The sequence below is a fragment of the Lutra lutra genome, chromosome 1 (assembly GCF_902655055.1).
Source record: "Lutra lutra chromosome 1, mLutLut1.2, whole genome shotgun sequence".
NCBI lineage: Eukaryota > Metazoa > Chordata > Mammalia > Carnivora > Mustelidae > Lutra > Lutra lutra.
Window position 1 is genome coordinate 220429502 of NC_062278.1, and position 114930 is coordinate 220544431.

At 57.0% G+C, this 114930-nt stretch overlaps 9 protein-coding genes and 1 pseudogene across 30 annotated transcripts; 4 read left to right on the top strand and 6 right to left on the bottom strand.

Annotated features, from left to right (window-relative positions):
- Nucleotides 1-1639: 1639 nt before the first annotated feature.
- On the bottom strand, nt 1640-22221 carry FSD1 (fibronectin type III and SPRY domain containing 1). 2 transcript variants are annotated; one of them, XR_007123244.1, is made up of 14 exons: nt 21884-22221; nt 20781-20876; nt 20418-20549; nt 19517-19618; nt 18360-18382; nt 18043-18164; nt 17545-17754; nt 14360-14458; nt 13391-13550; nt 12986-13065; nt 11755-12006; nt 11573-11661; nt 11292-11466; nt 1640-1650 (listed from the first exon to the last, which is right to left on the bottom strand). XR_007123244.1 is itself a non-coding variant. In XM_047705848.1 (13 exons), the coding sequence occupies exons 1-13, from the start codon at nt 21896-21898 to the stop codon at nt 11356-11358; spliced, it is 1491 nt and encodes a 496-aa protein (XP_047561804.1). In that variant the 5' UTR covers nt 21899-22221; the 3' UTR covers nt 11145-11355. The 2 variants fall into 2 exon arrangements, 1 of the variants encoding a protein (XP_047561804.1); XM_047705848.1 differs by lacking the exon at nt 1640-1650 and having other exon boundaries at nt 11145-11466.
- On the top strand, nt 3344-11094 carry STAP2 (signal transducing adaptor family member 2). 2 transcript variants are annotated; one of them, XM_047705849.1, is made up of 13 exons: nt 3347-3701; nt 5873-5944; nt 6094-6216; nt 6844-6900; nt 7335-7435; nt 7596-7730; nt 8741-8810; nt 8902-9004; nt 9139-9213; nt 10040-10195; nt 10283-10372; nt 10462-10536; nt 10806-10991. In XM_047705849.1, the coding sequence occupies exons 1-13, from the start codon at nt 3600-3602 to the stop codon at nt 10874-10876; spliced, it is 1230 nt and encodes a 409-aa protein (XP_047561805.1). In that variant the 5' UTR covers nt 3347-3599; the 3' UTR covers nt 10877-10991. The 2 variants fall into 2 exon arrangements, with proteins under 2 accessions (XP_047561806.1, XP_047561805.1); XM_047705850.1 differs by lacking the exon at nt 9139-9213 and having other exon boundaries at nt 3344-3701; nt 10806-11094.
- Nucleotides 22222-23573: 1352 nt separating the features above from the next.
- TMIGD2 (transmembrane and immunoglobulin domain containing 2) lies at nt 23574-29202 on the top strand. Of its 5 annotated transcripts, none has more exons than XM_047705853.1 (6): nt 23574-23675; nt 25174-25524; nt 27725-27932; nt 28289-28321; nt 28400-28501; nt 28896-29201. In XM_047705853.1, the coding sequence occupies exons 1-6, from the start codon at nt 23579-23581 to the stop codon at nt 29089-29091; spliced, it is 987 nt and encodes a 328-aa protein (XP_047561809.1). In that variant the 5' UTR covers nt 23574-23578; the 3' UTR covers nt 29092-29201. The 5 variants fall into 5 exon arrangements, with proteins under 5 accessions (XP_047561809.1, XP_047561820.1, XP_047561807.1 ...); XM_047705864.1 differs by having other exon boundaries at nt 28753-28944; XM_047705851.1 differs by lacking the exon at nt 27725-27932 and having other exon boundaries at nt 28753-29202.
- A 741-nt stretch (nt 29203-29943) lies between these two features.
- SHD (Src homology 2 domain containing transforming protein D) lies at nt 29944-36109 on the bottom strand. Of its 2 annotated transcripts, none has more exons than XM_047717373.1 (6): nt 35680-36109; nt 34080-34185; nt 33812-34000; nt 32728-32851; nt 31414-31533; nt 29944-30330 (listed from the first exon to the last, which is right to left on the bottom strand). In XM_047717373.1, the coding sequence occupies exons 1-6, from the start codon at nt 35947-35949 to the stop codon at nt 30144-30146; spliced, it is 996 nt and encodes a 331-aa protein (XP_047573329.1). In that variant the 5' UTR covers nt 35950-36109; the 3' UTR covers nt 29944-30143. The 2 variants fall into 2 exon arrangements, with proteins under 2 accessions (XP_047573329.1, XP_047573320.1); XM_047717364.1 differs by having other exon boundaries at nt 35653-36109.
- A 6186-nt stretch (nt 36110-42295) lies between these two features.
- Nucleotides 42296-55246, bottom strand: YJU2 (YJU2 splicing factor homolog). 2 transcript variants are annotated; one of them, XM_047706024.1, is made up of 8 exons: nt 55112-55246; nt 53398-53498; nt 52085-52229; nt 49584-49718; nt 47319-47500; nt 46575-46698; nt 43874-44021; nt 42296-43695 (listed from the first exon to the last, which is right to left on the bottom strand). In XM_047706024.1, the coding sequence occupies exons 1-8, from the start codon at nt 55133-55135 to the stop codon at nt 43583-43585; spliced, it is 972 nt and encodes a 323-aa protein (XP_047561980.1). In that variant the 5' UTR covers nt 55136-55246; the 3' UTR covers nt 42296-43582. The 2 variants fall into 2 exon arrangements, with proteins under 2 accessions (XP_047561980.1, XP_047561977.1); XM_047706021.1 differs by lacking the exon at nt 55112-55246 and adding an exon at nt 53722-54745.
- Nucleotides 55247-56970: 1724 nt separating this feature from the next.
- EBI3 (Epstein-Barr virus induced 3) lies at nt 56971-64508 on the bottom strand. 2 transcript variants are annotated; one of them, XM_047706033.1, is made up of 5 exons: nt 63901-64508; nt 63130-63250; nt 61911-62086; nt 60279-60436; nt 56971-57479 (listed from the first exon to the last, which is right to left on the bottom strand). In XM_047706033.1, exons 1-5 carry the CDS (start codon nt 63965-63967, stop codon nt 57327-57329), a joined length of 675 nt encoding a protein of 224 aa, XP_047561989.1. In that variant the 5' UTR covers nt 63968-64508; the 3' UTR covers nt 56971-57326. The 2 variants fall into 2 exon arrangements, with proteins under 2 accessions (XP_047561989.1, XP_047561985.1); XM_047706029.1 differs by having other exon boundaries at nt 63130-63253; nt 63901-64507.
- Nucleotides 64509-65083: 575 nt separating this feature from the next.
- ANKRD24 (ankyrin repeat domain 24) lies at nt 65084-88844 on the bottom strand. Of its 5 annotated transcripts, none has more exons than XM_047705905.1 (21): nt 88334-88844; nt 86195-86266; nt 79087-79217; nt 78919-79007; nt 77967-78031; nt 77410-77467; nt 75961-76031; nt 75663-75769; nt 75296-75483; nt 74790-74818; nt 74081-74161; nt 73842-73949; nt 73118-73162; nt 72927-73025; nt 71862-71934; nt 71505-71623; nt 69776-71326; nt 67645-67812; nt 65842-65967; nt 65630-65695; nt 65084-65440 (listed from the first exon to the last, which is right to left on the bottom strand). In XM_047705905.1, the coding sequence occupies exons 2-21, from the start codon at nt 86228-86230 to the stop codon at nt 65363-65365; spliced, it is 3288 nt and encodes a 1095-aa protein (XP_047561861.1). In that variant the 5' UTR covers nt 86231-86266; nt 88334-88844; the 3' UTR covers nt 65084-65362. The 5 variants fall into 5 exon arrangements, with proteins under 5 accessions (XP_047561861.1, XP_047561842.1, XP_047561852.1 ...); XM_047705886.1 differs by lacking the exons at nt 86195-86266; nt 88334-88844 and adding exons at nt 79322-79408; nt 80215-80412; XM_047705896.1 differs by lacking the exons at nt 86195-86266; nt 88334-88844 and adding an exon at nt 80215-80412.
- A 128-nt stretch (nt 88845-88972) lies between these two features.
- Nucleotides 88973-98237, top strand: SIRT6 (sirtuin 6). Of its 7 annotated transcripts, none has more exons than XM_047705957.1 (8): nt 89042-89194; nt 91395-91522; nt 93106-93288; nt 94805-94864; nt 96308-96403; nt 96481-96561; nt 97106-97229; nt 97324-98237. In XM_047705957.1, exons 1-8 carry the CDS (start codon nt 89129-89131, stop codon nt 97663-97665), a joined length of 1080 nt encoding a protein of 359 aa, XP_047561913.1. In that variant the 5' UTR covers nt 89042-89128; the 3' UTR covers nt 97666-98237. The 7 variants fall into 7 exon arrangements, with proteins under 7 accessions (XP_047561969.1, XP_047561913.1, XP_047561962.1 ...); XM_047706006.1 differs by having other exon boundaries at nt 97146-97229; nt 97324-97515; XM_047705996.1 differs by lacking the exon at nt 89042-89194 and adding an exon at nt 89310-89499.
- A 690-nt stretch (nt 98238-98927) lies between these two features.
- Nucleotides 98928-108424, bottom strand: CREB3L3 (cAMP responsive element binding protein 3 like 3). 3 transcript variants are annotated; one of them, XM_047705937.1, is made up of 10 exons: nt 108272-108424; nt 107631-107759; nt 106903-107200; nt 105904-106019; nt 104468-104605; nt 103582-103688; nt 101429-101497; nt 100186-100270; nt 99924-100020; nt 98928-99716 (listed from the first exon to the last, which is right to left on the bottom strand). In XM_047705937.1, exons 1-10 carry the CDS (start codon nt 108296-108298, stop codon nt 99340-99342), a joined length of 1443 nt encoding a protein of 480 aa, XP_047561893.1. In that variant the 5' UTR covers nt 108299-108424; the 3' UTR covers nt 98928-99339. The 3 variants fall into 3 exon arrangements, with proteins under 3 accessions (XP_047561893.1, XP_047561900.1, XP_047561884.1); XM_047705944.1 differs by having other exon boundaries at nt 99924-99976; nt 106903-107203; XM_047705928.1 differs by having other exon boundaries at nt 106903-107203.
- Nucleotides 108425-113862: 5438 nt separating this feature from the next.
- On the top strand, nt 113863-114043 carry LOC125089539 (uncharacterized; annotated as a pseudogene).
- Nucleotides 114044-114930: the final 887 nt, after the last annotated feature.

Here is a 114930-nt window from a genome sequence, read left to right on the forward strand (position 1 = left end):
TTTTTGCCACGTGTGTAAAGTCCAGGCAGCCCTCTAACGATGAAGGAAATTGAATTTACATCTGCCTTGGGCTCAGGTCATGATCCCAGAGTCCTGGGATAGAGCCCTGAGTTGGGCTCCATGTTTAGTGGGAAGTCTGCTTCTCCCTCTCCCTCTGCCCCTCCCCACCCCTTGAGCTTTCTCTCTCTCTCTCTCTCTGTCTGTCTCAAAAAAATAAAATCTCTTAAAAATTTATATCAAGGGGCGCCTGGGTGGCTTAGTGGGTTAAGGCCTCTGCCTTCGGCTCAGGTCATGGTCTCAGGGTCCTGGGATCAGGCCCCGCATCCATCAGGCTCTCTGCTCAGCAGGGAGCCTGCTTTCCCCTCTCTCTCTGCCTGCCTCTCTGCCTACTTGTGATCTCTGTCTGTCAAATAAATAAATAAAATAAAATAAATTTATATCAGGAGGGGCGCCTGGGTGACTTAGTCGTTAATCACCTGCCTTTGGCTCAGATCATGATCCCACAGTCCTGGGATCAAGCCCCTTGTCAGGCTCCCTGCTCGGTGGGAAGCCTGCTTCTCCCTTTCCCACTCCCCCTGCTTGTGATCCCACTCTCGCTGTGTCTCTCTGTCAAATAAATAACTAAAATCTTAATTAAAAAAAAAAAAGAATCAATGTTATCCACCACATTTAACAGGCTGTGGTAGGTAGAGTAATGGTTCCCTAAAGATGTTCACATCCTAATCCCCAGGACCTGTGAATATGTTAGATCACATGGCAAAGGGGATTTAAGGTCCAGATAGAATTTAAGTTGCTGATCAACTGACTTTGAAGAAATTATCCTGGATTATCTGGGTGAACCCAAAGTCATCACAGGGTTTCCTGAAAGCAGAAGAGAGAAGTGACAATGGAAGAAACTGAGAGTGATACAATGTAAGGATTGTACCTGCATTGCTGGATTTGTAGATGGAGAAAGGGGACCATGAACCAAGGAATGCAAGAAGCTTCTAGAAGCTGGAAGGGAAATGGGTTCATCTTCCGAGCCTCCGGAAAGGAATGCAGCCCTGCCAACACCTTGATTTCAGCTTTCTGAGATCCATGTAGGACTTGTACAGAGCTGGTGGATAACACATATGTGTCGTTTTAAGCCTCTACATTTACAATAATCTGTCAAAGCAGTCACAGAAAACCAACACACAAACTAAGGAAGAAAGGTTGGAAGAGCATTTCAACTGATGCAGGAAGAACACTTGACAAAATTCAACACCCATGCATGATACAGACTAGCCTAGGAACTCACCCATGCATGACACAAACTCAGCTAGGAGCAGACAGAAACCACCTCTGCGTGCTGCAGAATGTCCGCAGATCTTCAGTTAACATTTTACTTGATGGTGAAAGTTTACACGTTTTCCCCATAACAGAAGGAACAGGGCACCCATATCCAACACAGTCCTGGAAATTCTAGCCAGTGCAATAAGACAAGAAAAGGAAATGAAAGGCATACATATCGAAAAGGAAAAAATACAACTAGCCCCATTTGCAGATGACGTGATGGTCTTCACAGAAAATGCCAAGAAGCATACAGGACCACCTCAGGCGAATGTGTTTCACTTTATTGCACTTCACTGATGATTGGATTTTTTAATAAATTAAAGGTTTGCAGCAACCCTGTGTCAAGCAGCACCATTTTCCCGACATCATTAGCTCACTTCGTGTCTGTGTCACATTTTGGTAATTCTCATCATATTCTAATCTTTTCCATCATTATTATGTACTTATGGTAGCTTATGGGAAGGGGGCAAAATAGTAACAGTACCAGGAGTTTGGGAAGAGTTGATTCACAGAAGACATTGAGAGAGAGACAAACCTAGAAATAGTCTTGACCACAGAGAACACACTGAGGGTTACCAGAGGGGAGGGGAGAAGTAGGTGATAGGGATTAAGGAAGGCACTTGGGATGAGCACTGAGTGGTGTATGGTATTGTTGAATCATTATATTGTACACCTGAAACTAATATAATGTGCATATTAACTAGCTGAAATTTAAATAAAAATTTAAAGATTATTTTTCAGTACAACCTACTTCCCTAAGGTGGGGCTCAAACTCATGACCCTAAGATCAAGAATCACATCTTCTACTGACTGAGCCAGCCAGGTGCCCCTTAAATAAAACTTTTTAAAAAGAGTCACCTAAAAGGGGCACCTGGGTGGCTCAGTGGGTTAAAGCCGCTGCCTTCGGCTCAGGTCATGATCCCGGGGTCCTGGGATCCAGTCCCGAATCTGGGCTCCCTGCTCAGCGGGGAGCCTGCTTCTCCCTCTGCCTCTCCCCCCTGCTCATGCCTGCTCACTCACTCTCAATCTCAAATAAATAAATAAAATTAAAAAAAAATAAAAATCTATACCTAAAAAAAAAAAAAAATCAGTGCACATCTGTCTACTAGCCGGGAAATCTGGAATGAAAGATATGATGCCAGGGCATCTGGGTGGCTCGGCTGGTTAAATGTTTGCCTTCAGCTCAGGTCATGATTCCCGGGGTCCTGGGATCAAGCCCCATGTTGGGCTCTCTGCTCCTTGGGGAGCCTGCGGATTCTCCATCTTCCTCTGCCTGTCACTGTGTTTGTGCTCTCTCGCTCTCTCTTTCTTCTTCTCTCTGTCAAATAAATAAATACAATCCTATTTTTTTAAAAATACAATGCCATTTATAACTGCTCAAAAAAATGCTTAGATATAAGTCTAACAAAACACACACAGGTTTTGTATGAGAAAACTATACCTTGCTGATGAACAAATTCAAAGATTTAAATAAGTGAAGAGACAGACCATGTCCATGGATAAGACTCAACACAACAGGGATGGATCAGTAGAGCTCGTGACTCTTGATCTCCCGAGTTGTAAATTCCAGCCCCACCTTGGGTGTAGAGATTCCTTAAAAAAAAAAAAAAAAGACTCAACACAGTAAAGATGTCGGGTCTTCCCCAGTCGATATACAGGTGTAATTCCTATCAAAATCCCAGCAAGATTTATTTTAAAGATCTTATTTATTTATCTCACAGACAGAGATTACAAGTAGGCAGAGAGGCAGGCATAGAGAGAGGGAAGCAGCCTCCGTGGGGCTTGATCCTAGGACCCTGAGATCATGACCTGAACCCAAGGCATAGGCTTAACCCACTGAGCCACCCAGGCGCCCCTAACTCAGCGAGATTTTTTGGTAGGTTTAGGCAAGTTTGGGCTAAAGGGGCATTCAGACCTTCATGCTCTGTCCTGCTGTGCTCTCTCTGGTGACACAGCGCTTGCCACTCTGACACATTGCTCCTCCCTTTCTCACACCCAGACCTTTGCTTAGGCAGGTCCCTCCTCCCGGTGGAACCCTCTGTCCAGTCTCTGCCCTGAACTGAAAGCCTCCCAGTGGCTCCCTACTCCGTAACTCCTGCAGACCTCCCAGACCTGCTGGGGAGACCAGAGAGGCTGGGATTTCCCTGGGACAAGCCTGGCCCAGCACCCACCCAGAGCTGGCAGGGGAGGGAGCTGGGGAGCTGACAGAAGAGGAAATTCCCCGGGAACCTGTTTCTCTGCTTTCTGGCCCAGCTGGGGCACCCACTGGAGGGAGAGGCCAGGCCATGGCCTCAGCCCTAAGCCGACCCCGGGTTCCCAAACACAAGGGTGCTCTACCCTCACACTACTATGAGAGCTTTCTGGAGAAGAAGGGACCCCACGACCAGGTAAGGTGGGGCAGGGAGCTGGCACAGCTGGGCTCCTGGGTGGCCTAGAACTCTGCATCTGGCCAAGGGGGACGGGTCGGACTGAATGGAGCAGGGTGTGTGCTGGGGGCTGTCCATCATCAAGCTTCTTTCTCTCTCTCTCTGTGCCTCTCCCTGCCTGTCTCCATGGGTCTCCCTCCCGGTCTCTCTGACTCTTTGGATACAGGAAGGATCAGGGACTTCCACCAGGAAATGGGAAGGCTTCGGACTCCCATGCCCCACCCCTAGTCCCTAAGAAACCATGAACCTCAGCTGCAGGGGTGAAGGCCAGGACAGGTGGCATGTGGGGACAATGCAAGCTGTGGGGGCCACATCTGGCAGGACCAGATACTCCTTCCCCGAAGCCCCAGCCCCCCTCCCCACTGCTCACACTCATCTCCTGCTACAACCCCAAATACCCACCTGCTGCTTTCCCTGCCCACCCCCAGAGCCACCGTCATTGCAGTTCCCTCTTCCCTTCCTTGTGCCTCCAAGTGCCCACATCCTCCCCAGCCTAGACAGCATCGAGACCCCAGGGGCTAAGAAAGACTTGGCCCCAGAGTGCAAGAACGAGCTTCACATCCCTGCTGTAAGCCTCCCTGACTCCCAGGCCTTGGACAAGTGACTCTCTGTCTCTGTGCCTCATTTTTCTCTAGTACAAAATGGGTACGCTAGGACTAGGGCCCTAGTCAAGGTTACAGGAGAGGGGTAGCCCTCAGTGGCCTGCGGATTTGACTCCACCATCGCTGGTGCTTTACTGGCATTCATGCACCAAATTCTCACAACAACCCTCGAGGTGGGTACATCTCTATGGCCATTTTATAGGTGGGGAAACTGAGGCACGGAGCGGTTAAATACCGTGTGGTCCCCGAGGAAGCAGGTCTGACCATGCTGAGTTTAATCACTTATTGCTCTGTTCCCAGTGCCTGGCACACAGTAGGTCCTCGGTAAATGTTAAATGTATGTCTACACGGACAGATGGGTGGGTGGGTGGATATGCGGATGAATAGATGGATGGACAGATGGATAGGGAGGCAGACGGTTGCTGTGACAGGTGGGTTGATGAATGGATGCTAGCCGTCAATATGAGAACTATCCTCGCTATCATTATGGACTAACTAGAGTACCTTCTCCTCCAGGAAGTCTTCCCAAATTCCTACTTGGAGGGCCTTTCTCGTCTTCTGTGACCTCAAGGCTCAGGGTCTGTCCCTCCTAGGGTACTAATTTCTCTTCCCTAGAGGATTTTGGTGTCTATGTTTTCTTTTTTCCTTTTCAGTTCTTATTTATTTATTTGAGAGAGGGCATGAGGGGAGGGAGAGCAGAGGCAGAGGGAGAGACAGAATCCTCAAGCAGACTCCCTGCTAAGAGCAGAGCCCTCTGCAGGGTCCCATGTCAGGACCCCGAGATCAAGACCCGAGCCAAAACCAAGAGTCAGGCGCTTCACCGACTGAGCCACCCAGGCACCCCGCATCTTAGTATCTATGCTTTCTGTATTCTTCCAGAAGATAATCTATTTTGAAACAGGAGCCATGTCTCATTTATTATTTTGCCTGCAACACAACAACAAAATTGGGTGCGGAGTAGGTGTTCGGGGAATATTTCCTGGGAAAAAAACCTAGAAGCTTACAGTCCTGGCTGTGTCAGCCCCTTAGACCTCCTGAGAGTTGGGACATTTATAAATCAGAATCCTGGGGAGACATCCTGAATCTACAGTCCTTCTAGAGTCCAGAACCGTGTGAAATCAGGAGACTGCAGTAAATATCTATGGGCTGGACACGGAGAAGGGGGATGTATGTAGGTGCGGATGAGTAAACAGATGGATGGCGGATGGTTAGTTCAGTTCTCTCCTAGAGCTCCTACCTCTGTACACTGGGAGACTGCTCTGGATCTCCCATCCCATCCAAGTTCTCTTCAACCCTTTCTCAAAGAATAATGGGTCCCCAGAAGCTGGGCTGTGGATGGGGAGGGCCTCCCAGAGAAAGCAACATTTGTTCAAAGACCCAAAGCAGGCAATGAAGGAAACTTTGTGAAGATCTCAGGAAAGAGTATCCAGGCAGCAAGAACAGCCAGTGCAAAGGTCCTGAGACAGGAGTGGGTGTCCTGGAGGCAGCCAGAATTTGCCTTCTCATCTGCTCTCTACCTTTGGTCCCCAGGATTACAAGAAGTTCTGGGCAGGCCTCCAGGGTTGCACTCTCTATTTCTATAACAGCAATCGGGACTCCCAGGTAAGGATGGGCAGGAGGGCTTGAGAGCTGATCTCCCAGCCCCAAGCTTGACCTCAAGGACCAAGCCGAGAGCCGGGCTGGTGTGGCCAAGCCAGAGGGCCTGGCAAGCCACAAGCCTGGTGCTCAGACTCCTGCTTCTGGATCCCCAGCACGTGGAGAAGTTAGTCCTAGGAGCATTTGTGAAGCTCACGGATGAGGCGCCCTGGGAAAGCTCCGGAGACCCTGGCATCTATTTTGGCCTCTTCCTCCAGAACCAAGAGATCAAGTTCAAGGTAGGCCCAACCTTCCCCGCCACACTCACCATTCACACCCACTAGGATGGATTCACACGGGGTCTACCACTGGGATGGTGACCCTGGGCGACTCACTTTGCTTTTCTACACTTTGGTTTCTACAACTGCAAAAAGGGATAATACAGGTAAAGTAGTCTGAACAGGATGGGAGCTACGCGGAGGGTCGCTGCCTGCCTGAAATGTTTCAGCCAACATTACTGAGCACCTACTATGTGCCAGACACCCTCCCGGTACCTGCCTTCAGCTCAGGTCATGATCCTTGGGTCCTGGGATCAGCCCTGGATTGGGCTCCCTGCTGGGGGCGGGGAGCCTGCTACTCGCTCTCCCTCTGCCCCTTCTGCTCATGCTCTCTCCCTCCCTCTCTCTCTCTCAAAATAAAATAAATAAAATCTTTTTTAAAAGTCGATGTAGAAAAAACAAATAAATAAATGCTGATTCAGGGACATTAGGGGACAGCATCCCACATTACTAAGGACTTCGGTTCAGACATCCTAAATTTACCTGTCCTTCCTCATTTAACCCTGAAAACAGCTACCATTCCTCATTCGCATTCCACGGGTGAGTGGGCCGAGGCTCACCGACACGGCCTCCTGTTTCCCTCCCCAGGTTGAGAGCCTGGAGTCTCGGGAGATGTGGAAAGGCTTCATCCTGACGGTGGTCGAGGTGAGAGCAGTCGCCTGCCCAGAGCCCTCTGTGCTCTTTCCACCTTGCATCCCCCCCAACCAGCCCCTCCCACACGGTGTCCCGTGGGCCAGGCGGAGGCCACAGACATCAAACATGCGAACGTCGCCTGGAGTTTTTGTCAACATTCCTGATTCCTCTTTTGGTCACTGGTGCCCCGCGTGGCCCCTGCAGGCGCCGGGCTCGATACCCGGCCTTCGTTCTAGCATCTGCGCTGTCCTCCCCATCAGTGAAGTGTCTTCACGTCCCCTGCAAGGCCTCTTGGCCCCTGCCCTGGGGGGCTGCGGAGCCCCCAGACCCGGGTTCCCATCCGGGCTCGGCCCGCACCCCGGCCTCAGGGAGCCCATCGGTGACACGGGCACAGGCCGCTAGAGCCCTGACAGCAGGGCGTCTTCGGGCGCCCCATCGACCCTCAGCTGCGTGTCCCGTCCAACCTGACCCTACTGCCCGGACACCTGCACATGATGGCCGAGGCCCTGGCCAAAGAGGAGGCGCGCCGCGCGCTCGAGCTGCCCTCGTGAGTGGCCCGCGGGGCCGAGGGGCCCCGGGACGGCGGCGGACGGAAGCGCGGGGCGGGAGCGTTGGGGAGGATAGCCCGGTGGGCAGGGACGCCTCGGGGTCCGGGGGCGGGGCCGGGGGCGGGGCCTGCCCTGAGCGAGGGACGCGGCCCGCCCCAGCTGCTTCCTGAAGGTGAGCCGGCTGGACGCGCAGCTGCTCCTGGAGCGCTATCCCGACTGCGGAAACCTGCTGCTGCGACCCAGCGGGGACGGCGGGGACGACGTGTCGGTCACCACGCTCCAGACGTTCAACGGGTGCGCCTGCGCGGCGTCGGGCCGGGAGGAGGGGCGAGCGTGGGGGCGGAGTCAGAGCTGGGACGCGGGGAGGAGGAAGGCCCTGGGGGCGGGGCCAGAGCTCCCGGAGCGCGGGGTCTTGAGGCCCGCGGGGCTCTGGGATGCGGGAGGGAGTCCGAGCCTGGGGGCGGGGCTAGAGACCAAACAGGGCGGTGGATCCCCCTTGCAGAAGGAGCTAGATCCTGGAGCGGGGACGGACTCCAGGCGAGGTCAGCCCTTTGCATTAAGATCGGCTGGGTCTAGGGACGCCTGGGTGGCTCAGTTGGTTAAGCAGCTGCCTTCGGCTCAGGTCATGATCCCAGGGTCCTGGGATCGAGTCCCACATCGGGCTCCTTGCTCATCAGGGAGCCTGCTTCTCCCTCTGCCTCTGCCTGCCATTCTGTCTGCCTGTGCTTGCTCTCTCTCTCCCTCCCTCTCTCTCTCTCTGACAAATAAATAAAAAAAGAAAAAAAAAAAAAAAGATCGGCTGGGTCTAGGCCTCTGGAGCGGGGAAGAAATCAAATCCAGGGGTGCTAACCTGCCCCTTGGGCGGGGTCAGGACCTGTGGGTGGAGTCACGCCCCGGCCCTCCCCCGCGGTGGTTGACTCAGGCTTCGGAGGTGAAGACACTCTGGGGGCGGTTCGGAGCCTGACAGTAAAGCTTCCTTTGGGATAGTCCGGTGAGGGGTCGGGTGGTTTGAAGGTGGAGTCAGCACCCTGGGGGCGGGGCCAGCAGGGAGGCGGAGCCTCCGGGGGTGGAGCCTTCAGGACTAGGTCCTCCCTGGGGGCAGTGCCAGGACCTGTGGCTTGGTCTTCCGGGAGGCTGCAGTCCGTTGAGGGTCTGGTTCTCCGCAGAGACACACGCCAGGACGGGGCGTGGTCAGCGTGCCGGGGAGCTGGAAAAGTTTAGGCCCCCCGTGGGGGCGGACCCAGGACAAGGGCGGGGTCCTCCCTGGTCGGAGCCCGTCCACCCACTCACCACTGCCTGTGCAGGACGTCGGTGGTCCGGCACTACAAGGTGAAGCGTGAGGGCCCCAAGTATGTGATCGACGTGGAGGAGCCGGTGAGCGTCGGGCCGGGCTCCGGCGATGAGCAGTGATGGGCTGTGCGCCCCTTCCACAACAGCCTTGACTGAGACCCCTATCCGCCTCCAGTTCTCCTGTGCCTCACTCGACTCAGTGGTCAACTATTTCATGTCACACACCAATAACGAGCTGGTGCCCTTCCTGCTGGACGAAGACTACGAGAAGGTTCTAGGTAAGTGCGGCCTCAGGGAACTCCGGGGGGGGGGCTGTGTGCCAGTACGTGCTTCTCCAGCCCCTTCCCCCGCAGGCCACCCCGGGGTCAATGCCCAGCCGCCACACCTCCTCTAGGACCGCTCTCTGTTCTAGGCCACGTGGAGGCGGATAAAGAGAATGGCGAGAGTGTATGGGTGGCAAGCTCGACCCCCGCGGCCCCCAGCCCAGGTGATGCCCCGCCCTGCGGCCGCTGCTGTGCCAGCCTGGGGAGAGACCTGGGACCCTCATGGCACCGCCTGTGTCCAATCTTGTACCCAGAGTTGCAAGGACCCAGAAATTACCCAGACCCTGCCCTCCGGGTTGTGGAGCTGGACAGCTCCCAGCCCCGTGAGGTAGAACCTGGGGCTGGAGGCAGCAGCACCTAGACTTGGGGAGAGAAAGGGGGCAGTGTAGGGGGAAGGCCTCCTGTAGGAGGGTGTGTTTGCTTAAGGTCTCAAAGGATTTCAGTAGCTAGAGATGGGCTTCACCGGGAGCAAGAAACTACCCAGAGACAGCATCCGGATTGGCTGTTGGGGTGGGAGGTGGTCCGGTTTATGGAACAGGAAGAAGAGGCTGGAAAGGTCTGTGGGGTGAACAGTCTGGTTCTCCTGGGGCTGGGCAGATGCGTGGAGGGGGGAACCCTTGTGCACGCACCTAAGCCACAACCACGCGTGTACACACAAATGCTCACTCGTGGGCGCAAATTCAGACATTTCTAGGTACGTGGGTGTGTACACTGGTATAGACGAGCTGGGGGCACACACTTCAGTATCCACGCAGTGCCATGCACGTACAGATGTTTAGGTGCGGTGTGCGAACCCTTTACATATAGTCAACTATGCGGATTCACTCAGTGTACATGTTTCTACGATGAGGGACGGACACTCACACACACAGGGTCACATGCTTGAATCCCTGCATGTATACATACGTCCACATTCGGGCGCACACAGACACACGCCAAGGTGTCCCTGCACCACGTGGACCCAGATGGGGAACTGCCGTTTCCCACCAGGGCCCACACTGGCCTTGGGTGGCCCCAAGAAGCTGCCTCCCCTGCCCATCACGCCTGTGGCAAGCCAGGACAGGTCACCCCCACTCCTGAACCAGGACGAGAACTATGTGATTCCCATCGGAGACAACCCAGCTGCCAACTACATGAATGGGGATGGTAGGTGGGGAAGGTGAGGAGGGGAGATGGGGACAGGGGGAAGGGGCTAAAAGCCGGAGGTGACACACCACACCTTTGTCCACGCAGTGCCTCCCCCCAGTCGGTTGGTCCCGAAGCCCAGGAGGTTGGCGAAGGTTCAGGCCAAGCCTCTAAAGCCACCTGTTGCCCCCAAGCCAGGTAGGGGGTTCCTGCCTCCCCCGGGGCCTTCCCTCACCCAGCCGAGAGCCAGCCCTGGCCTTCATCTGTCCATCTGCCTTCTCCTCCAGAGCCCAAAGTCCTCAACAGCAGCCTGGCCAAGAAGCTAGCGGTGGGCTCACTGCAGACTCTCTTCCCCACAACAGGTGAGGCCTGTGGGGGTCTGCACTCCCCGGTGGGCGGCCGGCGCAGCCACATGGGACCCCCGCTCCAAAGTGCCCCATGCTTGGTCTGATGCCGGGCAGTCTTGAAACTCCTCGGGGCTTTTGGGTAGATTTTCACTTTTCACAGGGCCCCGCAGATTCTGCAGGGAGTCATGGGTGGATGTGGGGTGGGGGGACGGCATGGACGAGGGAAAACACCCCCCCCCATGCCCGGTGCACCTGAGGCCTCCGTCACCTCCCACCCTCCCCAGCCCCAAAGCTGGCAGATTTGACAGCAGAGCTGGAAGAGAAACTGCAGAGGAGACGAGCGCTGGAGCACTGAGGCGTAGGCATGGGGATCCATGAGCCGCTCTTCGGCTGCGGAAGTCAGCCAGGCCACCCGCCCCCGCCAGAATAAAAGCTCAAGTGATCCCCTGGGGGCTGATGTGTCTGGCCTGGCTTGGGGGCGGTGGGCAGTGAGGGTCAGATGCCCGCCCTCAGCAGGCCCCACTTACTCGGCCAAACCTGCCACCTGACCCTACAGGAAAGACCCATTTCATAGCCAGGAAAGCTGAGGTCCAGAGAAGTCGGGGGCACGCTCAGTGCCAGCCAGCCCCAAAGAACCATCGGCACGGCCTGGCCAGTGATTGACTTTTATTAGGAGGTGAGGTAGGGGCGAGGGCCCGCCCTGGTGTCCCCTCCCCCCATCAGGAGTTAAGGCTCCAAGCAGCAGGTGAGACGAGGGTGGCAGCTGCAACAAGGCCTGGGCGGCTGGGCAGGGGGTTCCCCAAACTCAGCCGGGCTGGGCGGGCGCTCCCGGGCCTAGGTGAGGCTGGTGTTGGAGCTGCTGGTGGCACTGCCCCGCTTCTGCAAGCAGCGCACAGAGCTGGGAACCTGTAGGCCTGTGGTCACCTGGAAGCTGCCGCACCACACCTGGGGACCAGGGACCGGGGACCGGTGAGCCGCAGGGGCAGGCTCAGGCACCGCAGAGCCGGCCCCGGCCCCACCCCTGCCCGCCCAGCCGCTGAACCATTCTCACTGTGAAAGCCGGCAGCAGGGGCTGCGTGAACTTGGCCTTGAAGGTGTGCAGCAGCTGTTTGGTTCGGGCGTTGTAGAAGGACAGAAGGCCTGGGGTGGAGGGAGAGCGACGGGGTTGGGGTGGGGGCGCAGGGAGAGGGGCTCACGGCCAAGGGCGGGCAGGGAGAGGGGGCTCGGGGTCACCTTGGTGGAAGTCGCAGTGCACACCCAGGCAGTCGGGCACGGGGGGCTCCAGCACCTTGGCCTTGTTGGCGTGCTTGGCGGTGAAGCTGACCTGCAGCCAGTTGTTGACGTGGAGGCACCAGGACGCGGCCGTCTTGCCCAGCTGCTCGAAGCGGCCCAGGCTGCGGTACGCCACCCCCACGCCGAACGCCTTGCTGTCCGGCTCATAGCGCACCTCCCAGTAATGCTCCCCGCCGTCGATCAGCGTGTCCCCTGGGGCGGGGGGCGGAGGACAGCGGGGGCTGGTGGAGTCGTGTGCCAGAGGCCCTTCCACAAAGGGGTGGTCACCCAGGTACTCCCCAGGCCCCAGCGCTTCCCTCCAGATACTCCTCAGTTCCCGGCTATTCCTCCTGGGGAGTCCCCAGGCTACAGCCACTCCCTCTAGACACTCAGAGAGCCCAGATACTCTCCAAGCCTCAACTAATCCTTTCAGATTCTCTGCAGACCCAAGCTACCCCTTCCAGATGCTTCCAGAAACTTCCTCCAGTTCCTCCCCATGTTCAGCTACTCCTCAGTCCTCAGTCCTTCCAGCGACTAGATGATTCCCAGACCCTTGCTCCCGGCCGACTCCCCAGTACTCCCACAGGCCTCGCATCCTCCCGGAGTGCGATGCTCCCTAGCACTCTGGGACGCTTTCCTAATGCTTTCCAGATTCTGCCCAGGCCCCCAGCTCCTGTCCATCTCCCAGCTCAGCTCCTCCACAGATGCGGGGCTCGTCCCCATGTACGTTTCTTCCCTGGGCCTGCTCCTTCCCGACCTCAGCTATTCTCCCAACCACAACTAGGCGAGGCTCTCCCCTCTGAAGTCTCAGTCACCCTGCACACCGCCCCCCTCTGCCCCTTCCCCTGCTTCTTCCTCTAACCCCACCTCTAGCCAAGAATGGCAACCATTCCTTCCAGCTACTTTGCAAATCTCAGGCACTCCACAAACCCCAGGACCCGCGCCCCCTGCACCCCGGGCTGATCTCCAGGCCAGAGCCTACATAAGCTCTGCTCCCCACCCCCGGAAAGCCCACACCCCCCAACCCCACACTCCTCCAGCACCACAAGCAACACATTATTGGAACCATTCCCAGAAAGCTTTGGGGGTGGCTACCTCAGTTTTCCCACCCAAAGGAGTTCTCTCCCACCACCCACCATCAGGGTCCTGCCCAGAGTGTCCCATCTGTCCTCCTGTCTCCGCCCCTCCTTACCCAGCACCGTGTAGGACTCAGCAGTGAAGCGGTCCCGACCCCCACGACCCGAAGGCATCCTCTTGGGGGATGGCACACCTCTGTGAGGGGCAGGGAGGGGGAGGCTCAGTTCGGGCCTCACTGCTCCCAAGGAGGGTTTCCCTGGCCCGCCCAGCCACCATGGTCTTCTCAGTCCTCCACAGGGTTTGGTTCTTTCACACTGGGTCCTGCATATCGTGCCCTTCCCCGTGTGGAAAACCTTTCAGGTGGCAAAACCCAATTAAAAGCCTCTTCTCCCTTCATTTACTCTTGGGGCTCTGTGTCCCTCCTTCCACCCCAGCCTCGACCATGCTGGACCTTGGGTGTCCATGTCCAGCTCGCTGTCCTCCAGCAGACAGTCAGGGAGAGCAGGAGGGGGCAGGCTACCTGGCTGGGGAGTTGACGGGAGATGCCGTCCGCCCCTTTCCATCTTTCTCGCGAGCCTTGATGTCCTGGACCTTCCCGCCCATGGCGTCCCACTCCACAGAGAGGTCCTCCACTCGCAGGTTCTGGTGAGATGTGGACGCATCCAGGCGGAACATGAACGCTGGGGCCGGGCAGACGCGGGAGTCACAGAGATGGGGAAACCCGGAGAGACACAGAGAGAGACAGAGAGACAGACAGTGACCAAGACAGACCGTGACAGGGACAGAGAACAGAAAAAGACAACGGCGACAGAGAAAAAGACAGAGAGAGGGTGACGGACGGACTCAGGGGCAGACAGACACAGACAGGACAGGCAGCAAGACACCAAGACAGATGGGGAAGCGCAGAAGGGGCAGAGAGTGCAGCCAGGGGAGGGAAGGCTGGGAGCATGTTGCCTAAAGGTTCCTTAGGTCTGAAGGTATCTCCAAAGGGCTTGTGCTCTTTGCTTCTCTTGGGGATTGATCGCAGGAGAAGGGGCCGGGTCATACATAAGACAGTAGTTTAGGTACACTGCAGAAGGACTGCCTATGAGGGCACGCAAAGGTGTTGCTTCAGGAAAGTAAGATCGGGCTTCGCGACGGATATCCCACCCCCTTCTCTAAGAGCCCTTATCTTTTTTTCTTTTCTTTTCTTTTCTTTTTTTTTAAAGAAGAGAGAATGAGTGTGTGTGTTGAGGTGTGTGAGAGAGAGGGAAAGAGTATCAAAACCATACAGGCACCATGGGATCAACTGCAAAAGCAAAAAACAATAGCAGGCACATAGTAGACACTTGAGCTGAGGAATCTACTGTGGATACGTGCTGAGCTTCCTGGCAGCCAGAGCAAAAAGGGCCACAGAACCCTGATTAGAAGATTATCACTATACACCAGAACCTGGGGCCCTGGTGTGAGGGGCTATGGAGTCACAGACAAGGTGGGGAGGGGCAGTCACCTGGTGTCTCCAGGGTCACCGGCTCAGAGAACTCGCCTGCCACGGCCTTATTACAGGCCTTCACACGAAAATTCATGTATTTCATGTCAAACTTGAGACCTAAGACAAAGAGAGAGATCACAACGTTGTGTGTGCTTTGAGCAACTGGTTATAGGTCCCTGCATCCCCCAGTAATCCCACCACTCCTCAATCTAAGGACCACGTTGCAAAGGACATTTTATCCCTGAAAACCCCCCCTTGCCCTCATTCACCTGCAGGGCTATGTATGACTTGGCTTCGCCTCCAACCCAGACTGGTCAATCAGAATGCTTTAGGAAGCAGTAATAGCAATTGGTTCAGGAATAGCACATGACCCAAACTGGCCAATAAGAATCTTCCCTGGGGCGTTGGTCTGGTATTCTAGGGAGCAGAGTCACTGTCTTGTCCGGGGTGGCTGGAGGATACTCCTCTTGGGAAAATTTCTCAGTGCATTTGCAGGCCCCTTCAGAATGCAGTCCCCAGATCCAACAAAGTGCAGGGAACAACGGTGAGCGAGTCATTTGCTGGAACCCCTGGATCTAGCCATGCCGGGTTAAAAATTTCCCCTACTTCTAGGATATGTCCCACACTCCCATCCGTCCTTTTTGTATTCGTTTCTTCCAGTCTTAAAAAATAAAAAGCAACTACCTAGTTGTCTTTAGTTATGTTTCCCCTCAAACTTTCCCCTCAAACTTTCGAGAGCTCTCTTCATCCCTACCCCCTCTCTGCTGCCTCGCTCCCTCTCCCTCCTCTGGCTTGGTCAGTCCCCACCTTGTAGGATCTCCTGGCTGACCATTCCTTCCCTCCTGGAACATTCTCTTTCCTTGGCAGCCAAGGCACTGTGTGTCCTGGCTAGCCCCTCCATTTGTTCTCCCTAGGTCTCCTCTGTAGGCTCCTCCCTCCTTGACTCCCTTAAATGTCGGGGTGACTCAGTCTGGGGTCCTTACTCATCTCACTCTGCTCCCTGACCCCTCCTTGCCCTTCAGATACCATCCATCCACCACAACACCCACAGCCCAACCTGTAGCCCAAACCACATGTCCAGTTGCCTCCTGAGAGTTCCCCATGGGATGCCCACTCTCTGATCATCCCAAACAGCACTCAGCCACCCCCGCTATAAAACCTCCCATAGCTCCCCTTGCCCTCCAGGTAAAGACCCCGTTCCTCCTCTCCTTCTCTAGTTAAGTGGCAAACTTAACTAGTTCCAGACACAAAGTCTCAGTGCTCTGGCTTCTGAGTCCTCGATCTGATTGTCCTTCTGCTTGGAAGGCCATTCTCCAGCCACTCCTTCTCTTTCCAGCTGCAGGCTGGCTGCCACCTCCTCCAGGCACCCAGGACTATCTCCCCCTTCTTGGATTCCCTTCTCCGAGAGTTCAGCATTTGGCTCAGCAACACTGTCTACTGCCCACCCCCACCCCCCCCGAGCAAAGATTACTGACCAGAAGGCTCGGTTTTAGAAACCTGGAACCCATCTGACTCTGGTTGGTCTGGGCTCACAGCGGGCCTTGGTCTCCTATCTTGCAAACCAACCATCATATTCCCCATCCTAAGTAGGACTCACATGAGGATGGGATGAGCACAGGCATGTAAGTTACAAACACTAAACCAAAACCCTCCCAACTGTCCAAGTGATCAAGATGGCAGCTGGGGTTCATATAACCTCGCGGGTTAGTTAACTAGGTGAGTGTCTTCGTCTGTACCCTCAGGACCACACACTTTTTGATGAATTCAGCTTCCCGCCCTGCAGAATTCACTCGCTAGGAATTTTGTAGGCGGCAAGAGGGTATGGGGAGGGGGGCGATGCATCAGGAAGCCTGTGATACAGCAGCCCTCTGCCTCGATCGTGGTGGCAGTTATGGGAATTTGCACATGGGAGAAAACCACACAGGGGAGAGATTACACATGCACGCACGGATGACAGCGACTGTATCGCCAGGGAAATGTGGATCGACACCGCGGAACGTGCTCGTGTGGGTTCCTTGGTTTTGACATTGAACTATGGTTACATGAGCCGCTATTAGGGGTGAAAACCAGGTTCTCCACACACTATTCAGCCTGAAAAAGTAAGGAAATCCTGATCTGCCCTACAACACAGATGACCCCTGGGCCCACCGCTCTCAGTGAAATAAGCCAGACATGAAAGAACAAATCCTGTTGGATTCTGCTCACATTAGGTACTAAAAGTAGTAAAAATCATGGGGACAGGAAGTAGATGGTGGGAGCCAGGGGCTGGAGAGTCAATGTTCCATGGGGACAGAATTTCAGTTTTGCAAGATGGAAACTGATGAAAACAGTATGATGGCTTTACAACGTCATGCATGTACTTACTACTACCGAATTGGACACTTAACAACGGTTAAGATGTAAATTTTACATTATATGTATTTTGCCATAATAAAAAAAATATATATATATCGGAAAAAAGTGGCGTATGTTTATTTTTATTCCGTCGCAAAGGACAGCCCCTCTTGCTGGCTGGTAGCTTTTCTTTCTTGCAATTAGCATGCTCATTATTAACCATGTATGCTAATTACAGATAAAGAACGGGCTGATTACAGCCCGAGAGCTATGGTGATAGTTATCTTGTCAGTAAGGCGCACCCCCGCCGCTGAGGATTTCCCTTGGCTCAGGACGGCTTCTGAAACTCATTAGAGGTCCCTGATTTTACCTTCTTCAGACCCTCCCCTCCAGCCTGGGGGATTCCCCCACGTGTTCTGCTCTCTAGCACCTGCCAAGGAAATCCCCAACACTGGGAGGATGCCAGCCCCAGGAGAGGAGGGATTTTTGTCCGCTTCGCTTCCTAACGCAAGGGCAGCACCTGGTACACCACTGGCACTCAGTTCGCGGAAATGAACGAATGCTGGGTCATAGCTGGGGAGGGAGGAGCTTGGAGAATGTCTTCTCCCTCTGGGCCTCAGTTCCCTCGTCTGTGAAATGCCGATGAGAAGCATGTCCATTACACGTGGGTAAAACCTTTGACAAGCCCTCCGCGAACAGTGCGGGGCGAGCATCAATATCGGTTTCATTATAATTTTCATTGTAATTACAACAGATCAGCCCATCCAGGTCCCACTGAAAGCGGAAAGGGGATCCTGGAATTCCTGAGCCACTCGGGGATGGGGGGGGGGTATGCGGGGGTGTCAGCCGCAGCCCGGAGCTGCCCTTACCGGTCAGGGTGTACTCCGTCTGCCGGATGCCCTCGATGACCATCCAGGGCTGCTCCTCCTTGAGGCGGGGCGGGCCCTCGAAGTTGGTCCGCCGGTATTCCAGCACGTAGTGGTCAATCTTGCTGTCCTCGTCCGGCATGCGCCACACCAAGGTCACGCAGTTGTCTGCCACCAGGGACTCGGCCAGGTCAATCACAGGGGCGCTGGGCACTGTTCAGGACAGAGGGAAGGCAGGGTGGTGGAGGGGCGGGAGAGGCTGTCGGTCAGGGTAGGGGGTGTGGCCTTCATGGGACTCTACCCCCTAGTGGGTGGGGCTTTTCAGGGCTTGTCCACTGGGGGCGGGCTTCCTCGTGGCTCCACCCACAGGGGGGCAGGGGATCCTCAGGGCTCCACCCCCAGGGCCAGTGCCTCCGAGGTTCCAATCCCAGGTTTTTCCCGCCTTTCTCAGTGTACCACCATTGCCCCGAAATCCAGGCCCCGACAAAGTTCCCTTCTCACCAGGTAGGAATTTGAGTGCCTGTAGCATCCTCCGCTCCTGCGCGAAGTCCACCATGAGGTGACTCATGTTGTCGCTGACCTTGGCCTTCAATGACAGCCGGAAGGCAGGGGCCATTGTCACACTGCAGGGAAGAAGGTGGAGGCAGCCTGCTGGCAGGCATCTCAAGGGGGTCCAGGCCCGGTTCTCGGAAGTGTGTGGGAGACCCACTCCCCTTGTTCTGGTCCAGTGCTCTGGGCCCAGAGACCCTCACCTGGGCGCCCCCACCTTCACACCAGGGGCGGGGCACTGGGGTGGGAACAAGATCCCAGCATCTTACCCATCTTTGATTTGCTTGGCAGCCTAGAAAAAGCGACAGAATAAAATTCAAAGAGTTTTCTTGAGCGAATCAGGAAGCTGCTACACAGACAGGAAGATGGAGGCCCAAAGTGGCAGCCACTGGCCAAAGTCCCCTATCACGGGGGTAGAAACGCTTGGCCATGGCCCAAAGGGACGGGGGCAAAGACAGGCTCCTACCCCCACCCACCCCTCCCCAGTGCCTGGTGCCCATTTTATCCTGCTGGCCAACTTGGCAAATCACAACACAGGATGCCCAGTGAAATCTTCCTTTCAGATAAACAAAATGATTTTTTAGTGTAAATATGTCCCATTCATGTGCTAACACTGCATGGGACATATTATACTAAAAACTATTCATTGTTAGGGGGCGCCTGGGTGGCTCAGTTGGTGGATCTTCCAAATCTTGGTTTCCGCTCAGGTCATGATCTCAGGGTTGTGTCCAGCCCCATGTTGGGCCCCACACTCAGTGTGGAGTCTACTGGTCCCTCTCCCCCTCCGGACCTCCCCCTGCCCTCTCTCCCTCTTAAAATAAACAAACAAACAAACAAATAAATAAAATCTTTTTAAAAATTTGCTAAATTTGAATTTCAGATGCACAACAAACTTTTTAGTATCAATATGTTCCACGCAACATCTGGAAATACTTACACTCAATGTTTGCATGGGATCTGCTTACACTAAACGAATTATTCCTCATTAAATCTAGATTTCAGATCAACCACAAATCATCTTTTATTTTATTTTTTTTTTAAGATTTTATTTATTTATTTGACAGAGAGAGATCACAAGTAGGCAGAGAGGCAGGCAGAGAGAGAGAGAGGAGGAAGCAGGCTCCCTGCAGAGCAGAGAGCCCGATGCGGGGCTCGATCCCAGGACCCTGGGATCATGACCTGAGCCGAAGGCAGAGGCTTTAACCCACTGAGCCACCCAGGTGCCCCCAACCACAAATCATCTTTTGGCATAAGGATGCCCCATGGTCTCCTTGGGACATACTTACACTAAATGTTGTAGGGGTCATACTTACACTAAAAAAAAAAAAAAAAAAATCACTTGGGGTTGATCTGAAATGAAAAAATGTAACCAGGTGTCCTGTATTTTAGGGCACATCCCTACCAGTCTGGCTCCTGAGGGGCCCACCTGAGGGAAGTCGTTGCTGTCCGTGGCCTGCAGGGTCTGGTTGGCTGTCTCCAGAAGCTCCTCTGAGCTCTCCAGGGCCCGAGTGCAGGCGGCCAGCTGGTTCTGGGAGTGGCATGTCACGGATGGAAGAGACACCTCACTGCATGGCATCAAACCCTTTGGGGCTTCCCACTGCCTTTGGGATTCAGAGACCCTTGCCTTTCTCCAACTCCGGGTGGGGGAGGGAGGGGGGAGGGAAATGGGGCGTCCCTCCTGGTAGCAGTCCAGAATCACCTGGGGATCCCTTTCTTTAACTGGGAATCCCTCTTTTTAAAACTCACATGTCCGGGCCACACCTGAGCCCTGGGGCCCCCAATTCTCCTGGGATTGAGGATCTGATGTTAGGAAGTTGTCCAGGACGGTCTGAGGCAGCCCCAGTGCCTGGGTTTAGAGTCCAAGACCCCCTAGGAGCTGCGGGGTTGTGGGGGGGCAGCATTTAGCAAGAGGGGATGTTGCCAGATCTGGGGGACCCATGGGAGGGGCTGAGAAATTGGAGGTGCTGGGTGAGGACTGGAGAGAGGGAGCAGCCAGACATGGGGGTGGGGCTCTGGTGACAGAGAAGGGGGGCAGGAGGTGGGAGGAACAGAGATCAAGGAGAGCAGATGGGGGCGGGGACTGATGGGTCAAGGCCAGGGAGGGGGCTGAGAAGAGACCAAGAAAAGGAGAAAGTGAGGCCAATACCCCTGGGGTGTCTAGTTCTGGACACCGGAGACCCTTGGGGGTCTCTCCAAGACGCGGGGGCGGGAGGACGAACAGGTTTGGTGGCAGACACGGAAGCCATATGGGCTCTGCTGAGTCTGAGGGGTGCCGTAGGGAATCGGGTCTGGGTGGGGTCTGGGGGGCCCCTCCCTCCCCCACACACCTGCAGTTCATAGGTGCGGCTGGCGCGGTCCTGCTTTATCTTCATGAGCATGCCCTCCTTCAGCTCCTCCAGGAGGGAAAAGAGGGACTGGAACTCGGCCTCCAGGTCCTCCTGCACCTTGGTGGAGTTTGCCTTGGAGAGATGTTGCGGGGTCAGCCCGCCCAGAGGTGGCCAAAGCCCATGCTCAGATGGGGAAACTGAGGTCTGGACACCAAAGCCGGGCCATGTGTCGGATGGGCAACAGCAGGAACAGGCTAACTCCTCTGGCTGCTCCTCCCGCCCCCCTACCCCCGTCCCTTCCACCCACCTGGCCAAGAGGTCCCCACTTCCTTCCATCCCTCCCCCAACAGGTGTCAGCCTCACCTCCACGTTCAGCAGCATCTGCTTAAGGGAGTAGATGAAGCTCTGAATCTCTTCATTCTTCACAGCCAGGGTAGTAATGATCTTCCGCAGGGCCTCCTGCCGCCACGGGAAGCACGCATACAGGCAAGGCTGGTAAGCCCCCCTGGGCCAGGCCAGGCTCCCCCACCAGGGGCTCCCCAGCCTGCTTTCCTGGGATCCAGGAGATGCGGGAGCCACTGTGCCGGTGAGCTCAGGCACCCTCCACGAGGCAGGCCCTGGGCAAAGCTCTGGCCGCGTGTTCCCTCCCCTAGCAGATGGGCACTGCAAGCAAGCCCGTTTTTACAGCGCAGGAAACTGAGGCTCCAAAGGAGGCTCTGGGGAAGGGGCAGACTCTGGCCCTGAGCCAGGTCCGCCTCCGCACAAAGCCTTCAACCTCGTACCTATCCGAGGGCGGGGCATGGGGTGAGGGGCTCCGTGGGGAAAGAAAACCCCAGAGCAAAATCATGCCTGTAGAAAATGGGCTAACCTGGGGAAGGCGATACCTGGGGAATGGGGATTAGCAAGAAGAAAAGAGGAACCTGGAGAACAGGGTGCCTGAGAGCCCAGGTAACCGGGCAGGGGGAGAACGAGGTCTGGGTGAGGGGACGCCTGGAGAGAAGGAAGCCGCGTGGGAGGATCCTGCTGGGGCCTGGAGCCCTGACCCAGGCCTCGGAGGGATCGCATTCCTGGGGGTGCAGGGTCGGTGGGACCACCAGTGCTGAGCTAGAGGGGTGTCCACCCGGGAGGGGCGGGGCAGAGCCCGGACACCTGGTCCGCAGTCCGGATGGAAGGCGTGGGGGATGGGTCAAGGCTGGGGCCCGGATTCTGGGCGCCGGTGCCGGGCATGGAAGGGATCCCGTCTGGTTCCCGGCCAAGATGAGGAGAGGTCGGGGTGACGGCTGGGGGGGAGCTGCGTCCCGAATTAGGGGGCTAGATCCGGGCGGGGTTGGGGCGGGGGTGGGGCCTCCGCCGCAAAGCAGCTGCGGGGGCTGGGGGGGGCGCTGCGGCATCACCTGGTCCCCTCCCCCTTATCCACCCCCACCGGGGGCCCCGCCCCGCCCCACCCCACCCCGCCCCGGTCCTACCCTCTGGTCCTCCATGGCTTCAGCCCAGGTCGTCCCCGGCCCGGCCCGCGGGCCCCTCTCGCTCTTCTAGTCCTCAAGCTGCCTTTGCCGCGACCACGAGCCAATGGCCCGCCGAGCCCTGCCCGCCGCCGCCGCCGCCGCCGCCGCGCCCCCCGTCAGCGCTCCATCACTGGCCGCAGTGCGCACGCGCGACCCCCGCGGCAGGCTGGGAAACGTAGTCCGGCGCTGGGGTCCCTGAGAGCCGGGACCCCCAGAGCCTGGGGCCTGCCAGGAGGCTTTGGTAGTGATGACTGAGCTGCGGAGAGCCGGGAGCTGGGAAGCAGGTTGCCTGCGTTCGACCGCCGGCCCTGCTGTGTGACCTCAAGCCCATCCCCAGTCCTCCTGATGCCCAAGCCTACCCACTCTTGCACCCGTGTCATTTTGTGCCAGCTCCTCTAACCGGAATTCCATACACCCTCCCTACCGCCTCACCCACCCGACCCCCGCCAGGAGATCTGGCCCCTAACCGCTCACACTCCTTGCATTCTCTCCTAGCATTTACATTTTGCTGGAGCAGATGTTCAGCCTCCAATGACTTCTTTCTCTCCCCAAGGCACAACTGAACTCCTGTACATCCCACAAAGCCCCAGGCTCTCATATCTCCTCCAGAAGTTTCTCTGTCTGACCGGAAACCACAGGTCTCTGAATGTCTGTGTCTGGCTTGGTCTACCCTGTCAGCCTGGGGCCAGATCTATCCAGGATCTCCAGCATTGTCTCTCTGCAAAAGGTGGGGGAAGGATGGAGTTTGAGAGGAAAGTCAGCCAGAGGGAGGAGGTGGCCTGGGCAGGGGAGGCTGGGAAGCTGTGTGTGTCTGCTGGGGCTGTGTGGGCAGAGTGTCACGGCAGGCAGAGGTCATCCTGTGGTTGATAGGAACAACACTGTCCCAGAGCACATGGGCCCTCTTCTTTTTGGGTGAGAAAAGAGGTCATCACGTGATTGCGGTGACACACTGAGGCCTGAAGTCACCTCCTCCCAGCCACTGGGTGACTGATGCAGGGTTGGAGGAAATTCCAGGGCCTATGAACCCCCTCAACTGGACCCCCAAACTTCTCTGCAGTCTGTGGGGACAGGGGAAGCCCCCATACCTGTTGTGGGACCTGAAGCCATCAGTGCAAATCTACTCTGAACCTTAAAGGAGGTTGCTTTGGGGGCCAAATACCGGAAGCCAGGATTCTGATCTTCAGTCCAAGCTCAGGCCTCCTCTCCCAGCCCCCCGTCCCCGCACCTGCATTCCCTAAACTCCCAATGTGCATCCCATCCCCAGCTCAGGTGTGTTTATTTTTTATTTTTATTTTTTAAAAGATTTTATTTATTGGGGCGCCTGGGTGGCTCAGCAGGTCAGGTGGGATCATGACCTGAGGGGAAGGCAGCCGCTTGACTGACTGAGCCACCCAGGGGCCCTCAGGTGTGTTTGAATAGCATCTCCCGGAAAGATTTGCTCTCACTGGAATGCATTATCCCATTTACGTACACATACTGCCTTTCAGATTAAAAAAAAGCAAAAATGAAAAATCTTTTGGGAAACCCAGGCACCTGAGGAGAGGAAGTGGGGCTCTAAGCAGGTTTAGTTACTAGACCTCTGGCCTGGGTGTCACATCTGCATCTGTGACGGGGGTGGAGCTTGTGGCAGGAAGTCTGTCACTTAGGGTTGGGGAGATGGGGTGGGGGTGGGACGCTAGCAGGAGAGGGGTGTCTGGTGGGCCAGGAATGGAGTCCCTGGGCACAGCGCTTGTCCTCCTGGTGCAGTTCTGGGGTGAGTACTTGCCACCCCCCGCCGTCCTCCCTCCTGTTGCCCATCATCTCAGCAGCCTGCCCCCTGGTTCTGAGCCCCTCGAAACGAAACCCTGTGCTTTGCTAAACAGGGACTGCTTCTCTGTGATACTCAGAAGCTTGCGAGGGCTGAAGGTTGTAGCAGGATACTCGGAGTGGGTCCGTAGAGTAGAACTCACACCAGCACCTACACACCAGGCTTGCGTGAGTTGGTGCCGCTGGCGTCTTTCTTCTCCCTCCACGGCATTCCCTTTCTCACCCTTGTGCGGCCTGCTCGCTTTTCTTTCTTGCTTGCTTGCTTCCTTCCTTCCTTCCTTTTTTTTTTTTTAAATATTTAATTTATTTATTTATTTGACAGAGAGCAAGAGCGGAGTGGCAGGCAGAGGGAGAGGGAGAAGCAGGCTTCCTGCTGAGCAGGGAGCCCGATGCGAGGCTCGATCCCAGGACCTTAGGATCATGGCCTGAGCTGAAGGCAGAGGTTTAAGTGACTGAGCCACCCAGGCGCCCTCTCTTCCTTCCTTCTCTCTTTCTCTCTCTGTCTCTGTCTCTCTCTTTCCTTTTTTTCTTCTGACACACCAAGTTCGATCCCACCTCTGGGTCCTCGCACCTGCTGTTCCCTCGGCCTGGATCTCACCTCTCCAGCGTCAGGAGCGATCACATCTCAGATGCCAGCATCTTGAGCCAAACGCACCCCTTCTGGGGGCTCGGACAGACACCTCAGACATCTCGGGGGGCCCGGGACAAACTTTTCTTCTACTCCAGCCCTGGTCTTCTGTCAGGGTCCTCCATATTGGCCCAAAGCCACCGCCATTCACATGGTCCCTGAGGCTGAAACCTTGGGAATCTGCTACTGTCCCTCTTTCCCTCTTGCAATCCATTCGCTGCGGATTGCTTTTTTCCAGGGTTCAGTCTGTGCCTATGCTCCTGGCCCTCATCCCCCAGCCACCCTGACCCCCACCCACACCCCACAGTCTGTTCTTACCATAGCAGTCAGGGTGATCTTTTTAAAACTTAAATCGGGGGCCGGCTGGCTGGCTCAGTTGGTTGAGTGTCCGACTCCTGATCTCAGCTCTGGTCATGATCTCAGGGTCATGGGATCCTGACATGGGGATTTGAGCTCAGTGTGTGTGTGTGCGGGCGTGTCTGCTCGAAATTCCCTCTCTCCCTGCCCTTCCCCCTGCTTGCATGCTCTCTCTCTCAAATAAATAAAACATCGGGCTCCCTGCTCAGCGGGGAGTCTGCTTCTCCCTCTGCCTCTACTGCTCCCTCTGCTTGTGTTCTTTCACGCTCTCTGTCAAATAAATAGACAAAATCTTTAAAAAGAGAAGAAGAAGAAGAAGGAAAGGACTTTGAGGCTCAGATCATGTAGCGTCAGCCCTGTGGGCTGGGCTCAGGAGGGGAGTGAGTCACACACACACACACACACACACACACACACACACAGGACAGCCTTACTCTCTTGTATCCCCTCATCCTGCAAGGAGCCACAGGCCTGAGAGTGCAGCAGGAGCCCAAGTGGCTGCGGGCGACTTCGGGCAGCCGGGTGACCTTGGCCTGCCAAGTGATACAGTCCCAAGTCTGGGAGCGGCTCCGTGTTGAGTGGACCAAGGACGGCGTGTCCCTGTGTGAGCCGCACATCACCAACGGCAGCCTCAGCCTGGAGGCCTGTGGGCCTCGGGGACAACTTTCCTGGAAGCCACCTGGCAATCTCACCCTGCAGCTGGACCACGTGAGCCTCAACGACAGTGGGGACTATGTGTGTTCGGTCACCGAGGAGATTCCTAACCTGAACATGAAGCAGGGCAATGGCACGCAGCTCCTGGTGGTGAAAGGTATGGGGGCCCATGGAAGGAAGAAGGGATCTTAAGGCTCTAGAATCTCAAAGTCCTGGGAACATAAACTCTAAATTCTTCCAACAGGATTCTTAGAAACAGAGATCCTGCAAAGTCAAGAACATCCAGTTCTAGACTCGCAGAACCAAAGACATGCTGAAACTTATAATTCGAGACCAGGACTCAGCAAACATTCTGGAAAGGGCCACAGAGTACATACTTCCTGCTCTGTGTTCTATGTTTGACTCCACTCTGCCGTTACAGTGTGAAAGCCGCCCTAGACCTGACGGGCGCGAATGGGTGGGGCTAGGTTCCAATAATACTTTATTTAAAAAAAAAACAATCAGTGGGCCTCATTGGGTCCACAGGCTGTAGTTTGCTGAGCCTTCTTCCCGAATTCCCCTTGCACCACCACCTTGCTCAAGAAACAATATTTCCTGCCTCCCACATCCCTTTCCCCCAGCCAAGCCCACACCCATTATCCTGTCTTTTAGCCACATAGACGTATTTCGCTGGCTTTGTTCTTTCTCTTTGCTGTAGACGCACCGCTGTCGGTCCTCCAATCCAATTTCCCGTGATGGGCATTTGCACAGCTCCCAGTTGTTGGCAATCACGAATAAGGGCGCTGTGAGCAGTTTTCAGCTGGTCGTTGGCTAGCCTATGTACACATTTCTGTTGTGCCTCAGACTATTCAAGAATCTCGAACCATAAGACAGATTCATGCAGATTTTGAATCCTAGCGGTGTAAAATTCTAGGCTCTTAAAACTACAGCATTCTTTTTTTTTTTTAAGACTTTATTTATTTATTTGTCAGAGAGAGAAAGGGAGAGAGAGCGAGCACAGGCAGACAGAATGACAAGCAGAGGCAGAGGGAGAAGCAGGCTCCCTGATGAGCAAGGAGCCCGATGCGGGACTTGATCCCAGGACGCTGGGATCATGACCTGAGCCGAAAGCAGCTGCTTAACCAACTGAGCCACCCAGGCGTCCCTAAACTACAGCATTCTTAATGGGGAATCTTGCTCTTCAGGAAGCAAGAATTGGTTCTTGGGGAGCAATGAAAATTTTGCTTTTTTCTGTATAAAGTATGGATGTATGGACAGTACAAAAAGAGAGTCACACTATGTCTGTGGTACTAAAATGTCACGGGGAAACAAAGTACGATTTTAAAAGTCTCTTTGGGGGAGGTGGTAATGAAAAAAAGGTTGAGAAACACTGACGTAAAGGAATAGAAGATTCTAGAGTCTTAGAATTGCAGAATCTTGAATATTTTCAGTAGGCTTTTAGAATGTTTCAGTTTCAGAGTGCGTAAGGACAGATAGTTCTGAGGTTCCTCAACACATGAGACAGGACAGAGTGCCTCCCCAGTTTCTGGCCCAAAGAGGTGACCATTGCTCTCTGGTTGGCAGTACCCTCCCACCGCCTGCCTCTAGGGTGGTGCGCCATGGCCGTCTTGCCTGCCCCCACCTTCCAGTAATGAGAGGAGCAGTTAGCAGTTAGCAGAATCTGGTAGTGGAGGCACCAGGCTGTGCATTGTGGACATCTGCAGGGGTGTGGGCAGGCGCGTGTCCAGCTCCACGCAGCTGGCTCCCCCCCAACAGCTGCTTGGTAGCCCCCAGGGACCAATGCCAACTTTATTTTCTTTTTAAGATTTTATTTATTTATTCATGAGAGACAGAGAGAGAGGCAGAAGCAGAGCGAGAAGCAGGCTCCCTGCCCAACGCAGGGGCTCGATCCCAGGAGCCCAGGATCACAATCTGAGCTGAAGGCAGATGCTTAACCCACAGACTGAGCCACCCAGGCGCCCCCCCCCCCCCCCACAACACCAACTTTAAAACATTCAAGATGAAGAGGTCGGGGCACTGGGCCTCATCTTAGTCACACCAGGAACCTTTGGCTGGAGTTTTTGTCAACTACACAGACCTGGAAACATGTCCCCCATGTCCTCACACAGCTGTTCACTTGCTGTGTGACCTTGGGCAAGTAACTTGGCCCCTCTGTGCCTGTTTCCTTAGCTATGAGTTAGGTGGATTTGAAGTAATTGTATTGAAAGCGTTTATTATGGGGTCTGGAACATGATAAGTCCTCAGTAAACCTAAGTGACTATGTCTGTTATCCTGGTTATTCAGCAAGACTCAAAAGTTCAGGACTGTATAAGCTTTTTCCTTCTATCTTTTCTTTTCCTTTCTTTTTCCTAAAGCAGAAAAGGAAAGGGGAGCTGAGGTGAGCAACACCTCTGTTCAAAGCAGGACGGTGTTGCTGCCTGGGTGCGGGACCCCAGTGACTCAGGCTGAGACTCGGTTTCCTTGTACGAAAAATGGGCTTGACAGCAGAGCTGAGCTAAAACAAAACAACAACAACAACAAAAACCCGGGAGCCCTAAAGATGGTGGATCCCGTGACCAGTATCGGGTATCTCCCGGTGGGAAGGATGGGGCTCCTGATGTCAGTGATGGGGCTTATGGGGACGACAGGGCTTGTGATGGGAATGGTGGAAGCTCTTAAGGGAGTGATGGGGCTCGTGGCAAGGATGGTGGAGCTCAGGATGAAAAACATCCGCTCGGCGATTGTTTCACAAGGACCAAGCAAGGCAGAAATGGGCCGCCTCGCTCATAGAAGAGGAAACAGGTCCAGAGGGACACCTGCTCAGACTCAGGCAACATGGCAGGGGCAGAATCCTGACGTCCTTGTGGGGTGGGGGGCCCCGACCCTGAAGGATGGAGATTGGACTCGAAGGTGCCCCCGAGACACAGGTTTCTTCCCTGCAGATGGCGGGTCCCCGAACCAGACCACCGACGCAGGTGAGCCCCAGCCCCGCCTCCCGCCCCGCCGCCCGCGCCCCGCCCCCAGTCAGACCGTCCCGAACTCCCCCTCCCCAGGACTCCCGGTGGCGCCGCTGGTGGCAGGGGGCGTGGCCGTGGCCGCCTTCGCGCTGAGCGCCTGGGTGTGGGGCCGCTGTCGCAGCCGGCGCGGGGACTCAGGTGAGCGCTCCGGGGTCTGGGCGGGCGGCAGACGCGTTCCGGCGCCGCCCTGCCCCCGCATGGCGGAGGCGGGAACTGCAGGGGCTTGACCGGGAGGGAGGGCGGGTGGGGCTGCGCGGGGCGGGCGAGAGGAGGGGAATAAATGGAGAAACGCTCCTGTTTGGCAGAAGCAGAGGTAGGCTGGGGAAAGCCAGGCTGTCTCATGGGATTTTCGCCTCAGCGTGTGTCCTCCCTCCCTCCCACCCTTGCAGCGCATCCTCTCTACGGGAACGTCCTCTACCAGCCCCGGGGGGCCCCAAAGAAAACTAAGGCGTGGCGTGCGGAGGGGAAGGAGCTGGACATCCCCAGGGAGGACCAGAAGAGTCAGAGCTTCTATTCGATCTCTTTCCCCCAGCCTCCTAGCCCCCAGCAGCGCCTGGCCCAGAAGACTTGCCCCAGCCCCAGGTCGAATCACCCTATATCTACTGCCCGCGTCTCCCCTGACCCACACCCCTCGGGGCAGCAGAGGCCAGGAGGGCTCCTTGAAGTGGGAAGACGACTCGAAACCCCAGAAAAGACCCCCTCCCACCAACGGCCATGTGAAAATGTGACTGATTTCCCAAAGAGTCAGGGAGTCCAACAGCCCAGCCCAAGACCCCGTCCTCATTACTGTAACGCTGGCCTCCTCCCTCACCCCCAAAGCGATCGATAAAGGCTTATAAAGGAAAGCCAGATTTTGTGATGTTGGGGGTGTTAAAGATGTCTGAGGGGTCGTCTGGGGCTTCCTGAGACCCAGGATGGCTGTGGGGGGGGGGTCCACTGTGGCGAGGGGGCTCTGTGATGACTGGCCAGCTCCCCCCTCTTATCCTTGGAGTGTCATGTCCAATTAGCAGAGAAGCGATGTCCCCAACTTCCACACAGCGCCTTGAGCTGGAAGCACCCCCCACCCCCTGGTCAGTGTGGAGATGAAGGGTGACGGGAGACATCGGGGCTCCCTGGAATTTATCACACACCCCGCCCCCAGTCTCCTGCCCGACTGTCACCTTGATGTGACACCAGCTGGGATCAGCTCCCCTCCCCCACTTCTGCTGTTTCCATGGGGACAGATGTCCTTTCCGCAGCAGCATCAGGCCTCGGCTGTCTGCCTGGGTGTGAGGGAGGGGCCGGGTGGGGGCAGGGCTGGCCTGAGAGCCTCCCGCCTCGGTTTCTCCATCTTTGTATCTGTCTGTATCAGCTGTCCGGGTTTTCCTCTGACCTCATACGCTCTCTCCCTGCCTACCCCGGGCTCTATTACTTGTGATCCCCCACCCCAGCCCCCATGAGTAATTCAGGCTTCACTCCCAAGTCATCTCCCAAGTGGAGCTGGGGATGACCTTCCCTTCTAAGGGTCTAAGGGTCACTCACCCTCTCCTCTCCCTGGGGCTGGGATCCCCGCCTCCCAGAAAGGACACTTGAAACACACAATAACTTATTTATTTTCCAGGCCAGAGAAGTGCTTGGCGACACAATTCTGGACCTTAGCACCTAAGACAGGAGGGCCAAGAAGGCAGCACTGAGGAAGACCCAGGGCCTGGAGGGATGGCGAGTCTCTGGAAAACCTCTAGTGCTCGCAGCCAGTGATTCTGGGCCCGCCGGGTGCGGGCAGGGGCTGAAGGTGCTGGGGTCAGGGGTTCTGTGTGACCACTGGGTACAGCAGGGCAAGGTGCTCGGCACCCTGCACAGGCAGCGGCCGGGAGCTGTAATGCAGGACCAGCTCTGGCACACTGGCGAAGGGGCCGCTGTGCTGACCCAGCACGAACTGGTTCTCTCGGGTCCGCGCGAACTTCAGGTGCAGGAAGCTCTGGCTGCTCCTGGGGGACAGGCGTCACAGAGCGCCTTGATCACGCCCAACCTGCTCATGCTCTCCGACCCTAGAGACCCACCACCCCTTGTGATCCCCAGAAGCTGGCAGCTGGCATTCCCAAATATTTCTGCTCAATGGCCACCTGGGGGCCAAGCTCTGGGCTTGTTCCCCATTGGCAGGGATGCCTTGCCTGCCTATGTGCTCTAAAGTCCACTGGAGGTCCTACCTGGTGGCGGCTCCTCCCCTGAGGTCAGGCTACACTTTCCCCCCAAACCTTCTGAGCCCTTGCGCTACCCTTCCTGGGCTTCCCACGAGTTAACCCCCAGTCCGGAGCCCCTTTCCTTTCTTGCATCTCTGATGAGTGGAATGACTTTGAACCTGGGAATGATCTTATCATGACTAAAATGAATGAAACACATCCTGTTGCTGGGGCACTAGTCTCAGTTCCGTGTGCCTGTGCACACGTGAGTGTGTGTTTCATTTCCTAGTGGTAGTATTACCATGAAGCAGGCGCTATTTATATCTTCATTTCGTAGATGAGAAAAGCAAGGCCCAGAAAGGCTGAGTCATTTAGCTAAGGCAACACAGCTGTAAAGTGGCAGAGGCAGGATTTAAAGCGATTCTCCAAGCCCTTTTCAATCTTGCCCTTTCAGGAATCTCACACTCAGATGCCTAGTCGAGTTCTGGGGCTTTTTATAATCACACACACTTGGAATCTTAGGCAGAGAAGCTTGTAGAATCAGGGTCTCAAAGTCAAATGCCTGCAGGGCCACTAGGAGATTCTGGCCCCGAGAGACACAGTGGGTATGCTTCAACTTTTGGGCTGGTGGAGTTTAAAGGAAATATCTAGTTTCCCACCTCACTCACATCCTAGATCTACTGGATGGCTTGCACTCCACCTTCTTGCATACCCCCAGTGACAGGGTGCTCACTCTCAGGTGGAAACAGGCTTGTGGCCTCCCTAGAAGCCCTGCCCACTGGCTGCTGGCGCCACCCTCTGCTCCCACCAAAAAACCGGAAAGCCAAAGCCGGAAAGCCAGAGGCAGGGAGTCCTGTGAGCCTTGGTCCCTTCAGGGGGCTGGGGGCTCACCTGAGGGACAGGGAGCAGTCTTGGGGACTGGTCTCGCTGAGCCGCACGAGGTAGCTGCCTGCCTTGCAGAGAGACAGGAGGTTCTCAGCGTCTGCCCGGCTCAGTGGGCCGTGAAACCACCTAGGGGGCGGGGGCAGATGTCTTATAAAGGGCGATCCCCCTGCAAACACACCCCTGGGGGCTGGTGCAGGCACAGCCCTTTCCAGGACTTGTGAGCTCCAGGCAAACGAGTGAGAACAATTCCCCTGGGCTTCTCGAGCAGAGCCTGGTTTTCAGGTGGACTCGGTTTTCCCTGCTGGGCAGCTGAGCCCGGGTCCACATGGAGCTGCTCCCTCTGGTTCAAAAGATCCACCTGACCTGGATCTTTACAGCCTCCCTGGGCTGGGTCCCCAGAGTCCTGTTTCCCCTTCCTTAGTCCTTCAAGTTGAACCACTTGCTGCATCTGGCCTTCTGGAGATTTCCCGCACCCCGTATCCCCACCCACCTGCCCACCTGTACCATCGTTCACTTAATATTGAACTGAATGTGCTCAGAGAGAGGTTAGCGGTTGTAGCAAGGGCTCAAGACAGAGGAGCGTCACACAGACTTCGTGGGTTTTGTATTGAAAGAAAATGGAACAGCGAAGAAACGCCTCCCCCTGTACCTCCGTGTTCATCAGTCAGTTCTGTCTGGCCCACCTAAGGGGTTTTGGGAATAACTGTGACGAACACGCCGTGGCATCTTTGGAACTGGAGGGCTTTAAAGGAAATGCCTAGTTCCCCACCTCACTGGGCTGGGCTCAGCGGGCTTTTGGGGAGCTCCCGGAGGAGCTGCTGGGCTGGAGAGACACGGAGAAGGCCCAGCCCCTCCCAGCTAGTGCACTGCACTCCAGCCCAAAGTTGGGACCCCCCAAAACCCTGCTCCTCTTAGTTCCATCCCAAGATCTCCTGAGGGTGAGGGTGATTTCCGTCTCTTTACCCTCAGGCTCAGGAGCTCTGTTTGAGCTGCGTATCATCTTGGGGGTTTGAGCCCTAAGTTCAGAGAGGTTAAGGGACTTGCCCAAAGCTACCCAGCCAAGAGATGCAGAGCAGAGATCTGAACCCAGACTCCGATGCCAGAGGAATGAGATGCCACGTGATTCTGCTTTGCACCTAAGCTAAATGTCTGACGCACGGCAGGCTCCGGCACCCAGTGAGGGTTACTCGAAGACAGGGATGAGGGCAATGAATGAGTCGTACTTCCCCCGGCCCCCCAGTCCGAGGACTGGAGTCTGCAGCTGGTATGGGATGGGGAGGGATTCAACCCGGCTCCTCCAACGTCAGCTTCCCCACTCACGGCTGTTTCTCCAGGGGTAGGGCCGGGTCCACGCGCTCTGCGGGCTGGGGGCTCCTGGATGGGGGTCTCCGGAGGTCTTTGGCTGAACCTGCGGTCCTTTCCCACTCGGGACTGTCAAACTGCACTGGAGGGTTAGAGAGGAAAGGGTTAAGTCCAACCAACCTGGGAGGGGCGGGACCGGGGTAAGCCAATGCACTCTCAGCGGGAGGGCGGTGCCAACTTGGGCAACCTATCAGAATCCAAGGTAGGAGGAGCTGGGTTTAAGGACTGGGCAGGATTGGTCCAGGAGCAGCCAATCAGCCTTCAGAAGAAAGGGGTGTGGTCACTTCTAAGCGTGGTGGCTGGCGAGGGCGGGGCAGACCCACGAGGTACAAACCCTCGGAGGGGGCGAGGGATGCGTTAGGGTTGGTCATTCTGCAGATTCTGCACATTCTGGCCAAGTCCTAGAGCTAGACAGCCCTCACCCAAGGTAGGCCAGGTAGGGTGAGGCACTGAGCCCCAGTCTCCCTCCCAGTTATACCTGGGTTCGCACAAGTTATTTCATTTCTTAAAGCTGACCATATTGTTACCCTTTGACAAAAGAGGAAACCGAGGCCACAGACTTGTCCCGTGCTTCCCCAACTCGGGACTTGACCCCAAGCCCGCCTAGTGATAGTTACTAAGAAATGCTACCCTGTACCCGCAGCGCCCGTGGGAACACTTGCTGGCACCCAGCATGTTCTGTAGCTGCTACGGCGATCCCCATTTGATTGCGGGGGGGACCGATACTGAAAGATAAAGCACTTTGCCCAAGCAAGTGACACAAATCCAGGCCTCCCCTGACCCCAAAGCCTATCCCTGCACTACAATGAGCCCCACGGGTGCTTTGAAGGAGTTTATGTTCTCGAGGAAGGTACAAGTTCTCCTAGGAAGAGGGCTGTGCCATTATCAGCCATTCACACTTTAAGTGGGAATGAATAAACTGCCCCGGTGGCAGGTGATTGGGGGTCTATTTTGTAAGTTGACTCAGAGGATAGACCAGAGCAGGAAATGGACGTGGATATTCGGGGGCTGGGGAGGGTCAAGGCCTGGGTTGGAGGGGCACCTGCAAACGCCTTGGAGATGTGATCTTTCTTCCACTCCCAGGGCTGGTCATACTCATCCGCTGGCCGCTCGTCTTCCTGAGGCAGCCGGCTCTGGCGAGGTTTACTTCCAGAAAGGGCTCCATCTCCTGGCTCTTGGTCTTGCTCCTCATAGGGAGTGTCGTACAGCTGCACCCCCTTGCACGGTAGTTCTGGGGGAGCCGAGAACACTGGTCAGCTCCCACACCCACCGGGGACCCCCTCCCCCTCTCCCAAGCTGCGCTCACTCACCGCTCACGGCCCGCTGGGCGTCATAGGGCTCCATGTAGCCATCCTCTGAAGGTGGTGGGGGAGGCTGGGCATCAAAGGGGTCTGAGTACTCCATGTTGAGCTCCAGCTGGAGAGAGAAGTAGAGAAGTAAGGGAGTGAGTGGCAAGGGCTACAGGGGGACCGAGCCCAACCCTAGACACCCCCTCTGGGGTGATGGTGCACCTCTGGTTGGCTGACTCTTCCCCTCCACGAAGCTCATTGTCTCTGGGGTAGGGAGTCCTCTGTCCCACACACCAGGTTTGCATTCAGATGCCAGCTTCCCATTTCTCCTCCTGCCACACAGCCCCAACTCCCTCCTTCAGCAGTAATTTTAATGTCAGGACACCTGGGTGACTCTGTTGGTTAGGCGTCTGCCTTTGGCTCAGGTCATGATCCTGGGATCCTGGATCCTGGGTCCTGGGATCGTTCCCTGCTCGATGGGGACTCCCTGCTCAGTGGGGCCACTTCTCCCTCTCCGTCTCTCCCCCGCATCCCACTTGTGCATGTGTGCTCTATCTCCAATAAAATAAATAGAATCTTTTAAAAAATAATAATTTTAATGTCTATCAGCTGCGAGCCATGTTCTAAATACTTCACATGTGTTTCCTTGTAATCCCAACATCCAGAAGTACATTAGCCCCATTTTACAGATCAGGAAACCAAGCCACAGAGAGGGTAAGTGACTTGCCAAGGGTCACACAGCTGGTAAATAAGAGGCAGGGTTTCATCCCAGGTGGTCTGCTTCCCGGAGTCCCTGCCTCCTCCTTCCTTCCTCTGGGCTCTTTTTTTTTTTTTTAAGATTTTATTTATTATTTATTTGACAGACAGAGATCACAAGTAGGCAGAGAAGCAGGCAGAGAGAGAGGAAGGGAAGCAGGCTCTCTGCTCAGCAGATCTGATCTCTGATGTGGGGCTCGATCCGAGGACCCTGGGATCATGACCTGAGTTGAAGGCAGAGGCTTTAACCCACTGAGCCACCCAGGCACCCCTTCCTCTGGGCTCTTAATCATTGCCTGACACAGCCTTGTGTGACCTTCTTCAAATCATCTGTCTGTCTCCACCCAGAGGATTTGGGATCGACTCCCTGATTCTCTAGGAAAAATACTGGAAAAGCATGGGCACTGGAGGCAGATCTGGGTCAAGTTCTAAGGAACTAGGGCCATTGACCTTGGGCCACTTGCTTCTCTTCAGTGAGCCTTGGTTTCCCCTTCTGTGAAATGGGAGTAGTAACAGAGGAGGGGCACAGTGCTGGGGGTTCCAGGGCTCACCAGGGCTGGACTCACTCAGATCTATTTGGGGAAGCTGAGGGAAGGGGACTAGGGAGTGGGGAGCAGGGAGCAGGAGGACAGGGGGACAAAGCATGGCCAGAGAGATAGTAGGACAACCAGTGCTGACCCCTGGAAAGGGACAAAAATCAGATTCCGCTAAGGAGGTGGGGGATTGGGGAGCCCCGGCCTGCCCCATAAAACAAGGTCCCCCAAATCCAGGAAACCCAGCCTGGCCTTCCCCACCCAGTCTCCTGGGGCCACCCAGCATCTGGGACTTAGCCACGCACCTCTTCCCCAGGGCTGCCCAGCAAGACCTTGGCTCTGGCCATGTCGGCGGCCTCCACCTTGATGAGCCGGTGCTTGGGAGAGTCGTACTTGGCGTCTCCGAGGCCCTTGGAGTCCCCGGGGCCGGCGGGGTCGGGCTCCAGGCGGCTGTCTGAGTCCTCATAGGGGTCCTCGAAGTCCAGATTCTTCTGCTCGCGGTAGGCCCTCAGGATGTCGCTCTCCGTGTAGTCCGGGGCTGGCGGCTGCGGAGGGGGCCTCCGACCACCGAAGCCCAGGTAGTCCCGCAGCCACCTGGCCATCTGTGCGTGTGTCGCGCCAGACCTGACCACTGTCAGAGGGGGACCCACATGCCCCCTTCCCTCACCCCTTTCTCCGCAGAGTCCCCAGGGAGAAGGGGGGGCCAGGAGGAGGGGGAGGAGGAGGCGTGGGAGGAGGAAGGGAGGGGGAGGAAAAAGATCAGGTGTGTCCCTTGGCTGGGCTCAGAAGGCGGTGAAAAGAGAATAGAAGGAGAAGGGGGGGGCGGGTTAAGAAGAGGAAGAAGGAGAGCAAAAGTCCACCTTAGCCCGGCTCCGCAAGGACGGCGGGGGAAGGGGGCGCCCCGCAGGGCCCTGAGCGCCGAGCGCGGGGTGGTCGGGCCAGGGCGAGGGGCATCCGCGGAAGCGCGCGGAGTTTCCGCGGGAAGCGCGGTCCCCGTGCGCGGCTCAGCCGCCCGCCGCCTCCGGGAAGCTCCGGGATTCCCTTCTGCGGCGGGGAGTCGGGGAAAGCGCCGCCGGCGGGCGCCCCCAGCCCGGCTCAGCACGGACGCCTGGGTCCTCAGCGCCGCGGGCGGTCTCCCCCAGGGCGCGGGCGCCGCGCGCAAAGTTGGGCCTCGGGGACGGTGACCTCCGCGCCGCGCATCCTTTGTTGCGCTCCTCTCCGCTCCGGGGGGAGCCCGGGTCCCGCAGCCCCCGGCCCGGCCGCCTCGATCCGGCCCCAGCCACCGGCACAAAGGGAAATAAAACCTCCTCCAATCCCCCTTCACGCTTTCGGAGAGACTTTCCCCGCCGCGGCCGGGAGGTGGGACTTTGGGGAGGGAGCGCGCAGGCGGCCGCCCCAGCCCCTACCGGCCCCCGGCCGCGTCCCGGGCAGCGACATCAAGGCTTCCCCGCCTCCCCCTCCGCGGCTTCCCCCGCCCCCACCGCTCCCCCTGCGCCCCCCTCGGAGGTGACTGAGACCTTCAGCTGTTCTGGGAAGGGAGGGGAGCCTCTGCCCGCCGAGGGAAGGGGGTGCGGGGCGGGAGTCGCGGGGCCGAGGCCTCGGCAGCTGGACACTGACCCGGAGGACCGCGGCTGGCAGGAGCGAGCGAGGAGAGCGGGAGGTGGGAACCGACAGGGCTGACCTTGCTCAGGGGAGTGAGAGGTGCAGAGGCGGGGAGCCTCGGGGAGCAGCGGGGAGAGGGAGGCGAGGTGGAAATTGGCCGGGAAATGGGGGTCTGGATGTGACCGCAAGAGCGGGTAAAACTGACCAGCAGAGGGGGTGAGAGCGACCACTGTTGAGGGTTGAAATTGAACCAGTATCGGCGGCGCAACTGACCTGCGGATTGTTCCAGAGGTCACTGGCTAAGATTGATCTTGACGGAGCTGAAGGAAGCAGGGGCGAGTGGAAGGGAGAGGGTTCTGGCGTCCCCTCCCCAAGAGGACTCTTCTCTGCAAACCGCCCCCAACCCCGGGGACTGATTGCAGCATGGGGGAGGGGGGCTGGGGCAGCTGGCCTTGGGAAGGGAGATGGTATCTGTGCCTGGCGCAGGTCCTCAGCATCTGTCCCTTTGTGGCTTCTGGGGGTGGAGGCAGGGAGGGGGACAGAAGAAATGAGAGGGGTCTCGCCTGGCCTGGCTGCCTGTTAGCAGCTGCAGCTGTCTGGGGGGCGAGGACAGTAAGAGATCTGGGATAAGGGAAGCAAAGGGGTGTGCTGGCCAATTCCAGAGCAAACACGGGTTTTCTTTCATTCTAAGGGGGCTTGCTCAGCTCCCCCTAATACTGAAGTAAGAGGGGGTGATCGGGGGGCGCCTGGGTGGCTCAGTGGGTTAAGCCGCTGCCTTCAGCTCAGGTCATGATCCCAGGTCCTGGGTTCGAGCCCCGCATCCGGCTTTCTGCTCAGCAGGGAGCCTGCTTCCTCCTCTCTCTCTGTCTGCCTCTCTGCCTACTTGTGGTTTCTCTCTGTCAAATGAATAAATAAAATCTTTAAAAAAAAAAAAAAAAGAGGGGGTGATCGGGAAGAACGGGACTGCAGATTCCCTTCTCCCAGTGCTCTGTCCCACCACCTCAGCCCCCAAGGTGGGCTGGTGCCTGAGGCTTGGAAGGGAGGGAAGCCAGAACAGAAGTCAGAGCTGACACTGTTGGGAAAAGATCCCTGGGGAGGAACAGTGAGTCGGGGCCATGTCTATGCTGTCTGTGTCTGGCTTTCCTGGTTTCTAGCAGGGGTTCTAACGGGAAATCCCCAGAGAGCTGAAGGAAGGATCGGCAGAAGGGAGTTACTTTTTCCCATGGGGAAACTGAGGCACCGAGGGGGGAGGACCTGCTCAGAGCTCCCCCACAGCTCAGGTCTGCCTGCACTGTGCGGCCCGGCGGTGGGGGGGTTGCTGGCTGGGGTGGCTCTTAAGACCCTCTAGAGTGTCTTTGTGGGATCAGCATTTCTCCACCTCTGCCCCACAGTCAGCCCTGCTTTCCAGGCGACAACGCTGAGGTCCAGAGCTGAGCAGGCAAAGTCCCTCATGGCAGCAGGGGCTTCCATATGTCCCCTTCCCGGCTTTGGCTGTGTCGCCCACATGAACCTGTTGAACTCAATCCCCCTCCTGCAGCCCCTCCACCCGCACCCCCCCCCAACCCAGCCCTCTTCGATCAGCGACAAGACAGTGTCCCTGGGGACTGCCGGGGAGCACGGCGGGTAATTGTCCTGTTTTCTGTCAGCCGCAGGGATGAGCTGTTGACAGATCTCATCAAATCTGAGCCCTCTCCCTGTCGGATAAATAGGAGACGTCTGAGGTATAAATATTTGAAAGGGGCCTTCTAATTACAGCGTGTGTCAGGAATAGCAATTAGAGGCCCCTGAGGCAGAATCAAACGGCGTTTGACTTTCCTGGCATTTGACTTTCCTGAGCTTTTGAGCTCACTGCTCCTGGGGTGCCCCCCCTCTGCCGCAAAGGGGTTCCCGGAGGAGCAGCGAGGATGAGGAGGGGCTGGGGGCCTGGTGACCTTCAAGAGCCACGGGAAAGCCTGGGTTTCAGCATGTTGATGGGCAGCGGAGGGGGGCCCTGCATGGACAAAGGCGAGCAGGTGGGGTGGTCTAGGGGTCCTGGGCCGAGGCTTTCTCCCTCCCCATGCCCTCCATCCCGGGGTCTGAGAGGCCTTGTATCAGGGGCATCTCCTGGGTGCGGCCTTTTCTGGAATCCCAGCCCCCTGACCTTGGGTGGTGACGCAGCTCTCTGAGCTGGGAGGATAGCTAACCTCTGCTGAGTGCTTTTGGACACTGTTTGGAGCACCTTTTTTTTTTTTTTTTTAAATGCAATTCACATGCTCTACAATTTACGCGCTTAAAGTGTGCATTTCAGGTTGAGAATGTTCAAAAGATCATACAATCATCACCACTCATTTCAGAACATTCTCCTCACCCCAACGAGAAACCCCATCCCTATGGGGGGGGGTTCCATTCTCTCCATTCTCCATTCTCCCCCCACTTTTCCCGCCCCTGACACCTCTAGTCCACTTTCTGTCCCTCTGGACAGGCCTGTCCTGGACCTCTCATGTAAGTGGAATCCCACACTATGTGGTTTTTTGTGGCTGGTTCATGAGAGGACTCACCGTTTCCAAGGTTCATCCTTGTGTGTGTCAGAGAGCTTCATTCCTTTTATGGCCCAATAATATCCTATGACGTGGCACACAGTAGGTGCTCAATATATGCTTTGGGTGGGTGGGGCCTTGAGAAGGAGCCAGTTGGGATCCCTGGGTGGGGGCTGTGCCTGCCTTCTCTGTCCCCTCACTCTTGTCTCATGGAGCAGTCAGTCTGGAGCGGGGATGGGAGTCAAGACACCAGGATAAGATGGGGCAGCTCACAGTGGGGCCTAAATACTCCTAATCTGATGGAGGAGACGTAGCCCTGCCCTAGGAGCTCCTACTCTGATAGAAGAGACAATCTCTGCCCTAAGAAGTTCCTAGACACAGCCTTGCCTTTTAAAACCCACAGTCTGATGGGAGAGGCATGGTCTTGACTTCGGAAGCCTCAGTCTGTTGGAGGAGACAGGTGCATGCCTTAATAGGCTCCCAGTCTGATAGGGGAGGCATGATTCTACCCTCTGAGGCATTCAGTCTGATGGAGAAGGCATGGCTCTGATTTCAGGGGTTTCCTGTCTCTTGCGAGATACAGCCCTGCTTTTAGGGGCCCCTAGTCTAATGGAGGAGACAAGAGGCTATCCTTAGGAGTCTCAGTTGGGTAGGGCAGGCATGGTCACGCCTTCAAAGACACCTAGTCTGGTGGAGGAGACGTAGCTCTGTCGTCATGAGCGCCCAGTCTGAAGGGAGAGGCCCAGCCCCTGGAGGCTCTATCTGCAGGAGTTGCAGGAGAGTGTGGTCATTAAAGGTGTAGCCTCGGAGCCTTGCGGTGGCAAGCCCAGGTCCCGTCCCCTGCTCACTCTGAGTCCCTGGCCCAGGAGCTTCCCGCCTCTGTAAAACCAGGCAATAACAGGGCATGTGTCTGAGGAGGAGGCGGTTTTGGTGCAGAGGGAGCTTGGGGCAGAACCTGGCACGCAGCTGAGCTTGGGAAATGGGGCGGCGGCCCCTGTGTCTTTGTGCAGCCCAGGCTCAGGCCGAGTGCACTCTAGCAGGGCAGCCCACCCCCACAAGTCCCGGTGCTGCGCAGCGGCCCCAGGGGGCACTGATGGAGGCGGCCCTGGATGAGGCTGACTGCTCCCCGGGATGAAGGACATGGAGTGCGGTGCGGGGAAAGGGGGCTGTCAGCAGCTATGGGGGAAAGGCAGGCTCTGGAGAGTGGGAGGGGGTGCAGGGGGCTGAGGGGAGAGCAGGTGAGTAAAGGCCCTGAGGCCCTGGCCCTGGAGGGTCTACACACACACACACACACACACACACACGACCCTGATGTGTCGCTAACCCTCTGCTTGCTCACTTACCCCAGGAACCCCCACCGGGAACTGGGGGCCAAGGGCAGAAGGGTTCCCAGTTCATAGGGTGGGAGAAGGAAGCATAAAAGCCTGCTGGGAGATAAGATGAAGACGGGTCCAGTGAGTTCCACTTAGCTCCCACTGAGTGCCCGGATGGCGTCAGATGCTGGGGTCACACTCGTCTACACAGCTACCCTCGTAAAGCTCACAGTTGATGGGGGGCAAGGGGGGGGTGTGGTCTGGGAAGTAGACCCTCCACTGGCATCCAATGACCCTCACCTCCCAGTGGCCAGAGCCACATGTGATCCCCTCTCCTTGAATGTGGCCAGAACTGTGGCTTGCTTCCAACCAGGGGGACATGGCAAAGGTGAGGGGATGCCACTTCCCACAGACTCTTGTGCTGGCTTTATGGAGTCCAGCCATCGGGGGGCTGTGTAGACAAGCAGCTGAGGGCAGCCTTTGCCTCAGAGCCCGTGAGGAATGGCCAACAGCCACGCGAGCGAGCGTGGGAGCAGATCCAGCCTGGGACGGGCCTTCAGATGAGACCACAGCCCTGCCCCAGGTGAGGGCAAGAACCCAGCAGATCCGCCCCCAGGCTCCTGTGTTTGCCACTGCGCCCTTCTCAGGGATCTCCTTATACAGTGGTAGCTGATGGGGGGCAGCACGGGGGACAAGACCCACCCCGTGATGGTGCCAACCCTCAACCCTGCTGTTTTCATCCAGAACCATCACTGCCTCCAGTGTAATTTCACCTCTCTTCAGGGCTTACTGTTGTTTAGATACGTTCACTATCTATCCCCCATTTTCCAAACATAACGTCACCATTAGGAGGGGGGACTGTTGTTATTTTCTTTGGGGCATTATCGTCATAGGTTTTCCTTCAGCGTTGTAGCCCCAGTCCCTAAAACACATCTGTGCACAAAGTAGGTGCTCAAAAAAATTAATGAAATAAAAAATAAAAATGTGTAATAAATAATAAATAAGTCTAGATTATATAGTTATATTAATATTAAATTACATTATAAATTTCACAATGTATATTAAATTATATACACATTTTAATATGTACTTTATAGATAAATGATATATGTACATATATTTATTTGTTTTTTGAGCGGGGAACTTGCTGTGGCAAACTCAGAGGAGGGCGTCTGCCCGAGCTCAGCAGGGGTCCAGCGAGGGGCAAGGACTTCTCCCACGTTAGCTGTTATTGCTAAGGGGATCCCGTGAACCGCATCCTGCAGCTGGCACCCGTTCTCAAGTGACCCCAGGCAGCAGAGCCGCGGGCATGGGGTGAGCCTGGAAATCGGGGTGAGGGCGGTGTCAGCACCTTCCCCTGGAGGCTGTGGGGAGCAGAGCAGGAAGAGCAGAGCTGGGTGACCCAGACGGGGGCTGGCAACCCTTCTCTATCCGGGACCTGACGGTAAACCTGACCTGTTGGCTCTGCCGCCATGGAGCAAAGCAGCCATACCTCATATGCACACAAATAGGCATGCTGCTGTGCCAATAAAACTTTATTCACAAAAATAGGACATGGGCCAGCTTTGGCCCACCAATCATAGTTTGCTGATCCAGGTTTCAGAACAGGATCCACAATCTTCAGCAAAGAACAGGGACAGCTGGCACGCACACACGGCCACAGGGAGGTTGGCTTCAAGGCACGGGAGCTCAGGAAATGGGCTGCGGGGATGCATCAGAGTGAGCGGGGCCCCACGCCTCCTCATCTCTCCCACAAGTGCTTCCTGGGTTGGATGCTCTCCCACAGTCGCTGGTCTGAACAGACCCATCCCAGGCACCTCGCGCGACGATGCTGACTTTGACTCTGGGGAAAGCGGGCTGGGCAGGCTGCGAAGTGCCCACAGCTGGCTCTCTGGCACAGGGCACTGATCTGTGTGTGGACTCCCACGGTGTAAATACTCCCACCACGGCCAAGGTGACCACAGAGAAGATGCTGCTGGGGGCCGAACTGGGGGGAGGGATGCACCGACCAGCAAGCCCAAGCTGGGGCCACCATCTGCATTCCAGAACTTGGACCCCCCCGGGGTCCTGTTTTCAGGGTGAGGTGGGGACCCGGGGCCTCCCAACCATACCCGCCCAGAAGTCATTGCAGGAATGCGGATCCCCAAAGTGGGGGCTTCTCGGCTCCCACACTCTGCCAGTGAGAAGCACAAAGTCGCATTCCCAGATGCCAAACAAATGTGAGTATGCGAGAGGCCGGCGACGCTGGGGGTGGGGGGGCGGGAGAGCAGAGCTGGGGTCAGGAGCTGAAGGGAGTCTGGCAGGAGCACAGGACCTCCAACCAGAACGCTCTGGAGTGAGTGAGAACTATTCCAGAGCCGGAGTTGGGCAACCTTGAAACAACGCAAGCTCCGGAATCGATTTCCCGTCACGTGACCAGCAGCTGGACCGGCGATCTAGTGCTACATAACAAATCCCCCCCAGACGTCCACTAATCAACAGACCTTTACCGTCTCTCAGCTTCCGAGAGCCAAGAGGCCGGATTAGCCACGTTGTGAGGACCAGAGAGGCCTGCCGGGAGCTCTCCCAGGGATGCCACGGCCCCAAACGGAGGGCCAGGAGGGCGGCAGTGTCAGCTGGGGTCCCCAAGGTCCCTGAGGTCCCCGAGGGCCGGCAGGTGGGGGGAGAGAACAGAAACCGAGTCCCTTGGTCGAAGCCCTTGCTGGCCCTGCCTGCCACAGAAGACCTCTGGGTTCGTCCAGTCACGCATGGCTCTGGCTGGTGCTCTGGACGCTGGACCTTGACCTGGGGAAGGGCCTGGGCTCTCAGTTGCTGCCGCTGCTGTCCTCGCTGTCCGAGTAGGCCCCCAGCTGGCTCAGGGAGGAGGTGCCCGGCAACTGGGGTGCACGGTCAGCTGCTTTGCTGCTCCGCACGGGCTCTGGGGGAGAGAGGAGAGCTGGCGCACCTGGCCTCAACCCCGCGACCCCCACCCACCACTCAGATGGTCCCGCCCACCCCCCAAACCCCAGAGGAGGGCCTGCTATCACCTGGTGGCCCCCTGAGGCACTGCGCTCCAGTCACAGGAGGGGGTGGGGGGTTGGGGGGTGCGCACCTACCCTGCGAGGTGGGCGAAGCCAGGCCCTGCCGGGTGCTGCAACCCAGGTCTGTTTTCTTCACCACGACTAGGCCCGATAGCTGGGGCCTGCTGTCAAGGGTGCCGACACTCCGTTCCCAGCTTTCCGCCTTCCTCTTGGCTTTTGGGGCCTGGGGGTGAGGGGGGGCATGAGTGGGTGAACCGGCCCAATCCCACCTTCTCCGGCCTCCCCACACTTACACTTCCTGAATCACACCACGCCTTCTTCCCTCGGGGTCTTTATCCACGCCATTCCCTCCACCTGCAATGCCCCCCTTCCTCTAAGGCATCTGGTGAACTCCCACTCATCCTTCAATACCCCATCTAGGCATCAGCTCCTCTGAGAAACCTTTCTTTACAGTTTAAGATCATGTGATCGAGCGAGTGCTGCATGTCCACGCCCTCAGTGGCCTCCACTGCCTCGGGGACGTAACCCCCTCACCCACGCTGGGGGTTCCTGTCGTGTTCACGACTGGGTCCACGGTGCCACAGACAACTCTTGGCACGAAGGTGCTCTACCAATGTGTTTGATGGAGTGAGGGAAAATGGAGGCTCCCACTCTGGGGACTAGCGAGGGGAAGGTAGAGAGGGGCTCAGGCCCATCTCCATCCAGCTCTTCAACTGTATGGGCAGGGACCCCTTTCATCTGTTTTATGTTGAAACAGAGGAACCGGAATCCAGGGACCTCAGGAGGTCCTGTCTGAGCTGGGAGCTGGAGCTGCCGGGGGCACGAGGGACGGGGCGCTGCCTTCCGGGGGCCACCATCCGAGGGAGGAGGGAGGACGGACCAGCGAACAGATCGACAGGACGTCTGTCCTGACAGGTGGTGTGACACGAAGAAAGACTTCAGTGTGGCGTGACAGCTGAGGGAACAGCGGCCGGTCAATAGGGCGGTCGGGCCAGGTCTCCTCAGAGAGGGGCTGTGCACCGCCATCAGAATGAGGAGTTAACGAGCAGAGACGTGAGGGACCGCGCTCTGAGCGGTGGAGCGTGAGGCCAAGGCCTGGAGCGGGGGCACCAGAGGGCTGGTTCAGCTGAAGCAGGGAGCGCAGGAGGGGGACCCTGCAGGCGCATGGCCGCATGTGGCCACCTGTGCACCGGCCGGGGCCCCTCGAGCGAGCGCGGACAGGGACAGATGTGGTCCAGTGGGTTACAGAGAGAGATCAGCCATTCCAGCTGCCGCTTTCTGAACTGACCCATGTGGCCCCCACGGTGGGCCAGCACTAGCCCTCGTGAGCCTCCTCCCCAAGCCTGCGTCCGCCCATGACACGCACTGCCACTAAGCAAAACCGTGGACACGGAAGCCACGGCGCGGAAGGGGAGAGACGTCATGGCAAGGCTTTGGGAGGTCTCAATGGAACTGTGTGGTGCAAACAAAACAAGAAGCGTGTCCTCAAACTAGGTGCAAGGAAGACGCCTGGAACAGATGCGTGGGGGGGGGGGAAGCAAAGGAACCCAGACTGCTCTCACGGTGGCTCCGATCTCCTCTTCCGCGTGAAAGAAGAAAAGAGGAAATTTTAGACAATTCTGGGGGCTGTTTATTTAAGAAAGACAGTGTGAGACCTGTCAGCAGGGGACAGCACCTCAAGGAAAATGTCCTGGTTATGTCTGAGAGTAAGGGAGGGGCATGCACGACCCCCAGGGCCATTTTCTCCCAGGACAGCCACGGAGCCTCTTTGGGAACATGGCTGCGCCCCTCCCCCCCAAAGACTACATTTCCCATCCCCCTTTGCAGCACGATGTGCTCAGGTGGCTGGGCTCTGACCAATGGCATGCGTGCCACTGCCAATGGGTTGTGTGGGATGGGAGCCCTGACCATCCTCCTCCCTGACTGGGCCCTTGCCCCTGGCTAGGATGTGAGGGTGAAGCAGTGAGGGCAGCCCCCCGGCAGCCACCCCCAGGCCACTAGAACCGAGAGCAGGACGCTGCCTGGGCCCGATGCCGTTCTGAGAGGCTGAGCACAACTTTTCAGCAGACAAGTCACCTCCATGCAGTTGGAACAGCGTGAGTGGGTCCCACCCAGCGGCTGAACCTGCGTCTGGCTGGCAGGGACCACGAACACGTGAGAGTGAAAATAAAACATGTCTGGGGTGACCGCTACTTGTCATTTCTCGCTTTAGTGTCCCATCTTCAATTAACATGCCAGCGTGGCCTTGACCGCCCTGGATGAGACGCTGTGCTGAAAAGTGCTAGCAGTCCCCCTGCCAGATGCTCCTCCCCGCTCCCTGCTGCCAGCCCAGGGCCAGCGAGAAGTCCCCAGGCCCCCTGCAACTCACTAGTCCCGCTGCTCTAGTACCTGGCGGGTACCCCTCCCAGCCCCACCCTGGCCAGAAGCCGTGACCCCAGAGCTGGGACCCATGCTCCCGGAGAGAGCAGACAGACAAGCTGCAAAGAGCCCGGGTCCCTGAGTGCTGGGAGCAGTGCGGCCTGCAAGTCCTGGCGGTCACCCCAGGGCTGTTATGGGGACTGAGAAACACACATCCATGCTCCTAAGTCTCCAAGTCTGGGGGTCTGCCCGTCTCAGTGGCTGAGCAGGGGCTGGCCCACTGCAGGCTCTGGAGACAAGGCTTTCCTGGCTCGCAGCCGGGCCTGATGACTCACAGTCGGTCTCTGGCCGTTGGTGCCGGGCCCAGCTCCCCCTCTCTGCTACCCCCAAAGCCCTCGGGGGGTGCAGGCACACTCACCTCCTCCAGGATGGCGGTGGGCCTGGGCCGGAGGGCCAGCCGCGGTGGGGCAGGAGCCACCGCCTCCTCCTCCGAGTCAGAGTCCTCCAGCAGCCGGCGTCTGCGCGCCTCCTCCACCAAGGCCCTGTGGATCGCCACCCCCAACAGGAGTGAGCGTGGCAGCGAGGGGCCCCCAGACTCCCCACAATCCTCTCTGGCCACCCAGGGCGGTGTGGTTAAGTGCGGGCCCCGGCCCGCCTCGGCCGGAACCCCAGCTGGGAGCTCCCCACACGACAGTCTCCTTGACTGACGCTGCGACCAGGACCACCCAGCGCCTGGCACTCCGAAGGTGCTCCACGAGGACTCCGCTCTCCCTGTGCGCCATTTGCCGCCCACCCGCCCTGGGAACGCAGAAGCCAAACCGGGGCCCGTTCAGATTCTGGAAGAGGGAGGCGGCGATGAGACGGAGACTGGGAAGCAGAGGGAAGGTTCCAGGGCAGTCAGGGCCGTGCGGAAAGTGTGGACACAGCAGGCCTGGGCCTGAGTGACCCCACCCTGCTGAGTCATCAAACCTGGGGGGTGATGCTGGTGACCCCAACACAGACCCCACGGGAGAGAAGGTGAGATGTGGGGGGAGCACGGGAAAGTCTCCTGCAGAAGGGCCCCCTGAGGGAGCCACGTAAGACCCGGAAGGGCGCCGCAGGCAGAGGCCTGAGCAAAGGCTGTGAGCGCCCGGGATGCCGCCCGCCCGCCAGGCGCACTCACGCCGTCTCGCGCTCGTCCTCCTCCTGCTCCTGCTTCTGCCGCTCGTCCTCTGACAGCCGGTGCTGCCGCAGCATGGCCTCGAAGTCCACGTGGGCCTGCCGCTGGTTCAGGTCCTTGAGCTCCTGCAGGTTCTCCAGAACCTCCATCTCCAGCTTTGAGTCCTTGGTCCGGTTCTCCAGCACCTGGTGGGCAGGACCCAGGCTCAGTGAACGGCTACTGGGGCTGCGGGAGGCGGGGGGGCGGGGGAGGCGGCACCTGCCAGGGGAGGAGCCCCCACGCCCACCCGCACCCACGGCGCCTGCGTGGGGGCCTCCTGCCCTGTCCCCCCGCTGCACCCATTCCCCAGCTCAGAGCAGAAAGGCGTGGGGACGGGGGCTGGTCTGCTGAGGCTGCACCGCCGGGTGTCCAGCCCAGCCACGACATGACACAAAAGTAAAAACTAAGAGGAGGGGCCTGGCTGGCTGTTACGGGGACGTGTGACTCGATCTCCGGGCCAGGAGTTCGAACCCCACGCTGGGTGCGCAGCTTACTTAAAAATAACAGTAATGAAGATTAAAAAACGCGTCTGAGCAATCACGACGTGCTGGGCCCCAGGCTGACACGTGGCCGAGAGTGAGCTACTTCACCCCTGCGACAACACCAGCCCAGGTCTCTGAGGCATGGGTGGGAAGCTGGCACCCGCCTCTTCAGGGCTCCTGGGACTGCGGCCAGAGGGAAGTGGCAGTCCCGGGGGTTTGAATATGTGTCCCCCAATTCTCTTGGTATTTCTCCCCTGAAAAAGCGGAGCCTCATTCCCCTTCCCATGAGTGCGGGCTGGACTCCGGGCCCCGCTCCAAGCGAGTGGGGTGTGATGGGACAACAGCGTGTCCCTCCCAGCTCCTCTGGATCGCTGGCTCTGGGGAAGCTGGTGCTGCGTCGTGTGGGGGTGCAGACCCCTCTGTGGCAAGGACGTGGCCAGCTGAGCCTTCAGGAGATGCGGCCTCTGGAGAGACCCTGGGCCCGAACCACCCAGCTCAGTTCCTGGGCCTCCTGAGCCCCAGAAACTGGAGCAACAGAAATGTCTGTAAAGCTGCAGTTTTGGGGTAACTCGGGCCATAAGCCCCCGTGGTCATGTGGGTGGACCAGGATGGACATGACCGTGCAGGCTGCTGCGGGACACAGTCCCCTCAGCAGAGCCTGCTTCCCTCCCTGCCACTCTGCTCACTGCGGAGAACCCACGTCAGGTCCGATGCGCGGCTCAGAGAACAGCCAGGAGCGGCATGGGGGCCCGGGGATGGGTGGCTTTGCAGGGGTGGGGGAGGCCGGAAGGAACACAGACGTCATTCCATTTCCGAGAAAGATGACCAAACTGGCCAGCGGAAGAGGACGGTTTGTTTGAAGAAGGCCGGCCAGAGTTTCATCACACAGGGATTCCTGCGTACGTGCTGGGCCCCGTCCCAAGAGTCTCCCGTGTACAAACTCACTTAAGCCCCACACGACCTCTGAGGCCGGTCATCAAAGCCATTTGATATACCAGGATTCTGAAGCCCAGAGAGGCCAAGTGCCTTGCCCAAGGTCACACAGCCAGGAAACATTCAAGAGAACGTTTCCTTCCACGCTTGTAGTCTTCACAGCCACCGGTCATGGGTGTCCTCTGTGCAAACTGGCGGGAGCCGGCCGCAGGAAGCACCTCGCCTTCTCAAGTCCGACTTCCTGCCCCTCGGATTCGTTCTCCCCGGCTGCATGACAGTTTGTCTCCAGCTCCACAGCTTAAAACCCAGGGATCTCGCTGTCCCCTGGCCAGTGTAGGTTCCGGGCTCAGTGCAGCGTGGCTGGGTTCTCCATCAAGGCTTCCGGAAGCGAAATCAGGGGCTGGGGTCTTGCCCGAGGCCTGGCCTGGCTCAGACTGCTGGCAGAGTCTTCTTCCCTCTGGCTGTGGGACTGAGGTCCCCGTGTTCTTGCTGGCTATTGACAGGGGGCCACATGGGCCCCCACTCTAGGCCGGCTCCTTCACACCGCTAACGCCCTCTAGACCCAGACGAAGGGCTCAGGTGAGAGGTCCGGCCCGCTGGACAGCCTCCCTCTCCTGAGGTCGACTGTGGCCCAAGGTAACCACCTGATCACAGGTGTGAGATTCCTGCACATGCACTCTGGGGGCTGCACGGGGGTGTGGCCAGGGGGTGGGCTCCTGGGACCATTTTGGGGCTCTGCCGACCACACCTGGCCACCCCATCGCCCTGCCCGGGGGAGGCAGGAGGCGGTGCCAGCAGCAGGCACCGGCCTCACCTTCATGGGGTTGTTGAGCTCCTCGTCCTCCCGCTCCTTCTGTACCCTCTTCTCCTCCTCCTCCAGGAGCTTCTCCGCCTGGAAGTTCCGTGTGGCTCCGTGCTCCATGGTGTAGTCGGTGTTCTCGGGGTCCGTCTGCAAGAGAGGACAGGCAGACATCAGTCCTATGGCCCTGGGCACAGGAGCTTCTGCTGGCCGGCAGCCGGCCGCCTGGGCACCTCCTCTCCGTGCCTCACTCCTGCTCGTCCCCTTCCGGATCTTTTTTTAAATTTGAAGATTTATTTACTTTAGAGAGAAAATAAGAGCGAGCATGAGCCACAGGGCCGAGGAGGACGGAGAGAGCATCTCAAGCAGACTCCCCTCCCCGCCCCCGAGGGCCGAGCCCAAGATGGAGCCTGACCCGGCGCTTGACCTCATGACGCTGAGATCAAGACCTGAACTGAAACCAAGAGTTGGGACACTCAAACACTGCGCAACGTCCCCCAGCTGCCCCGCTTGTCTTGTCTCAATGCCTGGGTTGGACACTACTTTCTAGTGCCCCTGTCCTCTTTCCTAAAAACTTCAGACCCCTCTGCACCTGCCCGCTGCCTCCCTCCGACCTCTGCCCGACCGTGAATGCGAGTCTCCAGGCCTTTGCACGTGCCCCGTCTTCCTGTCTGCTGTGTGTGCGCACACGTGTTCACGGTTTCCCGTACTCATAAATCACATATCAGTACGTAGAGCGGGCTCCTACGCGCGTCTGGAATGCAGAGCGGAAACACAAGCTGGCATCCCAGACGAGACCCTGGAGCGCAGAGTCGGCATCAGGGGGAACACGGAAAACCCACACGGTGTGTGGCTCGTGGCTAACGGTGACGTTCAGGGTCGGTTTCTCGCTGCGACAGAGACAGAGGCACTGTGGGTGCGGAGTATGTGGACAGGAGGGGAAGCGGGCGAGGGTCAGGTGGGACCCTCGGTGCCAGCCCCGCCGCCTCACCGTGGGTGGGCAAGTAACCCCGATACGGAAAGTGTCACTAGAAGAGAAAGTGCGAGGACGATGGGGATCCCGTGTCCCGGAAACCACACGAGCGCCTCCTGAGCGTTTGTTTCCAGGCTCGGGGCTGGCCGGGCGGCGGGAGCAGCAGGCGGACTTCCAGCGCCGGCCTCGCAGCTCTGAGTTCTGTGTCCGCCACGCGCAGGCACGGGGACCCGTGACCCACACGTGCAGCCCCGGCCACTTAACTGCCCGAAGCTCTTCAGCGGGAGAGCCGATCCGTACCGTCTTGCCAGAGCTCCTCTAGTCTTTAAAAATGCGTATATATTTGTAAATATCGTAAAATCGTAAATATCGTAGAAACACGTATCATTACCATTCAGGAAAAAGATCATTTTCTGGAAAGGACCCAAGTGTCCATCCAGGGGACAGAGGGCAGCGTACAACGTGGTGTGTTCCCACGCGGGAATGTGACTGAGCGTGAGGCAGGAGGAGCCCCACCACACACCACGGTCGGGGGAACCCGGAACCACACCAGGAAACGTGCACGAGGACAGGGCACAGGGCACCCTGCGTGAGAACCATCGTGATGGCCATGTCTGCAGGCGGAGAGCAGACAGAGGCTCCCGGGGGGGCCCAATGGGGACCGACTGCTAATGGTTACGGGGCTCATTTTGGGGGTGACGGAAATTTCCTGGAACTGGGCACAGGGTCAGCTTAGTCCTCTGTGAGCACGCTAAGCGCCACCGAATCAGACACCGTATGTGGTACATGAACCCCATCTCACTACAGATGTTTAAAAAAGTACTCCAAGGGGGCGCCTGGGGCCCTCAGGTCATGATTCCAGGGTCCTGGGATTGAGCCCCACATGAGGCTCCCTGCTCAGTGGGAGCCTGCTTCTCCCTCTCCCACTCCCCCTGCTTGTGTTCCCTCTCTCGCTGTGTCTCTGTCAAAAAAAAAAAAGGGGGAACCCCAAATAGGGGCACCCAGGGCGGGGAGTGGGGCACAGTCGGTTGAGCATCTGACTCCTGATTTCGGCTCAGGTCATGATCTCCACATGGTGAGATCGAGCCCCTCGCTGGGATCATGGCCAGCAAGGGGTCTGCTTGAGATTTTCTCTCCCTCTGCCCCTCCCACCCCTCAGCTTGTGCATGTACTCACTCCCTCTCAAATACATAAATAAATCTCAAAAAAAAGTAATCAAAATATGTCATTCTTTCAATGTCCTTTTTTTTTTTTTTACACCCAAAGGGAAAAGAGTTAGGTAAAAAAAAAATTCCAACAGAACATAAAGTCCTCGGGCGCTCCCCCAAATTCTCAACACGGTCGTGACCATGACCGGCCATGCGCGTCACTGTGGGGTCTGCTCCCTGAATCCCATGTCGTTGAACACCCGGGCCTTTGTACATGATGATGCCGGAAACAAGCCTGTCTCCTGGGGATGGGGTGACAGGGGGGCTCCATGGAGGGAGAGGACGGGAGCAGGGAGCCCCCAGGGGAAGGACCCACCAGCGGGGCTGGTGTCTACCTTGAAGGTGATCTCTGCCAGGCACCGCGTGCACTTGATGTAGAAGCGGAAGATGGGCAGGCCCAGGTAGGCCTCGTTCTGCACCGTCTCCTTGCGCGCATTGAACTTCTTGCCCTTGTAGATGTACTCTCCGCACGTCTTACACCTGCGGGGCAGGACAGAGGGACTCAAGCCTCCCCAGCACCCTGGTTCCTCCTGGTGGCATTCTGGCAGGTGGCTGCTGGCATACCCCCGGGGCGGGGAGCTCCCTCCCTCCCTCCTGAGGCAGCCTGTCTCAGATTCCCCCAACCTAGCATGCTCTTCCTAGTATGTGCCTGGCCCTTGGCCCCTGGGGCCCCTGTTGGGGAAGCACCCAGACAACCCAGACCTGCCGAGACACGCCTGTCACACACTCGCAATGGCCTGGCTGGCACTCAGGGGGTATCTTGCTCCCCACAGCGTCCCCTGTGTTGCCAAGGCCCTGGCACACAGCAGGTGCCCAAAAGGATTGCTGAATTTTAAAAATGAGTGAATGAAGGAGAGAAATGGACCAATGATATGCAAATGCACACTGAGTTTCACAGAACGAGGGGTCTGATGACCAGGTGTTTGACTTCAACATGCTAAAATGTGAAAAAGCACGAGGCTCAGAATCTGTAAGACACAGTAATTGCGAAGCCGTACAAAGGCCAAGATCTGGGATGGTGAGGGAGAGGGAATTATGGAAGGGGTCAGACAGGGGGTCACAAGGGACTCTCGGGGAGTGAGGGTTTTTCTAAGATTTTATTAAAATAGTTTTTTAAAACATGTATTTTTAGAACTTGTTATTTTTTTAAATTAATCTCTACACCTAACATGGGGCTTGAACTCACGACCCTGAGATCAAGAGGGTCGACCAGCTGAGCCAGCCAGGTGTCCCTGAGAGGGTGGGGTTTAAGCCAAGACCTGTGGGGTGAAGAGCCGGCCAGGTGAGAGCAGAAGGAATAATGATCCAGGCAGAAGGAACAGCCTGTGCAAAGGTCCTGGGGTATGAAGAAGTGTGCCTGCTCGAGGTGGGGAAAGAGTACATAGGGTCCCATCTCTGCACTCACACTTATAACCCACAATCGAGATCTCGAGGCAGACACTGGCTGGGGGCTCAGAGTCAGGGGTGTTAATCCTGATCTGGGAGGAGAGGGAGGGTCAGCACAGTCCTGCGCTCGCTGGGTCGATGTCTCAGTGCTGGGAAGGAGCTACTCTCTGGGGATGTCAGGCACCAGGTGTGTCTGCCACGAATGATGTGGGGGGCCACGTGAGGGGCCACGTGGGGAGTCATACGGGGCGGGGGCACTCACCTCATGTTGAAGGGAGCCATCAGCCGCACCACGTACTGCCGATCCTTGGGGAGCTTGAGTTTGGGGATCTTCGACGGGTCAAAGTCGGGCGGGTAGTATTTCTGTGGGAAATGAAAGTGTCAGGGGAGCTGTCCCGGGCCCCCGGGACCACCCTGCAGCTCCTAGGACTCCTCATACACTCATCCTTCTGGCTACCACTTACTATGGTGAAGGGACGCAGGGACACATCAGCAGAGGGAAAAGGTGTGTGGGAGCGGGTCCAGGAGACCAGGCACTTGCTTCCTGAGTCTGCTCCCCCGGAATCACACAGGACGTGTTGACTACCCCAGCGAGGAGATGACCACACATGGGAGATGGCGTCTCCTGGAAGCTCACAGGGAGCCTGGGGCTCTCACCGCCTCGCAGCTTCCAACATTCTAGACCCGAGAGGAGGCCGGCGCTCCGCATGATCCGTGTTGCTCACAGGAAGGGTGTCAGCCCTTGAACCATCCTGAGACTCCAGTTCCCGGGTGCCAGCCAAGGGCCCACCCGGCAAGCCAGCCGTTCCAAGGACTGCAGCCTCGGGCTGCCGTGCTAGCTGCCCCCACACAGGAGCCTGAGCGGGAGACGCGCAGGAGGCAGGTGTGGATCAGGGAACACAGCTCCGCGGATAATCCGAAAATAAAGCAGTCCGTGTGCTGAGCACCCGCGCGGGGCACTTCATAGCTCTTGCCTCACAGAACCCTTGCAGAGCCTCGTGGAGGCAGAGCGACGGGCCCCCATCACAGAGGGTAAACTGAGCCCCGAGGCGGACACGGCTCTGGGGGCGTGCAGCGGGGTCCGGGGCTCGGGAGCCCAGGTTACAGGGCCAGGGGCCTGGGTTCGAGTCCTCCACTCCCCGGCTATCCCCCGCCTCCGGGGCCTCAGCGGGCCCGTCTGCTCGCAGGCTGGGATGAGCAGGGGCCGGCGCGGCAGCCCCGGGAACCGACGGGGAGAGCCGGCTGCTGGCTGGGTCGCCAGGGACCGAGAACTCCCGCGGACATAGAGTCCAGCACCTGCCCCGGGCTGTGAGGACGCCCGGGCCGGACCCCTAACCCGAGTGCGGGAGACGAGAGCGCGGAGCCGCGGGAGCCGTACCCGCCCGGCCGCTCACACCTGGGCCCCTGGCCCGGCACGCGGGGCTTACACACTCCCACAACGGGGCGCTCACTCCCCGACACGGAGCACACACGCCCCGGGAGGCCGCGCGCAGCGACTCGGAGCTCGGCGGCCGCATGCCGCCTTCCGAGCCCCACCGGACTCCCAACAGAGTCGTGAGCAGCCGAGGCGGCCGGGAGGGGGCGCCCCTGCCAGCCGAGCCGAAGTGCTGAGCCGAAGACGCCCAAGAAACCCGACGCCCGGGACCCTGGGGGCGGGGCCTCAGGAGCCTGGAGGAGGAGCGAACGGCAATACGGCCGGGGCGGACCCACCCCCCCCAAGGGACGTGACTGGCTAGCTCCCTCCGGCACACCCAATCAGGCGAAGCGCTGGGGCAAACATATTGAGCTCCGCCCCGAAAGGACGCAAGGGCCCACCCCTCACGGAAAGTGATTGGGAGGTGTCTGAAAGCCCCGCCCCGCCGAAGACCGTTGGCGAAGAGAAAAAGGTTCCAATAGGAGAGCACAGGGAAATCCACCTAGGCCGGAGCTCCGAGGTGTCCCGCCCCCGGTAGAAAGCCTAGTCACAAAGTACTTACGTTTAAAACTTTTCGCTCCGACATCTTTGCCTCCTACTTGTCTCTCAAGCACGAGAAGAACGCTTAAGCTCGGTGTTCTCCGAACTTCTCTGACCGTCCCTTTTATTTCCGCTATCGTCACTTCCTCCGCTCTATTATTGGTAGGAGCATAGCACGCCCCCTTTTATTGGGTCTGGTCCCTGCCTGTCAAGATCCGAATCCGGCTACCTTCCCTTCGGATCTGGACCCTCGCGAGTTTGCTACAAAGGTTCCGGGGATCGGCTGATTTGAAGATCGGGGGAGGTCCTGCGCCCCCTAGAGGTGAGCAGCCGCTCACAAAAATTCCATCGTGGCGCGCCGTGGCCGCCGCTCGCGACGTTCCCTGTTCTTTACTCCTTTCTGGAGCGAACACGGCGGCTGTCATTGAGTGTTTACTCTGTGTGCTGGGCTGCATGTTCCTGTGTCCCTAGCGTGCACCCGGGGCCAGGGACAGCTCCCACGGACTACGCATGCCCACAGAGGAGCAGCCTGGACGCCCTCCCGCACGTTTACCTGGAGTCCGGGGCAGAGACTCGTACACCAGCTCCCGCCCCCACCTCCCCTGCGTGTGCACGCATCAGCTACCGCCACCTCCCCTGCGTGTGCACGCGCTAGCTCCCTCATCCGCCTTCCCTGCACATGCACCCCAGCTCTCACACCCACCCGTCATGCACGTGCACGCACCAGCTCCCGCCCCCACCTCCCCTGCGTGTGCACCCCAGCTCCCACACCCACCCGTCCTGCACGTGCACGCACCAGCTCCAGCACCCACCTGCCCTGCACGTGCAACAGAGCAGTGTTGGGACCAGTGGGCATCGAAGATGGTGTGTGAGCTTCCCCGTGGCTGTTGGAAGGTTACCGCCAGCTCGCAGGTCCTAAAACCACACAAGTTTATTATGCTATGGTTTGGAGGTCAGGAGTGTAAAGTTGGGGCATTTGGGTGGCTCAGTGGCTTAGGCGTGGGACTGGATCTCAGCTCAGATCATGATCTCAGGGTCCTGAGATCCAGCCCTGCGTTAGCATGGAGCCTGCTTGAGATTTCCCTCTCCCTCTGTCCTTCCCCTTTTGTGCATTTTCTTTCTCCCGCCCTCTTTCTCTCCGGGCTGGAGCGGAGAGAAGTCTAGGGTGGAAGGGAGGGGGCTCCAGGGCGGAATCTGTTTCCTTGACCTTCCCAGCTTCCAGGGTCCGCCCACAGGCCACGAACTGCCTATGGATTTTTCTCCTGCCTTCAGTCCTGGTGTCTTTGGTCCTCTACCCCCACCCCCTGCCTCCCCTCCCCCAGCAATAGAAATCGTCCCAAGCTCGTGTCCTATTTGCCTCCACCCAGGCAGCTTTTCAGGAGGTAGGTGAACTCAACTGCTAAACTCACCCCTTCCCAGGCAGAGCCCTGCCCCCAGCCCCAGGAATCCTCCAGCCCCAGGCTCTGCCTCTGGTCCAGCCCTGACCCCATCCATGGGAGTGGGGATTCGCTGTGTGTGTCTTACTTCATCCTGGTCTCATCTGGGTCTTCTGAAAAGAGGAGGGTCAGCAGGTTAGGCATCTGCCTTTGGCTCAGGTTATGATCCCAGGGTCCTGGGATCCATCGTGCTCCCTGCTCAGTAAGGAGCCTGCTTTTCCCTCTGCCCCCCGCCCCCACTGGAGCTCACTCTCTCTTTTTTAATTTTTAATTTTTTAATTTTTAAAAAAGGTTTTATTTATTTATTTGACAGAGAAAGGGACAGCGAGAGAGGGAGCACAAAGCAGGGGGAGTGGGAGAGGGAGAAGCAGGCTTCCCGCCGAGCAGGGAGCCTGATGCAGGGGCTCGATGCCAGGACCCCGGGATCATGACCTGAGCCAAAGGCAGATGCTTAACGACTGAACCACCCAGGCGCCCCAATAATAAAATCTTTTTTAAAAATGAAAGGGGAGGAGTCCTGACTCCAGCAACAATCTTTTTTAGTTAAACAATAAAAAACATCTCAGGTTCACAGTTCACAGGGCCTTGCACTGCGGTCTAAGGAAGAAGTACATCCCCATTGCACAGATTGACAAACTGAGGCTCAGAAAGGCGAAGTCATTTGTTGAAAGTTGCCCAGCAACTCGGCAGTAGCGAACCCAGGCCAGTTGGGTCCCATCCGTCCTTGAGTGGGTGGCAGTGGGGGGCAGACGTCAAGGACCCAGCCCCTCTTCTGGGTGGGGTGGGGGCTGGCAAGCCCCACTATTTGCCCATGGGCTTGGAGGCAGCAGCAGGGAGACTCCAGTCACTCATTTCCCCATAGTCGGTAAGGTCCTGAGCAGCCACCTGGATGCAGTACCTGGCTTGGGGTCTCACAACCCTAAGGGTGAAGGATGTGGCTTCAATAGGCCCTACCTGAGAGCAGAAAAGAGGGGCCAGGTCAGTGGGAACGAGGAGACGGGAGCTCTGGACCCCCTGCTCCATCTTAACAAGCTGCCCGCACGGCCCCCTCCACATCTTCGGTCCTTCCTGGTCCTCACCACCCCGCACCGAGCCACCCATTTCAGGACACCTCTGTGGACCACAGAGACCCCCATCCCCAACACCCCCCCCCCTCCTCAGGCCCCGGCCACATCCTCTGCGATCAGCCTCCCTCTCTCCCTGCCCCGCTGTAGTAAACTTGTTTTTAAGTCTTTGGCATACTCCATTCTGCTTCTGCCGCATCTTGGTGACCAGGGGACATTGCCCCTTCCAGGGGCCGACGATTCTTATAGATTGCCTACCGGCCAGGAGCATGGCTCTCATGTACACACTAGCCCATCAGACTCACAGCCCCCTTCCTCTAGCTCCCACACAATCCAGCAGACCCCCTGCCCTAAAGCCTCCTGGGGCCAGGTGCAGCCCAGAGGCAGCGGGAAGGCTTCAAATTTGCCACCCCCCAGCGAGCGGTTCACCCCACCCCTGCCTTGCCTTCGCACCTACCCCGCTACTGACGCTGGGCTCTCTCGCCTGACTCCTGTTTCTTCTGACGTCCCAGCGCCTCCCCAACATCCTGGCCCCAGATCTGACTGTCTCCCGACCTGCTCTGCCCTGGGTCATCCCACGGCAGCCGGATGTGGTGGTTTACACTGTCCGTTTAGATTAAACGATTGCATAACTTTGCGAAGACGCTCCAAGCCACTGCCTTGTACACTTTTTATGAATTTTACGGCATGTGAATTCTGTCTCAATCTAAACATTGTAAAAACTAGGGGCACCTGGGTGGCTCAGTCATTTAAGGGTCCCACTCTTGGTTTGGGCTCAGGTCATGATCTTAGGGTGGCGCTAGGTAGGTCTATAACGCCAAGGGCTTCCTCTTCAGGGCTCAGTGGGGGGTCCGCTGGAGATTCTCTTTCCCTCTGCCCCTCCCCCAGCACACACTCTCTCTCCCTAAAATAAAAAAATAAATCTCTTTTAAAAAAATCACGGGGTGCCTGGGTGTGTTAAAGCCTCTGCCTTCAGCTCAGGTCATGATCCCAGGGTCCTGGGATCGAGCCCCACGTCGGGCTCTCTGTTCCTCGGGGAGCCTGCTTCCTCCTCTCTCTCTCTCTGCCTGCCTCTATGCCTACTTGTGATCTCTGTCAAATAAATAAATAAAATCTTAAAAAAAAAACAACCCCGGGGTGCCTGTGTGGCTCAGTGGGGTGGGCCTCTGCCTTCGGCTCAGGTCATGATCTCAGGGTCCTGGGATCGAGCCCCACATCGGGCTCTCTGCTCGTCAGGGAACCTGCTTCCCTTCCTCTCTCTCTGCCTGCTTCTCTGCCTACTTGTGATCTCTCTCTGTCAAATAAATAGATGGGATCTTTAAAAGTAAATAAATAAATAAATAAATAAAATTTAAAAAATAAAAAAAATCACCCCCATTCTCACCATTTTAAAAATTGCAAAAAAAAAAAAAAATAGGGGAGCCCGGCTGGCTCAGCTGGTAGAATGTGAGACTTTTTGTTGTTGTTTATTTGAGAGAGAGCGGGCACGTGCAGGAGAGGAAGGCGGGGAGGGGCAGAGGGAGAGGGAGAGAAAATCTTAAGCCGACTCTGCTGAGCACGGAGCCTGATGCGGGGCTCGATCTCACCGCCCTGAGATCACGACTTGAGCCAAAACCAAGAGTCAGATGCTTGCCCGACAGTGACCGTCAGGTGCCGGGAGCACATGACTCTTGATCTTGGGGTTGTGAGTGTGAGGCCCATGTTGCACGTCAGGATTACTTAAAAATAAAATCTTTAATAAGATACCATCAAATAAATAAAACTTTATATTTATAAAAATAAAAATCGCAAAAACATTTAAAAGTAAACGAAAGAACACTTGATCAAACGTAAAAGCCAGCTCCTTGGCTGCCTGCCACAGTGTCCTTGCTCAGCAAGGACCAATTTTAGGCCATAGGACATTTCTATTGTCCCAGAAAGTCCCGTGGGAAAAGCTGCAGAAGCCTACGCCCTCCAAGCCCCCAGCTGGGGTCCGCATCTGCACAGCTCACCAGAGGTGCTCAGCACTACCCCTGCCCTATGTATCTTTTCTCTTGTAAAAGTTTAAACAATGTATTTATTTTCAGTCAAGGTGAAATTGATATGACATAAAATTGACCAATAGAAAAGGAGAATCTGGGGCATTGAGTATATTCGTAATGTGCAATCATCACCTCCCTCTAGTTCCAGAACATTCCATCACCCCAAAAGGAAGTCACGTCCCCATCTCCTGTCTCTCTCCACCTCCTCCCCAGCCACTGGCAGCCAGAACCCCCTTCCTGTCTGGGGATGTGCCTGTTCTGGATGTTTCCCATAAATGGAATCAATGAACACACTCTGTGTGGCTTTCTGTGTCTGGTTCCCTCCCTGAGCACCGTGGGCTCGGGGTCTGTCCCTGGGCATCTCCTGTCCACGCCTCGCCCCTGGTCCTGCTGAGTGACGGGTCCGCGCGTGGGTGGATACATGTGTTTTCCTACTCTTCTGTTGACAGACATTTGGGCAGTTTCTGCCTTTCGGCTGCTGTGAACACGGGTGTACAAGCATTTGTTTAAGCTCCCATCTGCTGTCCTTTTGGGTGGACAGCCGGGAGTCCCAGCTCTGCGCTGCCTGTGAGTTGGCCACGGCTGCATTTGAGGCCCCAGTGCACCTCTGCACGTGCTGTCCCCTCTCCCCAGGACACCCTCCCACCGCCTCCCCTCGCCCTCCTCACCTGGCGGAAGCGGGGCGACCCGTGATGCTTATATCGGATTCTGTACTTGAGTGCGAAGATCTCCGGGAAGGGCCAGGACCGGGGGGGTTCCCACTGCACCCACAGCCGCTGCCCGGGGAGGGGGCTCAGGCGGACGCCTTCTGGAGGGTCTGGTTTAACTGATGGATAAGCAGGACGCAAGGTCAGGGCTGGTAGGCTCGCTCCTTCGTCCAATCAACTAACGTGTATTTATTGTCCACTGAGTGTCCAGCGGCGTCCTGGATGCTGGGGACACGGCAGTGACCCACACAAACCCCACCCCGTCCTCTTGGCGCTCAGTGCATCAGGGCAAAAGATAAGAAACACGCAGCAAATCCATGGGTCATCAAGTGCAGAAAGATCGAGAGAGCAAGAAGAGTGGCTTCAGTGTTTTGAGACGTAATTCACATACTGCAAAACTCACCTTGTCAAAACGTACAGTGCAGCAGTTGTGGGACATTCAGAGTTGTGCAACCTCACCTCTATTTAACTCTAGAACATTCCATCACCCCAAAAAGAAGCCCCACCCCATCAGCCATCACCTCCATCCCTGTCCCCAGCCCCCATGAGCCCCCTTCCCATCCATGGAGGAGCCTATTCTGGACGTATCACACCCATGGACACACACCCCGTGTGTCCTTCTGTGTCTGGTTCTCTCCCTGAGCATCGTGGGCTTGGGGTCCGCCTCTGGAGGCAGCACGTGGGGGCACCTCTGTCCTGTTCATGACCAAATGTTCCATAATATGGACGGAGCCTGTTTCGGGTACCCATTCATCTGCTGATGAACCCTTGTGTTGTTTCTGCTTTTGGTCTGTTATGGATTATGTTGCCGTGAACATTAGCAAACAAGTTTCTGAGTACACATAATTTCACTTCTCTGGGGTATACAGCTAGAATTGGAATTGCTGGCTTATATGATTACGTATGTTTAAGTCTCTGAGGAACTACTAGACTTTCTTAATATGAGGCATATATCAGCAACATATGAGGGTCTGCTGTCTTTAATAAGGTGCTCGGGGGAGGGCTCACTGAGATGACCTCTGAGTTGATGTGAAGGAGGTGAGGGAGTGAACTGTGTGGAGGTCTGGAAGAGCATTCCAGGCAGAGGGCACAGCCTGTGCAAAGGTCCTGGGGCAGGACCTGCCTGGTGTGTTGGAGGAACAGAGGAAGCATATGTAGCTGGATCAGGTGAGGGAGGAAGACAGAGGGAGGAGGGGAGGGCAGGGAGGAGACGAGGCAAGTCGTGCAAAGCTTTGGGGGCCTTGGGGAGGACTTGGGCTTTTGCCCCAGGTAGGTAGGAGCTGGGCTGAGGAGGGAGGAGGGTGGGACACAATTCGGGTGCTCGTGGTTACCCTCTGGTGGCCACTGTTGGGAGGGCGGATAGTGGGGGCGAGGACAGGACTGGGGAGGGATTGAGCTGCTCCAAGTGAAGATGGAGGCTGGGCATGGTGGTGGGAGGCTCAGTGTGGGGAGAAGTGGGCACCTTCTTGGAGAAACGCAAAGGTGGAGCCAAACGACCCAGGATGGATGCACAGGGGTGAGTGGTGAGAGCTGGGAGGGGCAGGAGCAAGAGGCGCCCCCCACCCCACCGCCCCGGCTGCTGTCTGCACTCACTGATATGCTCTGGAACAAAAGGCACAAAGCTGCTGCTGGGCCAGGGCTGAACCGCCGTGACGTTGAGTATATATGGCACCATGGAGAACATCTGGACGTCCGGGATGATGCAGCTGGTGGCCTCAGGGGTCGGCTGGAGGCAGGGCCTGCTCTCCCCGTGGGCAGCCACGCCAAGCCTGGACACACAGAGGCAGCGTGAGGGCCTCAGCGTTTCCTGTGGGTTGGCCTGTATCTTGGACGCATGTGGACGGCACTCAAGGACCACAGGCTGGGATCCTGCTGTTGGCTGTATGACCCCAAGGGAGCCTTCACCCCAACTTCAGGGCCCTGTGCAGACCCAGGGTCAGGGGAATGTCCCACACGGAGACGCTAGGGCCCAGATACTACAGGTTTCTGGAACGTCAACATTCCAGCCTTAGAATTCCAACATTCCGAGGTCCACGGACTCACAGATTCTAAAATAATAAGATACTGACTGTCGTGAGTTTGGAGACCCCGAGATCTCAGACTCTAGAGACAAGCTCAGTGCTGCACAAACAGCCTTCCAGAATATTCCACGGGCTCTGACTGCCGGGTCGGAGGCAGTAGTCCCTGGCCACAAGTGGCTGTCTGCCGTTCAAAGTGTGTCTGGTGCAACAAAGTGTGGCTTCGATTTATTTTATCAACACTCAAGATCAAGTTCCTGGCGGTCAGAAAACGTGGCAGAGTTGGACTGGACCACCCAGGTGGGTGACTCTTCCTTCCCACCCACAGATTTTATAAAATCTAATCAGAGACCAAGAATTCCCAGTGAACATTTAGCGTGTGAGTTGAAAGGTGCTTTGTGTGTGAAAGGCATGTGGAGTTTCAGACTTAGTAACGAGAGAACGTAAAATACTCATTTCACATGTTGATTACGTGTTGACATGATCCTGCTTTAATCCCACGGCACGATATTATTTCTATTATGAACTGAAACATGTAAACTGCCCGTAAGCATGTTAAACTACATTCGATCTTATTAAACAAATATTTGGAATGCTGAGAAGCAAAATGTTAAAAGTAACGTCACTTCTCTTTCCTTTTCAAACGCGGCTTCTGGAAGGGTTTGAACTCTGCATGTGACCCGTATTTTAGGAAGTGTATCTCTGTGGGCCCGTGCTGCTCCGGCATCCTGAAGGGTGCTCTCTAGGCCTCCCGCTGTCCCGGCCCCAGCGTCAGACCTCCCGGGCGCTCTGACCTGTACGTGGCAATGAAGGACGCGGGCGTGGCGGAGTGTGGAGCGGGCGGCAGGGTCCAGGAGCAATCCACAGCGACTGGGTACCTAGAGGCCCGGCACCTCACCCTGGGCTGGGCGGGGGCTGCTGGGGTCGTGAAGAGGGAGGGTGCCTCGTGAGCTTCCAACCAGCCCCAGGAATGTCCCAGCTCTGGGCAGACCGGCCCCAGCCTCCCTGCCAGCCAGAGGCACTGGGCACACAGTAGGTGCCTAATAAAAGTTTGTGCAGCAAATGAATATGTAAATGGAAGGCAGCTGCCTCATCTCTGGCCTCCACTACAACCTGCGAAGGTGGGGGGTATCAGCCTATTTTCCAGATGGGGAAACTGAGGTTTAAGGAGACACACGGGGGTGGGGGGTGACCTGGGTGAGAGCCCCGGTGGGATGGAGCCGTCTCCATGCAGCCTCTCTTCCTAGCAGCTTTGTTTAGAAGCACATGGAATGAATGCATGTAATTAAAATGTCTCAGTCTTTCCCTCCCTCTCTCTTTCCCTCTCCCTCTGTCTATGCTGTGGCTGCCACTTCCTGGTGTCACTTCACAGTGGGACTGGTCCTCTGTGTCTCGGTTTCCCCATCTGTGCAATGGGATGATAACCCCCTCCCACCTGTGGGTTATCCAACAGGTGTGTGAGCTCCCACCCCAGCCCAGAATATTCCATGGTAGACAGTCCAACTCCAGTCCCCAGGCAGCATCCCTTAACGCCAGCCCCCTGGGCCCCGGAGCGTCCCACATACCTTCTCTCCCACTGCAGGATAAGCTGCCCACCCAGAGGGCGAGCACCAGGAGAAGTCTTGAGACCATGAGTCCACGGGCTCTGCTGTCAGGAGCTGGGGCAGGGAGCACCTCGGAGAGCCAGGAGACTCAGGTCCCACCCGAGGGGAAGCACAGCCCCCCGTCAAAGCCTCCACTTCCCCTTGCCCGTGTCTGACTCCCTGGCCGGTTTGTGGAGCTGGCGGAGAGCTGAGCGGGGCGGCCAAGGAGCCCTGGTCCCTTCACCTGTCGTGGCTGGGCGTGGGGTTCTGGAGGCCCTGGGTACAGGGGTGGGAGAGGAGGCCTTGAAAGAGAGAAGTGGAGCCCCCGTGGCCTTTCCCACAACAGTCTGACTGTAAGTCCTTCCTTCCGGCTGCAGCAAGGACAAGGACGGGGAAACCCCGGAGGGGGAAGAGGACAGTGAGAAGGATGAGAAAGGCCAGTGTGGGTAGAGACACAAAGACACAGAGACACAGAGAAATGGAGACAGAGACAGAGACGGGAGCCCGGGAGCCAGCAGCAGAAACAGAAGAGAGACAAAGAGACATAGAGACACAGCTTGAAGAGAGACGCAGGCAGGACACAAAAATCAACCCTTTACTCACCGCCCGGCCGCAGGGGTGGGGACCCACCCTGGCCAGCGCTCCACACTCCAGGCCACAGAGACAGAGACATACAAGGCCCTGGGGAAGCAGCCCCACCTGTGGGACCCTCTCTGAGCCACGGGGACGCCAAGGGACAGGCTGAGCCCCTCCAGATGCCTTGCCTTCCCTGGACACTCAAGGAAACCCCGGGGAAGGGCCGCGTTCCTACCTCCCCCACCCCAGCTGGAAGGAGCCAAGCGGCCCCAGGGGATTTCAAGGGACTTGCCCAAGGGCAGGGAGGCTGGGGGTGGGAGACTCCCGGCAGGGCTACATTTAGGGCAAGGAAAGTGACTCAGGGTGCGCAGACTAGGATGCCGTCTTCCCTTAACCATCGGACAGTTTGCTTATCACGGACTTCTGGTCGCCCGTTCTGACTTTCTATGACAGGAACCTAGCCCTCATTCCAGGGCCTGAGCTGTGGATGTGAGAGATGGGGGTCCCTCCTGCGAGTCCGGCTCTATGCCATCCCCATCCTCCTCCCTGCCCCGGGGGTGGGGCCCAGCGATCAGACCATACACGTTCGTCCTCCACTCTGAGAACTTTTATTCCTGGGGTCCGGGGTGCTGCCTGGCTACAGGATGGACAGGATGGGACGTGGGAGCAGGGGCTCACGGGTTCTCCGGCCGGGGCCGGGGTGCATAGTCAGGGCTGGGGTCGACCCCGGCCAGTGCACGCAGGGACCAATGGGGCAGTGGACGCAGCCAAGTACAGTGGAGCAGGCCCAGGGGGTGTCTGGGCTTGGAACGTGAGCGTGGGGGCCCGGACGCCCCGCGCAGGAACTGGGTGAGCAGCACCGCGGTGCTCATCGGCCCTGAGCTTGGAGCCTTTGCATCTGTAGGATCTGGTTCAGGATCCTCTGCACATCTTCATCCATCTGACCCTGGGGTGGGGGAAGCAGAGAGAGAGAGAGAGAGAGAGAGGGAATGCCTGGGCACTACTGTTCTGGCTTCCCTATTCCCTCCCTCCCCACCCCTGCAAGGCTATGAACCCCCTCACCCCCGGCACCATCAGCCCCCCACCATACAGACGGGAGGACAGGCCCGAGTACCGTTGGCCTGGCATGACTCACCTGAATGGCGTACAGGAGGTGGCTCCTGTACAAGGCCACCACTGCGCTGTGGTCCCTGGCAGCCTCCTGTGGGCATGGGGGAGGGATACTTGGAAAAGCAGGCTCCCCCCCAAAACATGCCCAAAGCTCCCCCTCTGCACCCAGAGCCCATGTGCCAGTGCAACAGCTGTTAAAATACAGAACCACTTTCCTCCCCCGGCCTGTGACCTCACCTTCAGCTGCTCCTGCAAGGCCTTGACCTGGCCTCGGAGGGCCTCCACCTCGGGGGTGCCCGGGGCCCCCGGCTGGTCCTTCAGGGCCTCCTTAAGACTGAAGACTTCCTTGGAGAGCTCTGTGATCTGGTGGGGGGAGATGAGGGGGGCCTCCAGTCACCCCGAACCTGGGGCAGGGGCGTTGGACCTGTCTGGCACCTCCCTCGGGAGGAGGCTGGCAAGGGGAGGTCAGAGCGTAGAGGCCAGCAAACTCTTGGTCCTTGGGAGTCTAGCCCGTGAGCTAAGAATGGCTTTCACGTTTGTAAGTGATTGGGGGAGAAATGTCAAAAGAAAAGTGGTGTTTCGTGATGTAGGACAATCAAATCGCATCCACATTTCCGAGCGCGCACATGAAATTTCACAGGTGTGCTGCCGCGCCCATTCGCGGACCTGTCAGAGCCGAGAACACGGGCTCTGGCTCTTTCCAGAAGTCGGCCGATCCTGTCACAGCCCCTCTTGTGGGCTCTGGGAAGGGGAGGCTGACGGAAGAGGCCCACAGCAGCCTGGCCTGGTGGGGCTGGGTCGGGTTGCCCTGGGTTTGGGTCCTTCCCTGCCCCTCTCCTGCAGGGGATCTTGGGGAAACGATTTAACCCCTCTGAGCCTCAGTTTCCTTATCTGAAAAGGAAGGGGAATCACGGTCTCATCTTGGCGGGTTACTGTAATTCTGAACTGAAGTTAAATCAAAACTGTGCCTGGCAAACAGCAGGCACCCAATAAATGCTGGGCTTTATTATTATACTACAGATCAAAGGTTCTTAACCAGGGGCCATCCTGCCCCCGGGGAGCCCCAGGCCATGTGTGGGGACATCTGTGGCTGTCCCAACTGGGGATGCTCCTGGCATAGAGAGGGTGGGGTCAGGGATGCTGCCTGGCCCCCACTCGCCCCCCCAACAGAGAATGACCTGACCCAAATGTCATTTGTGCCGAGGGGGAGAGTCCCTACAACCAATATACCAGAATCACAACCACAATTTTATTTTTGTTTTGCAAGAGGCAGTCTTGGGCTCAGAGAGATCAACTGACTTGCCCAAAGTCACACAGTGAGCTAGGGCTGCGGGGCTCAGAGAGGTTGATTGACTTGCCCAAGGTCACACAGCGAGCTAGGGCTGGGGGGCTCTCCACTAATGTGCCCTTGGCTCTGGGAGTCACGTGTGCTGCCCAGTGACTGCGCGACCCAATGCGTCACTCTGATGTGTCACACTTGGCCTCTCAGAGCCTCAGCTTTGCTCATTTAGAAAGCAGGAATAAGAATGCCTTCTGGCTTCCAGGGTCAGAGGGAAATTAAAACCGATAGTGTGTGAAAACCACCTAACTCAATAGCCACGGGCCACTGTCACCCATCATCATTACGGAAGACCAGGACTTGGGAACCTGGGTCCAAACGCTGGCTGAACCTCTGCGTGCTGTGCAACCCCCGGGAGGTGGCATCCCCTCTCTGTGCCTTGTTTCTTCAAGTGGGGACAATAAAAGCACCGATCTTACAAGAACTTGACGCAACGATTAAATGTGTTGGGCTGTGTCAAATACATAGCTTGGGGCCTAGCATGCAGTAAGCGCCCAATAAATGTTACTGCGGTTATAATTCATAGTTAGAACAGTCCCCACGTGTCTGAATTGTCTCCTTCCTTCTCTGCGCCTCAGTCTCCCATCTAGAAAATGGGCTGATTGCCTCAGACTTGTTCATCTGGGCATTCTTGGATTTCCCCCAACCTCCGTTGGGTGGGAACCTCCCCGCCAAGGGAGCGCAGGGAAGGGGGGACGCACCTTCTTGTCCTTCTCCTTGGCCATGTCCAGGGCCTCCTGGGCGCGGCTCTGGGCCTGGCGTGCCCGCTCGGCCTCAGTGCGTAGTCCCCGCAGCTGCTGCTCTGCTGTGGCCAGCTGGGCCTCAGCGGCGTGCCGCTCACTCTTCATGAACAACGCCTCCCTCTGGACCTGCAGCCCAAGCCCACACGTGACCCTGAGGACACGGCGACCCCAGAGTCTCCTGACCCTTCCATCCTGGCCTGAGAACATTCCAGCCCAATTTGATATTGAGGAGTTCAACTCAGGGGGTCCTGGGTTCTTCCCAGACACCACGACGATTCTGACCCATCCTGACACTTCTGACGTGCTAGCTGTGTGGCCTTGGACAACTGACTTAACCTCTCTGTGTCCATTTCCTCATACGTAAAATCAGGGTAGTAATAGCCCCCACATCGCAGAGTAATTGTGAGAAGGAAATGGACAAATCCCGGGCATGTGCTTCCAAGAGTGGCCGGTGAACAGGGAACGTGAGGTTCAAGGTGCTATAGTGTCACTGTCACTAGCCTTCCTTTCTCTGTCCGTGTTGTAAAGGCTTATCAGTTTCTTACAAAAGAAAACAAAGCCGGAAGAACGTGAATGAGAACCAAACCAATGTCCACAAGTTGATGACTGCATTTTCACAAAAATATCAAGATCAGAGCAATGTCAGCTTTGCAAACATTGGCCCTCCCGGGGAGAGGGGGGGTGTCGGACATTGGCCTTTGTAGAAATAATAGCTGCAGGGGAGTGTGGGTAAGTAGATGCTCCACTCAGCACAGACTGGCTACATCTCTCTTATTTTATTTAAGATTTTATTTATTTATTTGACGGAGAGAGACACAGCGAGAGAGGGAACACAAGCAGAGGCAATGGGAGAGGGAGAAGGGGAGAAGCAGGCTTCCCGCTGAGCAGGGAACCCGATGCGGGGCTGGATCCGAGTACCCCGGGATCAGGACCTGAGCCGAAGGCAGATGCTCAATAACAGAGCCACACTCTGTCAAATAAATAAATAAAATCTTAAATGTGTGTGTGTGTGTGTGTGTGTGTGTGTGTGTGTATACACACACATATATATATAATCACATTTCCTGGTCTTAAATAAATGAACACCTCAGCATCAAAATCTACTAGGTTCAAAACATTAAAGATTATGATAATAATAAATATAATAAAAATATAATAAGTAATAAATATATTAAAATATATAATATAATAAATAAAATAATATAAAAATATAATAAAAATTAATAATTATGATAATAAATAAAATAATAAAAATTAGATTAAAAATAATGTTCAAAACATTAGATTAAAAACCTCCTACTCATAAAATCTTTAAAAAAACAAAAACAAAAACAAAAAAAACCTCCTACTCTTGGGCTAAAGCATCAAAAATGACCCAGAGGCAAAATGACAAATTCTGAACAGCCGGCCAGAAGAACCACAGGGAGCTTTCAGGCTAGCAGCGAAAGTGGACGTCATAGTAAAAAACATCAGGGCTAAAAGCCCAATTCACTGCCTACAAAACCACAAGTGGACATTGATCCCTACCTCACACCACACACACCATTAGTGCCGAAGCATGAGCGCGACTGTGGAACCAAAGCAATCAGTCTGAGAGCTCGTGTGACCCTGGGGTGCACGGAGGACTCCCAGACAAACCATTAGAAGAAACGATGGAGTCGGGGCGCCGACTCATTTGGTTGGGCGGGGCTCATTTGGTTCAGCGTCTGCCTTCTGCTCAGATCATGATCCTGGGGTCCTGAGATCAAGTCCCATGTCCCAGGCTCCTGAGCAGGGAGCTGCTTCTCCCTCTGTCCCTCTCCGGCTTGTGCCCTCTCTCTCCCTCCCTCTCTCTCTCAAATAAACAAAGTCTTGAAAGGAAGATCGGTAGATAGATGATAAGGTTAAAAGCAGCTGAAGGTTTTGAAAAAGATAACACAAGTTGAAACTCCAAGAGATCAGAACGGCCGCAGGGTTAGCCGTGCACCTAGAAACGCTAGCAGGGTCAGGTGTCTACAGGACCGGAACCAGGGCTGTGGGTCAGACTGACAATGGACCGCCGGCTGGGCTGGGACTTGGCTGTGCTCGGCGGGGGCCCGGCCGGGCTCACCTGGAAGACCTCGGCGCTGGTCTTCTCGTGCCGCCGTCCCAGCTCCTCCAGCTGCCCCTCCAGCCGGGCCACGTCAGCCTGCAAGGCCCCCACGATGCGCTCGTGCTCCAGGCGGGCCACGCTCCCCACACGCTCCCGCTCCAGCTCGGCCCGCAGCCGGGCGGCCTCCTTGCCCGTGGCCACCACCTCCTGCTCCAGGCTGGAGGCCCGGCCCCGCAGCTCAAGGGCCTCCTCCTGCAGCCGGTGGTGCTCGGAGGCCGGCACCGCTGACTGCCGCAGGGCCTCGGACGCCTCGCGCAGCTCCGCCAGGCCCTGCCGGGCCTCCTCACAGGCGGCGGCCAGCTCGACTGCCCGGGCCTCGGCCGCATCCCGTGCTTGGCCCAGCTCGGCGGCCACGGCCCGCTGCTGCTCCCCGGCGGCCGTGGCGGCGGCCAGCTGCTCCCGCAGCACCTCCAGCTCCCGGCTCTGCTCCAGCCGCACCTCCTCCCGCCGGGCCAGCTCTGCCCGCAGGCCCCGGGCCTCCTCCTCAGCAAGCAGCCGGCCCGCCCGGGCCTCGTCTAGCCAGGCTGAGGCCGCCTCCAGCTCCCGGAGGCGGGCATCCCGGCCTCGGAGGTCCTCCCGGGCCTGCTCCAGGGCGGCCCGCAGCTGGACCACGTCCCCGCCGCCGCTGCCCCCAGCGGCTCCGCCGCCCTCGGCCTCCCGCACCCGCTCCCGGAGCCGGCCGGCCTCCGCCTCCGCTGCCTGGCACTTGCCGTGGGCCGCCTCCAGCTCGGCGGCTGCCTCCCGCTCCCGCTGCCGGAGCGCCTCCTCCAAGCCACGGATCCTGGTCTCCAGCTCTGCCTGCAGCTGTTCCGAGGCCTCCGCAGCCCCGGGGTGGAGGACGGGGCCCAGGGGGGCCCTCGGGGCTGCGGCCGCCCCCGCCATGGCATCCACGCGCGTGGTCTCCGTGCCCACAGGCTCGGCCCCCGCAGCACCTGCTCCGCCAGCCGTCATTGCTGCTTCCTCTGCTTTCAGCTTTGTGGCCTCTGCTCCCGTGGCCTTTGTTTCTGGATTTCCTCCCTTTCCCAGTGCCTCGGGTTCTGTGGCCTCGGGCCCTGTGGATTCTGTTTCTGTAGCTTCCGTGTCCATGGGTTTTGTCTCTGTGGCCTCAGCCCCCGTGGGTTTCATCTCTGTGGCCTCAGCCCCCGTGGGTTTCATCTCTGTGGCCTCAGCCCCCACAGATGCTGCCTCCACAGTTTCCACTCCTGTAGCCTCCTCGTCTGTGGTCTCAGCTCCGTTCACTTTGGCTCCCGGAGCCATGGTGCCGTCGAGCTCCATTTCCATTGGCCCATTCCTGGTGGTCTTGACTTCCGTGCCCGTGCCCTCCCCCATGGCTGCCTCCTCTTCCCCAGGGGCCCCCCGTGTTCCCTGTCGCTCCAGTGCCCGCAGAGCCTCGGTATGCTGCCTGCGGAGCTGGTCCAACTCAGCCCGAAGAGAGTCATAGAGGGCCAAAGGGATGACCTCAGCCGACCCGTTCACCTCCATCTCGTCCTTCTCAAAGCTCTCCAAGATCTGGGAGGTAGTGGAGAGCTGGTGGGAGCTTGTGGCCATGGGGGCTCAGAGTGGCCCTGCCACCTTCCCTGCCCACAGACTTAGCCGTGTGCCCACCCTGACCCCCCAGAGAATGATCCCTCGGGTCCTCAGATCTGTCCCCCCCCCCCCCCGCCATCCTGGGTCTCAGTTTCCCCACCTGGACCTTCTCCATCAGCTCCTGGTTTTGTCTGGTGAGTGCAGCCACCTGCTCCTGCAGTGAGGCCAAGAGCTCCTGGGCTGAGGGGCTTAGCCGTTTGGAGAGCAGAGCCTCGGCCCCTGGGGGGCGCACAGAGTCAGCCCCAGGGGGCCTGCGCCACCAGGGATGGGAGCTAGGGGTCTGGAGCAGGGGGTCGGAGCCCCCAAGGCAGGCAGATGGAGTGAATAACGGGTGGGGGCCAACCTCCCTCCCAGCTTCAAACTCTCTCCATGCCTGTGGGTCAAGTCTCCATTTCCAGGGGCCTCAGGGATAAGAGGGACAGGGGTGTGCGGAAGGAGAATGGGGTTGGGGGCTCACCTGGAAAGTCAGACAGTTCGCCCTCCTCATCCTGCAGAGTGGCCACATCGTAGCTGGTGTTCTCCCGCTCATTCTGGGGAGGGGCAGGGTCCCGCTCAGGTCCCTACCTCCTTCCCAGCCCCAAGACCCGCCCCCCAAGAATCTAGAGCGGACAGGGGCGTTCATGCGTCTCCATCGCTCCCCAGGCGCATGACTGGCCGTATCTGGCCCACAGTGTTTGCTGAGTGCCAACTGTGTGCCACGGGGCTACGCTGGGCTCCCCGGGAAGGGCAGGAACAGCCCAGCCACTGTGCAAATGTGTGACCATAACCCGATGCCTGGGGGGTGTATGCACATCTTGCGTGTGGGGGGGGGGGCACGGAGAGAGGGATGCGGGGCTGCATCCCCATGAGGGTGTGTCCGGGATCCTGCACTGGGGGTCATGTGGGGCTGAGGGTGTCTGCCTCTGGGTAGGAACAGCTCAGGGTTTGTGGGTCTGCGGGGAACCTGGGGATGTGGCATGGCCCCCGCCCCTCCCGTGTGCCTTTCTGTGACTGTGTGATCTGGTGCTTGTGTCTGAGTCTGTTGTGTGGGTGTGATTGCTTCAGCGGTGTTTGCGGATTTGGGTGGGTCTGTGTGCGAGAGCACAGGTGCTCGCGCATGTTTGTGTAATCACGTGTGGGGGAAATATTTGTGCGTGTGCAGGGGTTTGTGGGTGCGCCGTCCGCGTGGGATGGAGGAGCGTCTGTTGCGTAGGCGCCGGTATTTCTGGTGTGTGTGGGAGTGCGCGTTCCTCACGGACGCTTGCCGTGGCCCCCGGTTTAAGGTGCAAGAGCACGTGTGCGTGAGGGCGGCCGCTCACCTCCGTGGGTCCCGGCTCCGCGTTTGGAGAAGTGTCCACTTTGTGCACGTTCTGTGTGTGGGTGTGGTGTCTGCGATGGCGTGTCTGTAAGTCTGACTGTTGTGTGTCCTCATGGGAGAGCCCGTGCGTGTACTGGTGCGGTTGTCCGGAACCGCGGGGGGGGGGGGGGGGGAGGCCCCGCCTCCCGCCTGGCCCCGCCTCCCGCCTGGCCCCACCCACCACACCTCCAGCAGGGACAGCCGGCTCTGCAGACTCTCCACCTCCCGCCCCAGGCTCTCCTTCTCCTCCTGCTTCTCCGCCAGCAGCTGCTGCAGCTCTTGTACCTGGAAGCGGGGGGCAGCAGGGGGGGCTTGGCCAGCCTCTGGGAGGAAACATGGGGTGCCCGAGGGGCTGGCTCTCTGCACCTGCCACCTACCTGTCTCTCCAGGCTGTGGAGGGAGCTGGCCTCTGCCTCTGGCAGCTGACGGGAAGAAGGGGGGACCAGGCTCAAATCTGGGTTGAGGGTCGTCCCCGCCCCACCTCCGCAGTAGCCCCCGATCCCCACCACAGACATCGGCTGTGCAGCCACTGTGCACCCAGCACCTTGCTCTGCCCCGTGACTCATTACTAAGGACTTCTTCAGTGTTTGACCCTGTTTGGGGCCAAAATTCATTCACTCGCCCACTGAAATATCCGTTCTTCCAATAAACATCAAGCATGTACTGTGAGTCAGTCATGGTCAACCATGCCTGTCCCCGTGGGCTTACAGTCAAACCGGTGAACATGAATACGATACATCGTATTCCCGATAGCATGAAGCACTTCGAATAAAAATAAAGAGAACTGGGAAGCGAGTGGGAGCTATCACAATTTTAAATAAGCTAGGCAGGGGAGGTGTCTTTGGCAAGTGGTTTCTGAGCAAAGACCTAAAGGAAAAGAAGGAGGGAGCCACAGGAGCATCTGAGGAAGAGTGTTCCAAGCAGAGGGCACCACACATGCAAAGGCCCTGGGGCAGGAGCAGGCCTGGAACACTGGCAGGAACAGCAAGGAGGCCCGTGTGGCTGGAGGAGAGTGAGCGCAGACGGAGAGAGGGAGGTGGGAGCTAGGAGAGGTGAGGGGAGTCTTCCCTGCCCCACCGCAGGCTTAGCCCAGCCCCTCACCTCCTGCTTCCTCCGTTCCTGGTGCTGCTCCAGGCCCCGGATCTTCTGCAGCAGGCGGCCCCTCTCCTGTCGCAGCCGCACAATCTCCTCATAGGCATCTTGGTCATCCTGTGCCCCCACCCCAGGGACCCACCACCTTCACGTGAGGCCCAGGGGCTGCCCCTCCTACAACTGAGCCAGAGCTTCCCCCCCTCCTGCCTGGCCCCTGTTCCTCCCCCGATAGCCAGGGCATTGCTCACCGGCAGGGGGATGCTGGCAGGGGGCTGAGGTGCCTTCCGCTTCTTGGGAGCCCCTCGCTTTTCATGGCTGGACACGGAGTTCTGGGAGAAGGCGGGGAGGGGGCACATGGGGAATGTGCCAGCCTCCCACCCAAATACACCAGCCCAGCCCCACTATCTGTCATCAGCCCCAACTCAGTCCTCACTTCCTGTGTAACCCTGAGCAAGCCCCTTCCTCTCCCTGGACCTCGCTTATCCCAGCATAAAAGTGGCCGTGCTTCCTGAGAGTTCCAGATCTAATGTTTTGCTTTCTCACCCTCTTTGTGCCTTGCTACATGGTACTAGACCAGATCGCCTACAAGTTCCCTTTCCGTGTGGAACTGAGATGCTATAGAGCTGGAAGGGAGAAAGAGGCCAGACCTGCCTTTTTCCGTGACCTAGACCAGCCCTCACCAAACTCCGTTCCCTCTACCACTCCACCCCAGCCCCATGATTTGGCCCCATTCCCACAGTGTTCTCACCCGGTTCTGAGAGTTATGCTGTGGGTGCTGCTGTCACTTGGTAGCAGCGTACCCAGAAAGTGGCATTCATCCCAAACAAGTCTTCCTAGGTCATAACCCCGGGGATAAAAGTCCATCTCCTCCTTCTCATTCCATAAAGCTTGGGGCAGGGAGGGAGGAGGCAGTGTGTGCAGGGGGAGTGGACTCATTCACTGCTTAGAGATCCGTACCTGAGATGATGCCTCGCCTGAGTCATCCTCTAGGAGGGCAGGGAAGAGAGGGAAGCAGGGTCAGGCACTCTGTTTTAGGGACTCCATTCCCAGCCCTACGAAGGGCACTAGGGAGGGGACTCATGGCTGGAGTGGGCTACCAATTTTCCCAGAATCAGGACTTTGAAAGTAGGACTCAACTACTTTTGCAGATGGTAATAGGAGGGCCATCTAATAAGGGGAGCACAGTGGCACCTCCAGGATGGCTCAAGTAGGGGTGCCAAGTCTTAGGAAGGGCAAAGATCCAAGGATAAGGATGGCCCAGGAAAGCAGAGTGGACCCCTAGATTAATCCAAAAGCTCTGGGGCTCTTTGAAACTGTTCTGAGTAGCATCAGGGGAAACATGAAACCTCCCTGATGCAGCAAATAGGACTACCTTGAAACTACCTAGAGTAGGGAAAGGGGTGACAAGATACTGCTTGGGAGGAGATGGGGTGCTTGAAATTGTATGAGGAGGGCTTGCATACCACTGGGTGGTGAGGAGCGCTGTGCCGTTTCCTGCAAGAGACGCAGGATGAGTTTGTCCCCCGCGAGGGCACCGTAGTGGGCAGCGTCCTGGCCCAGTGCGTCCCTGATGCCTGGCTGGGCCCCGCCTTGCAGCAGAACTTCCACTGTTTCGGGGTTGGCCTCCTCACAGGCAAACATCAGGGCTGTCCTACCAGGAGAGGGGGCTACTGAGGAAGCAAGGACGTTCTCAAATCCCCAAGCCCTCCTCAACAACCCAGGCTGGGGTTGGGGGGGAAGAGGTCAACTAGTGCCCCCACCCACAGAAATGAACGACTTGCTCAAGGTCACATGGCATACAATGGACTCACTGGGAGGGCAGATACTCACCTCCCCTGCAGGTCCTGGTCATTTGCTGCTGCCCCCTGCTGCAGGAGGAGGCGGCACAAATCTGTGTGACCCATCTGAGCTGCTATGATAAGGGGCGTTGTACCTGACTGGTGGGAAATCAGGGGAAGGACGAGACAAAAGGTGAGAGGCTGACCTTTTAGTAGGGAAGCCTGTATGAGTGCCCCTGAACCTCACTCCAGACCTTCTCATACTCTTTAAAGGGAGCCTGGGGTGTTGCCACCTGGTGACGGTGTACCTCAAATACAGCATCTTTCCCAAAAAGATCCCAGAGGCTCACCCGATCTCGGGGATTCAGATGGGCCTTGAAGGAGCAAAGCATTTCTGAGCAGGAGATGCAGCCACCGGCCGCTGGAAAAAGAGGGAGGGTAGGTAGGGCAAGGTTTAGACATTTTCTGGGGGCCTTCTGCCTGGGGTGATTCTTATCCCTCATTTCATGAGAAGTTCCCACCTTCCCTGGGAGGCCAAAGGCAAAGGTATGACCTCAGGAAACTGAGGTCCAGCCAGGTCCCTGGTCAGCCAGTAGGGTCAGAGACAGAGCTATGATTAGGTCTGCTAAACAGCTGTCCCAAGCTCTCTCCATATTCCATCACAGCTCCCTCTTTAGATGGAACTTTTGACTAATTTTTATGTATTTCTTCTCTTTCATTTGACTAGCATTGTTTAACTATTTAACTACCACACTCCAAACCTCCCATAGAGGGTATTAATGTTTGCTGGAAGGATCTGACGTTGGTTGAGACTGGGCAGGCTTCTTGCGGCTGGATGAGTTCTGAGTTTTAAAGGTGAAAGGGGGACGGTAGATGTTTCTGAGTAGGTAAGAACCGTGAAGTGGGAGAGAGCTTGGTAAGGTCAAGGAAATGAGAGACTGTGTATGTCCAGAGCCGTGAAGAAAGAAGGAAGGGTTTCACGCTAGGAGTCACTGGAAAAGTCGACAAGCTCTATCTGATGGCCTTCTCTGTGCCTGAGCAGGTATGCAATTTGGTTTTCTGCTCCCCATGCTTACAACGGAGCCTGACACACAGAGCAGGGACTTAATAAATATTTATTGCATGAAAAAAACCTAGTGATCTTCCACTGTGACAAAAGGCACTTGCCACCACTAGGTGGAAGCATACCCCAACGGCAGGGAAGTTTTAACCGGTGCCTTAAAACCCTAAAGCAAACCCAAATGCATTCCATGTTCCCAAAAGGTCAGATGTTTCTTGAGCCATTGGTGAAAGTCATCCCCTAATCTCACGGGCATGATGGACAGATGTTGGGCGGGGATCGGGTTCGAGCAGGTGGGTCCCTTCCCCTCCCTCACGCAGGAGTTTGGATTGGATGGTTTGGAAGGGTGCCTGGACCTTTGGCCTGCCTGAGATCCTCTAGGATTTGGTCAAAGGAAATTGCACTCTGGTCACACCCCCCACCCCAACACGGCCACCACAGTTGTCACCAGGCCTGGCAGACATCAGGCTGTGCTCTGGGGTCAGACAGCCTGGGTCTTCTCTACTTTCTTGCGGGCCGGCCTCAATCACCTTGCCTGTCCAATGGGGTGCCTCTCTGTGGCCCAAAGGGTTGCTGAATTTTAATGCTGGGCCCCTCACCTGGCACACAGCAGGTACTCGGAAGGAAGGAGGAAGGAGGCAGGACGTTCATGGTAGGTCCCCGGGACCCCGGGTAGAAGAATCCCCAGCCCTGCCCCCTCTGGGTCATAGTGGGCAGGGCGACACTGGGCCGTACCCACCTGCATGATGCAGGGCTGTCCACCCACTGCTGTCCACAATATCCACCACGCAGGAGGCCTGGGACGGGAGGGGTGCGGGTCACTGGAGGTTCCCTAGGAACTGCCCCTTCTTGGGCCGGGATGTACTTCTGGCCCCTCCCCTTAGCACTTCTTCCCCCCACCCCATCTCCTCCCGGACCCTCAGGTGACTCGGCTTTTAGGAAAATTGGTGAGAAAGTGGAAATCGCCGGGAGCTCAGGAGAAGCTGAGGGTTTGGGGGGCTGGATGGGAGCTCTGAGAGTGACTGTGGCTAAGAACGACCTAGAGTTTGGGGCAAAGCTGGGGCTCAGGAGATATCTGGTACTGAGAGTGTTATCTTGGGTGTGGGGAGTAACTTGACACTCGGGGAGTATCTGGTTGTCCAGGGAGTAGCTGAGTAAAAGAGGCTAAGACATAGCTAGGATTCGGGGAGTATCTGGGAGCTTGGGGGATTTCTAGAACTCGGGGAGGAGGGGAGGGTGCCTGGGGAAGGAAGCATCTTGGGTTGAGGGAGTATCTGACACCAGAAAGTAGATGACCTGTAGCAGCTGCTTCAAACACTGCGGGTGCCCGTACTTGGCGGCCAGGTGGAGGGCGTTGTAACCTGAAAAGCAGGAAGCATCTGCTTGGGCTCCACCTACGCAAGGAGCTTCCAGCTGCTCCCCAAACCTGTGTCAACCATCTGTGATGAGCCTCCCCGTGTCCAGTAAGTCCCCAGACCCCAGGTACTTCTCCAAACCATGATACTCCTGGTGGTCAGAGACTCTCCAAGCTCTAGCTAGTCCACACCCCAGACGACACTCCACTCCCACGCACTCCTCAGGCCTCCCTGCCCTGGCGACTCCCCACGACCCCAGCTCCTCTATATGCTCAATGACACCGCCCCTGGGAATCCAGCTGTCCTACATGTTCCGGCTAGTCTGTAAACCCTTGCTACTCCATGTGCAATCTCCCCGTCTTTGATACTCTACAAATCCCCTGCTGCTCCCCAAGTCCGGACTGCCTTGCCTCCTGGGCTGCCCCAAACCTTCAGACATGGCTACGCCCCACCCCTACTTACCTCCTGAGCTCCAGCTATCCCCTTTGGCCACGCATTCGATCTCAGGGCCCCGGTTAAGTCAGAGGCCCAGATTCTCCTTTTGTCCTAGCTACTCTACATACCTGAGATACTACTCCCCAACCTCTGCTTGTGAGTCTCCTGTCCCCAGATACTTCTCAAGCTCAGGTACTCCTCTAGTCCCGTGACTTCCTCTGACCACCACCTGAGTCCTGACCACTCCAGGACCACAAGCTATTGCCTGATCCTGACTGGAGCCAGCTAGAGTCTCTTTCCTTTGGCACCGCAGCCTGACACGTCCCTGTGCCTCCCTGGGAGCACCCAAAGGAATCCTCCTCCTTTTCAGGGAAGCCACAGAGCAGTACCCAACCAGACCCTCAGGCTGGGCATCTGGTCTGAGCTCCTCATCCCTCCCCAGGCCCGGCAGGCAGTACCTGCCCCATCCGTGCTCATGACGTTGGCGCCGTGAGCCAGCATCACCTCTAGGCAGCTGGCTGCACCCCTCATGGCAGCCAGGTGGAATCTGGAGGTCAGAGATACGGGATCAGCCGCAGGATGACCAACCCCTCGTCCCTCACACCCCCCAGGGCATGGGCACTCACGCGGACTTGCCCTCTGGGTCCAGCTTCGTGGGCACCAGCCCCTTGCGGATGATGAGGGCGGCCACTCGTGCCGCGTCGTTGCTCTCCACGGCCTGCAGCAGCCGCTCGTCACTTTTGCCCCACTCCTGGCTCTGCGGGGGACACCCAGAGGGTCGTGGGGCCAGGCGATCCCTGCCCCCGCCCCGCTCCCCCTGGCTGGGGCTCCAGGCTTCACCACCTGCCCCTGGGCACTTGCCTGGCGCCTGCCTCTGGCTGCCGGCTTCGGGATGGGGCAGGGGCCGCAGGGCGGGCAGGAGCCAAGGTCAGTGGGGCTGAGCCGCAGCTGCAGGGGGAGGTAGGCCTGGGTGGGGGTCTGAGACAGCATCCCTCCAGCCTGCATCCCCCAGCATCTGCCCCCAGGTCCAGCCTACACCCACCACCAGCATCGTCCTAGTCAATTTCCCCCAGATCAGCGCCCCCATCCTTTAGTGAAAACCCCCTTCCAACATCACCCCCACCTCCAAAATCCTCCTACAGGACCCCCTAAAAGTGTCCCTTTAAATGTCCTTCAGAACTGTCCTCCGTCGTTCAACCTTCTTAAACTGACCCCAAAATGCCACAATTGTTCCCCCAATGTTACGGGTTCTGCCCCAAAAAACGTTACTTAGCATGAAATGCATTCCAAAATGTCTTCCCCAAATTCCTTAAGTTTCTCCAAAATCATCCCCCCAAATAACCACACATCTGTCCTAAAAATGTCCTTCCAAAACAATCCCTTGAATGTCTCCTGAATTTGTTCTCCAAATGTCAATATATTGTCCCGAAAATGATCCCTCAGAATATAGTCCAACTTGTCCCCTCAAACGAACCCACCCAAAAACTGTTTCCCCAAACTGTCCCTCCATATTTCTCAGTGTCCCCATCTGTTCTCAAAACTGCCTCCCAGAACGTCCCCATGTCTCCCCAAATGTCCCACCCACCCCCCAACCTCTGCGCCGCACCCCCCCCAACCCCCTCACTCCCGGTCCTTCCAGGGTCTGGGGGCAGGGGTCCAGGTCGGGCGCGGGCAGGGGCGGGGAGGGGCGGAGTGGGGAGGGGAGAGAAGGGCCCGAGCCCCGCCCGCTCCCGCGCCCCCTCCCCTGGCCCTACCGCGGAGGAGGTGGCGGCGCACACGCACAGCTGCTTCATGGCGGCCAGGGCGCCGGGTGCCGGGCTCCGTGCTCCGTGCTCCGGGAGGCGACCGGGCCGGAGGCGGGTGGGGTGGGGTGGGGCGGGGGGGTGGTCCCTGGGGAGGTACGGGGGGTTTGGAGGGAGGGGCTGGGGGACCCTGGAGAGGGGGCCGGAGGGGCCCCCGGCGGGAGGAGCTGGGGGCTGCGGGGCGGAGGGGGGTCCAGAGGGAGGGGCTGGGGGGTCCGGAGGGAGAGGCGGGGGTTGGGTAGTCGGGGCCGGGAGGGAGGGGCTGGGGACCAGGAGAGAGGGGCTGAAGGGCGCTGGCGGGATGGGCCGGAGGGAGGGCCTGGGGGGGTCCGGAGGGAGGGGCTGCGGGGGTTGGAGGGAAGGGCTGGGAGAGCCCGGGGCGGCGGGGCTGTGGGGCGGTGGGTGGGTGTCCGGAGGGAGGGACTGTGGGCTGACGGAGGGCCCGGAGGGAGGGGCAGGGGGCAGCGCGGGGATGCTGGGGACCCTGAGGGAGGGGCTGGGACCCTAAGGGAGGGGCTGGACGGGGTCCGCAGGGAAGGGCTGGGGGAACCCGGAGGGAGGGCTGGCGAGGGGGTTGGAGGGAGGGGCTGGCGGGAGTCAGAGGGAGGGCCAGGGGCCTGGAGAGAAGGGCTAGTGGGGGCCGGGAGGAGGGGCTGGAGTGCGCTGGAGGCAGGGGCCGGAGGGAGGGGCGGCTGGGACTTGAGGGGGGGCCGGAGGAACTTGGGGGTACTCGAGAGAGGGGTGGGGGTCCCGCGGAGCTCTGTGGCCGGGCCCGCGCGCCCCGCCCCCTCCCGGAGGTCCCGCCCCCACGGTAGGGGTCGTGTGGGGGAGGGGCTAGTCTCCGAGACCGGTAGCCGCCCGGACACTCCCTGACCTTCCTGCTTGGAGGAGGATGCGGCCCGCAAGGCCGGCTCCCTCGCCCCCACGGGCCGCCCGGTCGGTCTTCGGGGACCCGTCCGAGCTGGCCGCGGGTCGCAGGTGACTCCGGGCCCGAGCCCCCGACAAACAGAGCTTCCCACTCTGCGCGGCTACGCACTTACGCACAGGGGGACCCAGCAGTCTGACAAACTTGAACCTGAATCCAGGGCCCTGCCCCCAGGCGCTCCGCACTTAGATTTACATTACCCTCCCCCGCCAGGTACTTGCTCACCTGCTTCGGACTTCACTGTCCTCACCTGGAAAATGGGTTTCAAAATAAACCGTAGCTACTGTCCGCGGTGGGTTATCGGAGGACTAAGGGGATCGGCCACGCAAAGCGCTCCCCGGTGCCAGGCACACAGTAAGGGCACTCAACATGGATTCATTCTTCAAACACGGATGTGCTTGTGTCCGCGCGTATCTAATGCTGAATCCCGAGGACACAGGCCATCATAGGTGGTCTGAGCCCAGAGAGGACCCATCTCCTCCCAGGGTCTGGGTCTCCTGGGTGTTCTCACAGACTGGGGGCCCCTTGACCGCAGGGCCAGGCACCCCAGGGTGGAGTGGGGCCGTTGGTAAATGTTTGCAGAGTGAACGAATGACTCACGAAGCCAGGCCGTCTGAGCCGTGTGAATTTCAGTCATTGAGTCCATTTGTCCTACAGGGTGCCTGGTGCTGCAAGGGGCACTGGCTCCCCGTGGTGACAAGACATGACCCTGGGGTCCTTTGGGGGGACATATACACCCAGGAATTCATGAACCAGGGTGATTGGGGCTGTAATGGGTGAAGCCCAAGCCAGCCGGGAGCTCAGAGAGGACTCCTGACACTGGGGAGTCTGGGAGGAATTCCGGGAAGAGCACATGGGAGGATGGGCAGGGACAAGATCATGTTCAGGAGAAATAAAGAAATTATCACTCGCCTCCACCAGCCCAGTTGCCTGTGTCCTGGTCCAGGATCAGCTGTTTGGGGCTCACAGTTAAGGGTAGGACAGAGGAGGAGGCCTGTCCGTGGAAGGAGGGGGAAACCAGGAATGGGGGACATCAGGGAAGCCACGAGAGCTTCCAAAGGTGGGATGGCCCACTGTGTTGATGTGGCTCTGAGTTCACAGAGGGGCCATGGGCTGAGTCGGGGAGACACAGGGATGAGAGGGGAGAGAAAGGATGAGTGCAGAGACAGCCTTCTGGAAGCTGGGGTTAGCAGCCGTGACTGTAGATAGGAAGGGGGAGCCTGAATCTGCCTTGGTCATGTTACACCTACTGTGTGACCTTGGGCCAGTCCTGCTCCTTTTCTGGCTTCCAATTCCCCGGCTGCAACATGGGATAGATGATGCAGTAGGCACCCTAGGGCTGGGCGCCTCCACCCAGGCACTGTGGACATTCAGGACCAGAACGTTCTCTGTTGGGGGGCTGTCCTGGCCAGCGGGGGGCTGAGCAGCATCCCTGGCCCCCACCCACTGGATGTCCAGGGCACCCCCAGTGTGACCACCACAGACGTCCCTAGACATGGCTCAGCGTCCCCCGGGGGCAAGATCTGCGATTCTTAGAACATCTTTGGGCAGGAGGAGGGAGAGGTGGGGCAGAGAAAAGGAGACTCTGGTAATAAGTAACCGGGGAGGGGTGGGTATTGAGGGCTCCTGTCTCTCACACCAGATGGTGGAGTGCCCCTCTCAGGCTTGCCCAGGGGGGAAACTGAAGTGGATCTCCCAGCTCTGGCCTCGAATTTCAGGGTGCCTTGGCCTGTCCTCCTGGATTCTATAAAAGCTTAGACAAACACCCCTCAAACCCCCCCCCCAGGAACATAGGCACCACCATCTCTCTCTCTCTCTCCCTCCCTCCACACTCAGTCTACCAGCTAACCTCACCGGCTGTACCCTAACCCTAACCCATGCATGTACCCATTCCTACACACAGTGCAGCCCCGTCCCTGCAGGCTCCCTGTGGGGACACCTCCGCCCTGGTCTCCTAGTCCCTGGACTTGTCCCCCAGCTTCCCGAAGCCTGCATCAGCTCTTTTCTCTCTCCTGCTCAAAACCCTCCAACAACCTCACTTGGGGTAAAATCCAGACTGCTCTCCAGGTAGGAGGGGCCCAAGGGTCTACAGAAACTGGTCCCCTGGCCTGGTTTTGTGCAGCTCAAGTCCTAAGAATGGTTTTAACACTTATAGGTGGTTGGCGGGGTGGGAATCAAAAGGAGAATAATATTTTGTGATCCATGAAAATGACATGAAATTCACATCTCAGGGTCTATAAATAAAGTTTTATTGGGATGGAGCCGAGCCCATCCACGGACAGCAGTCTGGCTTTTACTCCCATCATGGGTCCATGAAACCAACCCTGATCTCCAGCACCTATCACAGGGTCTGGCCTGTGGTAGGGACCCAGAATTTATGTCTGTTGAATGAATTAAAGACTTAATAACTCTGGAGAATACAAATGAGAGGCAGACAGACTTTCCAGGAAGCAGTGGGAATCTACGGACCTCTAAAGGCTCCCATTTTCTTGCTTTTGGGACTTTTCTAAAACCTGACCTAAAGGCAGGAGGCCCGTGGGAGCTCCAGGACGAGGCTCACGGCTCCAGTTAAGTCCCATCTTACGAATGGGGAAACTTAGGCCCTGAAAGGCTCTGAGAAGGCTCAGAGCAAGGATGGCCATGTGTTGGGGGCTCAAAGGAAAGACTGCTGGGAAAGAAGCAGAAAGGAGCACGGAGCGTACGCCAGGCAGCAGGGAGGACGGCCAAGGTGCGGGGGCTGGCCTGTGCGCTGAGAAGAGGGAGGGAAACGGCCCCAGAGACAGCTGGGTGTGGGGGTGGGGGGCAGGTGTGTCTGTGTGTCTGCAGTCATGCAGTCACGCAGTCACGGTGTTTGCTTTCGTCCCTCTGGGGAGCCGAACAAAAGCCGAACTTGACTCCTGCTGTCTGCCCAGAAACTGGAGACGGCCAGTGGAGGGAGGGACACTGAGCTGCCCAGCTGCCTGATGGGGGATGCGGAGGACAAGCTTCTCCCCGTCCGCCCCCCAGATCTCTCGGCGCTGCTGCGGAAGTTCCTCCCAGCAGGAAGGGTGCCTCCCAGATACCCTCACACCCAGCCTGAGGCTTTAACCCCTGTCCACAACCCCCACTCACCCCGACACCTGTGCTACACGCCCAATACCCCCATGTCCCAAATTAGGTGTCTTTGGGGGTTTTTTTTAGCTGCACAAAACCTTTTGAAGGATTTGATTTCAATATAATTCTGCTTTTGAAATGAAACAATGATATGGCTTGGGTTCCCTCTGGCTACCACATCTCAAGAATTCTTGGGGGGTAAACGGGAACAGTCCACCTTAGGAACAGATTTCAGATGGTGCAGAATTTTAGGTCATTCCGCAATGAATGAGTCTGACTCAGTGCCACATTTTGTAAGTGGTTCGTGAGCCTTTATTCCTGCCTCTGTCACTCCCTACCTCTTTCTTTTTTTATCAGTAGACTCCCTTCCCCACCCTAACCTCAGGGATGTCCTAGCTGTGTGACCTTGGGCAAGTTCCTGAACCTCTCTGGGCCTTCTCTCCTCATCTATTAAGTGGGATAATAAAAGCTCCCACCCCATACGATTGTTATGAGGAATAAATGAGCTAACATCTGCAAAGGACACAGAAAGCTCCTTATGGTGTTCAAAAACATACAAATAAAACCAAAAATAGGTGAAGTAAGTAAAAATGAATTCAATGATACTACATTTAAATCTTACAAATTAAAATAAATCAAAGAAAAAGGAATATTAAGCTTTAAATCACAGAAATAAATAAGATGGGTTGGGAAAGCCTGAGGGAGCCACCGGCGGCTAGGGACAGACCCACACTCACCCAACTAGACAGGACGAGGCTGCACCCAAATCCAGAGCCATCTGACTTTATAAGCAGGCGTGTTCCTATGCCCCTTCATTTTTGGCTTTCCAGGACTCCTTGGGCTGGGCCCGCTTCAGGATCACCCCACTCACACGCTGTACTCCAGCCCAAGGAACCTTCTCGTCATCCTAAGATGCCCTGAATCCACGGGGCCTGGCCCACCCTCTGAACTTTGCCCGCACTGGTCTCCGTTCTCTAACCCTAGATTCTCTCAATCTGTGCCCCGGACTGGACCCCACGCTAGCAGGCACTTGGGGGGTTAGGCACAAGGGGGTGGTTATGACAAAAGAAGGAACATCTCCCTCTGGGAGTTCAAAGTCCAAGGTATGGTTGCATGGGAAGCCAGCTCCAGCCTACCCCAGGGCCTTTGCACTGGCTGTCCCCTCTGCCTGGAATGCACTTCATTGAAATATGAACACAATTCCCTCCCTCTTTCCCTTCTGATCTCTGCTCTGACATCAGCTCCTTGGTGATGGAGTTGCTTTAAAGTTGCAAACATCTCCCCCACCCTGGGCGCTCCCTTTCCTTGCTTGGCTTTGCACATATGTACCGTGTTTACTATCCACCACCCTGCCCTACTGTCAGCTCCAAGAGAGCAAGCATTTCCTCCTACAACAGTACCTGATACAAACGTTTGCTGAATGAATACTCAAAAGCCAGAGATAAGGGTCCTTGAGAAAATGAGTCCTCAGAAAAGCAAGTAGCCACTGGAGCTTGGGAGAATGGAGGCCCTTCTGGAAGAAGAGTTACGGGCCCCAAACAGGGTGGGCCTGGAGAGGGTTTGACAGGCAGCAACATGTGCAAGAGAGGGCTTTCCCAGCAGAGGGAACAGCAGGGGCAAAGGTCCTGTGGCTAGAAACTGAGCAGGAAGCAGTGGGGACATGAAGGCAGCAGGGTGCTGTAGACAGAAAAGGGAGGAGAGGGAGCAGAAGCTACAGGGTGGGAGGGGGTGGGTGCTGAGGAGCCTCGGGAGAGTCCAGAACCGGGAGGGGCCTGGTTGAAGGGAAACTGCCAGAAGGATCAGAGGAGGGGCCGAGGACAGTGTTCTAAAGGCCCAGTGGCTCCTCTGCTAGGCCCTGAGGCACATGAGCCTAAAATTGGGGGACGCTGGGCATCTCAGTGGCTTCAGACTCACCTCTGTCTTCTTAAATCGCGCCCGGAGGGTCTTCATGGCCAGCGTCTGATGGTTCTCCTCAACCCAGACCACCTGGGGAAGCACAAGATTGGGGTGGGATGGGTACCTGGTAAGCCGGAGGATCACTCACCTCCCCTTCCTCGAGAGAACCTCTTCCTCATCCCTGGGCCATTTCAGACCCATTTCCTCCTGCTTGAGGAAGCAGGACCCAGATGCAGGACGCCCCATCTCCTAATTGCTGTGTGTCCTTTGGCAGGTCACTTACCCTCTCTGAGTCTCACCTTTCTTCAACTTAAAATGAGGGAGATAATCCCCTTTTGACCCACTTGTGGTGGGTTTTCAGTGACATCCCTAGCATAGAGCCTGGTAAACTGTAGGTGCTCAATACATACACCTCACCAGTATTCCCTGTTGTCTGAGCAGATCCAGCCTTTCCTGGTCTCCAAGCTCCCATCTGTGCAGGTACTTCTACACAAAACGCTCTTTCTTCTCCTTCTTCCCTGGCGAATTCCTATGTACCCTTCACAGGCAGGTTCCAAAATCCCGTGTTCTTTTTTTTTTTTAAATTTTATTATTTGACAGAGATCACAAGTAGGCAGAGGCAGGCAGAGAGAGAGAGAGAGAGAGAGAGAGGAGGAAGCAGACTCCCCACTGAGCCAAGAGCCCGATGCGGGGCTCCATCCCAGGACCCTGGGATCATGACCTGAGCCAGAGGCAGAGGCTTTAACCCACTGAGCCACCCAGGCGCCCCAAAATCCCGTGTTCTGATGAGCTTCATCTGTCGTCCGCAGGCTGAACTCTTAACTCCTCAGCCTGGGTTTCCCTAACCCTACTTGGGTCCCTTCCTTGGCCGCAGCCCTGGCTTTGAAGGCTACAGGTGTCTGGGCAGGAACCGTCGTCCTGAACAGTGAGGGGCTCCTGGCAACTGGGCCCAGAGCTGAGGCCACCTAGCACCAAGGCACGTTTCCCGGATAATCAGAGAAGATTATCTGCAGCCGAGTCATGGAGGCAAGTCACCCCAGGTGAGCAGAGGTGTCCAACCAGCCTGTGAATTCTTGAAACTATCCTCCCACCTGTCCGCTCACCGTCCTCCCACCTGTCCGCTCATCGTCCTCCCACCAGAGCTGGACACAGCCGTCCGTCGGCTACCAGCCACCAACTCACCTTCTCGCAGTTCCTCATGACCTTTTTAGTCACAGTTCGTCCACCATCCACCCACCGTCCCTCCACCTCTACACCCAACGCTCACCCATGCAACCCCCACCCATCCACCCCCCACCCCTGCATTCACCCATTCACCCCTCCCGCCTACCCACCCACCTATCTCCCCTAGTATCCACCTGCCTCCCCCTCGATCCCTGCCCCTCACTCAGCACTCACCCTACCCTCTTCCTTCCTGTCTGTCTCAATCTCACCCAGAGCTGGGTGTAGTAAGACACCCAAGAGGAGTCCACAGGTTGGCGGGGCAGGAGGGGATCCATGGGCTTGGGGGATAGGACTGGCTTCCTGGAAGAGGTGATGGTATCTAATGGAGGGCCTGATGGTATCTAATGGAGGGCCTGATGGCCAGGCAGGAAGCTGAGAGGGGCGGCAGCAGATAAACAGGGAACAGACCCTTTGCCATGCAAAGGCTGGTAAGTGGGAAGTGCGTGCGTGTGTACGTGTGTGTGCACGCGCACCTGGGCAGCTCCTCAGCATAGCTGGTACAGACGCGGGCCTTGCCTTGCTCCCACACACCAGGGCCCTGAGGCCCTAAGGGGCGCCTCCATTCCAGGCTTCCCTCGCTTCCTCCTCTCCTACCTCCTGCAACTCCAGTCACGCTAGCACCAGGCCTCCTCGCCCTCTGCCAGCTCCGGTTACCTGCTCCCAGCTGGGCCACCAGCTCACACCCGCAGCTCCAAGCGCTCAGCTCAGACACCCGATCAGCTCTGAGAGGGCAGCCGCCCCAGGGGGCCGGGGATGAGCAGAGGGAGGAGACAGGCTGGCCAACGAGCTCTGGCCGGAAGACACCCTCGCTCTTCCAACACCCCCCACATCTCTTCCCGGGCTTTGCCCTTGCTGTTTCTCTACCAGGAACACCCCTTCTGTACCCCATGTCGTTCCCAACAGGCTCACTCTCCCCATCTCATTCCTACTCACTCTTTGGATCTTTGCTGCAGCACCCCCTCCTCCAGGAAGCCTTCCGGGATGTACCCAGGCTGGGTCAGGTGCCTCCTTTCAGCTCCCTATGGCTCGGTGCTCTCAAGGCACCTTAATCACACTAAGGCACCATCTGCCGCTCACCGGTCTGTGTCCACCTCTCGCCACAAGGTGCCGCCTTTGTTCTCCAGTGTCTCCCCAGCACGGTTGGTGCTCAACACGTTTCTTAAATGCATCCTCAACGCCACTGGCCCCAGTGCCTTTGAGCAGGCTCTTAGCCGGTCACCTGTACTGCCGTGTGCAGAATACCACCCAGCTGGATGACGCCCGGGTAATTCGCAGCGGCGTTCAAGCCCCTACGTGGTGAGGCCCCACACTGCACCCCCCACCGCCCACGTGCACGATTGCCCTGCATTGGTGACTTTATTCCCTTCTGAAATGTGCAGCGGAAAGAGCCCCGACTGGAAGCACGAGTTCTTCGTCCTCGTGAGGGACGTGGGGAATTCAAACGGGGCGCCGGTTGCTTGTGCCCCTCAATGGAGAGCTGACTGGCGCACCGTCCCAAGGGCGGCACCCAGTTTCCCGCCACCCTGCAACACTCCGAAGAAAGTTGACTTCCCTTTGCCAGCATTGGCGATGGCGCCCGAGGCGTCAGGCGAGGCGCATGCGCCTTGGAGGCAGAGGCCGGGCGCATAGGGAGGAACACGACTCCTCCCCAACCCCACGTCCCGCCCCGTTTCCGGCGGAAGCGGCCTCAACAAGATAAACTTTATTGTTCCCATCGGGGCGGCGAGGATGTCGGTGAATTACGCGGCGGGACTGTCGCCGTACGCGGACAAGGGCAAGTGTGGCCTCCCCGAGGTGAGCTCGGCCCGGCCTCCCGAAGGCCGCCCGCAGCGCCGCGGGCTGGGCGGGGTCGGGCAGCAGCGGGGCATTGTGGGAATATCGGGAGGCACTGAGGCTAGACAATGGGAGGGACTTCCCAGAGAGGAGGGGGCGGGAAGTGACGCCCCCTGCGCTCCCGGGGACCCGGACGCCCCCAGCCCCCAGTCGGCCTGGCCGGACCGAGGGAGGCACCTGGTTCGCGGGAAGTCCCGAAGTTCTGATGAGGGAAGCGTGCGAACGCAGTTGCAGGCGGAAGGCTCGGCAGGGGCGAAGGCGGGGAGGTGGGAAGAAACACACTTAGGGCACAAATTAGGCGAGAGGTTTCCAGAGCCGGGACCGCAGGGGCCGCACGTGCCAGGCTGGGGAGCTGACACTTTATCCTGAGGGTGATGGAGAGGGGTTTCAGGTTGGATGGACGTAGATAGTTTCAGCAAAACCCCTTCTGCTGCTCTAGGACTTGGGGTGAGTCACTTCCCTTCTGGGTCCCCTCGCCCCTCTGTAAACTGGGGGGAAGATCGCCCCATCCCCTAAAGTCTGGTCCGCGCGTTCTGAGGCATTTAATAAGAGCCCTCAGAATCCCTCCCGAAGCCCCTCTCTTCTCCTGCCTGGCCCTTGATTAGTCTCTTGATTCCACACGCATTTATGGAGCACCAACTATGCACCAGGCACATTCTCATCCCTCATTCTAGCAGAGAGACAGACAAGGAGCAAGTAAATATAAGTCCGATGACGGTAAGCTTCAGGGAGAAAAGTAAAGAGGGCAGTGGTGAGGAGAGCTGGGGCTGCATTGAAACCAGGGCCCAGGAGGCATCACTGAGACTACTTTTCTTTTTTCAATTTTTTTTAAACTTTTTTTTTTTTTTTTAATTCATTTGACAGAGAGATCACAAGTAGGCAGAGAGGCAGGAGGAGAGAGAGGAGGAAGTAGGCTCCCTGCTGAGCAGAGAACCCCTCGTGGGGCTGGATCCCAGGACCCTAAGATCATGACCTGAGCCGAAGGCAGAGGCTTAACCCACTGAACCACCCAGGCGCCCCTCAATTTTTTTTTTAATTGTGGCAAAATACACAGCATAAAATGTCGCACCTTAACCATTTCAAGTATACAGTTCAGTGGCATAGAAAACATCCACACCGTCGTGCAACCACCCCCCTACCCTCCATCTCCCAAAACTTTCCATCTCCCCACACGGAGACTGTCACTGTGAAGCATGGACTCCCCACCCCCTGCCCCAGCCCTGGCTCCCACCTTCTCCTCTCTGTCTCTGTGAACAGGACTCCTCTGGGGCCCTCCTAGGAGTGGGGTCCTGCAGGATGGGTCTTTCTGGGTCTGGCTCCTCTCACTGAGCCCAGCGTCCTCAGGGGTCCCTCCATGTCATGGCAGGTGTCAGGGTCCCTTTCTTTCTTTCTTTTTTTTTTTTTAAAGATTTTATTTATTTATTTGACAGAGAGAGAGATCACAAGTAGACAGAGAGGCAGGCAGAGAGAGGGGAAGGGAAGCAGGCTCCCTGCTGAGCAGAGAGCCTGATGCGGGACTCGATCCCAGGACCCTGAGATCATGACCTGAGCCGAAGGCAGCGGCTTAACCCACTGAGCCACCCAGGCGCCCAGGGTCCCTTTCTTTCTAAGGCTGGATTGTATTCCAGTGTGTGGACGGGCCGCACTGTGCTTATCCTTTTGCCCATCGATGGACCCTGGGGTTGATTCCACATTTTAGTGATTGTAAATGATGCTGCTGTAAACACAGGTGTGCAAATGAGATGATTTTTGAGCCAAGAGCTAAAGGAGGTGAGAGAGGAGCCGTGTGGGTAGTGCTGTACCCTCTGCCTAGAGCCTGTGCAAAGGTCCTGAGGCAGGATCAGGCCTGGTGTGTTGGAGGAATAGTGAGGAGGCATGTGTGACTGGAGCAGAGTGGGTGAGGGGGAGAGAGAGGGAGGAGGGGAGGGTAGATCGTGCAGGGCCTCCGGGGGGCCACTGGGAGGGCTTAGGCTTTTAGGCTCCCTAAGGATGCGGGAGCCCCAGGGGGCTGTGGACAGAGGAGGTACATGAGGATAAGCTCCCTTTTCCAGTGGGTTCTCTTCCCCCTACTATCCCCCATCCCCGGGCAAGGCAGGGGAATCCCAATCTTTGCCACTTGGGACACGTTTTGACCTCTGCCTTCTGCTCTGTCCCCTGACAGATCTTCGACCCTCCCGAGGAGTTGGAGCAGAAGGTGTGGGAGCTGGCGCAGCTGGTCTGGCAGTCCTCCAATGTGGTGTTCCACACAGGTGCCGGCATCAGCACCGCCTCGGGCATCCCTGACTTCAGGTCTGTGGGCATGGAGGGAAGGTTGAGGCAGGGTCCGCTACCGCCAGCATTTTCCCTGTCAACTCACAGAGGCTTGGCCATCAGAACCCGTCCTACCACCTTTCCTGGGGATGTTGGGGACTGGAAAGACCCACCCTTGCAGACAGGTCCCTTTAAGTCATGCTCAACATTCCATTGGTCACTCACACCTCATTGGCCAGAGCGTGGTCACCTGACTATCCCTAGCTGCAAGGGATCCTGGGGAATGTAGTCTTTTGTCTGGGCCCACCATGCATGCCCAAGTACTGGGGTTCTATTACCTTAGACTATGGGAAGATTGCTATCAGGGGCAGTTGGCTCCATGCTCACTTACAAATATTTTTCTGTCCGACCTGGTGTCAGGCAAGTGGCTTTAATCATCCCTACCTCAGGCTATCACCTGTTGACAAGGGTGTGCCACCAGTGTCTAAGCCCCTCCCTGCTTGGGGCAGCCTGTGCTGAGCAAGAGTCTTCTTGCTGAAGCCCCGGGGTCTCAAACTGGCACCTCCTAGCGGCCCCTGAAGGCACGGTGCCCTATAGGGCAGGCCTGTTGTGTTTATACTCCCTCCCTAGGCCTCATGGGCCCTTAGCCCAGACTTGCAGCGGGAAAGCAGATTCCTGGTTCCGGGAGGAATGTCACACTTCTAAGGTGTGCTTCCCTTCCACCCCTCCTCCATAATCTGCCATGGCTCCCCACTGCCACACAGGAGAGTTCCCCATACTTCGGGATGGAAATCAAAGCCCTTCCTGACCCCGCCTCAGGACATCTCTCCCACTCGGGCCCTGTTGCTCCCACTGGAGCCCCCAGACCACTTCATTTCCCCCAACTCACAGGCTGTTGTCAGTCCCCTAGCCTTTGCTTACCCCTCCTGCCCGAACTCTCTTCCCTTTCCTCGCACAGCTGAAGAGACAGCTCAGCCTCCTCCAGGAAGCCTTCCTGCACTCCCCATGCACAGGCTGCAGCACCTCCACTGGGCTCCTCCAGCTTCACAGCTGCGGGGTCGGTGACCACTTAGGTCCACCCTCCATGAGATGGAGGACTCCTTGAGGGCAGGGCCTCGGTCCACTAGGACCTCAGCATCACCCAGCATAGGGCCAGGCTCAGTGTAGCAGCAGGAAATGTTGATTGGAATGAATAATTTTTTGCTGTCGTGTGCCACAGGCTCTCCCCTTCCTCTCCCTGCCCCCTTTATCTCTCCCTTCTCTTTGTCTTTTTTTTTTTTTTAAAGATTCTATGTATTCATTTGACAGAGATCACAACTAGGCAAAGAAGCAGGCAGAGGGGTGGGGGAAGCAGGCTCCCCGCTGAGCAGAGAGCCTGATGGAGGGCTTGATCCCAGGACCCTGGGACCAGGGCCCCAGCCAAAGGCAGAAGTTTAACCCACTGAGCCACCCAGGCACCCCTCCCTTCTCTTTGTCTCACATACTCTCTTTTGTCTTTCCATCTTTGTCTCCCTGATTCTCTGTCTCTCTCTGTCTCTGTCTCTAATGTTCTGTCTCTTATTCCTTACCCTGTCTCCTTGAACCCTAAACTCTCCGTGTCTCCCCACACCTGCCACCTTCAGGGGCCCCCATGGTGTCTGGACAATGGAGGAGCGGGGCCTGGCCCCCAAATTCGACACCACCTTCGAGAGTGCGCGGCCCACGCAGACCCACATGGCGCTGGTGCAGCTGGAGCGTGTGGGCCTCCTCCGCTTCCTGGTCAGCCAGAACGTGGACGGGCTGCACGTGCGCTCTGGCTTCCCCAGGTAACCCCCAGCTTCTGGCCCTGCTCCCTCGGGGCCTCAGTCTCCTCATCTGTCAAGTGAAGGCTGATGCCGGCCCCTCCCATATGAGGCCACCGCGGAGATTTAGGCAGCAGGGAGAAGCGCCAAGCGCCCCGTGGAGCTCTGTGAACCAGAGCTGTCATCTGCCGTCACTGCCTCCTGGGCTCATCTCGAGAATTGGGGTCCCCTTTCCTGGTCCCAGGAGCCTCAGGGGTGCTTCCAGCCCTGACCACTGTGCTCTGGACCTCTGTCGGCTTGGAGTGTGGCCCTCGGCAACCAGCACCAGGCCTGCTCCAAAATCTCCCTTGGGGGGAGGCCGAGAGGAAACTGGGCACCGGAAGAAGTGCTCACGGTTGGGAGCTGGTAGTTGGGTCTTCATACCGTCTTTTTTACTTTTATAGTGAGTGGGAACACTGTACGAGGGCCGAAAGGCTGACCAGGTCTTATTCTTGAGTCCACGGATGAGAGCAGGGGCAGATGCGGACATGAGTTGCCCACCCTTCGTAGGCGAGGGTTGAAGGAAAAGGATTTTTCTCGGCTTCTAAAGGGGAATGAGGCCACTGTCCCCTCCCCTTTTGAAATGGGCCTGAGTCCCTTTTGGAGGAGGAAGCACTAATCTGCCGGCACCCACTGCACGCAGACAGGAGTGAAACGGATCGCACCCAACTCTTTACCCTGTGCCCACTGCGCACACACACTGTTCTAGACGCGGGTCGCTGCGGGCACAGGACAGAAGCCCCTCCTGGGACTTACGCTCTCGTGGGGCAGAAACAGAAGACGAGATCAGTTAGCAAATTGCACGCTAGGCCAGGCGGTGATCACGGTCAGAGAACAAAAGGGGAAAGTGGGACAGGAGATGCAGCCTGTGACAGGCCAGGGGGGCTGTGACACTGGACTAGGGACATGAGGGAGTGAGGGAGGTGACCGACAGAGTGAAGGAAAGAGCCTTCCAGGCCTGATCATTGCTCCCCAAATATCCCAAAAGTTAGGCACTGCTATCCCATTTCACAGATGGGGCCTGAGGCAGAGAGAGGTTAAGTAACCTGTCCGAGGTCACACAGCAGGGAAGCAACAGAGCCAGGAGTTGATCCCACGTCCCTCTTCCTCTAAACCCTATGCCCCCGGGGCCACCCATCGCCTTAGGTTCTTTGCAAACTGGGTATCAGAATTCCTGTCCTTTGGACCTGGTGACATTTGGAGGTTCCAGCACGAGTGTGGAAGGATTTTGTGAGCGGAATGGGCTGTCCCTGTACGGGGTGGGATCAGCCATAAAGGTTAATGATTCCCAGGCTCGGAGAGGTTGGGCCATCTGGGTAAGGTTGTACAACTATGCATGGCGGAGTCCACAGCCAGAGGCCCTGGAAGGAAGGAGTCCATTGATCCTATGGTTGAGGGCTTAGGGAAGGCTTCCTGGAGGAAAAGGGCTCAGTGCTCGGCCTTAAGCCTTAGGAACCAGTACCCCGTGCCACGGCAAAGTGTCTCCCTTCTCCTCCCACAGGGACAAGCTGGCAGAGCTCCACGGAAACATGTTTGTAGAGGAGTGTGTCAAGTGTAAGACGTGAGTGCCACGGGAGGGTGGGGTGGGGCGCAGGGCATGGGTAGCCCCGGGCCGGCCCTGTGTTCTGTCACCTCCCAGGTCAGGCTCTGCATTGGGGCCGCGTGAGCCTCCTCTGGCCTGGCCAGAGACCCAGGCTTGGGTGGGGGCTGGAGACACATGTTCCCCCGGGGGAGGTGTGCTCCTCTCCTGCGCCGCAGGACGATGGCCGCAAACCAGGCAGCTCAAAACAGAAACGGGTCATCTCAACCTGGAGCTAGAAGTTCGAAGTCAGCTGTGGCAGGGCCTGGCTCCCACTGAGCCCTGCGGGGGGGGCCTCCTTCCTGCCTGCTTGTGTCTTCTGGAGGTTTCTCACATATCTTGGCGCTCCTCGGCCTGTCGACCCCTCAGTCCGCCGTCTGGCTGGCTTGTAAGGACACTAGTCCTGTTAGATGACGGCCCAGCCTCCTCCAGTGTGAGCTCATTACGTCTGCGATGATCCTGTTTCCAAATGTGGTCACTCTCTGAGGTATCAGGGGTCGGGACTCCAGCATATCTTTTTGGGGGACACAGTTCAGCCCAAGACAGAGTGTGACAGAGGTGTGTCTGCCCACTCTGGGCAGACTGAACCAGAGTCCTTCCCGGAGCCGGGGCGCTGACTCAGCAACCGCCCAGCAAGGGCGGGAGGTGCCCATGGCCAAAAAAAAAAAAAAGGTCCCCAAATCTATTTTGAAAAATTTCAAATCTACAGAAAACTCATAAGAATCATATGATGACCCGAACTCTGCCTAGACCGGGGATCGGCAAACCTTTTCTGGAAAGGGCCAGATGGTAGAACGTTCTCAGCTTTATGGCCCAGAGGGCCTCTGTCAGAATGACAGGCTCTGCCTTCGAGGTGTGAGAGCTGTGTTAGACACCATGGGAAGGATGTGTGTGGCCGTGCGCCAATAAAGCTTTATTCACAAGGACAGGAGGCTGAGGGCCAGATTTGGTCCTCAGGTCCGTAGTCTGCTGATCCCCACGTGGATTTGGCGGTCGTTCCCGTTTTGTTAGTCCTTGCTGGGCGTTTGAGGCTAAGTGTTCACTGCCTAGGCCCAAGGGACATATGTCTCCCAGGAGCTCTTCTCTTCCTCGGCCGCAGCACTTTCGTTGTAAAGGCCACATAGAAAGCCGTGTAGGTCACCCAGCCACCCCCCCATCAAGCTGCCCAGTGCTCCTGAGCCTTCTGTTTTTGTCCCGGTCCAAGATCCAACCTGGGGTCCCACCTTGCATGTCACTGTCGCATCGCTCTAGTCTCCTCTGTCTGGAACCCTTCCCAGTCTATTTCCACGCCACTGGTATTGGGGTGCGGCCAGACCAGCTGTGTTGTGGAAGCCCCCCACTTCCCTGGGAGAACAGCACAGGCCACAGGGGAGCAGGGGGTGGGCTGACCTGGCCCCACAGGCCCCCCTTCCTCCCCCAACACAGGCAGTACGTCCGGGACACTGTCGTGGGCAGCATGGGTCTCAAGGCCACGGGCCGGCTCTGCACTGTGGCCAAGGCGAGGGGGCTGCGGGCCTGCAGGTGAGTGACCCCCGGCCCTGCCTGGACTCCAGGGGAGGGTGCGCGTCTCCGTGCTGATGTCCCCACCGCCTCCGCAGGGGGGAGCTGCGAGATACCATCCTGGACTGGGAGGACGCCCTGCCTGACCGGGACCTCACTCTTGCTGACGAGGCCAGCAGGTCTGACCCTCAGAAGAGCCCGGATTGGGCGGGTGGGGACGCAGGGAGAAGCCCAGCCAGCTCTGGCCCGGGGGCAGTCAGGAGAGGCTTCCTGAGGGAGGCAGTTGCTAGTGCTCTGGGCCTCACTGTCCTCCTGAGTACAGCAGCTCCTCACACACACCGCACCGTGCCCGTGTTGTGGGCAGGGAAACCGAGGCGTCTGGAGGTGGGCTCCTGTCCAAAGCTGCCCCGTTGGGAAGTAGCTGAGCCGGGGTAGAACCTGAGTCCCAAGGCTCGACGGTCCTGCCCACGTCAGCAGCCCTGCTTCTGCCAATGGGGGGTCGGGGGAGAGGGGGCCCAGGCAGAAGCGGAGCTGCAGTGGTGGGACTCAGGGCAGCTGGGAAGCTGGCCCAGGCTGCGGGTGGCCCTTGAGAGCAGAGGCAGCTGTGAAGGGAGCTGACCCCTACCCCTGGGGCTGGGCGTGTAGCAGGGCACAAGGCCTGTGGGGAGACAATGGGGCTTGAGTTAGGAGGGGGCCCGGTCCGACTCTGCCTGCCCGCCCCAGGAGCGCAGACCTGTCCATCACACTGGGCACCTCGCTGCAAATCCGGCCCAGCGGGAACCTGCCCCTTGCCACCAAGCGCCGCGGAGGCCGACTGGTCATTGTCAACCTTCAGCCCACGAAGCACGTGCGTTCTGAGCCCACCCTGACATGCTCCCTGCCCCAGCCTCCCTCCCCTCCCAACCTTGGCCTCAGCCTGACCTGCCTTTGCCCCCCTGCAGGACCGCCACGCTGACCTGCGTATCCATGGCTACGTGGACGAGGTCATGACCAGGCTCATGAAGCACCTGGGCCTGGAGATCCCTGCCTGGGACGGCCCCCATGTGCTGGAGAGGGCGCTGCCCCCCCTGCCCCGCCCTCCTGCCCCCAAGCTGGAGCCCAAAGAGGAGGCCCCCACCCAGCTCAATGGCCCAGCACCTGCCAGCCCCAAGCCGGAGCCCTCCACAGAGTCCTGCGCCCAGCACAATGGCTCTGGGCCTGCCAGCCCCAAGAGGGAGCGGTTGGACAGTCCTCTGCCGCACAGGCCCCACAAAAGGGTGAAGGCCGAGGTGGCCCCCAGCTGACTAGGGGGCCTGGGGAGGGTGGGGCTTTTTGTAGAAACCGTGGATTCATCTTTTCTTACTGGTCTCACTTTGTCACTCGTACCTGCCCATGGGGGTGGGGGGGCGACCTCAGGGTGCTGATTGCTGGGATCCAGGCCCCAGGCCAGGCTCACCCTCCACTGCCTCTCTCTCTAGCTCTGGGGGCCTCTGGGGTGGGCCTGAGGAGCAGCATTTTCGCCCTGGACATGACCTTGGATCTGACACCTGAGGCACTTGCTCCTCTAGGCCCAGGCCCAGTCCCTGACTCAGGACATTCTGGGGAGGTGTGGCCAGGCCCTCCCTAGTTCCTGGCAACAAGAGTTAACTCCCTCTAGCCCTGGGCCCTCACTCCCCATCCCCTGCCTCCCCAAAATCGCCTTCACCATCCCTCCAGGAGGTAAGGCGGGGCAGGGTCACCATTCAGGAGCCAGACTTCAAGGTGGCGTGGACAGTAGGGGTTGCCTTGCCTTTGGGGCTAGAGGGAGAAAGGTGTGTGCACCCAGCTGCCTCCGGACTTCCAAAGAGTCTTCAGCGCAATAAACAGCAATTCTCGCGTCTGAGTCTGTGCGTTTGACTTTCATAACCTCGGGCCAGGTCTGAGTCCTGGAGAGCAGGGGCGGGGGGCGGGGCAGGACCGCAGGGCCCCTTGCCCCTGTGGAGCTGGCCTGGGCCAACCCCGGCCTGGGGACGAAGGAGGAGGACAGTACCATGGCTGGCATTCCTAGAGCCCTCAGTGTGTGATGATGGGCCCGTGTGCATGGTTTCTAAATATCTGCCCTCCGCTGCCAGGCTGTGATCCCCTGGAGGCTAGAGGCCATGGCTTTGCAGGTCTGGTTTGCAGCCCCCGGCACCTGCTCAGAGCAGGTGGGGAGTCACCACGCATGAGCATCAAGACACAGCCAGCTTCCAGCCCGCATCCTTCACTTCCCATGCCTCAGTCTCCCCATCTGGAAAATGAGCAGGGTGGGCTGTGGAGGCCCCCAAGAAGGCAGGTCCCCAGACCTTCCGTCGGCACGGGGGGGGGGGCCCCCAGACAGCTCAGTCCAGGCGTGACAAGCACGGGCCTTGCGGCCGCTCTCCAAGGTGCTGAAGGCACTTCCAGGGCTGGCATGTGTCCTTTCCAGCCTGGAGGTCGGGCTGCACCTCCTTCCGCATCATGGGCTGACCCAGCCCCTCCTTCCAGGAGTTGGGGAGCCTGAGACTCTGCTTCAGCTCCCACCCAACACCTCTTTGTGCCAGCCGTGTTCTGTCAAAATACTTTATTAAGGATCTCTGCAATCTTAGAAAAGTGGGGTGGCTTGGGGCCAGGGTCCCCACAGACTTAGCCGGTTTCTCTTCCCTTGTGCAGGGGGCAGGGAGGAGGCCGGGGGCAGGGGAGCTGTTGGGCCATGATGTCTGTGTGTCTGTCTGTCTGGGTCTGTGGGTCACTCTGCATGTGTCTGTTTGTTCCTTTGCCTGGGTCTGTGGCTTTCTCAGGCTTTGTGACCCTGCAGGTGTCCTGTGTCTGGGCATGTTCTGTGTGTTTCGGGGTCCGGGAGTTTGTACATTTCCATCCTGGCTCTTCTGCCAGGTCTCACCTCTCACCCCCATGCCCGTCGTCACTATCCACAGAAGGTCCCCTAAGCCCAGGGGCCTGCGGGCACATAGAGATGGTGCTCACAGCTCCTCCCCTGCTGCCTCCAATCCCACCCGCCCAGAGCTGAGCGCTGGCTCAGGCGCAGTCCAGCCCAGCAGGGTGGCCCCTTTCAGCTTCTCCATCGAGTTGTCGGGGACCAGTGTCAAGTTGTCCTTGGCAAGTGTCGAGTTGTCCCGGGCGAGGGTCAAGTTGTCCGGGATCAGAGTCGAGTTGTCCAGACCCTTTGTCAAGTTGCCCAGAGCCGACATGCCCCGAGATTCCCAGTCCACCATGGGGCTTCCTGGAGACCCTTCCTGGGATGTGCCATCCTTGGACCGCGGTCCTGGGGCCTCGGAGCCTGGTATGACGTCGGGGGCCACGCGGGAGGCAACGTTGTTGTGCAAAGTTCTGGAGAAAACTGAGCGAGGGTTGGGAGGATCATGAGGGACAGGGTGGGAGACTGGTGTCCCTCTATTCCCTAACCCCAGCCTCAGAGAGTAGAAATAAGGGGGTCCGCTACCCCACCCCCCAGAGGCCCAGTATAGGGGCTTGGGGAAACAAGGGGACTGTGCCCATGCTGCGCCCCAGAGGGGTTTTGAAGGCTGAGCATCTCAAACCCACCTACCTCGAACAGGTGCGTAGTCTCCGGTGTTCTCGGCTTTGTTGGTGACGAAAGGGCTAATGGAGGGCAGGACGATGAGGGCAAAGGAGAACAGCAGGACCTGGCGGAGACGGGGGAGGTCACCCCATCCCTCCCCCCACCCCGTGAGCAAAGAAAGCCCCAGAAGATGAGATCGTGCTTGAACTGGGGCTCAGGCTATGGCAGCTCCCTGCACAGTCCCCTTGGCCAAGGCCAAGGACCCTTTATCCTTGGGACCAGGACTTACCGCTAGGCAGGTGCCTGTCTGGGCCGACTTGCTGGTGGACTGGACGACAATGGCCTGGAGTTTCTTCAGCTGCTCCAAGAGGGACCTTAGTGGGAATGCACAGGCCTTGGCTCAGCCCCATGCGGTTGTGATCTGACTCCCATCTGTTTCTGGGGTCTCCCAGCCTGGCTGATGTCTGAACCCCATTCATCTCTCATGGCCCCATTGGTCTTAGAGTCCCAGACTCTCCATCTTCGCTTCAGTAAATCTCCCTGAACATCCCCGCCCTGCATCCACTCACTTCTCGGCTACCCTGCCTCCCTGATCCAGGCCGCCATCATCTCTCACCAAAACTCCAGCTCCAGCCTCTATTCTGGCCCCGCTAAGGCCCCTCCTGCCCTCCTAGGGTTCATGCTGCCAGCAGTAGCCAGATGGAACTTTTCAAATGTAAGTGGGCTTCTCTCCACCCTCCCAGGGCTCCCCCCACCCTGGATAAAAGCCCAAGTCCTCCCCATGGCCCCCAAGGCTTGGCACGACCTGCCCTGTCCCCTCCCCCCCTCCTCCTTCTCTCTCCCTTGCCCACTCTGCTCCAACCACATGGGCCCACATATTGTTTCTCCAACGCCCCAGACCTGTTCCTGCCCCAGGACCTTTGCACATGCTGGTTCCCTCTGTGCTAAGGACACATTTCCCCCATGTCTTCTCGGAGCTGGTTCTTTCTCATCCATCAATTCTCCTCTCAAAAGTCACCTTATCTGACCTCCCTGCCCAGAGCATCCCCCACTCGCTCTCCAGTGCCTTTGCCCTGCTTCACTCTCCCCCTCAGTGACAATCACTATTTGAAAATAATCTTTCACATATTTTCACTTGTCTTAGTATGTCTCCCACTAGACCATGAGTTCTGTAAGTCGGGAGATGGCCTGTCTGTTTAATCTCGTGGTTCCAGTGCTCAGAACAATGCCCAGCACGGACGAGATACTAAGTAAATGTTGAGTAGATGACTGCCCCTCTTAGAACATGTGCAGTCCTCCAGAACACCGTGTTTCTAGCCTCTGGCCATCCGTGGTCCATTTCCTCCTCGGGAAACACCCGTCCCCAAGTGCAAGTGCCCACCTCTATGCAGTCTGCCCCCTTCTAGGTGGAGCCCATAACCCCTGCTCTGCTTTGCCATCACAAGTTTGTCCCCCACACAGTTCATCTCTCCTGCAAGGGACTCTGGGGGCCAGCTCCTCCCGTCCTCTGCCACAGCAGGACCAAGACTCACAGGTTCTGCTTCTCGAGATGCAAGACCTTCCTCTGCAGCTCCTGGTTCTGGGCCGTGCAGGCTGACATCCTGCAGGGACAATGTCACAGTGACATTCAGAATATGCCTGTCACCAACTGGCCCAGCTGACCTCTCCCTGAGAGGTCCCACTTTACAGGCAGGGGATCTGAGGCCAGAGATGGGACATCACTCATCCAAAGTCACCTGGCAAGTCTGTGGACGGGTCAGGATTTGAACCCAGGTCTGCCTCGCTCCTACATCCCACATCTGCACTGGTGTGGGGGTTTCCCTCCAGTCCGTGCCCCCAGGACTGGGAACGGAATGCCAAACTTGGGCAGCGATGCTTCCAGAAGACCAAGGAGTAGGATGACTGGGAGTCCAAAGAGGACCAAGTTACAATCCTCACCCTCCCTGTGAGCTCAAGCCACTCTACTCTCTGACCTCAGTCCCCTCACCCATAGAATGGGGCAACGGTTACCTAGTTCACAGAGTGTCTGGGAGAACAACATGAAACGAAGTTGATGAGGGCTTTCGCGGATTGCATCTGAGGAGCATCACGATGGCGATCTGTCCATCTAGGGACCCCAGATCCAGGCTGGCGCCCCACCTTTCCCACCTGCATCCATCTGCGAGCGTGGTCTTGGCGCAGACCACTCAGATGGGATATTCTGGTCTTGGCATTGGATCCAGGGAAAGGAATAAGCCCCCCCAACCCGAAAAGCTCTCCTTCTAAATAACTCACGGGATAGAAAAGAATCCATGATGTCGATTAAGGAAGACCCAAGGACCCAATGGTAATGTCAATGGAGCCACTCACAATGAGCAAGGGGCAGCCGACGCAGGGCGGGGAGGGACAGACTTTTCCCACCCTTCCTCCAGCTCAACAAGCTTGAGGCACACGTGTTGAAAATTAGCAAAAGGACAAGAGAACAAACTCTCTTCAAAATAAAGCACCAAGGAAGAACATACTAAAACCGAGGGCAATAAGACTGTCAAATCACTGAACACTACCACTGAAATGAGTCATACACTGTACGTTAATGAACTGAATGTAGGTACATTAAAAATAATAATAAAGCTAAGAGCAGAAATGGAAGAGCTAGAACACAGAAGTACAGGTGGATGGGAGGGAGGCCAGAAAGCCATTCTCCAGCAAGTATAAGTGAATAAACAAGTTTATGGCAAGATGAGTCAAGAAGATGAAGGAAAAGAGAAAGCCCAAATGAACAGCATATGATTAAAAAGGGTACGACCAAAAAGGGGGGGGGGCGCCTGGGTGGCTCAGTGGGTTAAGCCTCTGCCTTCGGCTCAGGTCATGATCTCAGGGTCCTGGGATCGAGCCCCGAATCGGGCTCTCTGCTTGGCAGGGAGCCTGCTTCCTCCTCTCTCTCTCTCTCTCTCTCTCTGCCTACTTGTGATCTCTGTCAAATAAATAAATAAAAAGAAAAGAAAATAAAATAAAATGGGTACGACCGCCTACAGCACAGAGTTTAGCAAAATAAGAAGAGACCACTATGAACCAGTTCATGGCAGTCCATTTGTCATGGACCACTTCCTGGAAGTGGAGGACAGCCCAAAGCTGACTTGGGAAGACACAGAACACCCAAATGGACCTGTAACACTCCATCGAGTCAGGCCTGGGTCAGGAAGTGAGCGAGGGAGCTTGTTACACTTCTGTTAGAGAAGAGGAGGCTGTCCCCTTACGTGAGTTAAGAGAGAGGTGACTGGATGACACTGGGGTCACAGTTTTTCCGTTGAGGAAGTTCTGCCAAGAATGATGTCCCCTCTGTCCCTCCCATCGCACACACACTCAAGGAAGCCGTGACAGCTGAGGACCAGGGATGTTCAGACCAGGGGAGGAAGCTCCCCGTCTTCAGGCAGAGAGTTAGAACAAGGTGGGTCATACATTCTCCTTTCTTTGTGTCACGTATTCTGGGGGATAAAGGGACCCCGAGACTAAGCCCCCTGCCATCTCCGGGCATCTTTCCATCCTTGCAATTCACGTGAAAAATAATCTCTCCCTGAGAATGGAAAAAACCTCTCATTTTGTCAGGCCCCCCCAAAACTGTGACCTTAGTCACTGTTGCACCCCTCTTCCTGGCTTTGTTCCCCTCCCCCCCCCCACGTGTGGCATCCCAGTCCCCCAGCCTTACCGAGTTTCCAGGCCGTCTATATATTCCTTTTTCTTTTTCCTGCTCTCCTGGGCTGACTGTTTGTTCCGGATTTTCCGCCGGATTTTTTTCAGCACTCGCTCCTCGTACTGCGCAGTGACAAGGGAAGGAGGGTCCGCTCTGTTGTCAGGACCCCTGCTCTCTTTCCATAGGAGCCCCCCACCCCCAGACCCAGGGATCTGGGGGAAGAGTCCAGGAGACCTCTCTAAATTCATGCAAAGTCTGCAGGGGGCTCCTGGGTCCTGATGCTTTTCCCGGATCCCAGTCCCAGTTAGGAACCGGCTCCCAGACTTTGCGCACCGGGGCGATGGCGCCACCTTCCGGCCGCGCGGGGAACAGCGCTTTCCTGGGGCCGACAGGTGGGTCCCGAGACCCGACGGTCTTCGCAGTGGGCATGGCAAACCCAGGTCCTGAGTGAAATCGGCTTGGGGGGCGGGGCGGGGGGCTGCGGCGAGCTATTGCCTGTGGCGGTGTGGGGGTACGGGGGCCACAGTCACGGAATTCTTGCGTGAAAACTCCCGGCCAGAGAAACTCAAACATTCCTACAATGCAGCACAGCCCAGTGGGAGCCCGTCTGCAGGAACAGCTGGCCTGCGGGGCAGCCCCTTTGTGGGCTCGGGCTCGCAAGCGGCTGTATGATACAGCGTGGAAGGCCCAGGGAAGGTTCCCGGCGCCCAAATCCGCCGCTGCCTGGAAGCCCGCCCTCGGTTCCCGGGTGTTAGAACCCGCCCACCCAGCTGGCCTTTAGAATGCATTTCCCAGCTCCAGCGACAGCCGCGTCCTGACATTCTCGCGCAGGAGGCGCACAGATGAGACCCAGGCGCAGGTAGTGGCAGGAAAGGGGGCGGGGCCTGGAGCCCGGGCTCACCTTGGTGAGGGGCAGCTGGGTGGGCAGGGTGAGGCCTTCTTTGGCCAGAAGCTTCTTCTCGTCCTCTGTCAGCACCAGCTCCTGGCAGTGCTCAGCCCCGGGGCGCAGCAGGTGGGGGCCTGCCACGTGATGCTGCTGCTGTGGGGGAAACGGGGACAAGGCGCTGGGGGCGGGAAACCGACAGCCTCCGGGAAACAGAGGAGGGACCAGATTTGAGAAACTGTCCATCGGTCTGCGGTCGGGTCCGCGTGGGCACTGGGGCTCGAGAGCCGGCATCAGCCCCCTGAGCCGGGAACTGATCCTACAGATACCCTCACCACAGACAAAACCGCGGACGCACAGACTTTTCATCTGCTTAACAGTCATTTGAAAACCATGTATTAAGCACCTACTGCGCGCTGGGCACTGTTCTGGGTTCTGAAAATTCACAGCAGTGCTGTCCATAACAGCAAAGGGCTGGACACAGTGGGGATAGCTGACTAAGAGGGGAGAGATTAAATAAGGCATGATCCGGGTGATCATGGAGGGGAGCTGTGAAAAAGCTCAAGACCCAAAGCAATCACCAGGGTAAAGTCTCAAGTTAAAAAAATAAAGGGGCAAAACCAGTATAAGTGTGGGATGCTACTTATTATGTCAAGCTTAGAAGCGGGGGGAGGAGGAGAAGGAGGAATCCCTTTGAAAGGAATCCTTGGAACCTGTGTGGGAAGGGAGGTGAGGTGAACCCCCCGCCCCCGCCGGTGCCTGTTTGTGCCTTTGGAACTCCAGCCGAATGATTGTATTTGCCTATTTTTAAAAAGTGTTTAACTAAATTTAAATTATGAAAGATAAACATCAGAAAGGAAAGAACGTTGTCATCCGAGTGGCAAAGTCTTAGAAATGTCACCCGGTGGAATGGCAGACCCCGGAATAAAGGTACAGATTGGGGCAGTCTGTCCATCCTGAGGGTCATTCCCCACTACCCAGAATTCCAGGCCATTGATCACTACTTCCTCATCTGTGAAATGGGGGCACTAATTGGGTCATCAGATCTGGTTTCTGGGTACTCAAAGCCCTCGGAAAGACAGACGGTCCTGGGTCCGTGAGCAGGAATTCAGTAGGTCAGCCCAGGCGTCGAGCCAGCAGCTGCTGTGTGACTTAAGGCAGATTGCTGGCCCTCTCTGTGCCATTTCCTAAAGAGAAAAATTAATGTAACAAGAGCCCCAATCTTTAGCATTTCTGTGAATTAAAAGATGATACATTGAAAGCATTTAGAAGAATGTCTGGCCTATAGCGGATACTTGGTTTTAGCCTTTTTAAAAAGAATTATTATCACTACTGGAAAGTGCCCTAACCTGTGTGTAACTCAGTTTCCCAATCTCTGAAATGGAGGTCCTGGGACCCCATGAAGCCCTCTGAGCCCTGACGCTCTGGCGGGGGTGGGCGTGGGGACTGCTCACCAGGTCGGTGGCCCCGCTGCTGGAGAGCAGGAGATCTTTCACTGTGAGGTTGCAGCACGGAGGCTGGTCGGCCGGCTCAACCTGCTCCTCGGAACAGAGGTCCGGGCTCCACATTTCTGACCAGGGCAGATGGGGACAAACCCAGGGAAAAGTCGGGTGGGGGTCTCTGAGTGCCCAGCTTCCACCTGCCGCCTTCCAGGATTAACCACAATGTGCTAGGGATTGGGGGCACAAACCCAAGGCCTGGGCTGAAGGCGAGAACCCCAGCTGGTGCCTTCATCTTCTCACTGAGGGAAATTGGGAGCCTGATTCCCTGGGACACTACTGGGGGACCCACTGCCAGCCCAGGAGGGAGTGGTTGTTATTGCCCAGGACTATAGACTAGGTCTCCAGCCAGAGCGCCTTATCTCCCCCTGGGGGCAGGGACCAGTTCTAATTCACCTCAGGTGCCCTGCACCTATAGGCAGGCTGCTCCCCAGAATGCAGACTTCTGGGTTACACAGCTCTTGGTTCGTATCCTGGCTGGGCAGAGCTGTGTGACCTTGACTGAATGACTCAACCTCTCTGAGTCTCAGTTTTGTAAAGGCTCCAGTGAATCTATTAAGCGCTCCCGCCTCCTTGCAAGGCTCAAGGGACAAAGGACGCCCTGCTGGGGGTTGGAGGGGGGTGTCTTCTGCATAAGGCTAGTTTTCCCCAGATCCAGGAGGAGCATCTGGAGGCCTAGGGTCCTGTGACCTCACACGCTTTCATCGAGCATCTCCAGGATCCAGGCATGGGAGGTTCAAAGATGAAGTTGACAGGGTGGTGTCTGGGGCGGGAGCCAGTCTGCCACGGTTATAGCCCAGCTCGGTGGCTCTGACTCATTCCTAAACCTCACCGGGAACGCCATGTCACCATCTGGGAAATGGGTCCAAGACAGCTTCTATTTCAAAGGGTGGGTATGTGCAAGCCCAGCGCCCAGAACCAGGCAAGGGTGGTGAATGAAGACGAGGAACCTACCCAGGTCTATGGCCACAGAGGCCTCCAGCACGTGGGCCACTGGCCCAGGGGGACTGGCAAGGCAGGGGGGTCCAGGATGATAGGAGGGGCAGAGCCCCTTGGCAGACTCGGCCGCATGGCAGTTGGTGGGGGAGGCGACTGCCCCTCTGCGTGGAGGGGTGTCTGGGGGGTCGGAAGGCAAGTCTTCAGAGATGCCACTGTCACTGGCTGCAGGGGACCAGATCGGGGAGCTGGGCACGGAGTCTCCGGAACCCAGGATGGAGTTTAGGAAATCGTCAGAGTCTGGGCCTGGCAGGACCTGCTGGGACACAGACGGGAGGGTGGGAGTTAAAAGCATTGCGCTTTATTCTGGATTGCTCTGTGACTCCGAGCAAGCCACAGATCCTCTCTGGACCTCCCTTGTCCTTTCTGCAAGACAGAAGGGGCCAATGCTCCTTCCTCCCGGGGTTGTTGAGCCTGAACACAATCATGCAGCCTGGGTACCCCCAAGACACAAGCCCCGAGTTTGAGCTTGAACCCAACCCCAAACTGCTGTGTGACCCTGGACAAGTAACTATCCCTCTCTGGGCCTCAGTTTCCTCACCTCTACAAAGAAGCTAATGTCACCTACCCCTTAGAGTAGCTGAGAGGTTCAACACAACGATGAGCTTTGTTAAAACTGAGCTCTGAGCCCTAAATGCTTCCCCGAGGAAGTGGAGCTCTGGCTCTGAGGCCCAGTGTGTCCTCACCTGGTCCTCGACGTGGTCCCAGTCCTCACCCAGCTCCACATGTCTCAGGATGCCATCCTGCTGATCAAACAGGAGATCCAGGAGCTCCAGGCTGCCAATAGGGTCCAAGGGACAGCTGGAGGAAGCCATCTGGGGCAAGGAGGGGACAGGCGTGAGGAACTCACCGCCCACCTTCCTCCCACCTCCTATCGGCATGCCACCTCGAGGTCCGAGCGGCTCAAACCGAACCCCCACTCGGCCCCCAGGCCAGCCCACCCTGCCCCTGGCGCTCCCATCTCCAGGTGGGCTGTGCTGCTCTCGTAGGCCCTCCCAGGGCAGGCGAGCTGATTTCTTTCAAAGCTCTAGACAGGTGCATGCGTGGGGGTGAACAGCCTGGTCAGCTCCTATGAAGCTGATGAAACCAGCCCCCTCTTCCCCTCCCGTCCTGCCCAAGTGCCCTCTTCCTGGAGGAAAGACAAGAAGAGCTCCGGGATGGAGGCATGAGTTTGGCCATTCCGTGCACTCTCTGGGCCTCAGTTTTCCCATCTGTCTAATGGGGGGTGGGGTGTGAGGCTCCTTCCAACTCTGGGATCTTGGGAGGGTTTCCTGGCCTTGACCTCCCTCCCCCACAGCCCCCCCTCACAGCCCCCAGCAGGGCTCACCTTTCCAGCTGCTAAATCCCCATTCATGAGGCCAACCGGTCCTGCCTCCCGCTGCTTTCTCAGTCTGCTCTGTGCTGGAGCCTCACCCCACCACCAGGACTGCAGACTCTGCTCTGCTTCTCTCTGTAGCTCTGTAACCACCCCCCAAAGATGCTGGAATTGTATCGGGAGCTCCTAGCCCATCCCTGGGTGCTGATTGGGGAATAGGCGAGATGGACAGGGTTAAGGGCCAGTGACACCAGGCCAGGCTGGGGGAAGGGAGGGAAGACCGTTATCTTGATGTTTTGTGCTTTTCTAGCCGGCAAGAGGCAAAGGCCAAAGTCTGGGGTGCCTCAGCTCTGCCATGACCTCTCCCCTACTTTCAGGGACTGTTTCTCCTCTGAGTCCCAGGATGTAGGTCTCCAGGAGAGCCCAGGGCCCCTGGCAGCCTCCTGTCTACTCCCAGGATGGAACAAAACCAAGAAAAGTACATCCTAGGCCTTTGCTGGAGCTGTCCCCTCTGCCAGAAGCTCCCTTCCCTCAGGAGCTAGCAACCTCCCACCCATGCTCCAAGTCCTCCCCAGCCGAACCTAAGCAGCAATCAGTTCCTTCTAGAATCTTCTATGGTTCATTTGTTCACCGGATATTGATTGAGCCAGACTCGGTCCCACCTCAGGGCCTTTGCACTCGCTGTTCTGCCTGCTGGAAACTGCCCTCCTTCCCACCTCTGACTCTGTCACTGTCTTCATACATTCAGCCCAGATGTCTGAGAGGCTATGTGTGACCATCCCCCCACCCCCCGCCAGAGGAGGCCAGCCCCATAGCACTTTGTGACATGGCTGCTTTCAAGAACCCCTCACTGTCTGACATTGTCTTGTTCCTCAACGTGTTTTTTTGTCTTCCCTCATTTCCCTCCTCCCCACTCCCAGAGCCTTATGGGCTAGAATGGAGTTTCCTTTGTTCTCTGCTGGGTCCTCATTATCAGAAAGCGTCTGCACACAGCTAAGGTGCTCAGTCAACCCTTACTCAGACATATGTCCTCTGTGACCACCACCGTTTGAGGCCCTAGGGATAGAGCCCTGAACAAATTATGTCATAAATACATAAATAAATCAGGAAATTGACAAATGAGTAAGTTCTACCAAGAAACTGTGTGTAACCACAGTGAAAGGCAACCAAAGGCTGGTCCTTGAAGGAGGTGACTTTTTTTTTTTTTAAGTAAGCTCTCTACCTAAGGTGGGACTTGAACTCACAACCCCAAGATCAAGAACTATATGCTTTACCCACTGAGCCCTCCAGGCACTCCTTAAGATGACACTTCACTGCAGTCCTCAAGGAGGAGAAGGAGCCCTTGGGAAGATCTGGGGGAAGTGTGTTTCCAGCTGAAGAAACAGCACATGCAAAGGTCCTGGGAACGGGACCCTGTCTGGCGCGTTGAAGGAACAGGGAGGAGGCCCCTGTGGCTGGAGCAGCGAGAAGAAGGTGGAGAGAGGAGGAAGGAAGGGCAGGCAGTGGATGGGGCAGTTTCTTCAGAGTCTGGGGGCGTGGGCAGGGCAGGCCAGGAGAAGGAGTTGTTTTATATTAAATACAATAGGAAGCTGTTGGGAGCTGAGTGGGCAGAGGAGAACTGAATGGAGGCTTCTGTGTGTCGGGCACGAGGCCGGGCACCAGGCTCGCAGCTGTGAGGAAAACACTCCCTTGCGCTCAAGAAATTCCCACCCCGGTGTGTTTTTCTCAATGGACCCTTCGCCATCCATTCACAGACTTAATGAGTGCCCATGAGGGGCCCATCGGGTGCCATCCTTGTATCTGATGGGGACTCACATGACAGCAGCGGCACCCCAGGGCACCCTGGACCACGTCTGGGAGACGTCTGTGGCTATCAGACTGGGGGAGCTCCCAGTATGGAGGGGGTAGGGCATCCCCAGCGCCCCCTGGGGCTCCCCAGCCCCGGGGAGAGGGGGGTCACTGTCCCCTCTCAGCCTCAGCCTCCCCATCTTCCTTGCTTCCACTGTAACCACCCTGTGTTGGACTTTTCAGGGCTTTGTTTGGCTTGGCTCGGCTTTTGTGATCCCAGCCATAATATTTATTTAGACTTTGCTGTGGAGACTCTCTTCCAGGGCAGGGACAGCAGGTGTGGGGAGTAGGTGAGGTCTGACTTCTGACTTCCCCCTGCCCCCGCCTCCCCACTCTTTGCAGACCCCCAGGAGCCCCAGGGCCCTTCAGCTAGAGCTCTCCCTCCTCCTCGTACCCAAACCTGCCAGAGGAAAGCGTCTGGACTCACTCACCCCTTTCTGTAGATTTGACCCCCTAGTCCCGCTCCCCAAGATACTTGTATTTAAATTTTTATATATAATTATGGACTTTAGAAAGCATTTATAGAACCCAATGAAGAGATATCTGCATGAGTCCAATAAGGATAAGCAGTGCGGGACAAGAGGACTGTTTGATGCTGGCATCGTATTACCTCGTTTATGGAACAGGAACACGTACTTCCCCGCAATGCTAAGCTGGAAAGCAAAGTCACGTTCGCCCAGTAGCTTCCACCAGCACGTGTGAGTGTGAAACACAGCAGGAGAGATGCGTTAGCCAAACAAGATGAAGGAACACCCCATCGAGAAACGGCTCTGAGCGCCAGCCCATCTTTGCAAGGCTCTGCTGTGTTCTTAGAGTGGACAGACTCCGTAGCATTCCCCAAACATAACTGTCTCGGCGTGGGTTTATCTTTTAATTTTCACTTGGTTGGTTCTGAACCGTTACCAACACGTGAAAATGTTAACGATACCCACCAGAATGACTGAAATAAAACAGATGGACATCGAACACTTCCAGAAGATAAAGGAGCCACTGGAATGCTCCCGCTGTTGGTGGGAGTCAAGACGTTCTACCTCGTTTGGGAAATTGGGTAATCTCTTATAAAGTTGAACGTGCCTTTACTGTATGATGGCACCACACTGTATGATTCCATTTATATGAAATCTGGAGACTAGAAAAAGGAATCTTGGGGGAAAGAGAGTGGTTGCCTAGGCTAGAGTGGGGAGCTGAGTGGACAAGGGCAGGAAAGGACTTTTTAGGGTGGGGAAAATATTCTAGATCTTATTTTTATTTATTTTTATTTTTTATTAATTTAAAGGCGTTTTATTGATTTATTTGAGAGAGATTGAGCAAGAGAGAGAGAGAGAGCACAAACGGGGAGAGGGAGAAGCAGACTCCCCCGCTGAGCAGGGAACCCGATGTGGGACTGGATCCCAGGACCCTGGGATCATGATCTGAGCCGAAAGCAGATGCTTAACCCACTGAGCCACCCAGGGGCCCCTAGATCCAATTTTCAGTGGTGGTTACATGAGTGTATAGAATTGTCAAAACTCGTCAAATTGAATACACACACAAGACCTGTGCATTATTTCTGTAAACTAAACCTACCTCAATAAAAAATGTACAAAATATAAAGTGAACAATTACATACAGAAAACACTTAGTAGAACACTAGAAACAACAAAATAGCCATCAGCAGGAGATTGGTTAGTAGAGCCTGGTGTATTCCCATAATGAAATGTTACATGACTTCGAAAATAAAAGACGATTATTTGTATGTGCCGATATGGGGCAATAATTATTTTTTTAAAAGTAGGCTCCACACCCATCCTGGAGCCCCACACGGGACGTGAACTCACCACCCGGAGATCGAGACCTGAGCTGAAGCTAAGAGTCAACACTTAACCAGCTGAGCCCACCCAGGCGCCCCTGACAGGGGGCAATATTGAGTGTATATGGTTCCATCAGTGTTTTCTCACCATTTTGGTTTTTGTGTTCTTCGTCCCACTGAAATTGTAACACCACACATAGGTTATGTACCTGCTCATTCACTCTATGTGATCTGTGCTTTCTGCACAAAAAGAGGAAGATCTTGGGGCACCTGAGTGGCTCAGTGGGTTAAGCCGCTGCCTTCGGCTCAGGTCATGATCCCAGGTCCTGGGTTCGAGCCCCACATCGGGCTTTCTGCTCAGCAGGGAGCCTGCTTCCTCCTCTCTCTCTGCCTGCCTCTCTGCTTACTTGTGATTTCTCTCTGTCAAATAAATAAATAAAATCTTTAAAAAAAAAAAAAAAAAAAAAAAAAAAGAGGAAGATCTGTTTCACCCTGTAAGCACTAGTTTTCATCCCCTCGAAGACAATATCTTCCCCACTGAAAGTGCACCCGGTAATTGAAACAGGGCAGCGCAGAACACAGGGTACCACATGTGCCTGAGGGCAGGGGAAATGAACGTACGTTTATGGACTACCGCTGGAGCAAGACACGATGGGGATGGGGGTAGCTTGCACGGCTGGGAGCTCCCCGAGGAGGAGGCTTTTTTTTTTTTTTCTAAGATCTTATTTATTTGACAGAAAGAGAAGGAACAGAAGCAGGGGGGACGGGAGAGGGAGAAGAGGGCTCCCCACTGAGCAGGGAGCCCAATGTGGGGCTCGATCCCGGGACCCTGGGATCATGATGTGAGCTGAAGGCAGATGCTTAGCTGACTGAGCCCCCCAGGTGCCCCAAAGTAGATGCTTTCTTCTGCATCATCATTTACTCTCCTGGAATTTGACGCCATGTACCTGTTACATCTTCCACATAAATGCAATTTCATTTAAACAAAAAAGAGGGGCACCTGGGGGGCTCAGTCTGTTGGGCGTCTGCCTTCGGCTCGGGTCATGGTCCTGGGGTCCCCGGGTCTTGGGATTGAGCCCCACGTCGGGCTCCCTGCTCAGTGAGGAATCTGCTTCTCTGTCTCCCTCTGCCTGCTGCTCCCCTACTTGGGCTCTCTCTCTCTCTGTCAAATACATAAATAAAATCTTTAAAAAAAAAAGAAATAAAACATTACAAATGAAGCAAGGATCATGCATTCTTCACAGTTCTTCAAGTTTCCTGATATAAGCTCACCCCGGGTCCGAGTTAGCATTTAAGAGCTGCCTTTCCTACAACAGTAAGTTGCTTCAGCTGTGTCCCCAAAGCCCAGCATTCCCACCAGGACTAGGTGCCACCCTTGTAACATTCCTCAAATAAGGAGATGACTCTCTTTCACCATTATTGCTTTATTCTGGTGTGAACACTTAAGTATCAATGATTGCCAGCCAAGCCCTGTCAGGAAGCAGATCCCTTAGACCCATGTCTTTCTCACTGATCTCTCTTTCTTTCCAACCCTAAAATTACCTCAGGTGGTTTCCAACAGTACAGAGCGAAAATGCACTCAAAGCTTTTTGAGCTAATTCTAACTAAAGTGTGAATGACTGATATCAGGCTCATTTATTCCTTTTCTTGGAAACAGCTACATTTTCTAAAGGGGTTTGGAGGGACCCCTTTAACTCAAGCCCAGATTTAACTCTTAGGTTTTTGCCCAGGGTAAAATTCACCGCCCCCCCCGAAGATATTAGTTAGGTATAACTAGTTCTACTTTAAGGTGAATAAGTGATATCAAGCACATATATACTTTTTCATGGGAGCATTTACATTTTCTTGTGGAACTGGAAGGCATTGTAACTCAAAGATCAGTTCTTAGCTTTTCTCCCAGGACAAAAATCACCCCCTCTCAGATGTTACTTAGATATAACTAGGTCTAGTTAAATTGTGATGACAAAGCTTTGCACAGTGGCAGTATCATAGCCAATGAGGTTTATCCAAGGCACAATTATTGCTAATTGAAAATGTGATGACGGATGTTAAGTAAATATATTATTTTTCTCGGGACCATTTACATTCTGAAGGAATTGTACCTTAGGTCTATATCAGCTCTTAACTTTTTGCTTAGGTCAAATCCTTCTCTCTGTGTATTTCAGATGTACTCAAGTGGTAAGATGTCCAAAAGCCCCTGGGATCTTTGTGAAACACCATGAAATTATGGTATTCAATCTCACATACAAATTTTGTATCTACAAAACCCCAGCATCTAATTTAGGAAATGAAGAAACTGCTTCCTGAATCTTTACTGACTGGAGATTACATACAGTGCCAGATTCTAGCTCAGACACGTAGCAGTTAGAAGTTAGAAAAGACTGGGGAAAACTCAGATGTGAGAATTCTTGAAATTGAGAAAATGCTACCCACTTTCTCTACAGCCTGAGGATAGGACCATAGGAGGTAGTATGATCCAGTGGTGAAGAACTCAGTGTTTGGACCTGATGAACCAGTGTGTGAACTCTACTGCTCACAAGTGTGGTGTGGGACCCGGGGATGCCAGGTTTCAAGGAATGTAGGTTTGGGGTTGCTTGCCATCACTACCCCACAGTGAAAGAATGAAGCCTGCCCAGAACACAGCAGAGCAGACAGAGAGCAATGGATCCCTGACACCATGGTCTGATGTCCTGGATCCAGCCATACCTGAAATCCAATCCTTGGCTTCCAACGCAGGGCAGCAACGTAAGTCAGTGGATTCCCTTTTCAGCTAAAAATTTTCAGTTGATTTTCTGACCTTTCCATGACCGAGGGAGGGGGCGGGAAGCTAACTATTCACTTTCCCTAATTAATTCTGCCCACAGATTTCTTTCCTACGCAAACTGCACACTTGAATCTAGATCATGACAATTAGCATTCACATACTCTCCTTGGGTGTCGGCTGATCATCTGTCCACCTTGTCTTTTCACAACTAGAAGGAGCTCCTTGAAAGTAGGTCTTTTCATTCTCCTTGACCCTACTCAGGCCGTGAGG

What these genes read in the sequence shown, in the direction of transcription:
- STAP2 (XM_047705849.1), top strand. Translation starts at nt 3,600, where the DNA reads ATGGCCTCAGCCCTAAGCCGACCCCGGGTTCCCAAACACAAGGGTGCT. An exon ending in AGAAGGGACCCCACGACCAG is followed by an intron (nt 3,702 to 5,872) that starts GTAAGGTGGGGC and finishes TTTGGTCCCCAG; the next exon opens with GATTACAAGAAGTTCTGGGC. An exon ending in ACCTGTTGCCCCCAAGCCAG is followed by an intron (nt 10,373 to 10,461) that starts GTAGGGGGTTCC and finishes CTTCTCCTCCAG; the next exon opens with AGCCCAAAGTCCTCAACAGC.
- FSD1 (XM_047705848.1), bottom strand. An exon ending in GGCACTCAAATTCCTACCTG is followed by an intron (nt 17,755 to 18,042) that starts GTGAGAAGGGAA and finishes TGTCCTGAACAG; the next exon opens with TGCCCAGCGCCCCTGTGATT. An exon ending in GGTGACCCTGGAGACACCAG is followed by an intron (nt 13,551 to 14,359) that starts GTGACTGCCCCT and finishes GCCCGGCCCCAG; the next exon opens with CGTTCATGTTCCGCCTGGAT.
- TMIGD2 (XM_047705851.1), top strand. Translation starts at nt 23,579, where the DNA reads ATGGGGTGGGGGTGGGACGCTAGCAGGAGAGGGGTGTCTGGTGGGCCA. An exon ending in GAACCAGACCACCGACGCAG is followed by an intron (nt 28,322 to 28,399) that starts GTGAGCCCCAGC and finishes CCCCCTCCCCAG; the next exon opens with GACTCCCGGTGGCGCCGCTG. An exon ending in CAGCCGGCGCGGGGACTCAG is followed by an intron (nt 28,502 to 28,752) that starts GTGAGCGCTCCG and finishes CCACCCTTGCAG; the next exon opens with CGCATCCTCTCTACGGGAAC.
- SHD (XM_047717364.1), bottom strand. Translation starts at nt 35,949, where the DNA reads ATGGCCAGGTGGCTGCGGGACTACCTGGGCTTCGGTGGTCGGAGGCCC. An exon ending in TGGGCAGCCCTGGGGAAGAG is followed by an intron (nt 34,186 to 35,652) that starts GTGCGTGGCTAA and finishes TTCTCTCTCCAG; the next exon opens with CTGGAGCTCAACATGGAGTA. An exon ending in CGCCCAGCGGGCCGTGAGCG is followed by an intron (nt 34,001 to 34,079) that starts GTGAGTGAGCGC and finishes CGGCTCCCCCAG; the next exon opens with AACTACCGTGCAAGGGGGTG.
- YJU2 (XM_047706021.1), bottom strand. Translation starts at nt 53,844, where the DNA reads ATGCGGAGCGCCGGCCTCCTCTCGGGTCTAGAATGTTGGAAGCTGCGA. An exon ending in GTGGTCATCTCCTCGCTGGG is followed by an intron (nt 53,499 to 53,721) that starts GTAGTCAACACG and finishes CATTTCCCACAG; the next exon opens with AAATACTACCCGCCCGACTT. An exon ending in ATGGCTCCCTTCAACATGAG is followed by an intron (nt 52,230 to 53,397) that starts GTGAGTGCCCCC and finishes CCTGCCCCGCAG; the next exon opens with GTGTAAGACGTGCGGAGAGT.
- EBI3 (XM_047706029.1), bottom strand. Translation starts at nt 63,967, where the DNA reads ATGGTCTCAAGACTTCTCCTGGTGCTCGCCCTCTGGGTGGGCAGCTTA. An exon ending in TTTTGTTCCAGAGCATATCA is followed by an intron (nt 60,437 to 61,910) that starts GTGAGTGCAGAC and finishes CTTATCCATCAG; the next exon opens with TTAAACCAGACCCTCCAGAA. An exon ending in GGTCGCCCCGCTTCCGCCAG is followed by an intron (nt 57,480 to 60,278) that starts GTGAGGAGGGCG and finishes TTCTGCTCTCAG; the next exon opens with GTAGGGCCTATTGAAGCCAC.
- ANKRD24 (XM_047705877.1), bottom strand. Translation starts at nt 79,465, where the DNA reads ATGCAGGCTGGAGGGATGCTGTCTCAGACCCCCACCCAGGCCTACCTC. An exon ending in GACAGCCCTGCATCATGCAG is followed by an intron (nt 76,032 to 77,409) that starts GTGGGTACGGCC and finishes CTCTTTTTCCAG; the next exon opens with CGGCCGGTGGCTGCATCTCC. An exon ending in TCCACAGCCTGGAGAGACAG is followed by an intron (nt 73,026 to 73,117) that starts GTAGGTGGCAGG and finishes CCCCGCTTCCAG; the next exon opens with GTACAAGAGCTGCAGCAGCT.
- SIRT6 (XM_047705957.1), top strand. Translation starts at nt 89,129, where the DNA reads ATGTCGGTGAATTACGCGGCGGGACTGTCGCCGTACGCGGACAAGGGC. An exon ending in GTGCGCTCTGGCTTCCCCAG is followed by an intron (nt 93,289 to 94,804) that starts GTAACCCCCAGC and finishes CTCCTCCCACAG; the next exon opens with GGACAAGCTGGCAGAGCTCC. An exon ending in AGGGGGCTGCGGGCCTGCAG is followed by an intron (nt 96,404 to 96,480) that starts GTGAGTGACCCC and finishes CCGCCTCCGCAG; the next exon opens with GGGGGAGCTGCGAGATACCA.
- CREB3L3 (XM_047705928.1), bottom strand. Translation starts at nt 108,298, where the DNA reads ATGAATGGGGATTTAGCAGCTGGAAAG. An exon ending in AGACAGGCACCTGCCTAGCG is followed by an intron (nt 100,021 to 100,185) that starts GTAAGTCCTGGT and finishes CGTCTCCGCCAG; the next exon opens with GTCCTGCTGTTCTCCTTTGC. An exon ending in AGACTACGCACCTGTTCGAG is followed by an intron (nt 99,717 to 99,923) that starts GTAGGTGGGTTT and finishes ACCCTCGCTCAG; the next exon opens with TTTTCTCCAGAACTTTGCAC.